General features: G+C 45.4%; 2 protein-coding genes and 5 long non-coding RNA genes across 7 annotated transcripts; 4 read left to right on the top strand and 3 right to left on the bottom strand.

The window, feature by feature from the left end:
- Positions 1–11,145: 11,145 nt before the first annotated feature.
- On the top strand, positions 11,146–15,550 carry THBD (thrombomodulin). The gene is given in 3 exon segments (XM_081012970.1): positions 11,146–11,277; positions 11,279–11,330; positions 11,332–15,550. Coding segments are annotated over 3 exon segments (1,833 nt in total). The 5' UTR covers positions 11,146–11,248; the 3' UTR covers positions 13,084–15,550.
- Positions 15,551–62,632: 47,082 nt separating this feature from the next.
- On the bottom strand, positions 62,633–64,176 carry LOC308481067. The gene is made up of 2 exons (XR_013988440.1): positions 63,407–64,176; positions 62,633–63,135 (listed from the first exon to the last, which is right to left on the bottom strand). It is a non-coding gene; the product is annotated as an uncharacterized lncRNA (long non-coding RNA).
- Positions 64,177–65,615: 1,439 nt separating this feature from the next.
- On the top strand, positions 65,616–69,870 carry FOXA2 (forkhead box A2). The gene is made up of 2 exons (XM_081012975.1): positions 65,616–65,767; positions 67,716–69,870. The coding sequence occupies exons 1-2, from the start codon at positions 65,681–65,683 to the stop codon at positions 69,015–69,017; spliced, it is 1,389 nt and encodes a 462-aa protein (XP_080869101.1). The 5' UTR covers positions 65,616–65,680; the 3' UTR covers positions 69,018–69,870.
- On the bottom strand, positions 69,871–87,234 carry LOC308481033. The gene is made up of 2 exons (XR_013988417.1): positions 86,213–87,234; positions 69,871–72,044 (listed from the first exon to the last, which is right to left on the bottom strand). It is a non-coding gene; the product is annotated as an uncharacterized lncRNA (long non-coding RNA).
- Positions 75,093–76,569, bottom strand: LOC308481031. The gene is made up of 2 exons (XR_013988415.1): positions 76,465–76,569; positions 75,093–76,114 (listed from the first exon to the last, which is right to left on the bottom strand). It is a non-coding gene; the product is annotated as an uncharacterized lncRNA (long non-coding RNA).
- On the top strand, positions 77,323–118,895 carry LOC308481026. The gene is made up of 5 exons (XR_013988409.1): positions 77,323–77,395; positions 108,313–108,372; positions 112,298–112,406; positions 112,828–112,932; positions 116,089–118,895. It is a non-coding gene; the product is annotated as an uncharacterized lncRNA (long non-coding RNA).
- Positions 79,928–83,518, top strand: LOC308481163. Its single transcript, XR_013988491.1, has 4 exons — positions 79,928–80,060; positions 80,284–80,422; positions 80,761–81,362; positions 83,216–83,518. It is a non-coding gene; the product is annotated as an uncharacterized lncRNA (long non-coding RNA).
- Positions 118,896–144,179: the final 25,284 nt, after the last annotated feature.

Raw genomic sequence — 144,179 nt, 5'->3', positions numbered from 1 at the left:
ATCTATCTCGAATCTCCTGGAAGATTCTTGCACGGGGGGGGGGGGGGCTATCCAGATGTTGCTAGACTCATCCCCAAATGGTCAGGGATGTTAGGAATTGTAGTTCAGCAACATCTGGAGGGCCACGGGTTGCCCATTGCACTCCTAGCAGCATCTCAAGGGAAGTTGGCACAGTATAAGGGCCTACCAGCAGTTAGCCTTTAGAAAGGCCCGTGGCATTGGTGGCCAAACTGTGGATCTCCCTCCTGATTCACGTTCACCTGCTATCCACGCTGCTTCCCAGGTTCAGCCCATCCCATCTTATCAGCATTTGCATTTTAGCTGCTTTTGATGCTACTGATTCTTCCCCTGAATTAGAGGTGATTTTTTTTAAATGACTGACTTCACCTCCTAAAATGACACATCCTCCTGAGCTCTTCAGTATAATAGGGTTAATATCATCCACAGAATTGTAGAACCCAGCTCCTGCAATGCAGGAATCTGTCACCCAACATGGGGCTCCTCCTCTACCAACTGAGCTATCCCAGCAGTCATAATTCACAATTGCACATTGTGAAATATGGAGGGGTAAAACACTAATTATTCCGACTGAATGAGAAATCTGGCTCTGCCTCACCAGATTCTTTGTTGTTCAAACTTCAAATGAGCATTCACCACTGATTCATCTCCATCTATATTAGCAAATTTACATCTTGCATCACTATTTGGCTTCTGCTTTGAAAATTTTTGTTGTGGGTTGGGTTTTGTTCCTCCCTCCCCAAGGTGCCAACCTTTCTAAGAAATGCCAGAAACATTCCAGAATAATAACCATCCTGCTTGAACTTATTGTTGGGAATTGGAAAAGAAGAAACACAGCCTCTAGCTATATATTATTCCAGATGCATGCTTGGAGGGGTAAGTATGTATCTGGAACCCTATGTGAAGGATTGGGGAGGAGTACAGCAGGTGGCAGGGAGATACAGTGGGAAAGTGGTGAGCAGGGAAAGGGTTAAAGCGCCCGCTTTCCTGCAAAACTGATTCTCTCAACCTGTGTTTCAACATGCGCATTTGCCTATAATGTGTAGTTTAGTCCTAAGAATCATAGAATTGTAGCGCTGGAAGGAACCCTGATGGTCATCTAGTCCAAGCCCCTGCAGCTGATCCCTGTGGGGATGGAACCTGCAGCCTTGGCATTAACAGCACCACACTCTAACTAAAGATGCCCAGTAGGGATTGCCCTCCATACTTTGGTGTCCTGGAGGACAGCAGCACCCACTTATCAAGGGCTCATAGTCACCTTTTGAGAGTCCAAACAACTAGGGCCAATCCTGGTAGTGCAAAACAGCAGAAAACGTGACCAAGAAAATCCTGAAATCTCTACCACCTGTTCCAAATTTGTACAATTCTCATGTAACTTTTGACTGTCCAATTTCTAATGGCTTTCCCCCTTATTTATGTTGAGAATGTGATGTTTAGTTGCAAACAGCACTTTATAGATTGCATTTTTATGCTATGAATTTCCTCAGGATCAATGGATGGAAAGCGGTATACAAATTTAATAAAGGAAACAAACAAACCAACCTCTGTCTGGGTGTTTCCCATGTGATGGCAGGAAGCAATCGTGAGGATCAGATGCTTGATGTAGTTATTCCAACACCAAGACGCCCAACACCAGGGCTTGGCAATGACGGCAAGGAAATTAACTTGCCAGGTTCATACAAATGCTTCCAACACACATTTGAAGAGGCTTGAAAATCCTTGATGGCGGTCCCTGGAACATTTAAAATGTGTGTTCTTTCTGCTGATGTCGAAAAACAATACATTTCGTGTACCCTTCTCATTCCTTCTACTAATGGCAGCCCACCCCTTGCTGAACACACAGTTTCTACAGCACAGGTGCCTAGGAGGGGGGTGGATTGCGCCACATTTTAGTCAGTGACATGGAAAGAAAAAGCTGGTCTTCTAAAAGAAGAAGGGCGAGATCCCTAAAAGCCAAATCTGACCAAAATATTTTCTTCCCACATAAGAAAAGTGATTTACCGTATTTTTCGCCCTATAGGACGCACTTTTCCCCCTCCAAAAATGAAGGGGAAATGTGTGTGCGTCCTATGGGGCGAATGCAGGCTTTTGCTGAAGCCTGGAGAGCGAGAGGCGTTGGTACGCACCGACACCTCTCGCTCTCCAGGCTCCACGAAGCTACCCACAAGCCTTGCGCACCCGGGGGAGTTCCCCCGGGCGCGCAAGGCTTGCGGCTGGCAGCCTGCAGCGCGGAGCACGGGGCGCCCTTCAGAGGACGCCCCGTGCTTCGCGCAGGTGTCGGCAAGCCTGCCGCCCGGCGCGTGGGGCGCCCTGAAGCAGAGCGCCCCTCGCGCCGGGCAGACATCGGCCAGCCCCACAAGCTCAGGGGACAGCAGGGAGGCGCAGCGCCACCATCCCACTGTTCCCCGACCTGGTTTTTTTTTGGGGGGGGGAAATAAAGGAAAATTTTTTTTCCTTTATTTCCCCCCCCCAAAAAAGTAGGTGTGTCCTATGGGACGGAGCGTCCTATGGGACAAAAAATACGGTATCTCGGATTCCTGAGTATGCGTAAAATGCAAATAAAAAGATTGTGGCAAGGGGAAAGTGAGAGGAAGGAGAGTAAGAAGAACACTGTCTGTGTTTACTAGCACAGATTTCTGAATAGTCACAGCAACTGATACCCCATGTATACATACAGACAGACATGCAAAGAAGGACCCAGTGGGCTGGACCCAAAGGCTTGGGCCTGGGGGCAGGTAGCGGTGGTGGGGGAAAGAAGTGTGCAGACAGACACACAAGATCTCTATCTCAGGTCTGACCAGTGGATCACTGAGTTTTATCTGATTTGTACCTTTAGGTGGAAGAATAATTCCTGGAAGCTCCCGTGACTCATCCCTTCAGCTGATATGGAGGTTAGTCTCACCTTCAGTATCAGACTGTGCCAAGGGATAAGGGTGGAATGAAATTATCTCCTTAAACCCATCTTAATAAGATATTATAGGATTACCCAAACACAACCAATATATCATTTTTATTGCTTATTTGATTGATTTTGTTCTCTGCTGTGTATTAACTGGAAGATCCCTCACTTTACCTCTGAGCTAAAATCCTGCCTGCGTACTCCTAATTCCAAATAAGATAAGTGTGTATGGGAAGACTTGGCAATTGGTGGAGCACCAGCAGAAAGGAATTCTGAAACTGGAGCAGTGGAGAACATCAACTAAGAATGGCTCTTCGTGTATCCTTGCTATGTATTTTTTTAAAAAAAACATTTTTATTAAAGATTTTCTTGGTTTACAAAAGTACATGCCTTGTCTCTTTTTTCACGTTGTACAGTCTTTCTTACAAATCAGTTACAGTGGTGCCTCACAAGACGAAATTAATCCGTTCCGTGAGTCTCTTCGTCTTGCGGTTTTTTTGTCTTGCGAAACACGGCTATTAGCGACTTAGCAGCTATTAGCGGCTTAGCGGCTATTAACGGCTTAGCGGCTTTAAGAAATAGGAAACAAACTCGCAAGAACTCACAAGACGTTTCATCTTGCGAAGCAAGCCCATAGGGAAATTCGTCTTGCGGAACGACTCAAAAAACGCAAAACCCTTTCGTCTAGCGAGTTTTTCGTCTTGCGGGGCACCACTGTACATTTGTTGTGAGACTTTAGTGTTGACTACAGGATAAGGTTGGGGAAGAAGGGGTGGGGTGGTGAGGCTTTGGATCGTGTCCGTGTGGGGTTTTGTGTCAGGGTCAACTGGGTGGGTTCTCTTTCTATTTGTTTATTACATTACCTTGGTAGTGAGAGGTATTGGGGGGGCAGGGTGTGGTTGGCTGTCTGTGGTTGGACGCAGTGGGGTTTGTTTGCATTTGTCGGGGGGGGAGGGCTTGTTGGGTCAGGTAAACCAGATTGATTGATTCGTATACTGTCGGTGGATTCTTGTTGTTGCCTTGCTGGGATGTGTATGTGATAAAGGGGAGCCATAATGAGGTGAAGGCGTCCTCTTCTATTTGTCCCCGTGTCATAAGGCCCTCTGCCTGGTTCCCTGTAACCTCACTTCTCACAGTGAGGGAACCACCAAAAGCCTCAGATTTTGCAAAGTTTACGAATGTGTTCTTTAGTTAGGGTGGTTGGTGTGTTTATGGGGTCTGGTGTCGTGACCATCAGGTCATCTGCGAAGAGCCCTTAGTTTGTAGGTTTTACCTTGCACTTCCACACCCTTGATATCTGGGTTTGATTGGAGTCAGATTGCTAGGAGTTCCAGGGCCAAGATGAATAGGAAGGAAGACAGTGGGCATCCTTGTTTTGTGCCTCTTTGGATTGCTATGGTATTGGAGCGCATATTGTTAATTCTGCATTTTGCGGAGGCTTGGGAGTAAATTTGTTTGAGGGTTTGTAGGAAGTTGGGGCCAAATTTCATATTAGTTAATACTGCTAATAGATATTTCCATTCTAAGCAATCAAAGGCTTTAAGGACGTCTAGGGACATGATCGTCAGTAGGAATTTGGTTGTTTTGCTGTGTTCTGTCAGATTCAGTAGTTTCTCCTAATGGGGTTTGTTATGTTGCGACCAGGGACAAAGCCTGCCTGATCCGGCACGATTAGTTTGTATAGGAAGATTTTTAGGCGGTTAGGATTGATGTGACTATCTTATAGTCTTAGTTTCTCAATGAGATTGGGCAGTGTGATTCTGTTTTGAGGCTATCTTTGAGTGGTTTGGGGATAGAGACTATTTTGGAAGAGGTCCAGGTTTGGGGGATATCATTAAATAGGCAGGTGATGTAAGGCATCAGGGTTTCTTTGAATTTTTTTGTAGAATTCTGCTGTATAGCCATCCAGGCCTGGGGCTTTGCGTGGTTTCAGGTTTTTGAGTACCATCTCTATTTCCTCTGGGGTGAGAGGGCAGTTAAGGTTGACATGGTCAGCCTGGTTAGGAATCTTCTGATTTCCTGTTCAGGTGGGTTGTGGGAGGTGTATGGATTGGCATGAAATTCAGCAAATTCTGAGGTTATTTATTTGATGGAGGATGAAATGTTACTTTTTTAGTGACACAGTGTATTCTTGTTTTGAGTGATTCCCCCCCCCCGCATCTGTTTGCATAGTTGGGAGTTCTTCCCTCCTTATTTGTAAAAGCGTTATTTAGAATATAGGATGTTAATCATATTGTTTTGTTGATTTCTAGAGAGTCACTTTCCCTTCTTTTTTGTTCTATGAGTTTAAGGAGTTTTTTGGCTCCTATTTGTTTGAAGTGTGATGAGAGGGTCATAATGTCTTGTTCTAATTGACCAATTTTTGAGGTTTGTTTTTTAATAGATGCCCTCTCCTTTATGCAGGCTCCTCTGGTGACCACTTTCATTGTGTCCCAGAGGAGGGGAGTTGTTATGTCGCCCACATCATTATCCTTAAATTGTTTTGGAGAGTTTTCAAGAGACTCTCTTTAGCTAGTTGGTTTGTGGTTAGCATGGGGCTGAAGGACCATGATAAAATAGTTTGTGCGTCCTCTCCTATTTTCAGGATAGCTTCTACAGGGGTGTGGTCTGTGATTTTAAAGTTACCAATGTTTGTTGTTTCTACCAGGAGAAATGACCCAGAGTTGCCTGTGGATCCGAGTTTGGGAATTTTCTTAACAAACTAGATTGAATTGGGGGATGGTCTCTGCCTACAGATCTTTGCGCAGAATCTGGCAACCATCCGAGTTGTCTTGTTATCTTTGCCTAACGGGAGATTATCAATTTTTTTGCTTTACTGGGAAGTCAGCAAGCCTCACCAGCAGGGGGTCAATGGTTTCTCTACGTGCCTCTTCATAAAAGGGACATCTAAAAAATATATGTTCAGGGCTTCCTATATCCCCCAATGGACAGGCACAAATTCTCTGGTCATGTGGGACTTTTTTGAAAGATCTTTCCAAGACTGGCGAGGGCAGAGCCAAGCTTCTGGAAAGTGTAAAAGCCCTTCTTGCATTTTTTGATACAACAAAAAAGAGATATGCTGCCAGTGCAGCTATCTCTCTCTCGATTTCTACAATCTTGTAGTCGGGGCACCTTCAGCATTCCTGTTGTCTCTTGGTGTCGATAATTCTTTGCCTAACCATATCTTTTGCTTGGCCCAAGCCCAGACTTAGAAGGCCTTGAGGGGCAAAACCCAGTTTCTGAAGAGTGTTCAGGATTGCTGTCTACCATCCTGACTGGAACTGGTTGCAAAGGAACAGTGGAGCTATACCACGGGGGAGCAGTTTCAGTGACAGCCAACCGAAATAGGCTGATTTGCTAGCTTTGGGGGGTGGAATTCTGGATTATTGAGAGTGGTTACTAAGTTACTGAAATAAAAATTAAATAGTAGGGGGGCCAGAGGTTCTATTTAATTATCACCATTGAGAGAATGACTTCTCATAAAAATAAGAGTGAGGAGGATAACAGAGGCTTCGTACTCATGTTGCTCCTCCATGCCCAGGTACGGTTTCAGGGTAGCCAAAACCAAGCAGTCTTTTATGGGACCATAAAGACCACAGTAGAAAATGATTAAAGCATTAGCCTTGGTCAGACTGTGGCAAATATAGACAGTGGACAATTGTTGCTGTCTATATGAAGAATTGGTGCTTGGTGGTGCCAAGACTGAGGCTGAAACACCCCCCCCCCCATAAATGCAGTGGACTCCCTCCCAGTATCCAGAGAATGAAAGCAAGAGACATAGGAAGCAGAAGCTTGATGGCATTAACTGCTAAGTGCAGGGGAAACTGGCCACATGGCACTCTTCCTGTCTAGACATCTACTGGAAAGAGGGTTCTGCAGTGAGAACCCTTTTAACTGTCTAAAATGCTACAGGAAAGGAATGAATATATGAGCTGCATATACATTTAAAGCACCCCCCCCCCCCGCAAGAATCCTGGGAACCATTGTCTACCCTCTCGCAGCACCTCACAATTCCCAGCCCCCTTAACAAACTAGAGTTTCCAGGAATCTCTAGTGGAGGAACTGGACTTTAAACGTGCTTTAAAAGTATGGCATGTGCAGTCTTGGACTTAGATGTGCCATGGGATTATTCAGCATTTTATCTAACAGCACTGCTCTCTGTCCTGGTGAGATGCCAGTTCCCTCTCGGGTGTTGACTGCTTGCTTGCGCTTTTGGGAGGAGTGCTCGCTCCTTGGCAGTCCTTGCAGCTCCTCTGAATCACTCCAGACCACCTCGCCCTTGGAGACCGAGGGGGGATTCCGAAACTTCAAAATTCTTTTTCTTTCTAAACGTCTACAAACTGACGCAGGCAGCTGTTTCTCCTATTGAGAGTGTCATGCTCCCATGAACACCATCTTACAAAAAGCACCATTTACTCAGAGGGTGCCATGAGGCATCTTGGGAGGCAAAAAAGCATCTCTGCCATTGCACAAGAGGGGACTGAGGGCAAATGTGACAAGCTCCACAGCTGCTGCTGCTGCTGCAGAGGCTCTGGCAATGAGAAACACTGGGGGGGGGGGGATTACATTTAGCATTAATATCACAGCCAACAGCTGCAGCATTAAGAGCCAACATGAAGCCAAGTGGATGTATTGTGCAAGACTTTCTCTTGAAAGTGTTACTTCAGGCAGCAATTATGTTTGTTGCAACTCCCCTGATGCTTGCTGTAAGATGTACACATGTAATACTCCCTAGATCTTGAGACTCTTAATCTCAGGGTCGTTAGGCAAATGATTCCTGCATTGCCAGGGGTTGTACCAGATGACCCTTGTGACCCCTTCCAACTTTACAGTCCTATGATTCTACGAGCGAATGAATATATGCATCCCCAAACATGCAGGGAGAGCACTCAGAAATGCACATTTCCCCTTCATACTTTTATGAGAACATTGACGCGGCAACACTCACCGTAACCACGACAAACACAATGTGTAATGTAATGTTGTGCAATGGATGAAGTATTTCTCTGGATTCCCTTTTACAAGATTGTATCTGACAATGAAAGACACATAGCTATTCTGTGCACCAGAACTTGGTCTGTACTGTGGTGCGTATGCACTTCACTCACTAATAAGAGGAGCTCTGATGGATCAGGCCAGAATCCTGTTCTCACTGCAGCCACCCAGATGCCTGTGCGAAGCCCACAAGCTGGACACGGAAGCATGCAGCCTCAGATCCCGGAGGGGGTGTAAAACTGTAATGAGTAATAGCCATTGATAGCCTTATCCTCTCTGGACTTGTTTCAGCCCCTTTTTAAGCCGCCCGTCTTTCTGCCTCTTGCAGTAGTGACTTCCATAGTTTAACTATGCACTGTGTTAAGTTCTTCCTTTTGTCTGTCCCGAATCCTCCAATATTCAGCTTCAGTGGGGGCCCCTGACTTCCACTATTATGAAGGACAAATAGACAACAACTCTCCAGCCACTTTTCTCATGCTGTATATAAACGCCTTCCTCTGCCCCAGCTGCAACAAAACATGTCAGGCAGCAGGCGCTGCAACCTTTCAGCGGCTTGACCTCACCCCCAAAGGTGCGCTCCTCCACTGTCTCCTGAGACAGACAGATGCCAGCACACACAATTTCATACATCTCACCATGCCCTGCCTCTTACTTACTTTTTCTCTAAACGAAAAGCCCCCAAATGTTGTAATTTTTCCTCATAGGGGAAAGAGTCAGCGTATGCTCTCTACGGCATCCCATTTTCACTAGCAGAAAACCTTTCTGGCACATGCCCCACATATCAAGTCTAGAATACGATGCTCCCCTCGCACCAACTGCAGTTCTCCCTCTTGTTGCCTTGCTGTGGTTCTACGTCTGACCTTGTGATCAGGCCTTTCTCTATTTTGCTGCTTTGCTGCTCCCATTCATCCAAGAGCATCATGGGTCACCCTGTGATACTGGCAGACTGGCACAGTTCCATTTGCCTTCCTCGTGTGATGTGTCCGGTTATCACCTATGATGTTCTCTGAATCCCTTTTCAAAAGCTACTGAAAAGGGAACACAGGATGCTAACCACCAATTTTCCATGGTTAAGATGCAAATGACTCTACATCCCATTTTTTAAAATGCAGCTGTGATAGTCTTTCATACATTTAACGCACATGACTCCCCACCCGCTCCCCGGGAATCCTTGGTTCTGAAGTGTCTTCTGTGGGGAGTCACTACCAACTGTTACTGGGAGCTGCATTCCAGGACCCCTCCCTCACTGTCACCCCAAATATATCTACTTCTCTACTTCCTGTTCCCACAAGAGTCTTGGCTGCTGCTGGGAAGTCATTGCAAAATGGCCAAGGTCCTTCCTTAGTAACAGGCCAGGAAAGTGATTGATGAGATTCCAGCTCAGGGTCATCTCTGTTGTTTACTCTTCCATCAGCTCACGATGGAAGTGGGAAAGCAGGGAGCAGCCGGCAGCCTCTTCCATGCAGAACCGCTCGTGGTTTAATGCAAGGGAGCTGAGCCAGCAAGATCCAAAGCGATTTTATGAGTTCCACTGCAATGTTCTTGTTGATGGATGCAGTTTGGCAGTGCATTTCCACTGGGGAAATAAAAGTGGGTTATAAGCTGAATGAATGAGTGATATATTTATAGTATCTATATACTGCTTTTCAGACAGACCTTACAAAGTGGTTCATGCAAGGTTATTACAAGAATAAGCATCTTCTTTTTTAAAAAAAAGTTACAGGAAAATGGAAAAGAGACCTTAAGAAAAATCTGTTACTGCTTCTTCTCCATTTCACAGGGCAAGGCGGTCCTACAGATGCCCCTGTGGTGGCAGATGGGGGGAGGCAGGGGCCACTCTGGAAGGTGGTGGCAATTTCCTAAGTTTCTTTCTTTTGCACTTCCATATATTTCCCATGGGACGCAGGTGGCGCTGTGGGTTAAACCACAGAGCCTAGGACTTGCCAATCAGAAGGTTGGTGGTTCGAATCCCCGCAACAGGGTGAGCTCCTGTTGCTCTGTCCCTGCTCCTGCCAACCTAGCAGTTTGAAAGCACGTCAAAGTGCAAGTAGATCAACAGGTACCTCTCTGGCGGGAAGGTAAACGGTGTTTCCGTGTGCTGCTTTGGTTTGCCAGAAGTGGCTTAGTCATGCTGGCCACATGACCCAGAAGCTGTACGCCGGCTCCCTCGGCCAGTAAAGCGAGATGAGCGCCGCAACCCCAGAGTTGGCCACGACTGGACCTAACAGCCAGGGGTCCCTTTACCTTTACATTTCCCATAACTGACCTGAGTGAGCTGGTGTTATACGGCAGCAAAGAGACTGATCTCCCCACCCCAGTACCAAACCTGTCCTGTCATGAACTCAGTAGATGGCCTTTGGCAAGGCAAGTTCTATCCCATCCCACTGGAAAATTGGGAATAGTAATATTGCCTAGTTCTTGTGCTATGTCAATCAGGCTGCCTCATGGCCTGTGCCCTGTCTCAAGTGCTGTTCCTGGTCATGTTTTGAGAGACAGAGATATATGAAGTACAACCAAATCCATTCCGTTAAGCAGCCTTTTGAAAAGGAAAGTGGTATAATCAGTCCATTCACTGCTTCAGAAGTCAGAACACCGTTTTAAGAGATTAAAAGCAGCAGCAGCAGAACCTCCCTAGTGGACAGGTGAGGTAACCTCTGTTGAGAGCATGCACACATACGTAAATATACAAGCAAGACCTGGTGTTGTATACTGGCTCATTGAAACTTGCCTTTGTGCTGCCTTTCCCTGTCCAAGCACTTTTTTCTTTTGCCTGGCCTTTCCCCACAAAACCCCACTCTTTGCTGCTGAATCAAAACAAACAGCAATCCATGGAAAAACTGAATTGCCCTTTGTTCTTATTCAGTGTTAAAGAGGTTTTCCAGGGGACAGGGGCAGACCTGATCTTTCAAATTTCAGTGGTGCTCTGAGCCAGGCCAAAATTTCATATCCCTGCCTTTCGCCTTCTGTTCTGTACATGCCCTAGGCCATAGTTGCAACGCCCTGCAACACCTCCCTCAGCTCAGCACACGGTATGCGGGAACCCAGTCATGCTCCCCTAAATACTCCTCGGCTTGGAAATCAGCGAGGCAAAATAACACAAACAAAAAACTCCCGAGATACAGACTGGGAAAGTGCGGGCCTGTGCTTCAGAAGTGCGGACGGCTCCTAAGTTTGTGCATGTGGCGCAATGGATAGGGAGCGCAAGAGAAGCAGAGTCCGCGCTGCCACCCGCAGCCAGACTCACTTTTCTCGCGCGCTTCCCCACTGGAACGCAAACGCGTGTTGAGCGGCCGCCCCTCGCGGAACTCCCGGCTGCAGGTCCGGGCCGCACGTGTGGCCGTTTCCCTGCTGCCAGGGATGCGGCGTCTCTTCGGGGCGCGGGGGCGCCCGGGGTCTCCGCGAGGCGCTGCCCGGGGCTGAGGGCGGGTCGGGCGCGGCCGGGGCGCGCTGCTTGGGCGGCCCTTCCTTCGCAGCCGGGAGCCCCGCCTTCCGCCCCCTCCCGCGACTCCTCGGCCCCGGGAGGTTTCCTCCCGACGGGCGGCGTTTCCCTTCCCTTCCCGGAGCCGCCGTCCCCACCCAGCCCGGGCCGCCCGGAGGCCGTTATAAGCGCGGCGCGCCGAGGGCGGGAAGCTTCGCCCGCCAGGATGCGGCTCCTCGCCAGGCTCCTGCTGGCGGCGGCGGCGCTGGCCGGCCGAGGCAGCGGCGGCGTGGCGGAGGCGGCGGCCCCTTCGGGCGCGCAGTGCCTGGGCGCCGTGTGCTACGGCTTGTTCTGGGGGGCGCGCAGCTTCGCGCAGGCCAGCGAGGGGTGCGCGGCGGGCGGCGGGCACCTGATGACGGTGCGCTCGACGGTGGCGGCCGAGGCGGCGGCGGTGCTGCTGGGCGGCCGCGCGGGCGGCGCGTGGCTGGGCCTGCGGCTGCCCGACGGCTCGTCGTGCGTGGAGCCGGCCAAGCGGCTGCGCGGCTTCCTCTGGGTGACGGGCGACGAGCGCACGGACTACGAGGCCTGGGCCGAGGCGGCGGCGGCGGCGGCGCCGTCGTGCGGCCCCCGGTGCGCGCTGCTGAACGAGCGGCAGAGCTGGGAGGAGCGCGCCTGCGACGCCGCCGCCGCCGGCTTCCTCTGCGAGTACAGCTACCCCGGCGGCACGTGCGACCCGCTGGCCCTGCCCGCGCCCGCGCCCGCCGTCTCCTACCTGACGCCCTTCGGCGCCCGCGAGAGCGAGCTGCTGGCCGCCCCGCCGGGCACGGCGGCCGAGGTGGCCGGCCTGGAGGCCCGCCTGGAGTGCGGCGCGCCCGGGGGCGGCCCGGCGCGGTGGGGCTCGGCGGCGCCCGGCGCCTGGGACTGCCGGCTGGAGAACGGCGGCTGCCAGCAGCACTGCGTGGCCTCGGCCGACGCCCCCCTCTGCATGTGCAGCGTGGGCTACGCGCTGGGCGCCGACGGGCGGAGCTGCCTGGACGTGGACGACTGCCGGGCCGAGCCGAGCCCTTGCGAGCAGGAGTGCGTGAACACCCAGGGCGGCTTCGAGTGCCTCTGCTATGAAACCTATGAGCTGGTCGAGGGCAGGTGCCTGCTGAAAAATCGCAAGTGCGAGGAGTTAATGTGCGAGCACGAATGTGCAGATGTCAAGGGAGAGTATAGGTGCACCTGCTCTGAAGGGTATAAGCCCCATCCCCAAATGCCGAATAGGTGTGTGATGTTCTGCAATGAGCCCAGCTGCCCAGCTGAGTGCGACCCCCACACCGGGGACACCTGCTACTGTGCAGATGGCTTTATCTTGCAAGACGACCCAGATGGGACAAGGGTCTGCGTGGATATTGATGAGTGTGATTCTGGAAGTTGCCAGAAACTGAAGTGCATTAACGTGCCAGGCAGCTATATGTGTCTCTGTCCAGGTGGGCAGTTGTGCAAGGAACCACCAGATGAAACAGAGTACTCTGGTGATGCTGAAACTTATTCCACACCCTCAGTTCCCTCCTTTATCCCACCCAAGGAGGAAGATGCTGGCAGAAGCCAAGGGGTATTGATTGCTATCATTGTTAGTACCACATTGATGGTTATAGCGTTAGTAGCGATTTTGTGCTACTTGGTGAAAAAACGCTGCACTTTACCCACCGTAATGGATTACAAATGCCAACAATCTGAGACTGGGGTGCCATTGCAGCAAGTAGTCACCCCAAACAGCGCCTCTTCCTGACGGAAAATGTGGACCTTCACATGTGAGGGAAAGAAGTGGGAATGGGGGAGAGCTAAATTATTTGAATACTGGATGGGAAATGCCTGTGAATTCCCCTCGGAACCGCTGTGCAAACACTGCTTCTTGAGAGTGGTCCTACAAATGCCATGCATTGAGGTCAATGTCAGTGTGTGACACTTTCCTGTGCATGAATCCCAAGGCGAGAGCGAATGCGCAGCAGGAGGGCGCCTGGACTGCATTCAGCTCTAGGACTTCTGCTCCAACTGCTTTTTCTCCAGATGCAGACTTCATGATTTCTTTCTCTCTCTCAACCAGACATGAAACTAACGGTGCCTTTCTTCTAAAAATGACTTTTTGTTAGTTTTGAAAACTTGGTTACCTAAAATAAAAAATAATAAAAAGGGGCTGTATTTTATTAGCATTGTTTTACAATGTATTGATACTGATGTATTTTCAGTCTGCTTCATGCATCTGATAAAAGGTGTTTGCTACAAAGCTTATGCCACATCAACCACTTAGGATACAGAACTACTATGCAACTCTCAATTTATTTTAATGGTCACTTGTCAGTAGAACTTCTAATTAGGATCAACGTGTAGTTTTTATGTGGCAGGAGCAGTTTTGCATATTTGCAGTTAAGAAGGTGTGTTTTATGTAGCAGCAACATTAGGAAGCTCCCTTCCACTGAGTCAGACCGTTGGTCTATCTCAGTGGTTCCCAATTAGGGGTCAGAACGCACCCAGTGGATTCACGGCCCCATCCCTCCCCCCCCCTTTTGGTCATTTTTGCATGGTAATATCACAGATTTTATGGTCTGTTTTTTAGTAAACCTAAAAACCTTTGCTTATTAGGGGCTCCCCCACATTTTGTTAAAAAAATGCTTTGCAGAGGTAACTACCATAGAGTTATCAAAATTTTCAAAAGTAGGGGGTCCATGCCTTGGCTTTTGAAAAATAGGGGGTCCTCCATAATTACCTAACTGTGAACCACTGGTCTATCTTATTCATTATTGTTTGCACAGAGATTCAGCAGGGCGTGGAGCTCTGCCATACTCCCCCCCTCATCCCAGTGAAATATCTGTTTTACAATCTCATTTTCAGGCTGTGGGGTTTTTTTGTTTTTGTTTTGCAAAACAACAAATTATTTAACATTGTCAAATTCAGAAACATAATCTGTAGTTATTCAGACATTTATTTTGCTGAACTGAATTCTTTTGTCTTCATCCTATTTTCTTTTCCATTGCAAAATTTTCACTGATGTCTTTGAAAGTGGGTTCATGCCCTTTCCTCTTGCTTCTCAGTATCATGGTGGGGAAATCTGTATTATGGTGTTTAATGTCCTCATTTCGGACTTTTTTATTAAAAAGGTGGTAAAATAGACTTCAGATCCAATTTTAAAACCAGTTCCATATCAAATCAAGCCTAGAGCATTAAGTTAAGTGCTTCACATTGGAAGAGCTGAAGACAAATCTGAACTTCAACAGGACCCTGAAGAAGTCTGCTTTAAAGATTTATCTCATCTGTGCCTTTTGTGAGTTATGACTCCAGCCTCGCACTGTGTTCTTGGTAAAGAGTGGACAATCCTACAAAAACTCTAGCTGAGTTTAGGCTTTTTATTTGCTTGGCACAGTTCTGACTAAACAACCTTGATATTTCCGATTGTGTTAAAACGTGACCTTTTTAAAAAGTGAAAGTGAGTGGGAGAGGTATTTTTCATCAGCTGTTTTGTAAACTTCATAGTTGCAAGTATTTATTTATTTATGGGATATATATCATTGCGGAATAATGGTTCCATCCCATGGGTGAATAATAAAATTTATATGAAAAGTACAATAGCCTTCAGACGCTGGCCACAGGCTTGTGTGCCAGTCTACCATATTTCACTTGACTGAGACTGCAGCCCCATCACATCTGGGAGTAAGCCTCACCCAATTCAGTGGTACTTCCACCTGAGTAGGCTGGGTTAGGACTGCAGCCTGATGCATGGAATAGCCAGCCTCCCCGCAACTGGTCTGTACAATTATGAAAAACATTCACAAATATAAGTTAAATAAAACCACGTTAGCTTGATGCCTATCCTTGATTAATAATGCTGTGATTGTGACAGTACTGATTATACAATAATGGTTCTATAATATGATAAAATGTCTAAGGCCACAACTGTATGCTCGCCTGGAAGGAAGTCCTGTTGAACTTAATGGGGTTACCTTTGAGTAGACACATGGGTGATAATCCAGCAACATTTCATTCATGGCTGATGCTGAACTGGTTTTTACTGCTAGATGAATCAACAAAAGCTTTAGTTTGTTGATCAGTGGAGACAAATTTAAACTGGTGGGGTTTGAGTTTACATTTTATTTTAAGGTTACTTTAAAATAAGTGAGAAAGAAATAAGAGAAATAAGAGAAAAAAATACTGTACTATGGTAGATATGAACTTTTCCGCTAATAAACATGACTTTAAAGCTTTTTTCATTTATATTATGTAATATAAGCATCATAGGTGCCAGCTCCCTTGGGCCCAAGCACCCGCAAAATTACCCATGAATTTCAGCACCCACTGCCCTGGGCACCCACAGGTGCAGGGCCACGCTGGCACTCCTGGTAAGCATAATGTAGAATGAAACTAAGCACATCATCACATGAAAAAGGGGGAAATCTCAGAATTCAAGTGATACAAATCAGAATTCATGATTGTGAGAGTATTTGATTATATAATTAGCAATGGATCCCTGAGCTTTAATCATTGATTGATTCTTTGCAAAAAAAAAATTAATATGCTGTTAATTTCTAACAGCTAAATAATTCCAGAACTTTTTCTAAGCTATTGCATTTGTAAACATATATGGCAGAGAGGTTCCTGTGTGCTTATAGGTACCGTAATTCTGCTTATATGAAGGAACGTTATCCAGGTATTAGCTGCTTTAGAAAACTCAATAGCTCCATTTAACACTGTTTTCCAAAAATTTCCTCTGGTAGTGTTAGCCTTTTTTTTTTTAAATCAAATTGTAAGTTATCTTCAGTATCTCAAAAAGGCACCATATTGTGGGGATTTGGTAATATTGCAATTCATCCCTAAATTTATTCAGTTAAAGCCAATTATTAATCAACTAAAAATCTTCATTTGGTTGTTAGCCTCAATTTCATTATATACACAGATCACACCAGAAAGGCCTGTTTGTTTTTAATACCAGGATACCCAGATTTGTGACTTGCTGTGGTGTTTTTTGCGGATGCAAATCATTTTCAGTAACACGGATCAATGTTGTAATTACCGTATTTACTTGAATCTAATGCTCACCTTTTTTGGCCAAATTACGTTTCAAAAATTAAGGTTCGCATTAGATTCAATGGCACAATTACATTTGCCAGCATATACTTTTTTCATTTCAAGGTTCTGAAAACTGAGGTGTGCATTAGATTCAATGGCACCTCAGACTTGAGTAAATATGGTGCTTACCTTCCTCATCTCCTTTCCCTTCCCTGGGATCTGGTTTACCTAAAAACAATATAAAATACAACCAATTTTAATAAAAATTCCAAAAAACAAAAGATAGAAAGAAAACTAATGCAAAACACTGATCAAATCTCTGTCTTTTAAAAAGAGCACTCAGATAAGGATAACATCAAAGCAGCCAATTTGCCTATATCAAAGCAAGTGAATATAAGAATATATGAGCTCATGGTTACAACTACTACCAATTAATTGTGGGGTTATCTTGACTACCAAGATGGCGTATGCAGAGCTCCCTAGGTGACTCTTAACATCCAGCAGCAAGAACTGACTAAACCTGCATTACTGATACAGAAAAGTGACTTTACACAAGAATATGTTAGTGACTTGACAGATGCTTTTCATAAAGTTGAACATTGTGTGGCAAAAATGAGAGTGGAAAGGATGTAGTACTTTTCCATCCAGGAAGAAGTGACTCTGCAATTGGAAGAAATTGCCTAGCAAGAATGCAAAATGTATGTCTTAGCTAAAGAAGATTAGCTAATCTATCCTTGCAGATATGGAAAGGCTACTTCTGCCCTTTTGTAGAGAACCTTTACACTGATTTATTGACAGAAAAGAAGGTGACTTGGCTGCAAAGGCTGGCAACCACCTCAGGAGGAAGAGGTGTTGCAGCAGACACCCATGCCTTCTGAAGAGGGTCATGTCTTGGAGGAGGAATTGCCTGGAAATTCTAATGAATGAAATTACAGTAGCTGTTATTCTCTATATCCCTTTGCTGAGCTAGAGGTGCTGTGCTTTGCTCCTCCTTCCAGGAAGGAATCCAGTTTCCTCAGGGAGCATTCAAATGTTGGCAAGCTTCTCTTAGATATATATTCTCACCCCAAAACCTCACAGCGGGTCAATGCAGCTGCTCTTGCCAGGCAGCCTTGTGAAACCAAGGTGGCGATCATATTTCTTCATTCCCCCACACTTCCTTGGCTGCACTCCTTTGCTGTGTGAACATTCCTAGGTATTCTCACTGTCTGCATGGGTCATTTTATTGCGAAAATAGAAATCTTCACACACTGTCTGAAACTGTGCAGGGCAACACAAAAACTACTGAATGATGATTTGACAATGCTGTTGTCTGGATGCTTCATAAAAAGCATGAGAAGACTTCCGTGGAGGCAGTTCAAGTTAGTTGGCTGGAATATTGTTGGATGCCGGTCATGGCTGTACTATCAAAGGGCTTAAGAGTACCTCTCTGAAAAGATGGAAAACCTGTTTTCTAAAACAGACATGGCTAACATGTCCCCCTTCAGATGTTATACTACAACTCCTCTCAACATGAGGGCATTGTGTTGGCTGCTCCTGCTCTAAAGGTTCCTATGCAAGTCTTTGGGTGAAATGTCATATGATAGTCAGGCAGGAGTTAGGCAGTTGGTATTCTCTGTTTTTCTCCACCAAATGGGCAGCTGAGCATTTTGTAATGGCATTGTTTTAACAGCGGGCAGAGAAAAAATTTTTTGTAGGAAGACTGGATTTTTTTATCTTCACGTAAGCTTTGGGGTTTAGATTAGTTTTAAAACATTTGATTACAGAGAGTTAACTATTGTCTCTATGAATGCATGTTGGTTGTCCTGTGTGCATTGAGTTCCACCTGCCAGGCGCTTTTCTTGCACCAGCCCCACGGAAATGAGTGGAAGCTGCCTGCCTGTGCTCTTGCATATCACCCCTACCTCACTTTTCACTATATTCACAAAATGGCATACAAAAAGGAGAGAAAAGAATAAACATACGGGATAGAACATTTGAAACATCAGAAAATAGAAAAAACGACAGCTTTCATAGTGCAAATTGTTGTTGCTAACTTATTTATACCCTGCTTTCCCCCCTGATGGGACTCAAAGTAGTTTACAGATTAAAAGCAAGATGCAAAGACATCTTGAAAGTGTATTAAACAAAAGGCTGCATTGGAAGGCTGCAGTTTTGACCAGATGAGCCACTGGGGAAGGGTGGTCTTAACATCATTTCCCATTTAAAATCACTTCACCAAACTGATCCTTGTCCCTTTCCTGCCCCCGAACTTCTCTATCCCCCCCCTTACTCACCATCCAGGGCATGGGAGTAGCCAAGAGGGGCAGGAGGGCAGCTGCCCCCTAAATCAATACAAATCTGAGGATCTGCCCACTTCCAAACCCCTGGCTACGCTCATGGTGCAAAGTGTTGCTGGTGGTGGCAGTGGGTCCAACTGAAATCCCGCAGCTCCGCCGGTGGCTGAGCCATCCTCTCCCCCTTCCACTTGACCATTTTTCTCTGCAGGCATTTGGAGTGGGGGTGGGGATTTCCTTGTGCATTTCCACTGACCACAAAAAAAGCATTTTTAGTAAAAATAAAATAAAATAAAAGTTACGCTACTCTTAGATAAAAGCACACACTAGATGTTCATCTTGACCTAACACCACAACCTGTTTCCCAAAACATGCAGCGCAAACAGAAAAATCTTTCCTGAAAGCCACCCCAGCAAAGTCTATGGAAGAAAACCATAGACCACTTGCTGAAGTATCTCATCAAACTTTTAACTTGTTCAGAGTAAGCCGTTTCTTACCCTTTCTACCTCAAATTTGGCAGGGGTTCTCCCCATACTTACCACTCCCACATGACCAAGTTTCAAATTGGTCTGTTGAACCGTTTTCTAATTGTGAGCCATACAACCTACTTCCCCCCACCCGATGGCTCATGCTGAACTCACCCTTAACGTGGGGCCATTACTGCATTTAAAAAATCCAACTAGGGCTGAGTATTTGGGTGATAAATACTTGCTCAACTCACTAGTGAAATGTAGGTGAAATATTTTATTGTGAAATAATAATGGTCAAGTACTTACAATGTTAACTTAGTAGAACTGTTAAAGATGAAAAGAGAGCCAAAGACATGCAGTGCTGACCAAAACCTGGAGTTAGTTATTTGAAGCTTGAATCCTAGAGTTGGAAGGGACCAGGAGGATACCTAGTCCAGCCCCCTTGAACTTGTAACCCTGAGAGTAACAGTCTCATGTTCCATCTCTATCTTGAAAATCTAGATTAATAAAATTATGGGTTGTTTTTTTTTTTTAAAAAATGTTCTATCTCATGAGCTGTCCCTTAAGAAGCAACATTCTAAATATTTTCTGTCAGTTACTATTTGTAGCTAACAATGTTGTACAAATATTAAAGAAAAGGATCTGTTCTTAGCTGTGATCCCAGATCCTTCAGGATAGCCAGGGGTAGAATGGCACAAAAACAATACTTGGCAGATTCCTTCACTCAGTTAGTTTTTCAAGGTATGGAAAATGCCAGATTGTCAATATTTGTGACACAAAGGCACACTTTCTCATGCCTCTGGTCTATTGAAAATGTCAGCTTGTCAACATTTCCATCCACCTTAGGCAAAGATTCTGACCAATGTAGACAAAATAAGCAGATTTTCTGTTGCTAAGAAAATAAAAATTACTGAAACACATTTTTAGTCTGCTGTTCTACCCTACAGAAGGCAAAATCACAGAAAATAGACCAGGACTTTAAGATGCTAGAGAAGTAAAACTTAGAAAAGGAGAAGTTTAATAGAAATGATTTTCAAACTGATATTCTATCAGTAAGACAAAGTCTTCTTCAAACAAAGTGATTTTTCTTCTTGATGGCATTTCCTGTACTTTTTGTTGGCACCCGTCTGTCTCAAGAGACAATGGAGTGTGCCTCGGGGGGGGGGGGGGAATCAAACTGCTGTGTTAACAGTACTAAAGTGACCTCCCTGGAACACAAGCCTGGGTAGTGTGTATGGATGTCTTGGGCTGCCCAGACCTACAAGTATATCAGGTATTAAAAATGAAAATGCCATGGGGTACTTTTTGGGCACATTGCCTAATCTTGGATCCTCTTTCTCCTAATTTAGACTTATTTTACCGCATTTCCTATAGGGTTATAAAAACTAATCACTGGTGTGGATGAAAAAAAGCAGGATACAGAGTTTCAGTTGCTGCAGTGGTGCTTTGTAGTGTTAAAGTGGGTAGATCAGCCAAATATGATTTTTGTTGTTGTTGCAGTAGCCCAATTTTAGTGGCAAAGTAGACAACTGTAGACCACTATTCCAAGTGTGCCTGCCTGCCATTGTTGGAGGAGGGGGGCAGGGTCAGCTAGGTAATGTCTCCTTCTTTGTAAAGGACAGGACGGAGAGCCTTTTGACCTTCACCGGCTGCCTGGCCCATAGGCACACCTAGAAAGGGACATCAGGAAAAAGTGACAGACATTAAGAAGACCAATGAGAAAATAGTGTTTCAGTGAATTGTTGATCACCAGCACATGAGATTGTTGTGGTGCTCAGCATATAATGAGACACAGGAGTGGGGAACGTCAACATTTTAATTTGCCACAGACAACAACAACAAACTCTTGGGCTGGCACCCAGGCTAGCTTAAACAATGACAGATGCAACTGGGAATGCCTTTGACAGATGGTGACCTACATTTTAAATTGAGTTCTGATGCTGGCTGACAGCAAAGGCACGAGTAAGACTCTGCAGATGCTGGATAGCTCAGTTGCTTAGAGCCTGGTGCTGATAACGCCAAGGTTGCTGGTTTGATCTCGTAAGGGACAGCTGCCTTTTCCTGCACTGCAGGGGGTTGGACTAGATGACCCTCAGGACCCTTTCAACTCTATGATTCTTTGTCCCCCCCCCCCCAGCCCTGCAGGATTCTGGATACACACCTACATGTGTCAGCCTCTATATATGTGTTGCTATCTCTTTCTTTATATTTTGGAGAAAGGCCACATTCTTAGGCAGTCCAAGTACAGGTGTGGGAGATTTTAGTTTAGTGCTGTTAATCACTTGGCAAAATGGTCAAAGCATATATCCATTTAAAGTCAGCTTGCTTGTTGCCAGACGCTGCAGAGGAAAGCAAAAAAATCTCATCAGGAGGGCGGGGGCAAATCCTTGTTGCTATCACAGCACTTTCTCCTGGATTTTCCACTTCACACTATTCCATTGCAGAAATATCACCTTTTAAAGCACTGAATGTGCTGTATTTGTCCTGGGAAATTGCTACTTTTTTCTGCAGGTAGCACAGCCACACCCAGTGCTATTGCAATTTGCTATCTTTTCATGGAGAATGCGGAACAGTTTCACATAGACAAAATGTATCAGCTGCCTATGCTTGCTGAGCACATGAGAAACCTCAGAACTTCAATTGCCTTTTCAAAAGCTGAGGGAGCCATTCAGGGCAGGACATTCTGCTGCCTGAGGCGAAGGCCACCCCAAGCCCACGTACAGAAGCAGAAAGGAGTGGCAGAAGTTGGCGATGGCAGCGAGACAACATCCTTCGTCTTGCCCCCACTCCCTGTCTCCCAACATCAGCCACCTGAGCCACTTGTCTAATTGTAAGGCTCAGCCCTGACAGGGTGCAATTCACTGAGAAGTTCTCTTTAGCAGTTTCAAGTTTGGTCTTTCATTTTTTCAACAAGACATCTGTTTTTCATAATTGAAGTTAGCAATTTTTTTGGGGGGGGGAGGGTTGCAAGTAGTTAGCCTTACTAGGGTACACAATAGCCTGAACCAGCGCTGCATGTCCCTCTCAAGACTGACCACCCCTCCCCATTTCTTGGTCTCCTTCCTTACCGCAACCTATTATCCCCCAACAAAGCTTTCTGGGCTGGGTTCTCCTCCCCTGCCTTGTGTAAGTTTCTCCTGATATGACAGCGGAATCAGGCAGAAATATTTAGTAGGAAGATAAAGACTGTGAAGAATGGAAGGGAGGGAACCTTTCCTGTTACACTTTTTGTCTGTGTTTCATGCCTGAAAGACTGTGGAAGGGCGAGTGTTTCCGGAGTTTATCTTGAGTGGCATTTAATTTGAGCCAGATACAAAAGGAACAATCAATGCTGAATCTTTTTCAGTTGGAAGAAATGACAAATCCTGCATTTTCATCACGTCTCTTCCAGCAGTATTGCTCAAAGAACAGCAAAATATCACCTCTGGGGCAACATCTGGAGAAAAGGTCAATCTTGAGAGGCCTGAGCCAACTTGAGAGCAAGAGGCACTAACCTGCTCTTGGAATTGGTGCCAAATCCATTGTTATCCTATCTTGAGGTTTCTGGTTCACTTTCCTGAGCAAAAATAGTAAACTCAGGGCATAATAACAATAGCATAATGACTTCCTCATGAACACCCATTGCACTTGGCAGAGTAATTTAAGCAAAGAGACAACAGGCCTCCCCCCTTTCACTGTTGACAACGGAGGAGAGCACAAAGGGAGAGGAGGAGAGAGGGCACCTGGGAAGAATATGTGCAAGTGTAGGGACAGGTTCCTAGGGCTCATCCATACCTTCTCTTGAGCTGTATTTTGATCATATAGCACAGGGGTTGGCAAACTAAGTCCCACTGGCCAGATCAGCCCCAATTGCCTTCAAAATCTGGCCCTTGGACTGTCCATGGATCAGCGTGGGGGTTCTGTTCATTCGGGCGGCGCCATCCCCCCCCACACAGCGGTGGCGCCTCCTCCCTCCCTCCTCCAGGCTTCTACCCGTCCTGCCTAGAGGAGGAAGGGGGCTGGGCTGAGCTGGCTGAGCACTTTCACACCATTCATCTTCCCTCCGCCGCCGCCGCCCTGGTGCTCCTGTGGGCCAGAGAGCGGAGCGGACGAGATCCCTCTGCCTACCCACGAGAAGCAGCAGCCGAGGTGGTGGTGGCAGTGGCAGCCCCTGGGAAGGTAAGCGCAGTGGGTGGGGGTGGAGGTGGGGAGGAGGACTGCTTGCCCCCCTCGCCTCTTCTTCCAGCTCCCCCCTCCCTGGTGCCGCTTCTCTGGCCCGCCACAAGGTCTGAGGGACAGTGGACTGACCCGCGGCTAAAAAAATTTGCCGACCCCTGATATAGCACACCGACTAATTCCCCTGGGTCCAAGAATTTTTCTGGTTGTTCCATGGCTGAGCCTTGTGAAAATCTGATCTTATCCACTGAACAGAAGCTCAGTTAAGCAAATCTCTCTTTGGATTATCTGTGCAACTGGTAAGATCCAACTCAGTGGGAATGATTGGATTTTCACAAGAGGCAGCCATGGAAGAAAACTGCAGCAGTTCTCCTTCCGAAATTTGGCAGAAGGGGCCAATGCGCCTGCAAAGTCTGGGCTGTCTCTGTCCAGGGAAGGGAGCAACGAGCACAACAGCCCAAGATGGTTGGTGGCATTCCATGCCACATTGGAAACTTACAACTGCAGCGGGTGGAAGGGAGGGAAATGGATTAATGAGCACCCTTACATTGTGAATCTGTTCCTTCTGGAGAGGAACAGCCCAGTTTAGCATTAACCCAGGGAAAAGATCTATCCACTAAGAGAATCTCCATCTTGTCTGGAATCATTACATTATTTTATAATGTATATTTTGGAAACTTTCTTTTATTTATATTTGAAAGTTCTTGAAAAGAAGCTGACATAAAAGAACTAATTTATTGAAATTGATAATACTCGCATTTTATGTACCCCACTTAAGAGAAATATAAATCCTGTTAAATAAAAAAGAAAGGAATGGAAGTCACTGAGCTCTGGAAATGCCCCTGGGGGTGATGAAATCAAGCAATCACAGTTGAATAGGCATGAGACTGGTTGAAATTTGCAGGGTGGAAATGCTGTATCTTTCCACAAAGTTTCAGGCTTTCTTTGTCTATCCCCTTGGTTTCTTTTCTCCTAAACATGTATCTACTTTCTGCTCAAAGATTTGCCTTTTGTGTGACACTCCAACCAAGCACCTAATTTCTGAAGTAACACTTGCCCTTTCTCTGCAGTCTAATCCTGTGTTTGCTCAGAGTTCAGTGGGTCTTACTGAGCAAAAGTTTGTAGCCCTTGTTATACTTGACCAAAGAAAGCAGGCTGTGGTGTGTGTGTACCCACCCCACCTTCCACTGATCCCTGGGGTGACTGTGAGCTGTAATTGAACTCAATGGGACTTGCTTCATAGAAGATATGCATAGAATTTCAGCCTTAGTTGCTTTCCTTATTGCACTCATACCAGTTTGTGAAAGGACCTAATTAGTCTTAGAATCATTAAGATTTCTTCCCATGGAAGCAGCAAGCTATTGCTTACCTTTGTCACCAAAAGTCCTTTGCCAGAGTTCAGCAGCCACCCACTGCCCTCTCCACAGTGACGCATGAAGGCACGCAGGCATATCAATTTCTTACAGGATGTGCTGCCAGAGCTCATGTTTTTAAAACACAATTTTATGATCTCAATTCTCGGATAACAAACGACCCCACATATTGTGTGGATGGAAATCTCATGAGATTGAATTCCTCACTTGTCTGAAACATTTTAACCTCTGAGGCAAAAACCTCATGCTGGGACTATGATCCCATGGATAAACATTCCACAAATCATTTGAACATTTTAATAACTGCAAGTTTAATCATCCAGATGATGATTAAAATGTACTTGACCCCAAAACACACTTGAACAAATTCAGGCAAGAGGTCTTTCACAATGTGAATACTATTATTATCACTGTTATTACATTCAGTATTCAAACTGTAATGTACACCATTCTGACTATCCGGGGTGAGGCTCTGCCATAGTCTGCTCACGTGATTAATATGGGGTGTGCGGTGGAAGGCCTCTGTCAACAAGGGATGTGACCCAGAGAGGATAACATGACAAGGGCGGGTGGTGTTTTCTTTCTCCATGCGCCAAGTTTTAGTTAGAAAGAAATATTTAAAAATACACAAAGGGAACTGTTAAAGCAGAGGTCTTGGGAGGAAATTAATACAAACGGCACAAATAAGCATATTTTCTGTTTCCAAATTTCAAAGGAGAGTGCCCACCCTTGTAACGGAAGAGGAAGGTACAGTATTGGCAGGGGAACTCTGAGGTTGCTGCTAGATAGGAGAAGGGGGTGGTGGTGAGCTGAGCTGGAAGTGGTCTGGGAGCTGGAGACAGAGTGACCTGCTTGCTGGGTGCTGGATCCAAAGCTGCGTCTAATGGAGAAGCAAGATGTGTTGGGGCGTTGATGCTATGAGCTCCTCCATCTTATGCTCGGGTTGTATATATGAGACAGTACAACAGTCCTGCAAGATTATCAACTGCTTTTATCCAGCAGTGGCTCATGAGGGGAGGGGGGCAGAGCAGAGTGCTGCAACCCATCAGAACATACCTGCAAGCAGCACCCCCAAACTGCAGACCTGCTCCTTAAGGAGGAATACAACCCTTTCCAGGGCTGGCAATAGGCCCATTTCTGGGACATAGGAACCACTCCTCCTGATGTCCTGATACAACATTGGGACATTGTGCGTGCAATCCCCCCCCCCCCCCGATCTCCCTCACAAATCAGTGCCTCTGAACCACTGTAACACAGTGCCCTGATTTTCCATCCCACAGAACTGGTCCAGAAGGATACCATGGTCAGTGGTACCAAAAGCTGCAGAGAGATCGAGAAGCAGCAGCAACTTCACACTGCTCTTTTATTGCTCTTGGTAAAGGTCATAATCTGGACGACCAAGGATAACTCAGTCCCATCACCCGGCCTAAGACCAGACTAGAATGGGTCTAGCTAATCTGTGACTTCCAAGAATGCCTACAGTTGCCATACCACGACTCTCTCCAACACTCTCCCTAGGAAGCAGGTATTCGAAGCTGGTTGGTATTTAGTCTAAATCATGGGGTCCAGAGCCAGTTTCTTTAAGAGTGGTCATATCACTGCCTCTTCCAAGGACCACCCGCTCTTACAATGAAGGATTAACCACACTCTGAACCCAACCAGTCCATCACTCTCTTCTATATTTAAGAGGGAAGGGGTCGAGAGGCACATATTGGGTGTATAGGCACAAGCACCTTGTCTACCTCCTTACTCTTCCTGCAGATGGGCATGTGATTAGCTAAACCCACCGATCAACAAATGAGTAATTCCTATAAATGAACTCGGGAAAGGCCAGTATTAAAATTGCCATCCATCATACCATGTGAATGATTTGCCATTTGCAGCTTAAGGGGAAATTCTTAGCAAAATCACAGGCAGTTAAGTAAGGATGTTGGCTGATTAATACGTTCATCAAAACCAGTAATGAAATGAAAATGACCCTGGGATCACAGCAATGGGTGGCTGGGATTTGCAGAGACACCAGAACTCCATTTAATTGCCATGGTGCTTCTCATGGAATTATGGGAGTAAAGAAAGACAAGCAGTTCCATTCTCTGAATGCTGCTCTTTCACAGCTTAAACATGGACCATGTTCCTTCTCCTCTTTATTGAGATGACAGCTGATGGGCTGGATAATTAGATTTGCATGACGGCACAGGAGGCCACCACCTAGCTGAAGCTAACCAGTACCTGAATGGGTGATCACCTGGGAATTACATGCAGGGTGTCTTGGGGTCCATAATGGAATAAAGGTGATTTTATATCCTCATTTTAAAGGTTAATATAGGTATATAAAGGCAGTATGTATTTGAATATTGATATTCTTGTAAAGAAGCTGGTAAAATGCGGTCTTGACTATGCTACCACTCAGTGGATTTGTAACTGGCTGACTGACCGAACCCAAAGGGTGCTCATCAATGGTTCCTCTTCATCCTGGAGAAGAGTGACTAGTGGGGTGCCACAGGGTTCTGTCTTGGGCCCGGTCTTATTCAACATCTTTATCAACGACTTGCATGATGGACTCAAGGGCATCCTGATCAAATTTGCAGATGACACCAAACTGGGAGGGGTGGCTAACACCCCAGAGGACAGGATCACACTTCAAAACGACCTTGACAGATTAGAGAACTGGGCCAAAACAAACGAGATGAATTTTAACAGGGAGAAATGTAAAGTATTTCACTTGGGCAAAAAAAATGAGAGGCACAAATACAAGATGGGGGACACCTGGCTTGAGAGCAGTACATGTGAAAAGGATCTAGGAGTCTTGGTTGACCACAAACTTGACATGAGCCAACAGTGTGACGCGGCAGCTAAAAAAGCCAATGCAATTCTGGGCTGCATCAATAGGAGCATAGCATCTAGATCAAGGGAAGTAATAGTGCCACTGTATTCTGCTCTGGTCAGACCTCACCTGGAGTACTGTGTCCAGTTCTGGGCACCACAATTCAAGAAGGACACTGACAAACTGGAACGTGTCCAGAGGAGGGCAACCAAAATGGTCAAAGGCCTGGAAACGATGCCTTATGAGGAACGGCTAAGGGAGCTGGGCATGTTTAGCCTGGAGAAGAGGAGGTTAAGGGGTGATATGATAGCCATGTTCAAATATATAAAAGGATGTCACATAGAGGAGGGAGAAAGGTTGTTTTCTGCTGCTCCAGAGAAGCGGACACGGAGCAATGGATCCAAACTACAAGAAAGAAGATTCCACCTAAACATTAGGAAGAACTTCCTGACAGTAAGAGCTGTTGGACAGTGGAATTTGCTGCCAAGGAGTGTGGTGGAGTCTCCTTCTTTGGAGGTCTTTAAGCAGAGGCTTGACAACCATATGTCAGGAGTGCTCTGATGGTGTTTCCTGCTTGGCAGGGGGTTGGACTCGATGGCCCTTGTGGTCTCTTCCAACTCTATGATTCTATGATTCTATGATTCTATGATTCTATGAATAGAATTTAAGCCTCACACAGAGGAAGGAGAGGGGGAATAAACTTGTTCCTTAAAGCGGCTGCCTAACAGTGGTGGTTTGCTATCAGCCCAGGGATTGAAAACAAAAAGCCCTTATTGTGCAACCCACCTAGGAATAAGTTGGGACCTACCAGAATCAAAGAATTGTAGAGTTGAAAGGAACCTCAAGGGTCTTCTAGCCTAATTCCATGCAATGCAGGAATCTTTTGCCTAATGTGGGGCTTGGACGCATGACCTTGAGATTAAGAGTCTTATGCTCAACAGACTGAGCTATCCCAGGACTCTCAGAGGAGCATGAGCCATGCTTTCATAAGCACTGCCTCCCCACAGAAGCTGCTGAATACATAGCTCAGTGGTGGAGCATCTGTCTGGCATGCTGGAGGTCCCAGGTTCAGTCCTGAACATCTTTAAATAAGGCTGGGATAGACTTCCTGTCTGAAACCCTGGAGAGTCGCTGCCAGTCACTGGAGACAATAGGGAGCTAGGTGGACCGCTGGTCTGACTCAGTACAAGTCAGCTTCCAGCATTCCTGTATTTCCTGCAGATGCCCCCTGCCCCTGCCTGAGTTTTCTGGTGTAATGCGTACATTTAGTGTGAATGCATGTTATATCATGCCTTGTGTCTTTAAAAAAGAATTCTTAATCATCACAGAATTGTGCTTTGATTGTTAATGGTCATAAGATTGGTACTGTACTAATAAGTCACAAGGCTCACAATCACAATCAACCACAGACGTGAAGTATCTGGCCCAGATTCCTGCTGTTTTGTAAGCAGGTCATTTGCAACAACCCCTTGGGCTCTCTCTGCCTGCAGCTGTCGACAGAGCGTTCTTTTCATGGTAATGCTGCCTTTGGAACTTAAACAAAATAGATTTTGTCATTATCACACAAAATACAAAAGCCAGCTGAGAGATTAGATTTCATAACAGGTTAACATTCAAAGTATAAAGTCATGGAGAACAATTACATGACTAACCATGGAACCAAAAGCAAGGCAAGTTCAGAATGGATCTTCAGCCAGATGGGCGGGGTATAAATCATCATCATCATCAACATAATCATCATTCGCACTTTATTGATTATCTCTTGAACTTATTACAGGCTCAATCCCAAATGCCACACAGAATGTAAGTGTGTAGCTATTTAAAGAGTGACACATAGGTACATCAGAACCAATGACAGACTCACAGGGATATCAGAATTGTAACACCACTTATTTGCCTACAGGGAACTTAGAAAGTTAATAGTTGGTCAACAATGACCTGGTTATTAGGAAAAACTGAAAATGGGACATAATAATAATTTATTACTTATACCCCACCCATCTGGCCAGGCCTCCCCAGCCACTCTGGGCGGCTTCCAACAGAATATTTAAAAAACGATAAAATGGCAAACATCAAAAACTTCCCTAAACAGGGCTAAAAGTCAGATAGTTGTTTATTTCCCTGACATCTGATGGGAGGGCGTCCCACAGGGTGGGCACCACTACCAAGAAGACCCTCTGCCTGGTTCTGTGGAACCTCACTTCTTGCAGTGAGGGAACTGCCAGAAGGCCCTTGGCGCTGGACCTCAGTGTCCGGGCTGAACGATGGGGGTGGAGATGCTCCTTCAGGTATACTGGGCCGAGGCCATTTAGGTCTTTAAAGGTCAGCACCAACACTTTGAATTGTGCTTGGAAACATACTGGGAGCCAATGTAGGTCTTTCAGGACCAGTGTTATGTTGTCTTGGCAGCCACTCACAGTCATCAGTCTAGCTGCCGCATTCTGGATTAGTTGCAGTTTCTGGGTCACCTTCAAAGGTAGCCCCACATAGAGCGCATTGCAGTAGTCCAAGAGGGAGATAACTAGAGCATGCACCACTCTGGCGAGACAGTCTGTGGGCAGGTGGGGCCTCAGCCTGCATACCAGATGGAGCTGGGAGACAGCTGCCCTGGACACAGAATTGACCTGCACCTCCATGGACAGCTGTGAGTCCAAAATGACTCCCAGGCTGCACACCTGGTCCTTCAGGGGCACAGTTACCACATTCAGGACAAGGGAGTCCTCCAAACCCACCTGTCCCCCCAAAACAGTACTTTTGTCTTGTCAGGATTCAACCTCAATCTGTTAGCTGACATCCATCCTCAGCCGCCTCCAGACACTCACACAGGACCTTCACCGCCTTCACTGGTTCAGATTTAAAAGAGGTAGAGCTGGGTATCATTCACAGACTAATGAACACCCAGCCCAAACCCCCAATGATCTCTCCCAGCAGCTTCATGTAGATCTTAAAAAGCATGGGGGAGAGGACGGAACCCTGAGGCACCCCACAAGTGAGAGTCTAGGGGTCTGAACACTCATCCCCCAACACCACTTTCTGAACACAGCCCAGGAGGAAGGAGCGGAACCACTGTATGACAGTACCCCCAGCTCCCAGCCCCTCTAGACTGTCCAGAAGGATGTTATGTTCAATGGTATCAAAGGCCACTGAGAGATCCAGCAGAACTAGGAAACAGCTTTCATCTTTGTCCCTAGCCTGCTGGAGATCATCCACCAGCACAACCAAGGCAGTTTCAGTCCCGTGATGAGGCCTGAATCCTGATTAGAAGGTATCCAAATGGGTCTACATCCTCCAGGCATGCCTGGAGTTGTTCAGCAACCACACACTCAATCACCTTGCCCAAGAATGAAAGATTTGATACTGGGCGATAGTCGGCCATATTGGCCGTGTCTAAAGATTTTTATTTTTTTTAAGAAGTGGTTTAATAACCACCTCTTTCAGTGGGTCTGGGAAGGCTCCCTCACAGACAGAAGCATTCACAACCCCGCAGTCCATCACCCAGCCCTTCCCGGCTTGTTTTTATGAGCCAGGATGGGCAAGGATCAAGGAGACGGGTGGTCAGTTTCACTTGTCCAAGCAGCCTGTCCACATCCTTGGAGGTAACAGATTGGAATTGATCCCATGCAACTTTATACAGGACTCTAGCACTCTCCCACCCTGGCCCTGCTCCCACGGTGGTCTATCTCTTTCCGAATCTGAGCGACTTTATCTGCAAAAAAACTTCGCAAAATCATTGCAGGAGATCTTACCGGGCCACAGTGGTGAATGTGGTTCTGTTAGATTGCAAACCACCCAAAAGAGTCTCCTGCTGCTGTTTTCTGCAGATGCAATAGAGGCAGTGAAGACGGTCCTCTTCGCTGTCACTATCGCCACTTAGTAGGCTCAACGCTGAGCTCTAACCAGTGTCTGGTCCGATTCAGAATGAGTTTTTCACCACCAGCGCTCTACTTGTCTCAGCAATTGTTTCATCACCCTCAGCTCTGGGGAAAACCACAGGGCTGTCTGGGCTCCATGCAATCGGAGAGGGCACTTTGGAACCAGACAGTCGATAGCCCTGGTTAACGCCACATTCCAGCGGGCCACCAGGGAATCAGCTGAAAGGCCATCAACAGGGGATAAAACATCCCCTACCACTCTCTGGAAAACATTTGGATCCATTAAGTGGTGGGGGTGGACCATCCGAATCGGTCCCACCTCCCTGCAGAGGGGAAGGGTCATGGAGAAGTCCAGACAACTTTTCCTCTAGAGTGTGGAGGGCATGACATGGACCCCCTATAGTTTAAGCAAAAAAAAAGGTAAAGGTAAAGGACCGCTGACAGTTAAGTCCAGTCACAGATGACTCTGGGGTTGCGGTGCGCATCTTACAGAAGCACCTGCAATACCACTTTGTTCCCAGGATCTACTGACTAGACATTCTTGCTCTTAATATAGAGGTTGCAGGTGTCTGCCGTAACATGCCGCAATAAATAAATGATTTGCCTTTCTGAACCCCTTGATGTTTAATATATCTAAGCAGTGTCAAAAACATAAACAGTAAAACAGTGTCATACAGAAACAAAAATAGATATAAAGTAATACTAATGTCTCACTTTATGGGTCAGTGAAAATCTTGGCAAAAATATATGTTTTTAAATGATGTCTGAAGAGCAAGTGATGGATGGTGCTTCTTGTATGGCTGTGAGAGGAGGCACTGCGAACGGCAGAGCCCAAGCCTTCGCACTACTGACTGCTTTACCCCCAGCCTTCATTCCAGGCCCACCATAACGTCCCTGAACAGATGAAAGACAACGGGCCTACAGGTAAATTTTACAAAGTCAGAAGCTATGTGCTTCAACACCCCTCCTCATGCCCAAAAAGAACTCACTAAGGTCACCAAAATAAAACTTTGTCACACCAAGTTCAGATACCTAGGGGTACAAATAACCAGAAACCTCAATAAATTGTACCTCCACAACTACAAGCCTCTGTGGCGACGAATTAACAAAGACCTAAAGAGATGGAACAACATGAATTTCACTCTCTCAGAAAAATAGCCATGATCCAAATGATCACCCTCCCAAAACTAACCTACCTATTCCAAACCCTCCCAATTTGGATCCCCCCAACCCAACTCCGCAGTTGGCAGAGAAAACTACACTCTTTTATCTTCTCACATAAAAAACCAAGAATAAGCCCCAAATACCTGCACCTCCCCACCGCAGAAGGAGGATGGGGAATCCCCAACATAGAAGCATATTACATTGCCAACCAAATATGCCATTTAAGCCCATATATACTAGAAGATGAGACAATACAATGAGTACACCTAGAGAGGAAAACAATTGAAATACCTGCAGCACAGCATACCCACTCCTCCCAAACAAACTAAGGAAAATTCCCACAACACTTAACAGGTACACATAGACCATGCTCAAACCAGGGAAAGCAAAAATTGGGAAACTATCCCCAACCCCATCCCCACCAATCCCCCTGGCGTACCACCCATTATTCCACCATGCAGTACAAAACCTCCAGATAAAAACCTGGCAAACCAAAGGCTTATATCGCCTAATAGACTTCTATAAAAATAACAAACCTCTGTCAACACAAGAAATACAAGACAAACTAGAAGACACCCAAATGCCCTGGTTAGCACAACACCAACTACATACCTTCTTAAACAACCCAACAGTAAAATCAGCAGCAACTAGGCCCCTGACAACCTTCGAAAACCTCCTCCTAGCAACAAAGGGAAACGGTAAAGGGATGGTATCCGCAATATACAAAATACTACTCCAAAATCCCACAAACCCCCTAGACGCAATCAAAAAACAATGGGAGAATGACATAGGCTATGAGATTAACCCCACTCAATGGACCAGAATGTGGTCTAAACCCCCCTTTAAATCCATATCAATGAAAAGAAAAGAACTCACACTGAAACTCACCTACAGGTGGTACCTAACACCAAGAAAACTAGCGCTAATACGCCCAGGAACCTCATGCTGGAGAGGGTGCACCTCCACAGGCACATACCTCCACGTGTGGTGGGAATGCCCCAAAATCCAACTATTCTGGACAACAGCCATATGAGAAATATGTAAAATAACTAAGCAAGTATTAGACATCACCCCAGAATTGGCCCTACTAAACATCTTCCAAGACCACAATGCCCATTTACACCACAAAGCACTCATAACCCACCTACTTTCAGCAACCAGAAACATCATAACCAGATACTGGAGAGACCTGTCAGGAGTAAGCATGGACCAATGGTACCAAATAGTATGGGAAACAGCCCTACTAGAAAAATTAACCAACAAACTGAAACTGACACTGGGACAAACAGAAGGAGATGCCTTTACCTCAGTATGACTCCCCTTTATCACATACACGGCCCAACAAGACAATGACAATAATCCACCAACAGCATACAAATCAATATGGCTAACCTGATCCAAAACACCCTCCCACCCACCCCACTCACACACAAAAACAAAGTTCACCACAGCCAATCATAAACAAACAACCACACCCTAGGCCAACCCCAACCTCTCTCACCACCAAAGGAACACAAGTGAACAGCAGAGAACTGGCACGAGTAACGCTGACACCAAACCCTACATATAGTAAGCAAAATAGAAACATCGCCACCCGACCCCCACCCACCTTCCCCCCTCCACCCCTTTTCTTCCCAACGTCTCAACAAATGAAACTGATTTGTAAAAATGTTACATGGAAAAAATACGAGAGACATTACACATACTTCTGTAAAACAAGAAAATCTTTAATAATAATAATAATAATAATAATAATAATAATAATAATAATCAGATGAAAGACAATTGGTTTGGAGGATTTTTTGTGGTGGGAAGGGAGCCAGCCGGGAGAGAAGGGTTAATGCTCTCCTGCAAAGTGCATTTGCTGCTTGCAGTGAAGGCGCAAAACACTACTAAACCTTAGGTTATGTAATTACAATCCTGGTAACAACACACACAACATAAATGGATGGTCAGGAGATAAAGTCCAATTTAGGAACCGAATGGACTTTATCTCCTGACCATCCATTGGACTTTAATTTCTCTTGCTATGTTCTGTTTGCATGATGCATTGGTCTATGGAATTATACTTTGTGAGATATTATATGTTGAATTGTGTTTGAAGCAGAAGTTACATAGTCAAAAACATCCTGTTACGTTGTGTGTGTTGTTACCAGGCTTGCAGTGAAGAAGCAGTGGCTGGGCTTTAAACAGCAAGAAGCTGGCTGAGACCTATGGAGAAAAGATTTGTATCTAGGAGTTCACTCAGCTAATGAGAAGAAACTGCAATGCACTGCTTCCATCTACTGGACACTGCAGGAAGAAGCAGACTGTTTTTCAGGAGTGATTTGTTCCTTTGTTTTATATCCCACCTTTCTGTTAAAATTGCCCAAAACTGCTAACAGGAATGGTTAGCATCTCTCTGTTTCAGGAGACAATGGAGGAGTGCACCTCTGGGGGTAAAGTCAAACTGCTGGAAGGTTACAAGATCTGCTGTGGCTGTAGAGACATGTGGGAGAGACATGTTTTGTTGCAGCTGGGGCAGAGGAAGGCATCCAGTTGAGCCACTGCAGATGCACCATGGCATTTTTTCTCTCTGTGCTCCTCCCAGCGGTCATCCGTCCTCTGGTCACTGAAATAGATGTTATAGATGCCTGTTTGTCTCCAGGCACTGCAGTCATGTGCTAGGGATTCCCACATGGTGGGGTTGATGCTGCCAGCTTCCAGAACATGTTTGCAGACATCTTTGTAACATGGTGTTGGTCTGCCAAGGGGCCTGGTGCCTGAAGTCAGCTGTCCCACAGCATGTCCTTAGGGATCCTGCCATCTTCCTTTCTGTGGATATGACCAAGACAGAGTAGATGTTGCTGAGACAGGAGAATGAACATGCTGGGAATGTGGGCTTGGGAGAGCACAGAAATAAAGCCTACACTACAGAACACAGAAAGGCTCTGAAGTGCAATGGTCATGTCTCTTGCTCTTTGGCCAGCTTTCCAGTGTGAATGAGGACCAGCCTCCATCAACTGGGAATGCCCACCCAAGTCACAACTATCTTTCCTCCACTTCCTCTAATGAGCAGCAGGCAGGATCTAAGATCATACACACACCATACATTTAAAGCACTTTTAATGCACATTTAAAGTACATGGTTCCCCCAAAGAGTACTCTTCTAGTTTTGTGAGGGGAGAAACTACAGTTCTCGGGATTCTTTGGGAGAAGCCGTGTGCTCTAATTGTACACTAAATATGCTTTCAATATATGGTGTGAATATATGGTGTGAACTGCCAAAGGCAGTTTGAACTTCCCATACGAACAAGCCAAAACGTTTCAAGGTGGGGTTAAATAAACGAGCAGCCCTCAAGTAAGAACTTGGGGTTGTCTTTTTAACAGCCCAGCTCCATGAACTGTTGCACTGAGTTAGCAAGCCAAGAGCCACGGTTGTGATACCAGAACCAAAGACTGAAATACCCAGCTCAAGGCTGACCTCAGGGGAGAAACGAGACCTTTTTTTTTACCCGGGTTAAAGACTCAGTTTGGTGCGCGCGTGCGCGCGCACACACACACACACACGTGTACATTCGCACGCGCACAAACCTCAACACATTTGTTTTTGAAGGGCATAAAAAGTAGGCAATATATTATTCATCAGGGAAAGGGGAAAGAGTTCCCTGTTGTCTCTCCAGGTTTTCCAGCTGTTCTCTCCCACTGTCTGCCTCCCCTTGCAAATGAGCCGGGGACATCAGACAGGCTGGGAGCCTCAAGGGCCCCCTTCTGGGGGCTTCACCAGGAGCAAAAGTCCTGGTTAAAGCCCGCCCTCCCCAGCTAGGGCAATAAATTGTCTAAACTGAGCAGCAAAGTCGCTGCCTGCTCTTGTGCAAAACATTCCAGGGATGTTACCTGAGAAGTGAGGGGACTGCGCTGCATCCTGCCTGTCGACGCTGTTCAAGTAAGATTATCACTGCCACGTGACAAAGGTCCAGTCCCTCGAATTGGGGAAAAACCTTGCTTTTTAGACAAAGCTCTATTTCACTTCTGGCCACTAGGTGGCTCCCTAGCAGTGCTTTGCCATACGAGAGAACAGTGATCTCATCATGATAGGTCTATTGCTATGTGTGATGCTTTATAGCAGTGGTGGGAAACCAGGACTCCCCCCCACAAAGTGGTTGGGCTCCACATTCCATCATCCCCAGCCACTGGCCGATTAACTTATGGAAGATACCACCATAAAATCTAGTGATAGCAAGTGGATGGCTTTTTCAAATAAACAATGACATCAATTTGTGGGTGTTAGGTCTGGCAATAGCCATGAGAGCCAAATGGAAGCACTGACTGGAAAACACCCGTAAGGATTAATCTCCCCACATCAAAACTTTCCCGGGAAATGCCGGAAACTCACTCAAAATCTTCTGATTTTGTTCTCTAAATAAAAACAACCGGACAAAATACGCGTTGCCAATCCCACCCTCCCTTCCCAAACATAAAAGGACTTCCTTTTGGAGGTATTGGAAGGAAGGCAAATGAAACAACCACTTTATTCTTCTTCCCAGCAGAGAGCTGGAGGGGTGACTAACATCTGTGAGGGGTTGTGAGGTGGAGATGCCTGTCTCTTGTTGACTGGATATACTGGCCTTGCAAAGCTTCACTAAAACAGTGCCTTCCAGATGTGCTGAACCACAACTCACATCAGTGCCAGCTGGTAACTGCTGGCTGGGGTGATGATGGGGATTGCAGTTCAGCAGGTCTGGAGGGCTCAAGGCTGCAATTGGTGCCCTAAGTTCCCTCTGTGCTCTGTGAGCTGCACCTCAAAGTGACTGGGGCTCTAGGTACATTTCTCAGCTCTTTTCATTGAATTATGGGTAGTATCCAACATTAGTCATAAAGTTAACACACTAAAATAAATTTCATTGGTTTCAATGGGCATACTTGTGGGAATGTTCAGGGATGCAGGAGAGGATATATTGTGAGATTATATCCTTATCCAACTTGTGCTAACAAGTTCCCAAAATATCAGCAGAGTTAGACATTCCCCTTTTTAAGTTCGCAACGGTAACGTGTGCTCTGGTTCGCTAGAACCTCTATAATAATTACTCTGGTAATTTCCCCTTTGTTCCCTCTTAAAATAGAAGACACGACACAGTCTTTTATAAAAGTATAAAAGAATTTACTCATGTTCTGTTCACAATAGGATCCCAGAAGGCAGACAGGCTTAAAAAAGCTAAAATACATTTAGAATCTATCTTATAGGAAGATCGTCCCTTTCTGCTCTCTTGGCTGGGAGCCAAGAGGGCATCCTTAGATGTTGCTTCTTCGAAGGAAGATGGCAGAGAGGCAAGAGAGCAAGAGAGCAAGAGAGAGAGATGGCTGTGCTGCCCTGTGCTTTTATCATTACCTGCACAGGTGAGGCCACACCCACCTCTGGTCACAAGGGGAGGAAGTCTGTCCCAGGAAGTTTACCTGCTGGCTGGACAGACATTCCTCCCCATGTCTCAACATGTACACTCTAGGAATGTTGTAATTGACTGCTCCTGTGTTTTACATCCCACAATACTTTGAGCATGATTCAAACGGTGATCACTCTAAGGTCCTCAAAAACGCAACATGAGAAGAGCTTTTTTAAATTTTGTTTTAATGTTGACATGTCACCATCAACAACATGGGGGTCAATGATATGAAAGGCTGGAGTAGAGAACTAACCAAATTCCACAAAAGTCCAAATTTGGCCAGTTTTCATGTTTTGTTGCTCAGGTGCTCAAATTTCAGAATGGAAAGTTGAGCTCAAAATGCAAGCATTGGCCATTTGGGTTGTGTTCATTGCTTCAAGGGGATGTATTCTGGTTGCTTGAATAAATGTAGTATAAAACGTACCAAACTGTCTTGAACGTCGGATTTCAGATACTATCAGATATCGATGGCTGCATGTCAGCTGCTGTCAAAAGCTGACATTTGTTGCATGTCAGCTCTCAGATACTGTCATACTAAATGCTGCAATTCTGAAGCTCTCAAATACTGACTGCTGCATGACAGTTGTGAGTTAGACAAATAAATTGAAATCTGCGGCAAAAATGGCGGCAAAAATGCTGATTCTGAATAGTGATTATTTGCTTGGAGAATAAACGGTAAAGGTAAAGGACCCCTGACACCTGAGTCCAGTTGTGAACGACTCTGGGGTTGCGGTGCTCATCTTGCTTTACTGGCTGAGGGAGCCGACGTTTGTCTGCAGTTTTTCCAGGTCATGTGGCCAGCATGACTAAGCCACTTATGGCGAAACCATAGCAGTACACGGAATGCCATTTACCTTCCCTCTGGAGCGATACCTACTTGCACTTTGACGTGTTTTCGAACTGCTAGGTTGGCAGGATCTGGGACCGAAAACGGGGATTCTAACCGCCATCACGGGGATTCGAACCGCCGACCTTCTGATCGGCAAGCCCAAGGCTCAGTGGTTTACACCACAGCGCCACCTGTGTCTGTTGGAGAATATAGGACATCAAAACTGACAAGGGAGAATTTTGGGGCACAATTATTTCTGTGCTAGAATTAACCATGACCATGTATTAGGTGCAATTTTCTTGATAAGCCCCTAGGTGGAGATATTTAACCAAGTCCACATTCCAAAAGCATAGACTTTGACAGATTTATTGATAACTGCAGCAGGGCCCTTTCTGCTGGGATCAGAATGAGGCCAGGATCTCTTCCACTTAGATAATTAGCACCATGGAGTCACAGGTGTCAAGTGGCCCACAATTCAATACAACCACTGCACCTGATGGTCACAGTAGGAACTGCCCTTCCCCTGCGCAGACTGGGGCTGAGCTACTACGGAGGCAGCAAAACAAGCCTTAGAGTCAACTATTTACCCCAGGAAGAGTTCAGGTACCTTTTCGGGAGCATTGGTGAAACAGAGTCCTGCAAGCTCGTGAGAGAGAAAATTACAGCTTTAAAGGTTGTAGGTACAGCTTCTTGTGAATGTGTGAACCTGGCAAGAATCTTCCTGAACATTAAAAAAAACCAAAAAACCTTTTAATTGTTTATAATTTCCAGTGCTGCACTTTTCTGGCCTGTTTGCTCTAGGTATCTTGTGAAGGTTTACAAATAATGTACGCAATAAAACAAATATCCTGAATTACCTTGATGGTTATTTGAGATCCTAACTTGGCTAGAGTTGAAGGAGGACCTGCATGGGCAGCAGGGACAAGGCTTTGCTCTTTGGAGATCTTTCCAAGGATCATGTTTTATGGGTTTAATATCCATTAGCTAGGCTTGTCCTTAAGTCGTGTCTGGAATGAAGTACTGACGACACCTGCTCAGCGCTTCTAAATTAAAATGGCTACTTGGGCTTGCACCATTAAAAAAAAGAGAGGTAGGACTTTGCCCTCAGGAAGGCTCTTCAGTACCAGCAGAGCTCCCATTGAGCCTTCCTTGAAGACCGGCTCCCTGCCTTGCTGGCCTTTCCCCACCTAGCCTGGGAGGGTGGGGCCTGGATTGACTCCAGCTGCAAAAGCTGAGGCTGCTGAACAGACTCTTGGGCTGGGGTGTTGTTTGGGGGAGGTTTTTTTGTGGGGGGGCATTGTTGCTGTTGGTTTTTTTGTATCTTTATTTTAGCTCTTGTTATTTATGTGGAAATTGTTCACTTTGGTTGTGTAATTATGCATGCATGTATGTATGTATGTGATGGAATTCAGGTTTGCCTGGAGCAGCCATAAATTCAACTTCCTTCTCAAGGAAGAGCAAGTTGGTCAAAATCCATAAAGCCTATAGGTTTGTCTGGCAGGGAGGTGGCAGGGTGGGTATCAACCGACTGGCCACAGATCTGAAACAATAACAATAACAGTAACAACCCTCCCTATTCTCTGTTGTCATAAACACCAGCAAATAGCTTAGCCAACTAAGAGAGAACATCTCTGAATTAAGGACCCGAATTGTAAGAGTAGCCATGTCATACCTCAGCAGCCCCTTCGCTTTGGTAAGCAAGTAAAGGTTGAAAGTGAACATTTAAAACTAGTGAATACTTTATTATAAGAATTCTGCCTTTTTAAGGTTACTATTGTTGTGTCTATGAATCCTATAGATCTGCTTTGATCCTGTAAGGCACAGGCATATGGCTCTATACATGGGGTACTGTATCTCTAAATTGCTGTCATATTAACTACAAAAAAGTAGGATCTGGTTTGAATGGCCGAAGTTTTTCACCCTATTGCATCTTCCCAAAGTGACAGAAAAGCTCGCGCCCACCTGATCTTTGGGGTAATTTGGCTGGGTAATTGTATACTTTCCCGTTAAATGTATTGATTCTAAAATGTTAATCAGACAATTTGGAGGTTTCCTATATCTGGAAATGCAATATTCCATTAAAGTGATTAAATTAAAACAGAATCAACCTGAAATAACTGCATGCAACTTAAAACTGTTGAAATAGACTATCGTAGTCAAATAGAATTATTTCATTCAAACAAGGCTGGCAGTGGCACTCGGGAGGAAAGGCGCCGTTTCCTTGTCCAAAGGTGCTTGTTCAGAGAGTTAAAAGCACAAAACTATCAGTTATGGAGATCCTAGCAGAGCGCTCAGCATCCCAGTGCTGGAGGGGGGCTGGAGCTGTGTTTTTCCAGTGCAGAAAGAAAGAAGACAGGGGGGCACGAAGGAAAGGAGTTCCAAGTTGCCTGGTCAATGCTTTTAAATACAATTTCAAACAGGAATGGACTCCCTCTGGACTCTCCTTCCTTGGAGGTTTTTAAGCAGAGGTTGGATGGCTGTCTGTCATGGATGCTTTAGTTGAGTTCCCTGCATTGCAGGGGGTTGTACTGGATATCCCTTGGGGTCCTTTCCAACTCTACAATTCTATGACTCTATATAAAGTGGTCAGAACACTTTATATACATTGCAACAGCTCTGTGAAATGGAGAATGCTATCCTCCTGTGGCAGATGGAAATTAAGGCAGACTGAATAGTGGCTTGTCAAGGTCTGACAGTGAACTTACAGCTGGGAAGTGCAGCAGCCAAATCCCATTGATGTTTACTCAGAAGTAAGTACTGCTCTGTTCAGTGGGGCTTACTCACAATTAAATGTGCACAGGAGAGCCATCTTGCATGAACAACATCCTGGCTCATCCACCTAGCTATTGTCTTATGTCAGCTTTCACCTATTTCCATGGGTTTCCTAGCAGTTTCCCATCTAGGAACTGACCAAGCTAAACCCTGTTAATCTGCAGCAATGTAGCAGCATTAAGTGCCCTCGCACCATTCTTTGACTGCGGACCTTTGCCCTTTGGGTGCATCCAGACAAACAGGAGCCCAGTGCAATTGTTTTCTGTTTTCTGTTTTCTGGGTGAGCAATCTGTCCACCCCCTCCTGACATATCTTCAATCACTCCTCAAACAAGGCATGTGCTTAGTGCCTCCCAATCCAACTTACTTCCCTCTTATGTTTGACCGTCCCCCCATGCTTCAAGCAGCCCGCCTCAGACAAGCTCCTTGCAAATTAGGACAATTAAGTCCATCATCCTTAAAAAAGAAATCTCAATCCATTTTGCTAAACTTGCACATCTGCTTGAGGAGTAAGAGAGGTGGATTTGCAATATCAGGAGAGCCAGCCAGTCAATGCTGTGCTCAGTTAGTTTCTGTCTGGAGCTAGCAGAAAGAGTGTCTTCTAAGGGCACTTGCACAGCAACTTGACCACCTTGCTGCAGTTAAAGCTGAAGTTGCATGCGGTTACAGTTTCCTGCAGTATTTGCAACAGAAGAGCATGCCTTCAGCATAAGGTTTAATGAGGCTGTTTGTAATGCAAGCTTCAAACCAAAGATGGTCAGAATGGTCATTTGTGTTGTGTTCCCCCAGATCTCTGGGGATCCACCAGGAGTTCTTCAAGGAGACCAACAGTGGTGAACAAATATCCTTGGAAGTCTGTGATCCTCCTGATCAGACACCTGAACTTTCCCTGCAAAGTGTAGCTGCTAGGAGTTGAGTTGGCATCTTGGGAGATAATGGAGGAGGAGGAAAGTCAAGTGCGCATCCTGACCTGGAGCATTTCCCAGAATTCTTTGCAACACACACACACACTTCCTAGGATTCCCAGGTAGACAGGTCAATGTGGAAAAAGATGTTCCCTCAAAGAAAATCGCTGCTGCAAACTACAGAAGGTTTCAAATGCTTTTCTAGAGAGACAGAATACACATCATTGCCAAGTGTAATTTTCACCTCCCCTATACTGTTTGCTCACCTGAATCACACTCTGTCTCCATCACTCCTAAACCTCTGGCAGCAGAGGGAAAGAAGGCAGCTGTGCTTAAAGCCCAGCCAGGAAGCGCCCTTCCTCCTCTCTGCAGGATCGCATCCGCATTACAAGGAAAACCTCGCTTCCTTAGCAAGGAAGGCTCTGGGGCCAGCAGGAAGCTGATGAGGTGCTAATGTGCAGAGACTGTTGAGTGTCTTTTCTGCATTTGCTATAAAATTAGAAGTGAGAAGAGCAGCCCTTGGAGTGAACCTAAGTGGGGGCTCGGCTGGGTAAATACATGTTGGGTGACACTGCAGTGTCAAGAGTGGTGGTCTATCACTCTAATAATTAGATCTTCACTTATTTGGAGCATAGTGAAGCTTACAATCTAAATGTAGACTGTGGGAGAGACAGCAGAGGCACAGATGCTCGGATCCAGCCAAAGAGATCTGCATATGTAAGCAAGCTTTATGCCATGCATGTAACACTCCTGGATCAGGAAGCGCATGTGTAAATTGGATGGGCACCTCTGAAATCTCACCACTGCTTTTCCAATGCAAAGTGAGGGTGCAGGGAAGAGGCGGCAGAAGGGGAATTCGCTCAGTACTTTTTTTGGCCTGTTGCAATGAGAGGCTCAAAAAATATGGCATGTATAGAGAAAATAATACTCAGAATGGAACATGCCCTTATTTATTTTAGATATCCCAAAGCAGTTCAGTTTCCCTTCTCCACTGGAAAAAAACCCCTCCACCACTGCCCAGCTCCTGTGCCTTTGATACAATATGTCTCAGAAAGCCTCACCATTTGATCAAGCTGCTGTTAAAAACATAGTAGCAAGCTTGGCTTGTTTTTCTAGTTAATTGGCAACCACTAAACCCAGTATAGATCAAATTATTGATAATCTGCAAGCTCACTGGGTGACCTCTCTCTCTCTCTCTCTCTCTCTCTCTCTCTCTCTCTCTCCCTCCCCTGCCTGACAGGGTGGTTGTGAGGATAAATGGCGAGCGTGGAGAGGTACATGCATGTTGCCATGAACTTCTTGGAGGAAGCTAGGATAAAAATGTGGTTTATTGTTGGATTTGAAACTTATGCACACACACACATACACACATGCAGAAATGTCCACAGGTTATTTTGAAAAAAGGGAAATAATAATATTTAACAACACCAATGACTATAGTTGATTGAGGGTAAAGATGTCACACTTTCTACTTGAAATTGCTACTTTGATTCTTATGTAGTTACTATCTCATAGCAGGTTTTCCCCAGCAGGAGATCTGGCCCTTCCTGACCTTTTGGGCATGTGATTCACTTACATCTTTCTGCCTGGGAAGGCAAAAGAAGAATATAAATGCACTTGTCTCCTTTTGAATGTTTGCTTTGTTTAATTGTACACACATCCCATCCAAGATGCTTTCTTTCTCCAAGAAAGAATCTCTTTAAATGCAAAGAATTTTTATTTGGGGGAACCCCTTACTGCTGAGATAGGAGCTGTTTGCTCATGTGAATAGGAAGTCAATGGTCAAGATGTGTCATCCTTTTGCTTTAAAATAGCGGCTTGCTTTTTTTGGATCTTCTTGGATACGGCTCCATCTCTGTGGCCTTTGAGATTCATTTGCAGGTAAACACATGTGACAGGCTCTAAACCAAGAACCAACCAAGGTTGTCACAGCTGTGCCACATAATGATGCATCCAAGTGCCTATTCTGTTGAGGAATGTTTGCCATCACTGATGGCTATGGGCAGCAAATACTTTTCTGCAGCTTCACCCAAGTAAAGAAGACTTGGCAGTATATTTTGCACATACTGGTTACACAGCAGAGGCTTGTAGCTTTTTGTGCTAATGTTTTCTGGCATATTCATTTCAGAGAGTGAGAGAGTGGGGGAGGGGAAGAGAGACTGATTTTCAGCCCAAATTGGCTCCCAAACAGCTCACAACAATTAAAATCCATTACAAAACCTACAAGGATATTTACTTAAGGCTGTGATCCTAACCCCAGGTACCTGGGAGTAAGCTTCACTGAATTAAATAAGACTTACTAATGAATAGATATGGCTAGGATAGAACAGGAAGAGCAGTAACAATGAATTGGTAAATTAAAAGAATAACCAATATATAAACAACACTAGGTTGGAAAGGAGTAAGTGAGCGGTAAATAATAAAATAGGTCTCATGTCTTCAAAGTATTTCCAATGGGGTGGAGAATAAAGGGGACTAGTTGTTTCAAAAACTGTAATTTGGCAACTCTCAGCTGGATTCAATTGACATCCAGCTGTCACCTGGACATCAAACTCCCAATTCACTCTTCTCACCAGATGGCTACCAACAAAATAGGCTTCTCTCACCCTGCACACACCATTAAAGGCACGAAGCCATGCATACTCTCACTTGCTCTTGTTCTACCTCTGTAGTGAGATTCCTAATGGTCACTCTTTGGTGGTGACGAGCAGAGGAAACCACTGTCTTTGGCAGACATGGGGGAAAGTCCCAAGAATGCTGAATGTTGTATGGGGTAGACCTTCCCTAGGCCAAGACAGAACCAACTCCTGGCTCTGTTATTCTCAACAGCAGCAAAAATGGAGGCACTGGAGTAGCTATGTTTTGATCAACTACCAATGACGTGATGAGGGTGTCCAAGGAGCTCTTCCCAGGTCGAGGCAGATGGATGCTCATCTTCTCCAGTAGCAGCGCCAACTGACAATAGTGGTCATTCCAAAAAGTGCTACAAAGTGAGCTGGCCCCAGTTGCATGTAGAACAGAGCTAAGTCCCAGGTGTGGTGGTGATGTGGCCACTCGGACTAAGAGATGGTGCAGGCAGATAGGGATGAAGTAAAGGAGGTGGAAGACATTTGAACCATTACAAGGATGTTGGAAATGTTGGAATGCAACTCAATTTGAATATTGAACAGTTCAATATTCACAGTTAGTAAATCAAGAAATTGAATGGAAGATAAGAAGGATGAGACAAATAAATTTTGAATCTGCAAATAAATGTGGGAAATTACTAGCCTGGCAATTAAAGAAGAGACAAAAACAAAGTACTATTACAAACATTGTTACAGAAGGAAAATCTGTAGAGAACCCTGCGGACATTAGAAAATGCTTTTATAAATATTATAAACAACTGTATAAAAAGGATAAAGAAGACATGGGAAAAATCGAGCAATTTATAAAGATTAATAGTTTGCAACAGATTCTGGAGGATAAAAAGATCCTACTAAAAGGTCTAATTACAAACTAGGAAGTGGAACAGGCAATAAACTCAATGCAACTTGGCAAGACACCAGGACCTGATGGTCTATCAGCGAAATATTATAAGACACTGAAAGACTGGCTTATCCAACCTCTGGTAGAAGTATCTAATTCGATTCTGCGAGTGGGCAAAGCACCTGAAACCTGGAAGGAAGCTTATATTACTCTGATTCCTAAACAGGGTCAGGATAGATCCAATGTTAAAACAGACCAATCTCCCTACTCAATGTGGATTACATTTTTTTTGCAAATATACTGGCCAACAGGCTAAAGAAGGTTTTATCTGAGTATATCCATAAAGACCAGGCAGGATTTCGTCCTGGAAGACATATGGAAGACAACATTAGAAATGTGGTGGATATTTTGGAAAAGTTAGAAGCAAGAAAGAGTTGTGAAGCAATGTTAATGTTTATTGATGCAGAGAAAGCCTTTGACAATGTATCTTGGAGTTTTATGTTACATAATTTAGAGAGTATGGGGATAGGCCATGATTTTTTAAATGGTATTATAGCAATCTATCTAGAACAAAAAGCCAAAATTATTGTAAATAATGTGGTTTCAGAGGAAATTAGAATTGAGAAGGGAACCAGGCAAGGGTGCCCACTTTCCCCTCTGCTGTTTATTTCAGTCCTGGAGGTCTTGCTAAGTAAGATTAGAAAGGATGAACAAGTCAAAGGTATCACAGTAGGTTCAAAACAATACAAATTAAAAGCCTTTGCTGATGATCTAGTTTTGACATTACAAGATCCAGACTCCAGTGCAGTCAAAGCACTGGAGCTGATACAAGAGTTTGGTCAGGTAGCAGGATTTAAATTTAACAAGAGCAAGACCAAAGTAATTGAGAAAAATCTGAATAACGAAGAAAGAACACTATTACAAGAAAAAACGGGCCTAGATTTTGTGAAAAAAGTTAAATATTTGGGGGTGAACCTGTCTGGGAAAAATTTGAATCTATATAAAGATAATTATGAGAAATTATGGAATGAAATTAAAAGAGACTTGGGGATATGGTCAAACTTAAAAATGTCATTAATGGGCCGGATTTCTGTGAGTAAGATGAATGTGCTGCCAAAGATGCTTTTTTTGTTTCAAGCCCTCCCAATTATAGATAATGTCAAATGTTTTAAAGAATGGCAGAAAGCATTCTCCAGATTTATCTGGCAGGGGAAGAAACCCAGAATTAAATATAAATTACTTACGGATTCTAAAGAAAGAGGGGGATTTTCCCTGCCAGATTAAAAAATTTATTTTGAACCTGCTGCACTTTGCTGGATTAAAGAATGGATGCAATTAGAAGATACAGATCTATTAGATTTGGAGGGATTTGACAATGTGTTTGGCTGGCATGCATATTTATGGTATGACAAGGTAAAAGCCCATAAAGCATTTAAAAACCATGTAATTAGGAAATCGTTGTATAATGTTTGGATAAAATACAAAGATCTCTTAGAAAGAAAGATGCCCAGATGGCTTTCACCAATGGAGGCAAAGGCCCAGAAAAAATTAAATATGGATACCAAACGGTTGAGATATTATGATTTATTAATGGAAGAAGAAGAAGGTTAGAAATTAAAACCATTTGATGAAGTTAAAGATAAGTTAAACTGGTTACATTATCACCAGATTAATGAATTGTATAAATTGGATAAGAAAAATGGTTTTGCTTTTGAAAAATCTAAGTTGGAGACGGAGTTGTTGGATACTAAAGGTAAAAAATTTATCCAAAATGTATAAGTTATTGTTGGAGTGGCATGCAAAAGATGAACAAGCTAAATCTGTGATGATAGATTGGGCAAGAGATGTAGGACATAATATAATGTTTGAGGATTGGGAAAGACTGGCAGAAAGGGGTCAGGTTCACCGCATGTACTTTGTTAAAGGAAAATACAATGAAAATGATGTACAGATGGTATTTGACTCCTGTAAAATTAGCAAAGATTTATCATAACTGTGACAATCTATGTTGGAAATGTAAAGAAAAGGAAGGAACCTTTTATCATATGTGGTGGACCTGTCCCAAGGTGAAAGACTTCTGGGAAAAGATTTATAATGAATTTAAAAAAATGATGAAATATACATTTATAAATAAACCAGAAGCCTTTCTTCTTGGAATAACAGGTTTGGAATTTCCCAAGAAAGATGTTAAATTATTTTTGTATGCCACAACTGCTGCGTGTATTTTATTAGCTAAAAAGTGGAAAACCCAAGAATTACCAACGATAGAAGAATGGCAGATGAAGATGATGGATTTTTCGGAGCTAGCCAACCTAACCGGAAGAGTCCGTGACCAGAAGGAGGAGGAGTATCAGGAAGAGTGGATTAAATTTAATGATTACTTAGTTTAATATGTTAAGTTAAATTAACTGAAAACAGCTTGCAGATACTTAATTGGCTCAGGATTTTATTTACGTTAAGTGTCGAATTAATATGTTTAATTTCATAATGTGAAGATCTAAGGATGTTAATGTTTAAGTTAAATTTTATAAGAACTGTGATTTCGAAAACCGTTAAAAGGATATGCAATGAAATTCAACCAAGGGGAAGCGAGGAAGTCACTTAACAATGTTAACAAGTGTAATTTTCAATAAATCTATGATTTATGTTTGTTTGTCTTATGCGTTTGTTTGTTTATAATGTTGTGAAAACCAATAAAAAAAAATTGGAAAGGAAAAGGAATGCAACTCAATTTGCATTGAAGCAGATATGTCTGTGTCAGAAAGAGGAGATAAAGAAACACCCAACTTCTCTAGACCTGTGCTAATGTTCTAAAATCCTTTAACCTGTGCTAAAATTCTTTAACCTGTGTCGACGCGGGTGGCGCTGTGGGTAAAACCTCAGCGCCTAGGACTTGCCGATTGCATGGTCGGCGGTTCGAATCCCTGTGGTGGGGTGCGCTCCTGTCGTTCGGTCCCAGCGCCTGCCAACCTAGCAGTTCAAAAGCACCCCGGGTGCAAGTAGATAAATAGGGACCACTTACCAGCGAGAAGGTAAACAGCGTTCTGTGTGCTGCGCTGGCTTGCCAGATGCAGCTTGTCACGCTGGCCACGTGACCCGGAAGTGTCTGCGGACAGCGCTGGCTCCCGGCCTATAGAGTGAGATGAGCGCACAACCCTAGAGTCTGGCAAGACTGGCCCGTACGGGCAGGGGTACCTTTACCTTTACCTTTAATGTTGCCTCCAGTGTTAGACTGTACCAGTGTTAGGGATGCTGGCCCTACTTTCCTGCTTCTTCATCCTTACCTTGGGAGAGGAAATATATTTGTGTGTGTGTCTCCAACAGAAATGAAAGAGCAATCATGGCTCTTTGCATCTCCACTTTAGGTTGACACAACTAGAACTAGGATCTTTCCTATCAAGCATATATTTCCTTTAATAAACATAGCTTTGTTATTTTCCAAACTCAGAGTCTCTGTGAGATTACACGCAGGGTAATGAGTGATTTGGTATTCAGTTAGGCTTTCAAGTTGCATGTTAACTCCAGACACCCATCAAGTAGTTTGGCAGAAGCAAGAAGGTGGAGATGAGAAGAAACAAGAGAAAGGAGCCATTGATGGGCAATTTCTTCCCTGCAAAACACACACACACACACACACACACACACACACACACACACACACACACACGATAGTGGGGATGACAGTGTTTAGGGTGTCGGAGAACTTCAACCTGTAGATCCTGTTGTATTTCCCTGCCCTTTCTTCATTTAAGTTAATGGAGAAGTATTTGCAAGAGGATACAGTCAGGAAAAGGGGGACACTCCTGCAGCCACTATGAATTTGTGACCATAACTAATGACAGCCTGAGTGCTGCTGGCTTTAACTGTGAAAGGGCAGATGGTCTCCAGTTTATCTTGGCTGCTTTTACAAACTGTTAGCAGAACATGTGGCAGAGCCAGGGACTGCCCTGGCATAGCAGCAAATGACCCTGTCTACTTTTCCATTGCTGGTCGTTAATCCTGGATACAGTTTGTGTGTAAAAATTCAAGAAAGGCTTAAAGGGGGTAACTACTTTAGAAAGCCATCTGGATATAAGAATGCCCATCTTTGATTAGCATATCCCGTCTGGGTCAGTGTTCTGCCTCCAGCAATGGCCAGCTGGATACCCCTGGGAAGCTTCATAAGTGGGACATGAAGAAGATGGCCACAGCTCCTCCCCTCCCCTCTTCTGCCAATCAGTTATGAACATGGAGGCTCCAGTTAGCTACTTATTGGCTGGTGGCCATTGACAAACCATGAAGTTGTACAACCCTCTTTTTCTTTGAAGGCATTTGAGCTGATGACCAGGGACTGGTCCACATCATGAGGTAGCATGTTCCATCCAGTTCATTTTATGAAGAACTAAGAGCAGACCCATACTTCGTTTTAGATATAAAGTCACTTCTCTGCCCTTGAAGGGCATAAGAAATTTCAATGTTAGATGTTGTTGGACTGCATCTCCCATCACCCCTGGCCATTGGCTGGGCGTGGGGATGAGAGTCAGAGGACCACAACTTCTGGAGAGCACCGGGTTGGAGAAGGTTGGCTTATGCTAATAGGCAAGGTATGTGGAGCTGCAGTGAGAGTTAATTGTAATTGCAGCTGGAAAAGTCCTATGTATACCTGGGAGTAATCCCCATTGAAATCTGCAGGACTTATTTATCATCAGACTGCACTTCCTGGTGGACTAAGAGGTGGACGAAAGTGCAAAATGAAATGCATGTTCCACCAATTTCAGTGGGCCTTAGGAATGAGTTATATAGTTAGGAGAAAGAAGTTGTAAAGCGATCCCTGAACTGCACCACTTAACCTGACATGCTGTTATTCTATCTTCATAAAGCTGAATGTAACTTAGGCAACAATAAGTGTGAATAGGGGAAACCTTTCTGTCAAGGACCACATTCCCTTGGGGATAATCTTTTGGGGGCTCTGTACAAGTTGCAGTTGATGTTGAAACCAGTTGGTGGTGGAGCCAGAGTCAATTGCGTGGCAAGTCACCTCCCCCAATGAAATGAAGACACGGACACAATGATATAAGGTTAATGGGCGTAAATGGCCACAACTTTATTGATTACGAAAATTGAAGGTATTGGCCTTAGGCATTGGCTCCTATCGACTACCCGGCATGGTGACCAGGAAGGGTTGAACAAGAACCGCGGGAGTCCTGTTGAAGTACGCCAACTAGGATCCCACGGGTGTCACCGCTCGGGGGCGTGCCGGGGGCCCAACCTCGCAAGGCTTCGGACAAGGCCACGCCCCCCGGAGTCCTCTACCGGACTACCCATTCACATTGGGGGAAGGTGATGGCGCTTCCTTCCCCCCCTCCATTTGTCTAACAATTGCCCCATGCCAATGCCTAACCGCCAATGCCGAGAAAGTTGTGACGATTGCTACGAGGTAGGCGAAAAAACCAAAAGGCAGGAAATTGCGCCAACTTGGAAAAATTCCTACCAGGCCCCTTGCGGCGACCAACCGGAGTCCATAGCAAGGCCAAGACTAGCTAATCTAAGGGTGGGTGGGGTGGGAAAACCGCTCAACAGCTGGGGCAAGGGGAAAAGAGGGCGGTCCCCGGGCGTGCCTGGCCCTAAATAGCCTGGGCCACGCCTCCCCCGCCCGCCGATTGGCGGGCTGGGTGGCAGACACGCCCGGGGATTCCCCCAAGTCTCGCGGGGGCAAGGGAAGCCCCCGCGGAAGTGGGAGGAGGATCCTGCCCGCAACACCCTCTCCGCTGCAGGGGCGGAAAGGGCTTTGTGGGCACACGCGCTAAACCCTGTCTGTGGTGCCTACCCCTTCCCCCAAAGAATGAGACAAGAGACCAGAGTATGGGTTCAAATTGGCCACAACTTTATTGAGCTTCAGAAGTGGGAAACTTGGCACAGGACTTGGCAGGTAACCCTCTCAGCCCGTCTGGCTGAGGATATGCAGGCTGATGAGATGCAGTGAAAGGGGACTGTAAAGCACAAACTTACACAGCATGCCCTTCCACTAACCTCGTCCTGGGAGTTTGACCTACATGCCACCGCTCTAGGGCCAGGGACCCCTGGTTTTTGCCCTTTAACAGGCCCTGCAAATGCTGCCGCTTGGAAAGGGAGCATGAATGCATCCCCCTCAACTTGATGATAGACTAAAGGATACCTTGCCAAGGCCTAAAACTGCCAAAGTTGTGACGAAATGCCACGGGAAGGCGAAACCTGGCAATGCAGGGAAAATTCCTTCCCGATTCTGAATACAGCAACCATCTTACGACCGCAGCAGCGCCTGCTGACCTGGAATGCAAAATATTACTCTGTAAAGAAAAAAATTTCATTAACTTGATGGCCGCTGACCAAGGATGAAATTATTTGGAGGCAAGAAATTATTAATTTTCAGGGAGGGAGGGTGGGTGATCCTGGAAGGAAGAAAATCAAGTGAGGCTTGGCCACCCCCGGCCGGCCATCCATTGTCCTCCCTGGCTGAGGGCAGGTCAAAGGCCAAGCCAAGCAGGTGAGAGGCACCCATCCAGGTAAGCCCCCGCTCGGTGCCGCAAACCCCGCCCACCTGTAGGGAAGGGAGGGCGTAAAATGTGGGTGAGGCTACGCTTCTTCTTTCTTTCTGAAATGCTCCCTCTTTCTCTTTTCCCACTTGCTAGAGGTCCGAACTGATCACTTGCAGAGCAGCTTCTCCCACAGTTTATATTGCTCCCCCGTTCCAGTTTTCCCTCCGTTCTGCCCTCCTCCTCTCCCTGTGGACTCACATGAAATTAGGCTAAGGATGTATAGGGACACAGCCACAGTCTTTGAGATTGCAGGAGATACATTGCTGATTTTCATCCAAAATGGCTATATTTCTGGAATTTTTCAACTTCTTCCTGTTTGTCTTCAAATTATTTCTAATATGAATAAGCCAAAGCTGTTATTACTCTATCGGGTTTACAAGACTACAGTTGAAAATGAAAGCAAGAGGATGAAAAGTTTCTATACTTGAAAAGTAGCTATAAATGAGAGAGGAAGGAAGGTGAACGAAATGAGATGTTGTTGTGATTAGCTCTTAGCATGGATTAGAAGGACAAAACATCTCTCATACCACACAAGGATGTGGCACTTTAACATTCAAAATGCTCAGTGAGATAACACAGTCCCGAGATGAGTGTGTTAACTTTACATTTTTAATACCAAATCTTTTGTTCCGGACCTTGCACCAGCCTTCTGCGTTTCTTGTTTACCTAACTAAATGTGTGAGATGAGAGCATCAGACATGTGGAAGTCATGTGGGATACAGTAAACAGCCAACAGATGGATGCTATTTATTTTGTTTTGGAGGCTTTTCATAATTTTTCATAAGTTCCAATGGTTGTTTTGCTTACGGGCTAACTCAGAGACAATTTACACGCACACACCCTCTGTGCTTATTTCCGAAATTCTAGTATGTGCCAGGCATCTGCTATTGGAAGCAAACTGGATGCACTGTACTGGCACAGAGGTTTCCAAACAGTGTATGAAACACCCTCGGGTGCCTTATAAACTTGGCCAGGCACCTGAGAAAAATGGTAATAGTGAACTAGTTCCCTTGAAAGACCGATTGCTTACCACAACTGATCTTCTCCTGCACTGCACACATAAATGGCAGTGTTGGGTGTGTTCGGGTACAATCTCAGTTTGTGAATGGTGAGGATGAGGACCAAAGCAGATGTGATGTGGAAGATCTGTGCAGAGGCACTTTGGGAAAGGACGGAATGCTTGGGGAGATATTTATTTAATCCTCCCCCATGTTACTTTTCAGATTTAAACTCCCCTCCAAAGCTGCTATCAGCTGCTCTTCCATGATGGGTACAGCTTCAGATTGTGTACTGTATGTGGTTTCAAATGAAGGCACAATGTGAGGGAAAGACTCAAAATTCCTCCCTCCCTGCTGTTACAGCTCTGATCCCACAGGTGATTAGATGGATAGGGAAAGATCCGGGGAGACTGGGATTTCTTATGTCATGTCAGACTTGGCCATGAAGCCAAACAGTGCTGGCTTGTGAACTATAGATTCCTCTTCAGTGTGTGTGTGTGTGTGTGTGTGTGTGTAAAAATTGCTGCAATGGCCTACTAATATTGAAAGCTACCATTCTATTGGTTTCTGCAGATGTAACTTGGAAAGACAATTCAGCACAATTTATTCTTCTTCCTAGTGACCCCAGCTTCCCCTGCCTTACCTGTATTTAACTAAACTGAATTAAATCACAACATTTATAACCTACCCTTCACTAAATGATTCCAGGTCTGAGTACATACTTAAATAAAACAATACAGCATTGATCTAAACTGCATAACATCATTAAACATGCATAATAGTAGTAAAACAACTAAAGCAACATTCTGCAGAAGGAGGTGGTTGTCTTCAAAATATATGCCCAGACTGCTTCACCCATCCCCAAAGGCCTGGGCAAAGAGATGGATCTTTCCCTACCATTGAAAAGTATATAATGTTGGTGCACCTTGTATAATGCACCTTAGAGGGAAAGGCATTTCACAATCTGGGGGGGCACCACCATCAAGGCCTTCTCAAACACCATCACCCCACCCCATGCTTAACTTGGGGGTGGGATTACAAGTACGGTTCCCCTGCCAATCATAAAACCTGGTTGATATGGTAGAAGGCACTCTTTCAGGTATTTGGAAACAAGACACTGAAAGCTCTTTGTGTCAACCCTAAGCAAATTAAATTGTGCTTGAAAGCAAATTGGCAAACTCATGCAGATCTTTTAGAACCAGTGCTGTCTGGTCAACAGTGCACACCAGTGTTTAGGGTGCTGCACACTGCAACAGGTGCAACATCTGGACTGTCTCAAAGGGTTGCTCTGTGAAAAGCACATTCCAATATTCCAATATGACCAGAGCATGAGTAACTGTGGCCAGAATTTATTTATGCAGGTGAACCAGCTGTTGCTGCATATAGGCATGCCTCACAACTGGAGATACATGGATTTGAAGCAACAAAGATAGGTCCTGAAGCCAAGCTATCTACCTGCTCTTTCAAGTGGAGGGCAACCCATTCAGACCAGGTTATCTTCCCATTCCTTGCACCTGGGAACCAACAATACACAGCAGTACCTCCATTGTGTCTGGATCCAACATCCAGCCCCTTACAGCCTTAGGCAATGCTCCAGTGCCTGAATCACCACTCCACATGCAGATGCAGTAGAGAGAAAGAGCAGGGTTTCATCAGCGTATTTATGGCACCTCATTCCAAAACCCCTGATGATGTCGTCATCCAGTAGCTTCAGGCAAATGTTAAGCAGCCGAGGAGGGATATCCTGCATGTCACTTCCCATTGCTAAAATCCCTCTATTGCTACTCTCTATAAATGGCCTTGGAAGAAGGAACAGAACCAGTGCTTTTTTTTTCTTAAAAAAATGTTTAGGGGTACTCACATTTTGACTCAAGAAAATCACCATTTTATAGTTCAAATCGGGGGGGGGGGGGAATACAGTAAATGGACAAAAGTACAAAGATTCACAAAATGTTTAGGGGTATGCATACCCCTGCATGCCCCCAGGAAAAAAAAGCACTGAGTAGAACCATTGGGTGCCTGCCACCGACAGTCCATGGAAGAACTGCAGGAGAGAGAGCCCCGTGTGCCAAGGTGAGCATAGAATGGAGTTTGGCAGCCACTTCAACATCAGATATTCTGGCACTCCCTTCCTGAAGCAATGTTCATAATCATTTATGGATTGCTCCTGTTTTGGAAGATTTGTTCATCTATAAGTAGAACATGTATTAATCAATGATTGATGAATAATATGAATATGAATAAAGCTTGCCAATATTTTCTCATAAGAAATAAAATATTGAAAAATGAAATCCCAGTGCTAACATTTCGCAGGAGGGATGAGTGACAGCACCACCAGCTCACCATGGAACAGAGCCTGGGGTGTTAGTGAGAAGAACGGGGCAGGTCTGGCAGATTTTAGGGTGGTAGCCTCACAACAGGGTTATAATTTCCTTTTCTGTGGGGCCTCAAATATATTTATTACACTTGTCTTCACGTCCTTATCTCTATATGGCACCCAGATAATTTTTTTATCTTCTATTCTCTACTCAGTCTCAGATAATCCCCCCCCCCCAAGTGATGGCTGAACTCTTAGCTGATAAATACCTGCGAATTTCACATCTGGTGGCCAAATTTGCTCTGGCAGCTAAGAAGCTTTGCTCCAGCTATGTTAATGAATTGTGATTTCAAAATTTTATGCTGTGTAATTTTAAAGATATGTTGTGTGATTTAGATGAATGTCTTAATATTTGCCCTCTGTTGTTCACAGCCTTTGTCTATATACAATAAATTGAATTGATTATGTTAGTGTCCCCCTCTCAGGCAATCTTTCCTGTAGAAAGAAAAAAGGAAAAAATTCAGAGACTGGAAGAATGTAATGTAGAAAGCAGGTGTGTAAATTTAAGGAATAAGTGTGAAGGCTGGTAATGGGCCTTGTTTGTGTAAAATAACTCACCCCTTTAGGTTTTGCTGAATTTCCCTTGGAAATCCTGAGAAGGATATTACACTCTTGAAACCATGAAGCCACCCCCTAGAAATGGTAAGTCTACCCTTTTGGCTCACTCAAGGGTACTGTATCAGTAAGAAGCCATGGAGATGTAACATTCATACTGCTCCCAAAACTATGAAATTAAAACTTGACCTAAGCCCCATTAAAATCAGTCGTCTTGGGGGGCCACTAGGGGTGCATCGGAAGATGGCTGACAATAACATCTCTCCGACCCACACGAGGTAATTAAGAGGCTGTGATGGGAGTAAACAGCCTCCCTGCCCCCCCCAAGCATGTGGGGGGGGACTGCCCTTGCCTGCTGTGCCCTATACCACCCCCGAATTTGTGGGGGTGGGGGCACTAGGCAGAAAGCCCTTGTGCGGATCTCGGCGCTCCTGGACGCTGTATCTGATTCGCGCCTCTAGCTGCAGCAACTTCAAAAGAAACAATTAGGAGGAAGCTAATGCACATATTTCAAGGAAGAAGGGGAAGTAAAGACTGCTAACCGAAGAGATCTCTGAGAAACAAGACGGGTCGGAGGAACAAGAATAAATCATGAGAAGACACACCAAGGCTCGGTATGTCCGGCAACGGGACTGGATGGGGGAGGGGAAAAAACTTTCCTTTCTTTTCTCTATGTGATTAACCAAGAATCCCCCCCCCCAAAAAAGTCACAAGTCAGAAATGCCGTTTAAATGACTTAAGCTGTGGATTTAAGACTGTGTGGAGATACTTTTTTAACCAAAGCATGTTTCAAGAAGATCGTGGAAAGCATAAGAGCTTTGGAATGATGCAGCAAAAAATAGCGTCGCCATTTTGGCAAGTTCTGTCGAAAGACTTATGTCTGGGAGGAGGAACAGATCTGTTTTCATATTGTGGGTGAGCCTCCTCAGAGGGACTAAAGAGCGACAGATTTGCGAGATTAATGATGGAAAGAGTGCTGTTATTTATGAAAGTGATGATATATGGAAACCATCTTGATATGATGATTGGACGAACAGAAAAATTCACACAGGATTATAATTGGTGTTTACCTACTTAAGGAGATTATCAGAAGAGATCATAAAGAAAAAAGAAAAATATACGAACAAGATGAGATGTGGAAACAGCAAGATAAGACTGGATAGAATTATGAACATTATTTGGACAGATTTGTGGATATTAACGCAGCAGCAAGAAGATGATCGGAATCCCCCTTCGGAACTTGAAATATGGGTCCCCCCAACAAAAATTTAAAATTCGGCTTTGTAATTCGAAATTTATGCGATTTGATTTGATTTGATTGGTCGGTTAATAAAAATTATTTTTTTAAAAAAATAATAAAATCAGTCGTCTTGACTAATCACAATTAAGTCCAGTTCCATTGCTTTCAGTGGTACTTAGACAAGAATAAATTTTGTTCCGTTGTGTCCAGTCTGTGCAAATTGCAAAAATGATGGTTTGATCATAATGGTTGCAACTTCCGAAAATATGTTCCGAAAATAAGATGACCCATTAAACGTGAAATTTGCTTTTTTTAAGAAAAAAGACTGAGCTGTAGAGTTCTTCAAATAATTAAGAAATAATTATTGTATTATTGTGACAATTACCATATGATTTCTATTATCAGAAATCTGTCTCTTAATTAGACGGTCACCAAATTTCTTTCTCTCAGTGTAGAAATGGGTATTTTCTAATTGTCTTCTTCTTAACTGGGTTTGTGTCTTAGAAAACAAAAAATTACGCTCCATGAAAAATTGGCCTCCTAAGCATGATGCAAACACTGCCTGCCCATAAAACACAAATCTTGCATTCAGATTTTAGTTATTGTCCCACAGGTAGGATGAGGAGCAAGAGACTGTTTTACATTAATGACAGATATTTGTTTACAATTATTTTCATGGAACTGCTGCTGTTGCCCCAGCTGCTGCTCCTGCAACCAACGCCATCAGTGGCTTCCCAATGCTATTGGCCACTTCTGGCATCTAAACCAGCCATTCAGGGCAGAACCTTGAGGAGCTGGGTTCACTGCAATGTGGGTGAAGATAGAGGGAACATCCTAAATGCAATGGAAATGGTCTGAATACAGATTCAGGACAGAACAGAACATCTCAACATGCAGTGAAGGTGTAGGCCAATGTAACAATGTAAGTTGTTTGACCATGCATTCACTACATTATGACATTATTTTCAGGGAAGGGCCAGGGCACAGGGGAAGAGCGTCTGCCTTGCGTGCAGAAGGTCCCGTCTTCAATCCCCAGCATCTCCAGGTAGGGCTGAGGGATACTCACTGTCTGAAAGGGTTGCTGCCAGTCAGCGTAGACAATACTGAGATAGATGCAACGCTGTGTCTGATTCTGTATGAAGCAATTTCCTGTGTTCCTCTGTACTGAACATCCAGGACAAAAAACTATGGTAGCAGCTGACCATTTGTGCATAAGTACAGAGGAAGAGCCCGGCTGGATCAGGCCCGTGCCCATCTAGCCCAGCATCCTGTTCTCACAATGGCCAATCAGATGCCTGTGGGATGCCCAGGAGCAGGACCTGAGCACAAGAACACTCTTCCCTCCTGTGGCTTCTAGCAGCTGGTATTCAGAAGCATCTTGGCTAGTAGTCCTTGATAGCCTTTACCTCCATGAATTTGTTGAATCCCATTTTGAAGCCATCACTGCTTCCCTTGGAAACAAAGTCCATAGTCTAACAATGTATTGTGTGAAAAGGTACTTTCTTTTATATGTCCTAAATCTTCCAACATTCAGCTTCATTGGATGCAGTGGCAGACCTTGGGGTCTCAAATTTCAGTGGCAACCTGTGCAATGCCAAAATTCGGCGTGTGCACACCCTGCCTCTCACCTTGCATTCTACATCATAGTTGCAGCACCCCCTTCGACACCCCTGAGGCAAACCGGTCACACTCCCCTTCTGTTCCACCAGTCAGAAAATGAGAAATGTTTCCGAGTTACAAGAAACAAATATGGAGTTATAATGGTGAACTCTATGCTGAGTGGGCCAACACTGATATGTGTGAGCTGATCAGTTTGATCAGGCAAATGTTTGGGGAGCCGAGGGGTCCGTGATGACAACGCAAAGGCAGCCCGGCCCCTTGTTGGTTTAAACTATAGGGATTTAAAAACACCACACATGTCCCTGTATTTTGAAGGGGTCGTGTCAGCTCAGGAATGACCCCTTAAATTCTCAGATATAAATTACTGGAACTGCTCAACAGCAGTGTTTTGGAGCAAACCTTTGGAGGTATCAGAGAGAAGGTACAAGGCAATTCTATTGAGGTTACATTTCTCCTTGTATGCTATTTTAATATCATGCTAGAATTTTATCTGCCTTTTCTCTTTCTTTTAAATAAAGAATATTAAAATTAAAAGCATCGTTTTAAAAAAACTTTTCTTAAATCTCAAACTTTTAATAATCTGTTTACTGAGCTTGATGTTAAAGCAGCTGAGACTCTGTTGTGGTCAGGCCCAAGAGCTTTGAAGCATTTGTAAAGATATTCATGGACTCCACTAGCCTTTGGTAGCCTTTCTTTAGGGGAAAAGAAAGCTTCCTGGCAAGACATTAGGAGATGAATGCTAATAGATACAACCTCAATTTGCTCATCGAAGCTACTCCACAATCCAGTGTAATCAGTGGTTTCTGTATATTAATCCCCATAGTTTCCTTTTCCTTTCTTCTTCCAAAGTTCAGGACAAGCTCAAGGTTTGCCTATCAGCATGTAATTTCCACCCACTCTGTGATGTTCTAGCTTTTTAAAAGAGAGAGCTAAACCTCCCCCCACAAGTGTTTATTGGGACCTAACAGCAATGTAAAGCTATAACAGGATTAATCAGTCCCTAGGTACCATTTACAGGAAAGCCATTATGGATTCTTACACTTTGCAAAAGAGACTCCCTGGAACAGTCACACTACACTGTAGATGTGGATCTCAGATTCACTATATGGAGCTGCTGGAAAGAAAACAGAGATTAACACCTCTGAGGATCCCTGGGGACTCTGAAAGATTGCACTTCCTCAACCAAAAAAGGGGGCTTGGCTTGAAATTTCCTGCTGCAATTGCTTTGTTTCTCACACCTGCCAGAGATCCATTTTCTCGATTGAGAAAATTCAGGGCGTTTTCTTTTCTTTTCTTCTTAAACTTCCACATGCATTTAAAGAAAAGGATATGAGTGGTGTCATGAATACAAATGGATCCAACCTTCACTGGATCTACAAAAGGAATTGGATTCCCAGACCATCCTCAGCTACAAATGTTCCAAATTTTCATTGAAGCTGATGCAGGTTTATTTGTTTGAAAACACTTGTACCCTGCTGTAAATAGCACTTTCAGAAAATCCATGTCACAAAAGTACACATTGCATAACTGCAACCACACTATAGTACAGAAGAAACCATAAAAGCAACAGGTCACAAAGAGGCAAAATGCAACCATCTGATGCGGTAAAACCCAGCAACCAAATAGGTCACCCAAAGAAACAAGAGAGCCTTTACGTGGCACCTAAAATATAACAATAAAGTTCTCAAGTGGGTCGCTGTGAGCCACTGGACTTTCACAACCAGAATAGGCAATGTCCCTGGTGGCCAGACAGGCGGTGGCATCTGGAGAAGACTGTCATTGAAGAATTTAGCTCCTGGGTTGGTTCATAAGAGAGTAAGGATCCCCCAGGTATCCTCATGGTTCTGGACCAGGGTTGGGCAGGAGGTAGATCAGGGTCCACTGGTAGATCTCTGAGTGATTGGCACTAGATCTGCAATAGTTTCTTGCTACTAATTTTTTGAATAGCTTCTCCCATCTAAATTAGGCTGCTGAAATGAGGAAAGCTAACCAGGAGTTGATTTCTGTTGGGAAAGACTGATCAGGTTTAGGTTCAGAATGTGTCCAGAGGCACCTGTTCTTTTACACTTGGCTCTGGTTGGTAGATCCTAGGGTTCGGGGGGGGGGACCGTAGTTCCAACAAACTTGAACTCTGCCCACACCTGTACTAGACAACTTATGGCTTTATAAATAAAAACCAGCAGGAAGCCACATGGGTGGTATGGACATGAAGGCAACAGTGGCTATTTGGGAGAGGAGAGCTCTGGGTCACCAGGGAAGCGAATTGGGGTTCCGTTTAGGCCAGACAAAAGGAAACACTTCTTGGCCTAAAAAACAAAAAAATTGTTTATGGGATTGGCACCTACCCAGCTGCTCAGAAAACTGAGGCAATTTTTGAAGAGTGTTTTTTAAAAAAAGAAATCAAGGGGTGTATCAATTTTATGAAATAAATAAATAAATAAATAAATAAATAAATAAATAAATGTGGAGATGACCCCTGAGTTTCAGAGGCTTGCTTTGGCAGGGCCATGCTACAAGCTATAGGTTCCTCGGGTGCTCATTGATGTGCAAGGGAGTGATGAGGTGGAGGGGCCCTTTCAGAAAAACCAGAGGGGGACCCCGTTCCTTTCCTAGCTGGCACAGACCTGGCTTTTCAGGTAAGGGAAAAAAGACAGGGCTCCCTTCTTTTCAGTGGAAGACACCTGGCAAATTGTAGTGAGCGCTGCTTGCTTGCCTGCCCGCCTTTCCCCTGCCGTGTCTGAACAATGGAAGGAGACAAATGGGATTCCTCTCTGAAGAATCACCCTTTTCCTTGCAGCTCCAGGTGCTCCAGGTGCAGAAGCAGCACCTGCCCATTGATGCATCCGCTGAATTGCCCTGCCAACAAGCCAGCCAATCCAGTGGCTCTGCTTCGCGCGCGGTGGTGGGGAGATCCGCTTTTCAGAGTGTTTCAGACAATTTATAATTATTCCACTTCAGGAGCATCAAAATCTCGGAGCTGCTCACATGTCCTACACATGCTGATCCCTATTATTAAAGGAAAGGAAAGATCCCCCAATAGGTGGTTGATAACCGTCGGCGCACGTGTAGTTGTTCTTTTCAAACCGCACTTAAAGTGATCAGAGATGCGCCTCTTTGACGCATCATTAGGGTTCGCGCAAGAGAACGGCACAGTGGAGTCTATACGTAGGAGCCAATTCCTAGGGGCCCAAGTCCCTTCAGCCCCCCCCCTAAATATTTGAGGTGGCCGTCCTCCCCCAAGTTGATGGGCACTGCCATTCAAATGGTGTACGTGCGCCAAGTCTTGTGATCGGTTAGGCAGGGCGGGACTTACCTGCCGTCCCGTCCTCCCAACGTTTTAGTCAATTCTTTAGTCTATTCTTTGCTGTGATATATTTTTTTTTAAAAAAAGTAACAGAAAGGCAACAAATACTTATTGTTGCTTTGTTTTTGAACAAAGCTCGTTCCCTTTGATGAGGGCTTGGTGCGTTTCTGAATCCCTCCCCCGTCCGAAGTGGCCCCTTCGTCGTCCACGAACCCAAATACTGTAGGTTGATTTTGGAAGTTAAGTCCACCTGAATGCACGGGAGATCAAGGAGCGAGCCAGGAAGTTCTCGATTGGTGGCGCTCGGGAAAGGTCCGCGCCAAGCCCCAGCCTCCTGCCCTCTAAAACCGCCGGGAAAGCATTGCTATAATAGGGTGACTTCTGACTGAGATCACGCGCCTGCGAAGCGCTTTGAAGGGAAGAAAGCGCTAATGCCACATTCGAGGAGAGTTCGCTTTCCAGTGGCATCCTTGCTCACACGAATGCCATCTTTTAAACAAGAGAGCAGACATTTCCCCATTAAAGCAAACCCTGGATCGCTTGCTCCTTTCATCCGAGAAAGCTCCAGCATCTTTTCCATGCGCAGCCTTGATTCTGGTAGTACTTCCCTAGGAATAAGAAAAAAGCGCCTTTGAGCAATACATTTCCTGCTCGGCGACAGCAGCTCTTGATCATAATTCTGGAATAGACTACCAGACCTGCCTGAACAGCAGGCCTTCATCTTAGACCAAAGGAGGGGGCCTTGTGGCGCTGCAGGTGCCACTGAACTCCATCTCCCATCAGCACCTGTCCGCCCGGCAAATGGTCAGGGATGGTGGGAACTGGAGTCCAGCGACACCTGGAGGTCATCCGTTTCCCCAACTCTCCTTGAGAGCTTACATGCTTTAGTGCGGGATCCAGCCAGAACGAGGTACTTTGAAGGCCTCGGATTTGAAAGGGATGGAACGTTTCTCTCCTGCTGAAACAAGAGGGCATTTCAGCTGCTTCTGGCGGAAGAGAGGGCACTGCCTGCCGGCCCACCACAGGGTGCAACTCCACGCTAAGCACTTTCAAGTCCCACGGAGCCTTTGCACGCAGAGAGGCGCCCAAGTCTCCCGCTGAAACGTGCGGGACGATGGCGCAGCTCCGAAGCGCATTCCCGTTCCGACAATTTCAACAGAAATTGCCGGGGGAGTCACACTCTCTAGACGCTTCCTGCGTTCCTAGAAGCCAACAGAGTTGACTGTGGCGATCCTGGAGCCTCGGGCCCCTTGAACGTCGCCGGGCTAAGGTCTCCGTGAGGCCGACCTGCCGGCTCAAAGCTGGTTCCCTCAATCCGCTGAAGCCCTTTGCTCTGGGGTCGCCTGCCCGTTCCTTTCTTCGTGCGCGCCCGCTCCTTCGCTTGCGCTCCCTGCCAAGGCGCCTCAGTGCGGTTGGCCGACCGAGTCCCTGCCAGTCTTTCTTCAGCGGTTCGCCTGGAACATTTCGCACCAGCCCAGCTGGGTGACTTCGAGGCGGTTTGTTTTAGTTACGAAATGTTGGCGATGGGTCACCCTTAGGGTGCCGGGTACACCTGGCGAGCTCCTGCTGGCCGCCTGCTCTGAAGGCAGGTCGGGGACGGCGGCGGATGCCCAGGGCGCGAGGCCCTTCCGGACGGCCAGGAGCGCAAGGGGGCCGCGGGAGAACTGCTTTGCTGCATCACCAAAGGGCCGCGTTCTGTTTCTGACGCCATTTCCTGTTGGTTGTCCAGAGTAGTAGGTACTCAAAGATATACTGCTCCTGAGCGCAGAGGTTCCATTTTAGCTGTCACCGAACCAATCAATCTTCTATTGAAATCTTTAGCAGAGTTAGAACTGGGGAAATGAAATGCCTTCCTTACGACCCCCGTCCGCCCTTTATGCCAAGCGAATAATTTGGGAAGTGGATGGGAATTATTATGGCTAGGCCAATGTGATTGCTATCAGCCTAGTTCCTCTGGAAGTTTTGAAATCCAAGCATTTCAACCGAAGTCGAAAGTATGGACTGTGGCTGCCGGAGTTTTCCTTAGTTACCTTCTGAAGAAACAGACCATGGTTAAAGCATCAACTTTATTTCTTTTCTCTGCCTATGGTGCGATGCAGTCTAAGGCATGGACTTTTCAGTCCTATTGATTTCAATCCTATACATTCTATACATTCCAATAGGACCACCTACTAAGTGTGCATAGGACTGCGCAACCTTAAGCAAACGTCTAAATCCCCATAGTAATCAACGAACTATGTGCCTGGTTTGACTATATTGTATGCATACATACATTTAAAGCATTTCTATTCAACCTCGCAAGTTCCTTGGAGGAAGATGTTTGTTGTGATTGTTGATGACGATCGTAACATAAAATCCCTAGATATATAGGGTCAGCCCCCTCTGAGCAATCCACCGCAAAACATGAAAGCAACCGTAGAAATGTTCTTCAGCAGCAAGGCCTGGAGGGAGGCGTGCGAATGGGTGAACTAGAGCATTGGAACTACCCAAGTCAGTAGGAAACCGGGAGGTAGTCCTTCCAGATTCATGACCAGGGTATAGCATAAGAAGGTGATTTTAGTCCCAGAACAGGGGGCAAAAAGCCTCCCCCCAGGTTGAGCCCACGGGTGCTCAAGGGCAGCAGCCGGCGTCTTGGCGAGGAGAGCCCTAGGTGGGAGCTGATTATTCAAATCGCCTGCCTAGGACCTGGGGATTGGAGGCGAGCTTGGCCTCTGGCTGCTATATCACTCCGGCACCCACGTCACTGCACCACTTCGTTTCCTCCTCCTCCTTCCACCCTCCTCCTCCTCCTCCTCCTCCTTGCCTTCGCCTCCGGGCAACTCTTCTCAGCGAAACCCACCCAAGCAGTAGTAGTAGCAGCGGCAGCGGCAGCAGCAATAGCGGGCAGGGAGAAACCCCACGCAAAGCGAGCCCACCCTCCCCCTCCCCCAACACACACATAGAGGGAGGGGGAAGAAGGAGGGAGGGAGGGAAGGAAGGAAGGAAAGAGGGAGGGAGAAGGGAGGGAGGGAGAGGGAGAGAGGGAACGAGGCAAGGAGAAGGAGGGAGGGCTACCGAGGAGGGTGTTTTCCTTTTCTCCCCCCCCCCCTTTTTTTTGGATTGCTCTCTCTCCCTCTGTCGTCGCTTGTTGTGGCTGTTAAATTTTAAACTGCCATGCACTCCGCTTCCAGTATGCTAGGAGTCGTGAAAATGGAAGGACACGAGCACACGGAGTGGAGCAACTACTACGGCGAGCCGGAGGTAAATGGCAACTTCTGTCTGTTTGCGTGGGTGGGTGTCTCTCTCGCTCTCTCTGTTTGTGTGTGGGTCCCCCACCCAATCCCCAAGCCTCCTCCTCCCGCTAAAAAACAGGACTCTCTCTCTCTCCCTCTCGCCCTCTTTTTATACAACACTGTGTTAGCCTTGAGATAATATTAACTTTGTGATCAAATATTGACTTGCGAAGCCTCCAAATCCTTTGCCATGCCTAGCCGCGCTATCCTAACAAAGTTGTGTTTGGCAGAGAGAGGTTGGGGGGGGGGGGAGAGGAAGGGCGTTTGAGGGGGGAGCTATAAGGAACCAAGGGAAGAGGGGGCGCATTTATTGCTCGAAATCTCGCCCTGGGAGGGCTCGGAGTCTGGGGGCAAATGAAACCCAAAGCCGGACAAGAATTCTTTCTTGAATGAGCGGAGCAAAGCTTTACGCACAAGCTCCTGCCGCTCTCCAGGTTGCGTGCCTCCTTCCTTTGCTCCAGAAAACAGCCGGGTCTTGACAACCGAGATCTTTTCCCTCCTTGAGTCAAATCACATTTCAGGTTCCCTCCTGGAGCCGTCAGCCCCATTTTTACCCTTGGATTTTGAACAGAGCCCCCACGCCGATTTCCGTGGCGTTTAATTCTGCCTAGGGCTGAGGTCTTGACCCCCAAGTGATTTCGATGCAATCCTCCCCCTCAGTAAAGAAACAAAGTTGTCGGAAGATCACGACGGATATTCCCTAGTCAGTGTATGAGAAATTCGGGTTGAAATCGAATCCTACCGAAACGAAACACAAATTCTATCCAGTCGTTTTGATGGATCCGGCTTCTGTTGGGTTAAGAAACTATAACACAAGTGACTTGGGAAGTAAATTGCATTGAAACCCAAGAGAATCGCTAAGGATTGGAAACCGAAAGGCTTCGGGGGAGTCAGATATGGGGGGGTCTGAGGCGCTAATCCTCTGCGCGCTTAGCTGGGGGTGAGTCCCGCGAAACACAGTGGGGTTTACTTCTGAGTAAGCAAGCATACGATTGCACGGTTAGACCGGGAAAGTGTGTGCGGTAGAGAGCGGGCTTGCTTTCTGGTAGATTTGCATTAGCATTTGGGTTTTAACAGGAACAATTCCCTAGTCAACGAACAAGGAAATATTTTAAACACCCACCTGGGTCCTCCTTTTCTTCCATCGCAATAAGAAACACGTTACTTGGGCAAAGGCTCATTAAAGCCAACGGGAATTTTTTAAATGAGGGTGCAGGAATACTGTTATGACCAGACTGGTCGACTTTCTCCTGTGGCATTAAGGTCCAGATCCTAACAGGTGTTGTTGTTGTTGTTTTGTATGTCATCGATTTCACTGGGACCTGTATCAGCTTAGCGCATTTGGGATCCAAGTTTGCAATGCTTGGACCCCTCTCCTAACCATAGACACGATCGAGTCTAAGTTAGGCGCTCCCCCTGCCCCTTTTTAAATTGTATTTGGAGAGATTTACAAGCCGATCCTCTCCCGTGTTTAAGGTAAAGATAAAGGGACCCCTGACTACTAGGTCCAGTCGTGACCGACTCTGGGGTTGCGGCGCTCATCTCGCTTTATTGGCCAGGGAGCCGGCGTACAGCTTCCGGGCCGTGTTTACTCGGATGTAAATCTGACCGGTTTCAATTTAACTGCCCCCCAGATTCAAGCACCTGCTGTAGCCTTCCATTTAAATTCAAGGGGCCCAAGAGTGCCTGGACCACGTTCACTGGGGCGCTGGGTACTTTCACCTTCCAGCATTGTATCACACAGACTCCGAAGGAGACCGTTACACCAAAGAAAGCTCCCTCGAAATGCGCGGTGGTTGGGGCTGAGGGCTGGGTTGCCCACGATCCCGTGGCCAGGGAGTTGGGGGTCTCGGGTGGGACGACCCGTGGGCCACCTCCACTAACCGCTGGGCTCCCCGCTCTTGTCGCCTTTGCAGGGTTACTCCACCATGAACGCGGGGCTGGGCATGAACAGCTACATGAGCATGCCAGCCATGGGCACGGCGGGCAACATGACGACGGTGGCGTCCGGCGGCTCCATGGGCATGTCTTACGCGGCCGGCCCGGCGGGCATGAACCTCTCTCCGGGCGCGGGGGCCATGGCCAGCATGGCGGCGCACCTGAGCCCCAGCCTGAGCCCGCTGGGCGCGCAGGCCGGCTCGATGGGGGGCGCGCTGGGCGCTTACTCGGCGCTGAGTCCCGTCGGGGCCGGCGGCAGCGGCGCGTACGGGCAAGCGGCGGGCCTGGGCCGCTCCCGCGACGCCAAGAGCTATCGCCGGAGCTACACGCACGCCAAGCCGCCTTACTCGTACATCTCCCTCATCACCATGGCCATCCAGCAGTCGCCCAACAAGATGCTGACGCTGAGCGAGATCTACCAGTGGATCATGGACCTGTTCCCTTTCTACCGGCAGAACCAGCAGCGCTGGCAGAACTCCATACGCCACTCGCTCTCCTTCAACGACTGCTTCCTCAAGGTGCCGCGCTCGCCGGACAAGCCGGGCAAAGGCTCCTTCTGGACTCTGCACCCGGACTCGGGCAACATGTTCGAGAACGGCTGCTACCTGCGGCGCCAGAAGCGCTTCAAGTGCGACAAGCCGCCGGGCTCCAAACAGCAGCAGCAGCAGAATCAGGGCGCCTCCCCTGCTTCGTCCGCGGGAGCCCCGTCGCAAGGTAAGAAGGCGGCCTCGCAGGCGCCGCAGGAACGCGACCTGCCCAACGGGGCTCCGGAATCGCCGCACTCCAGCGCCTCCCCTTGCCACGAGCACAAGCGCGCCCTGGCCGACCTGAAGGGCCACCCGGAGCCCGCCCCGTCGCCGGCGCAGCAGCAGCAGCAGCAGCAGCAGCAGCAGCAGCACCTGCTGGCGCAGCATCACGCCCACGCGGGGCTCTCCCACGAGGCGCACCTCAAGGCGGAGCACCATTACGCCTTCAACCACCCCTTCTCCATCACCAACCTGATGTCCTCCACAGAGCAGCAGCAGCAGCAGCACCCCCACCATCCGCACCATCCGCACCAGCACCACCCCCACCCGCACCACCCCCACCACCCGCACCACAAAATGGACCTCAAAGCCTACGAGCAGGTGATGCACTACAGCAGCTACGGCTCGCCGGTGCCCGGCAGCCTGGCCATGGGCTCCGTCACGAACAAAAGCGCCCTGGAGACCTCGCCCTTGGCCGGAGACGCCTCCTATTACCAAGGGGTCTACTCCAGGCCCATCATGAACTCTTCCTAAAGGGCACCCCACCCTTCGGCTCTGCCCACCCCCTAAGGGCCAATGCACTCTTTCTCTCCCCAGGACAAACCCGAGACTTCTCTGGGCAGGAGGAGATCTGAGATATGATGTAGACTTTGGAAAGAATCCAAACGGTGCCCAAAGCCAGGTCAGTTTATTCCACGGCGTCGCCTCCCGATCCCAATCCGTATCCAAAGCCCATCGGACTCAAACAATCCGGTGGCCTCCACCCACTACCTGGGAGCTCCGGCGCCTTTGTATCAACTAAAGATTCTCTAGCCCTATTTTTTAAATGAAAAAGACAACTTTCTATGAGGAGCGCACTGACCCCACCTCTCCCGCGCACCACTTTTGGCAAAGAATCCTGGACTTCGCGCCCCACTCCTAGTTTAGAAAAGGCTCCCGTAATATTTAATCGACGTTTGCTGTTGTGTAATTTAAAGCTCCTTTTTCTTCTACTCTTTTCTCGCCGGCGTCGGGAAAACAGGATTGATCTTCAACAACCGTGGGGCGTGGAAAACATCCAGTTCCGCGGGCTCTTGACCACCGTCACTTTTCTTCAGACACCGATTTAAATTTTATTTGAGTTGGAGGTTTCCTTTTAGGAGTCTCCTTGTCTGTTTCTTTATTTTGTTTGTTGCGGGGAGTTATAAATATATCTATTTTTGGGTGTGAAAGTGACACAGAAATAAGTGTGTGTGTGAACAGGTGTTAGATTTCAAAACTGAGGATCAAAAAGACTGTAGCGTTGTGAACTCGGGGGAGGGGGGTACCCAAAAATGGACTTTAGATTGTAATTTGACACAGGAAGTTTTGATGTTACCGGGAGAGTAAACGACTCCGATCGAATTAATTTATCGTTTTTGTACGCTTTATTTATGGTTTATAGATGTGTATTCTGGTACGGACCGACCAAATTCTCACAAACCATATATTAAATTGCTGTTGGAGATTCCCCCCCCCCCTTTCTTAACTTAAACAATAATACCTGTCTGTTATTTTCCAGTATAATGCAAAGAGATGCGGGAAAGATAACGAACTAATTTTAGCTCTTGATATTGCTTGCCAGTGGGCTTACTGTGCTTAGAGTAGGCCCCTTCCAAGATGGCCTGTATGAATAACATGCGTATTTAAAATGCACATATGAACCTGGAGTATCATGTTTCATACATCATCAAATCTTGTTGGCACGCTTACCATTCCACGTCTAAACTGTGAATAGGACTGCAACCTTACTCCCAAATATACACTTTATTCTCAAGTAAAGACAGAGCTGAATCTATGGTAAATCTTTGCCTGATATGCACTAGATTCACAAGCAGTTTGGTTTCAGACTCCCAACTGTTTAGCAAAAATACTTCCCGCTTCGTCCAAAGTAAACTGCTGAAATGAAGGGGGCTGGGGGGTTGTTTTGGGGTTGTGCGAAAGGACTGTGAGCTCAGCTCAGTTTTGATACTGCAGACCAACTTCTAGGCCCAGAATGGGCTCAGAGGCACTAGAATCTGGTTGGTAGATCTTGAGATTCTAGTAAAAAGCAAAATAGATCAGAAAAGCCTAGTCTGCCAACTCCCTGAGTTGCAGCCCATGGAAGTCCTAGGGCAAGTCGGACTGAAAATAGGGGCTTTCTTGTCGGCAGAGGTTGGACAAAAAAAATACTCCAGCCTTGTAATGGGTTGAACTAGATGACCCACGTGGTCCCTTCCAACTCAACAATGCTACGATTCTGTGACTGGGTTGTTAGGCTCTCAGTCGAGGCCTATATATATAGATGCTGCCTATTCTATGTATGTATATTATTGCTTTGCCTACTTGACTTTAAATATTGCTTTGTTTATTTGATCCTGTGAACATTACTTGATAGGAAAACCCATCGGTTACCTTACACATTTGCAATCGGGCAGGCTCCCACGAGTTATACTTGCCTAGACATCCCCGCTGACTCCCGTCCACGACTAGGATTGCAACCTCTGTTAAAAGGGGTATTCTCGACATCTGGGCATCATGATAATAGTGGAATCATTTACATAATAGCACAGTATTCAGCCAAAGTATTTTTATGACTCATTGATTTCACTTATAATGTTAACCGCATATCTCATTCAATCTCCGGTCTTAAAAGTGCTTCATCTTTGACTGTACCGGATATTCAGCCTCGCGTTCCACACAATCGCAGCCAATATAGCAATCCTGAAGTACAACTACTATTAAAGCCACATTATCATACTCCACGCGGGAGGTGGCGGCTTGAAAAGCATAAATCATTGGTTTCAGTGGGTCTACTCTTGAGTACGAGGAACGTTGACTATCACCCACCGAGACTACTCTTGCCTTTCAGAATGAACTGAGTGTGGCTTGCTAGAACCTTTCTCTGCATCAGAGAAAGCGCGTGAAGCCTCAAGTGCCTAGTGGAAACCAAAACACGCCTGGTTGGGTTAAGAGTTTCGGGACTTTTAAAACAAATTGGTTAGATGGACTCGAATTCTAGCTTCTTTTTCTTTAAAGATTTGGGTTCTAGCTTACTTGAAACGCAGTTAGCAAGAAGGACGGCTGTAACCTAATGCTGGGCAATTCGGAAGTTGTTTGAAAGCTCGATGCTCCTATATTCCTCCTCTTCTGTCCGCCCTCCAGAGCCGTATTCACTGAGAAGGCCTGTCTTCTTCCTCTAAGTCGTCTTTGGATAAACTTCGGGGCTCCTCTTTGGAGACTCTTAGCGACGCGAGACCAGGGATGAGTAAATGGGATTCCAAACAGTCCCCATCTTGCTCATGCAGAAATCTGCGCACAACACACGCGCAACAGTGACAACACATACACACGAGAGGCCTTGCCTGTGGCAGGAGCTGGTCAGAAGGCGAAGGGGAGTTACGAGCTTCCTTTCGCTTGCCGAGTCCAAATGAAAGTCAGTCGGCAGAGTGGATTTTCTCGACTGACTACAAGCACTCTCGCCCAGTCCTGTGGTGGACGGTGGTGGATCTCGAACCAGTTCTTCAAAGGCAGCCAACTATATTCTTCCCTTTCACACCGATCCTGAAAACAGTTGAAAACGGTAAGTTTAACTTCGGAGTATTGTAAGAATTTAATTGATTTTCAGTGAAACTGATGCGCGTCACCTTATGCATATTTTACTCAGGAGTAAGGTCTTCAATGGCTTTTGAATATCTTATGATACTTACTTGGAAGTAAGACCTATTGAATTGCGGAGGACATACTTCTGAGTACGCGCGCTACGCGTTGTGCCGCACCTCTAGCCAGGCTACAGCGCCATTGCTCAGAAGGCTCATCCGGAAGGAAGACATTTGATGCTAGCTCCCCCATAGGAAGGGGGTTTTTGTGTTGGCCTTTCGAGGGCATAGCTTAGCAGGATCTCAAAGACGCAGCACTGAGCCTGGTTAGGAGGAGGAAGGCTTCCAGCGAAGGCTCACTGGATGGGGAATCGATCCACTTGGAATAAACGGGGCATCCTTCCCAAGAAGCAGGTGTAGGGTTCATGGTCAGTTCATGGGAACTAACCTCGGTTGAATCCCAAGGTTTCCAACTAGACTCAGGTAGAGAAGATTACCTGGCCAACGGAAGTCAAACAAAACTTCGTTTCTTATTTATTATTATTTACTACATTCATATGCCACCTTGTCCTCCAAGGAGCTCAAGATGGTGAGCATGGATCCCCCCCCCCTTTAGCCACACAACAACCCTGTGAGGCAGGTTAGGCTGAGTGGGAGTGGCTGGCCCAAGGTCACCCAGGGAGCTGAGGATTCTGGCCCTGGTCTCCCAGGCTATCGTCCAAGGCACTCACACTCCGGACCCCAAACGGCAGAAACCGCCGGTGGCGCATAACTCAATAGTTTAACCCCAGCCCTCTAGCAGAACTTTAGAGTTTCTAAAGCAGTTCACATAATACTCTGTCTTGTAATCCTCACACCAGCCTGGCAAGGTAGGTCAGTATTATCCTAACATCACAAGTTGCCACTTAAGGAATTCAGGGCAGAAATAAGAGGGGAGGTCCTCATCCCTACCTCAGGCTGCTCGGATATGAGCACTTACCGGGGAGTAAGGTCCACTGAATGTCAGGTAATTCGCTACCGAATAAACACGTATTGGTTGAGGGTTTGGGTTTTTTTTGTTTCTTTTTCTTTTTTGCTAGCCACTGTGCTCTTGCCTCTGCCACATCTGTAGGGCGCGAGACTGATGTTCTGAGACATTTCACTTGGAGCGCGAACAAAAGGATTTCAAAAGGATGCAAAATCGGGCAGCCTAATGGATGGATCCACAGAGCGTACGGAAACCTTTACTCAGACGTCTGCTTAGAAGTGAAGGATTGGCTTTGATTCCGTTCATCATGTGACGACTTGCATGTGCGGACTGTGGCCTCCACTCGGACCACAGCAACTCTTTCTTACCACCTCAAAGATTCCATTACATGCATTCAGGCAAGCGCTTGCGTGAACCCAGTTGAGATCTTCTTCCAATGCTCCCTGACTGGAGCTCAGATTAACAAAGGTTCTAAGCACAGTTACTCAAAGAGAGCGCCACTAAATATCATCGTCTACAAATAAGTGTCCTTTAAATCAGTGGGACTTGCTCCCAGATCAGTAGGTGAGTTTTTGAAGCCTTGGTCCTTGCAGTCTTTAGAGTTGCAAACTTATTTTAAGAGAGAGAGAAAGAAGAACCCCTCTCCTGAATTTGGTGAAACGTTCTTCACGTGAATAAATACGATTTAGGACAAGGTGCTATTTTAATACACAATTGGCAACGTTTATCCCCTTCCCACAGAACAGCCCGACCCCATTCGTGGAGTTCATTGGGACTTACCAGAAAGTCTTGCTAGGATTGTAGCCCATCCTGCCCTTTGCATGTTTCTTCAGAAGTTAGTCTGAACGCCATCAGAAGAAACATGCATAGAATTTCAGTTTTTAACGGGAATGAGTCGTCCTCCGAGTATTTAGGCTTAGGGCGCCGCGTAAATTCATTAAAGAGAGCGCTTCGCACAATGCAGTTCTGCTGAACGTTTGCATTCCAATCCTACATATGTCAAATCCCACTGAGTTCAATGGGTCTTCCAGGTAGGTACCGGTAATTATAGGGCTGGGAGTCTAAAGGTGGTTGGTTAAAGTGGGATGTATAAACAGAACATGTGGCTTTTAAACCGGATATGTTTAGGATCCGGAAACTCATTTCGCAGGGGGTCATTTGCTGCACGAATAAATGGATGGGAAGCAAATGAGAGCTCTATAGCAGCCTTCCAGCTTCCTCCGGAGTGCATTCTGAAAGATCAGTATCCGATTGCGTTCTCGCTAAAGGTTGTTTCATATACAACACTCACTTGCAGGTGAAATCCTTCCCTGACAAATGTGTGGGCGTCGGATTTCCCCATGCCAATCATGGCTCGACTTTGGGACGAGACAGTGATGTGTGGCGCACAAGAGAGAACGAACATAGAACTATTTCAGAAAAAGCATCTCCTTCCCAGGACTTGGAAGCTACATCTCTGCTTGGAAGTAATTCTCATGAAATTTAATAAGATCGCCTTTTGGAAATAATCGTGTTCTTCGTCAGAAAGTGGGGAGGACAGCTTCATATTTGCGAACCTCTGCAAATCAAACACCACAGATTTAACTTTGCTAACCCCTGGAAATGTACCTCTATGGTGCCAGTCGAGACACACCAGCGGCTGGTGTTCCAGTAGTCTTCCATAGTCTTCAAGTCGACTATGCATAAAGTCTGCTCTTAGCCTGTGGAGGATTATACCCTCTTCTAGAAAATGCCATTGGGAGTAAGTCCCACTGGTTTTACTCCAATCCAAAGCCTGCTCACACTTTTGCAGTACCACCAAATGTGACAGCACCACGTGGATCCAGGTTGTTCTAGTGTACATCTCTAACATACAGAATCAAGTAATTTACAGATTTCCACCGCCATCACTTTTTAACTTGTGTGGAGTCAAATTTTCATTTGCCCTAACCTCCCTAAATTATTATGAGCCACCCTGGCATAAATAGACAAATAATAACCTGTAATAGTTGTTTGTTTTCACCTTCCACTGCAGACAGAACAATATACAGTACATATATATGCCAGTAAACTTTCTGGGGAGTATGCCCCTACTTGTTTTAATTGACATCTTGCTCGTCATTAATCAAATTTGTATACTCCTCTGCTTCCAAAGATCACAGGGCAGTTCACAACATGAAAATACAACATGAAAATACAAAATACACAATAAAACAAACAAGAACAAATAAGGGCCCCCTCCCACAAACACATTTTAAAAAAACATAGAGTGTTAATCAGCCCAAGGCCTGGTTGAACAAATTATTTCCAGTGAGGTGATGACCAACTTCTTCTAAGTAACTCTGCAGGAAAGCTGACTGTAAAGGAGAATTTGGCAGACCTTCAGTGGCTCAACCCAGTTGGTGCACAGGTTCCCTGTTTTGGGGAAGATTTGACATTTGAGTACTTCAGTTTTACTGCTGGAATTTTTGACTAAATGCAAAGCAGGTGTAAATGACTTGACACCATGAACCCAAACTTGAGAAATACTGTAACACAGTTGCATTTAAACAAAACAAAAACCAGCCCATAAAACCACACCCGGCCCTCATAAATGTAGCCTTCCCGGGTGCTCCAGGCCTACCTGGATGGCTGCAGCAAGCCATACCTTGTCAGGGAAGTGCCACTCTTATCTGGATGCTAGTTTGTGAAGTTTTGTATTTCCACCTGTGTAGTTGTTTGCCCAAATTTATAGATATTGATCTATAGATGTGGGTACATTTAAGGTAACAGTTAGAAATATCGTGAATCCTGATGTTCAGAAGAATGTCTTAGGACTGTAGAAGGCCTAGCCTGAAATTTGAGAAATAAACTTTTTTTTTTTTTTTACATTTACTCCAACAACCTGGTTAATGCTCTTTTACCATGAAAGGAATGAAGGGAACATTCAGACTGAAGACTACTAGTAAATTTCTCTTCTGCCCTAATATTTGCCTGTCTATCCGTCATATCATATCAAAACTTTGGTCATTTGCACCTTAGTGATCACACCTCTCTCGACTCTTCCCTCTACAGGCCTCAGATTCAATCTGCAGGAGGCGACGCGATTGCTTTTTGAAATCCAAAAATAAATTAAAATGTGATCGCCAGTATTTTTCTCTAGGGCATAGAAAGCTGGCCCGTCGGCCAACCTTATTCCCACATTCTAATTTTATTAATTCGGGCTGCATCGTCGAAGCAGCTTTATTTGGATATTTATTTATTTATTTAAATGAATAAATATGTATTTATTTAAATAAAATATTAATTGCTTTCGCTCCGGACAACAGTCTGTCCGCTCCTCGCCCACCCCCACCCCCCGCACAACGTTTATAGATTTAAGAAGTGATCTAAACTTGCGAATCCCTCTCAAATCCCCCCTCATTGTTTTTTCGGGAAGACTGGGGGCCCCAAAAGGCACCTTTTAAAAAACAGGCCTGCGGGTGGAGAGGACCCCATTCGGCCGCGCTTCCCCGCCGCCCGCCTGTGTCCCGCGAGGACACACACGTTGTGAAGCAAAGCGGAAAATGTGTGTTCATTACCACATAAAAGGCTCCCGTCGCGCAGAAGAATGGAGGCCTGGAATGGCAGCGATTGCGCGGACAATGGGACGCGAATGTGATGCTCTAACCTGGCCGGTCCCATCGCGCCTGCGGTCGTTTTAAACTACTTAGCTGTCTCCCACTCCGCTGATCCCGAGCGATAAGATATATACCTCTGCCAAAAGACCTTTTTAAAAAGGAAAAAAGAGAGGGAGGAATGTGCGCGCGCGTGTAGATGTTGTTTAGAGTCGAGGTCTCTTCTTTCCTCTTCGGCCTCCTTTCACATCCTCTTCACGCGTTTGATCGGGGTCGCTTTGCAAAGGACCACACGGTCTGCCTTCCTCATTCAACCCCACCTCCCGTTATTTTTTTTGAACCGCTGGTGATTTAAGTCCCCGCCATCTGCGAATAGGCAAAACCAGTAAACTAACAACAACAACAACAAAATAAATAAATAACTAAATATTTAACGCCAAATTCCAGGAGGGAAACTTCACGCAGCACGTCATTCTTCAGCAAATTTACACAGATATTAGGAACGCTTCTGCCTGTGTGTACGTGTGCGTGCATGCGTGTGCGTGTGTTTTCTCTGCTCCTTTCGAGCCATTGTGCTTAACTGAATTTTATAACGCTGATCGATATCTTGGTAAAATATTCATTTTTAAACTAGCGGGCAGTGAAATCTTTGCTTTGTGCTAAAGTCAACAGTCGCTCCAATAAATGCCGCGATGCCTTGCCGCCGAGCTGCAGTCAGCGGGGCGTCTGGGCTCGTCACCGTCGCTTCTGCCACCGGCAGCTCCAGGGCATCAGGTAGGGACTTTTAAGTTTGGTGGTGCTGGTGCGCGTCGTTGTTGTTTTGCGCTGCTGGCAGCGGGCGGGAGAGGTAGCTGAGAGTCTTGCCTGATTCCTACCGGCTGCTGATCCCCGGTCAGAATCAGGCCTAGAGGAGGGGGGCAGCGGTCATCTCCCCCGACCCCAGAACCACAGGTTTAAAATGTGCGTTAGGTTCCCCGTGGCTACGAGAAACCTTCCTCCCCAGCGGAGGAATGTGAGCTGGGGGCTGCCCCATAGTCATCAGGAAGCCGGGATCGTCCCCTAAAGGTCCTGGCGACCTGATTCTCAAGCGGCCTCCTGGGCTGTTTAAGTTTTACTGGCTGGAGTTGTGGGAAGGAGTGGGTGCGGAACAGAAAAAGTGGATGAGAGAGAGGTGCTGGCTTATCATGCAGCATGAGTATGCAGGCTTACTCGGAAGCAAGTGCCACTGAGCTCAGTGGGCTTTCTGGCGGGCCGTTGGGCCTGATCCAGCAGGTTTTTCTTTTGCTTGGGAGAGGCGAGCTTTTTTACCCGCCTCTCCCTTTTTCGGAATCGACCTCGTTGACGTTCGGAGCAGCTGGCGGGTCTTAACAGCTGTGCTCTTCTTCTCGGCTTCTGCGCCAGCCACCCGCCCTCGGCCGACTCCTTCCTTCCTTCCTTGATGCTTCAGAAGCCGCAGGACGCCACGCTGTGCAGGCTTACCTGGGAGTGAGCCCAGATGAGGACATTTGGACTTTCTTCCAAGTAAGCCGGCATTGGATCACACCGCAGGGAAATGGCTTGAAAAGAATTACAACACTTCTTAAAAATTGGGTTTTTTAAACCGAAATTCCCAAGACTGCAAAGGACTTGAACGGGATGGAGGCGGCTCATGGGACAGTTGTGTGGCCGCGGAAGCCTGAGGTCGCAACCCCTGGACACGTGGGCCTTTGGGGCAATGCGTAGTCTGCAATGCACTGTGACTCTCAGCTGCGCACCGAAAAGTCCTCCTGTCTGCGCTACCTTTGCCCATTTCTCATTCATTCCGATTCGGTTTGCTCAGAACTTCCCGCTGGATCGTGCTCTTTCTTATACAGTACAGAGAAGCGAACCTTTGGCGCGAAGCCGCCATGATCCCTGGGCAGGGCGGTTGCATTTCCAAATTTTCTACACCACTTTGCGAAGTAGCTCTGGTTAAAAAAGAGAGTTAAATGTGTATTTTTCAATTTGTGCGCGTGTGTGAAAAGTGCTTTGGAATTATTTCTGCCCCACAACACCACCCGAAGGTCGCACGTTGTGTAGTAACGGAGAGATGAGTGGTAAAGAGCTTTGAGCACGGGGGGAAAGCTCGGACAACAAGGGCGAGATTCAGTCCAGCCCAGCCAAGCATATTCAGGCAACGTTGACTTGAAGGAGATTAACTTCGGCTTTTGCTCCCTTTGCCCATTTATCATATATCTTTATTAAAGACCCCTCCCCCCATTTTACAGATACAAAACTGAAGTGAAGTCGTAATCTCCCCAAAAACCTCAGCTAGGACCCACGTCTTTCAGTAGCTTTTAAATTGGTCGACCAATCTCTGCCCCTCAGAACATCAGATGTAGAGGGGATAAGCTGTTTTCTGTATTGTAATCTCTATTGGGGGGCGGCGGCGGCATTTTAGGAAAAAGTGGAGCGACACGCCATATCTCCTCAGTGGATTTGACTCTCCTTGCCTCGGTGACCTTGACTTGCAAGGTCTTTCCCCCTCCCTCTTTAACGCCATCCAAGGCCACGACAACTGTTGGGGAGCAGTGTCGGGGGAAAGGCGAGCAGATCCAGAGGAGTTACTTCGGGAAGGAAAGCGAGAGGTCTTCTCGGTAGGAAGCCTGTGTCCTGGCGCTGTAGTCTCCGATTCCCTCCGGGTGGGGCTTGCAGCGGAGAGAGGGAGGGGGGAGGAGTTCCTCATCTGATTTCCCCTCCATCTAAACTGACGTGACAGCTTATATTTCCCGAACAAGATGGGATCTCTGCAGGACACACACAGAGGCTAATGGTTTTTCAATAATTAATACTCCCCTAGACCACTCGTAATGCGGCCTCTCGGATTTGTCAATTACTTGTCATTAAATGAGTGTCTATCCACGTCCTTCCCTTCGGGTCTTTCGATAGAGGGCTGAGGGAAGAAAATCACCTCCAGCCTCGTCTCCAAGAAGCTCAGGCAGCCTGATCTCAGCTGGGAAAGGCGCTCAGTGTTTGTGATAGGCGGTCAGGCAGGCAAGAGAGTCTTGCAGAAAGCGCCAGGAGCCGACGCTTGGAAATAGATTTAATCTGCCAAATGGGCAATTTTGTGTTTCCGATCCTTATCCTTCTTTTGGCAATATTTTTTTAAAAAGGAAAATGAGTGCATAAATAGTAAGCATACTTCGTCTAGGCAGAAACCAATCTCCCCTTCGAAACAAGATTGCCAACATTTTCTTTTACTGCTCCTGTGCAGCCAGACCAAGAAACTTCGCTAAAATTCACTGCGCCAGGCTACAGTTTAAAAGCACAGCAGCAGGGCTGGCAACACCCCCCCCCCGCCGGCCTTTTTAATGATTATTAACAAAATGGAATTCGGACAATTCAGCGAATTATTGAATTTGGGCCCAGTCTCACGGCTCCGCTCTGGAACATGCTCACATCACTTCTGAATATGTTCAGAGTGCTCTTTTTCTAGGAACTGAATAATTACAACCAGCATCTAGCATATCGAGGACCGGGGCGTGAGGTGGAGTAGGCAGAGCTGTCAAGGCAGAAGACACCACAGAGCTATTCATTTTAGAAATCCCCTCTAGTTCTGGAGGGAACTAAAGCAAACTGTGGTTCGACCCCCCCCCCCCCACGTCCTTTTAACCCTTACGTCATTATGTGATGGCGACCAAGAGTCACATAGCCGAGAGTCACATAAGTAAAGGGGATTAGGTTCCCGCCCCAAGGAGTTTACCATCTAAATTTCATTCCTCTCCCACCAATTTTACTTCCAAGCCAAAGTTAAGCACTTGTAAGCCCGGAGGCTTCCAAGAGGTCAGTTTAGAGCATTTTTGGTGGGGGGCGGCGGAGATAGTCAGGGGGCCTACAAGTACCGGATGCTGCGCCTCTGCCCCATTCAAGCCAAAGAGAACCAGATCTCCCAAATATCTCCTGCTGTGGTAGAAGGTGGATCCGGGAGCCTATCTTTAGTTGAACCCTGTCCTAAATTTAGAGGCGAGAGGCGCGCCTAGGAGGGGCAAGGCAGGCACAGGAGACATACAATGAGGGTTAAGAGCTCGCAAGGCAGCATTTTGCAAGGGGGGTAGAACGAGGAAGGGGGTGGGAACGTCTAGGCTGATTGTAAAGAAACATTTCCATTCCATCCACCAAAGGAACAATCCGACGCTGCATTCCAGAGGCGGAGGGCGCTTAGTTGCAAAGGCGACGTGGATCAACCAAGACCCAGAAAGCGCGCTGCGCCTTTTTTCGTCTAGCTAACCGTAGATGGGATAGGAGAACGAGGCCCCCGACTCCCCTCTGCGTCCCCGGCCCCGCTCCTCTTCGGTGCCCCCCTGCGCCCTCGCTGCTGCGTTAAGAAGCATACATACGCTGAGGCGTCCTCGCCGCTATGGCAACCGTGTCTAGCATTGTCTATAAAGCGGAAAGCCACCGCCTCCCTTCTTAGGGCAGTTTAGTCCATTCCGTCCTCAGGACTCCCCTCCTTGTACATCTCCCGGCCGATGCCCCTCGGCCTCCTGCTCTTCTCTGTTTAGGTGGCACAAGTGTAAGCAGCGTTTGACCCTCTTTAACTGCCTGGAGACTTTCCTCGATGAACAGTTCAGGGTAACCCCAACCCCCCACAGCACACACACACCTAGGAATCTCCTTTTGGGGACCCGGCGCGGCACCGTAAGGTGGCGGAAGACTTTGGCAAAGAAGGAGTTCCCTGAATCACAAAAGACGCACCCCAGATGGGAAACGCAGTTTTTTCGAGGCAAGTTAGATGGATTTCAATGGGATGCACTTCCCTAGTAATAAGAATGGTCAGGTGAACCAAGAAGGCAGCGCTCGTGCCCCTTTAGTTGCTGCATGAGAGAGGACATTTCAGCTGCTATGGTTTATCATGCAACCTATAGTTAGTAAATTTCCCTTTTCTGTGGAGCAACTGAAGGTGCAGGAGTCCTGTTCTCTTCATTATCCAGCGATTCAAACTTTCATAGAGGTTTATGAGTCTTATTTCCTTTTCAACACATCTCACCCTAAATCCAAGTGTCCAGAACACCTATTAATCCTGAAGGAGAAAAGAGCGTTGCGGCTGCGCTGCGTCAATGTGTTTTAATGCCATGTATACAGAAAGCTCGGCTGTCAGGGGATTAGCCAGGCAGCTTTGCAGTCTCGAACATTTAAAACCTTTTCTGGAAAGAGAAGTCGAACTGACACGCAGCCTCTACTGATGCGTGTTTACTCAGGAGGAAACTGATGGTGTTTCTTGCTTGGCAGGGGGTTGGACTCGATGGCCCTTGTGGTCTCTTCCAACTCTATGATTCTATGATTCTATTCTATGAAACCCCGTGGAACTGGGCTTAGCCCCAAGTAAGCATATGGACTCAAAAATGCAATGCCTCTTGAGGTCAATAGTCGCAGGTTAGTGGGTGAAGAAGAACTGCAGCTTTGCAGCCCCAAACTATGCATGCTTACGCAGACGTAGGCTCCTCTATGCTCAACCAACGAAGCAACTTACTCCCAAGCAAGTGTCCTAACTGAGGAGTCAGCTCCACTGATCTGAACTGAAATTCATCACGGTTTTGATCGGGTAAACTTGCACCCAACTGGAGGGGATTTAGTTCTTTGGAAATCTGCGAGACTAGCAATATTTTGGGATTTGGGGGTGGCTGAATTGGACCCACAGAAACAACGTGGCTCCCTGGACTAATCCTGACTTGGTTTCATGCAACATTGCTTCAATATTGATCTAACAGACTATTTCCCCTTTCCTTTCCTTTTTTTAACGGATGAAATTGCTTCAGAAGTCGACTTTCTCTAAAGGAAAAAGACCTGAGGGGGGAAATAACAAGAAACCTCGCCCGCCCGCCCCTGGCGCTTTACACCCGTACATGTTAACTCAACCAGTTAAGAATAGACCCGCCGGTTCGCTACTCTGTCAAGAATTCTGCCATTCACCGCTGTAATAGAAGGGCAGAAATCATCTAATTGTGCATCCCTATTTTATCCTCGTCTTCTCCTCCCCCCACCAACTCTTTTCTTTACTTCCCATCAAAACAAAACCAAACCAAAAAAAGCCCCACACCTCTTTCTCTGTTGGGAGTCTGGTAATGACATGCAAGGATGGGCTGAAAGACAACCAGACATCAAAGCACAAAGAAAATGACATTTCCCGCACTTTGATAAGAAAGTCACACTCCTCACTTTCGCCCCCTCCCCTCTCTCCTTTCTTAAAGGCAAACCCACCAGCCCCCAAGGGCGGCCGCAGGCTCTGAGTTGGGCACCCAAAACCACCTTCTTTTTCGCATTTTGCATCTTTTGCCGCCACCCCTTCGCAAACAGGGCAAGTCCCTTGGGTGCCCCAGAAGTTTGTTGGACTTGGGGGCCGGGCAAAACAGCAACAACATTTATTGGGGATAAGGAAACCCTGGTGTGGGGGTGGGGAAGACACACGCTTGGGACCGAGATGGAGCTAATTATTGCGAGGGGTAAGAAGGAGCTGGAACACCCAAGTCGAACTGAGCCCGTCTCCCGGGAGACTGATGGAGACCTATTTTACAAGCTGTAATTCCGCTTTAGACGATTGCAGGCTAAAGTCAATTCACACCCTCTTCTTTCTTCTAGAAATATTCCTAATCCTGCCGTTCAAGCGGGGAATTCTCTCGCCTTTCGCTCCACCGATATTAATCTAGAAACTTCATAGAAGGAAGCCGGATAATTGTGGGTCGGGTGGGCGGAAAGAAAAGGGGTTCACCCCACCAGTTTAACTACCTCGGCAACGTCTAACCTTGGAAAAAGTAAAAATTAAACGGGGAGATATGTCGTTCGGTGATTTATGGTCCCTTGCTCTGTTATTTTATTATATGAACGAAGCGAGAATTTTTCTTTTGATAGCCTTATTCTTGTTCTGTCAATTTGAGAAGGGCTTGAGCAATTTGCTACTAATGTGTGTGTGTGTGTACGCGCGCGCGCGTGTGTAGTGAAAATATAATAATTCATTTGGATGTATCTAATTAGTAAAATAAATGGATACGCGCCCTTGAACGAAGTGAGACTGACTCCTGAGTTAGTTTACATGGCAATTGGTTTAAGCAGACTTATTTGGCAGACTAAATCGGCCTTTCTTTTGAACAGATAAATAGAGCTGCGTTGTAAAGTTGGTTTTATACGCATATACCTGAGAGTAAGTCTAATTGAACTTAATTCTCCTTTACTTCTCAGTAGATAAGCATACGAGTGTATTGCAAAAGTGCGATCCTACCCATGTCTACTTGCAAGTAAGCCGCATTGACTTACTGTTTGGAAAGTGTATGTAGGTTCGCAGCCTGCTATCCAGTCCAGGTTTAGGAATCTTTCATATCCCACTGAAGCAAGTGGTCAGCTAGCTTTGAAGTCTGATCCTTCCTCCTCTTACTCGGAAGTAAGGCCAACTGGTTTCAGCAGTTATACTTTACATGCCTACATGATACTGAACTCGCTACGAGGATTTTTTAAAGGATTTTTTTTACTATTTTTAGCAAAATTGGCAATAAAAACATAGAAATTCATATATTTTAGAAAGTAAATAATGAAAATACCTATTCGCTCCCTCCAATTGCTTAATCCTTATCAATACCAAAAAAGCAATTTCATTTCACTGATACTTCTAGCCAGTTCGCTTTGTCAGTTTGGTATGATAGAAGACGAAAAGAAAAGAAAAAGTTTGCATTCCAGCATTAAGTCCTCTAGACCCCCAAATAAACAGTTTCAAAATTAAAACATAGTAAGCTATGCATTAAAAAACCCCAGGCTAGAGACAATAAATCAAGGGCCATGTGCAATTTGATACCATTTTTAAAGGTGGAGGCGCTGGGTTAATTTGCACTCAAAGCCATGATTGTCTGTCCTGACTTTTTCATTCTAACTGCTTTCCCCAAATCTTTGAAAAGTTAAAATTCAGAAGGGAAGCAATTCTCCTACCAGCAGGGAAGAGGCCTTGCCAAACAAGCACCCAAAGAACAAGAATCATTTAGAGCAAAATTAATCTCATATATAAATGGCAGCCAACTTTGCAATCAGATCTGGTTGCTGTGCCTCTAACAGCGGCTTGATCTGCAACCCTCTTTCGTGGAGGTGAGAGGAATTCATCTCAATTTGCTGCAGACGGAACTGCTGTTAAAAGTGCAGGTACAGATGCCCACTGAAGAGTTGGCATCCTCACACACGATTACGATGAAATATTATGTAGCCTGTGGCAGCAGCATCAGTCCAGATTTGTGGACTGAGTCGCATGCAGGAGCCGTTCAGTGGGACTTAATTTCTGGTAAAGTATGTTTAAGTTGGAAGCCTTAATTAACAATGCCGTTCAGAATGAATAATCCACTCATTCATTTGCGTTCTAGATCCAGCTTCGGCTCTGCTGTCCCTCACTTTCTCTTCCACCTGCGCGGGGCCTTCGCCTTTCTGTGAGACTTTAAGCAAGTTAATAGGGAAGAATGTTTCGTGAAAATCAATGGATCGCTTCGAAGTTATGCTTTAGCTCCTAGGTGTGTGAAACCCATTCCATCTTTCTGTAGGTTTCATACCATATTTGGTATAGGCAAACAATACCGGCAGCAATCCTATAGACTTGTAGGTGAATTTTACGGATCTCAGCGGGATTTGTTTCCGAAAAAACATCAGCCCCTATCTGGCTGACTTTCACTAGAATTCGAAATTCGGGTGGTGGGGAGAAGATAATCCACAAATGTGGATCTGACACAAATTCCTGAAGCCAAGTGAGTTTTGCCTCGCAGGACAAACCAGATTATGTCCAACAGTCTACTCGGAAGTAAGCTTCACAGAGTCCCATGACGCTTACCCTTAGGTTTGTGTGCACAGGATTGCAGTTTAGATGCTGAAGGCCACATCCCACCCCAAAACAAGCATCTTAAATCTACTTGATACAATTATATAAGAGTTGGACACAACAAGGTTATAATAAACTGGACACGCATGGTTACTGGAAGGTAAACTCCAGTGAGATCAATTGGGATTTACTCTCAAGTAAGCGTGCATAGTATTACAGCCTTAACAATTCTTATATTTGGTGGGCTATTATAACTACTACCGTTATTGTAGTTCAGATATTTATTGAGGAAATAAATGTTTTGATTGAATCTTTTAAAGTAATGTAAGTCTGCGTAACTTTAATAGAGGGCCTGCTAAGCGCCGAAGCGCAAAGCTGTTCATTTCAAAGTGACGTCTGATCCAAAGTCAGTTCGTCTGCTTCGGAGTAAATGGCAGGCGCTAGCCGGTTCAGTAGCCAGCCATCTGCAACCCTGAGCAGAAGGCAAAAACCCCCACAACTTTTTGGGGTAAGGGTTCTTAATGAAGCCCTTACCCAATCTAAGCCAATGAGATTAATCACTGAGTAAACATGCATAGGATTGCACGCAGGTACTGTTTGCTGAACGCTGAAGCAGGTCGTTGCGAGATCTAAAAGTGTGACACCCTTAGGCTAGTTGGAGCAGGTCTGAACACTTCATGGGAGTGATTCGAGAGATTCATCTCCTTCCTTCCAAGCGCTCCATAGCATGGTTTTCGGAAAGATCATGAACGTATGAACCCGTCTTATATCAAGGGTTGATCGAGTTCACTTACTCGCACCACCGGCAGGCGCTTTCCAGGGTCTTTCCATGGGACTGTCGCCTATTGGGGGAGCAAGGGACCTCGGCCCCTAGGAGTAGGCAGGGAGTGGGGGGCTGTAGTTCAGGAGGACAGCCCCACTCTTTCCAGCACCTCACTTCCATGGAGCCCCAAGAAGAAGGGAGAATTGCGATGCTATCCTTCCTTGGCCTCCGTCCTATGCAACCTTACAAAAGACTCTCATCCTTCTCTAATCGCGACTCGGTGAATGAAACCTGCTCTAGCTCCAGCAGATAAAAAGCACATCCCCCCGCCCCTGCTTATCTTCTCTGACATCAAGCCACTGGAAGCCGTTTATCTCAGGTGCCTTTAACCTGCGGTTATCAGCCTGCTGGACTCATTTAGGGGAGCTCAGCTCGGTAACCTGAGACAAGGCTCCATTGATTGTCGAGAGCGTCCTTTAGATTCCACCCTCTCTGGGTAAACATCGCCAAGGAGCTGGCCTCGCCCCCCCCCCCCAACCGAGCCACTTGCGGCAAGCGACACCTCCCCTCATCCGAGAGGTCGCTGCCTCTTAAAACGTCTCGCGACGAATTCCTAAGGACAAAGAGGGGTGCATGGATGTGCGTGTGTGAGAGAGAGATCCAGCAGGTGGGCATTTAGAGCTGCTGCGGGTGCTCTGACACCTGCCTGGCAGGTGTTTCGTTCATGGGGTCTCCAGCTTACTTCCAAAGGCTGGGGAGGGGGCCCGCAGGTTTGCAAAAGGAGCGTTTGCAGCCAGAAAAAAAAGCAAAAATGAGGGGTCCTCCGCGTGTTTTGCGCGCGCGCGCGCTGATGCCAGAGAAACGGACAATTCTGCAGCCCTGTTACGTATATTGAATCCCAACGGGTCTTGCTAACCCAGGGAGGGAGCTGTAATAGTCAGGATGAACCAAACCCACTGTAGCAGGGTGATGAGGATGATGATGATGATAACAACAAATAGTTGAAACATTTTGGGTACTCACTTATGTGGAACTTTTTGTGTGGGGAGGTTATCTGGGTTGTGAAGGCGTCAAAGTGTCCAGGGCTCTTAACAACTAAATACTTTACGGTTTATTAAAGCAATATAATAATTGCTTGTTTCTTTCTTTCTTTTTTATATCAGCATATTGCTCAAATCCCATTAACCAATACAGCTTTAAAAGGTTTAAAAAGAAAAGGTATGCAATATTTTAAATAAAATATAGGTGCCTCAGGCATATTAAGCCACGTGTGGGTGAGCTTGTTGTTTATCAGGGAAAAGCTTAAAAATCATTTTAGTGTCTTCTTTTTCACTGCCTTTCACAAGTAACACAACAGAATCTAGGGATCATCAGAGGTATGCACTTCATTCCGAGAGCCAGGGATTAAAATTCGTCCTGGCCGGTTGGCTTCCTCCGGTTAATCAGGACATTTAGCTGATTAATCGACCCATTAAAGTGCCCTAACTCTCCAACAGTTTGACCTCACCCCGGAAGGCGCACTTTTCTTCCATTGTCTCCCGAGACAGACCGATGACAACTAACCAAAGCATCTGGGGGGGGGGGTGATGGTTTTGTTTTTATTATGTATTTTGTGTTTTTATATTGTACTTTTGTGCTGCGAACCGCCCTAAGATCTCCAGATGAAGAGCGGTATACAAATTTAATAAATGAACAATGGTTTAGAATCCATTCTTGACGGTGGGCGTTATGGGAGGCGAAGACCCTGCATGGAAGTCGGTGGGACTTAACATCTGCGTTCTCAGGCACCGGGCCGAGCTGCTTCTTCGCTCTGGGGTGCTCATTTCGTTCTCCGCCAGTCTTCAACGGACTGAAAAAGGAGTTGTTCGGTTCTATTGAAGCAAGACCCACAGAAGGCGGTGCTGGCGGGGGCTGCCACAAGGGCTGAAGGACCATACTGGTGGTTTTTGTTATTGGGAAGAATCACCATTTTGCTGGAGAAAAGCAGGAGGAAATGTATATTTAAAGCAAACATAGTAAGAGGGACATCTCTAACTATGTGGACGTGCCCTGTCTGCTGCCCACTGAAAACGGAAGCGTTATTAAAAAGGAAGAAGAAAAGGTGCTGCAGGACTCATGTCAGCCCCGGCAGGGCCAGCTCAAGTGCTGCCCCGGGGCGTTTTGGCGGCTGCCCCGAGCATCTCTGGGAGGTCATTTGACTGAGGGCGGCCTGGACTTGCCCAGCGTAGCTCCAGCTGCATCACTGGTCCCCGCTAGCTCTCCAACCCCTTCAGAGTGAACTTGCAGCAGAGTCCTTTCTGAAGGGCGGGGTACTCCGTGGCCTGTTACTGCATGAGCTCTCGCTGTGGGTGGAAAGGGGCAGCTCTGCAACCCCTTCCATTCAAGGGATGAATTGCGGCGCTCAGGCTTCCAAATGCACTTAGTTGTCAGTAGGAAAAGGCTCGTCTGGACTGGAGGGCAAGGCTCTTTTCGCTTTGAACATTCACATTTCCACACTGTTTCATCGATTCGATCTGTGTGGTTTATCGACTTCTGGAGCCCCTCCCAGAGGAATCTGAGGATCGACGGTCTGTCTAGAAAGGGCATAAATAATACCAACCGCAACCGCAACTTGCTGAGGAGCAGATAGTTCGTCCCTGCCCAAACGCCCTCTCCTCCAAAACTACTAATGGCATGCACAGAAATTGCCATCCTATCCACGTCCTATTCCTCTTCTCAAAAGGTGGGTCCCCCCCTCCTAAAGCGCAGGCACAGTCTCGTCAGTTTCGACGCTTGCCCACTGCAGGGCCTCTCCTTCCTTTCCAGAATGTTCCTCTCCGCATCGTTTGCAGCGGGGATCCTGCCATCGTGCATTGTTAGCTGGCTCGTTCAGTTAGAGCTGACGGAAGTGCCCCCGGGCAAAGGCTGGTGCTGACCGTGGCGAAGGCCTCGCCTGTGCCAGGTGGAAAGGTTCGACGAGCGGGCAGTGCTGTTTACTGCGTAGAATAGGAGCCAATTCCTATGAAGACCCAGCCCCCCCAATAAAATATTTGAGGGGTCCGCTCCCCCCAGTTGATTGGCATTGCCATTCAAATGGTGTGCGTGTGCATAATTATGTGATCAATTATGCGGGATGGAGCTTACCTGCCCCCGCTAATTTATTCAAGCTGGCACCCCTGCTGCCAATGAAGTCTCACCAGCTTCAAGTGGGCGCTCCTAAGCTTTCTTGGAGGTAAGGTTCTCGTGGTGTCCCCGGGCCTTCCTTCCAAGCAAACTCAACCTTAAGATCTCAGTTTTTCGTAGACAAGCGCTGGCAAGAGGGAGAGATCCAGGTTTATTTGCAGCCACTGGTTGGACCGGACTCGATCCCAGCCGTAGACTACCGAAGGGTTAAAAAGAGCGATCCCGACCCCCCCCCCCCCCGCCGGCCAAGTGCTTTGCACAGAAGTGCCGCGCGCAGCTACGCTCGAGAGGAGGACTATGTCTTTGGGGATGTGCTCCGTCTTGCAAAACTATTTTTCAGGTGGAGTCTGCTGATAGCAGCGTTTGCAGACTCCGAAACGTGATTTTCCGAAAAGCATTTTTCGGCTTGTTCAGGCCCAGTGAGCACGGAGGGGGAGCGAAGATGGGGCTCAGTATTTACAGTAGAAATCAAGCATGAAATTGAATGTTAACTATTTCTTTTAACAAATGCAAATCCAATTGAAGCCGCAGAGGGAGGACCCAGTTAGAGGTGTAGCAACCTAGCGGAGCTCTCGCGAGAAAGGAAACATAACGTTGACATTTTGCTCATGAGGTTTGAGAAGCGCCGTCCCCAAGAGTAAGTTAAATGTTAAATGGTAGCTCTGAAAAGTCTATTTAAAACTAGGCATGGGATGATCCAGGTCAAACGAAGCTAATTTAACTCCCTTGGACAGACTTTTAACCTCTTGCTCATTGTGACCATAAGCCAAGTTCTGGAAGTCTATCGAGAAACAGGTAGTTGAGATCAGCAGTCATAAGGAAGTTACTTGCAAATAACCAGTTAACTTCCATGGTTTGCAAAAGAAACGCACACCCACACCCACACACACCCCTAATAAGTGTGCACAGGATCTCAATTTCTTAAAAAGCGGAGCTGCCTCCTTTATAGTCTCCCTTGGGAGAGCGACCAGCAAGGGTTGGGCTGGGGGCTTGAGTGATGTTTCTAAAAATGTTAGCTCACTTACAGGCTGCCAATATCTCCAGGGCATTTGCTCCCAAAAGCCTCCAGGCCAATCCCTTAGGCAGGGCCTACTCAAGACATTTTGGCAGCTGTGGCGAACCACCAAATGGTGCATCCCCTCCAGAGAAGAAAGACGGAATGAAGATCACATCAAACAAAGGGAGAATGAAGATAGCTCAGTTGGTTAGAGCATGGTGGCAATAATGCCAAGGTTGCACGTTCAATCCCCTTATGGGACAACTGCATTGCAGGGTGTTAGATTAGAAGATCCTCAGAGTCCCTTCCAACTTTACAATTCTATGATTCTATGACATTCATTGGGAACTATTGTCCCTGTGGATCCTGCTGCCTGAGGTGGTTGCCTCACCCTGCCTCATGCCCTTAGTGAGGAATAGCTAACATGGTCCTCCATAGATTGTCAGACTCCAGCATCCCTTAGCTCCAGTGGCCAGGGTTCAGGATCTTGGGAGCTGCAGTCCAAGCACCTCTGATGGACCACAGAGACAGCTCCTCCACCTTAGGGTGAATTAACACCTGACATGCCCTCCAACATTATTTTTGCACCTGTTGCACATCTTCCATTAAGCACGTGGGAGAAAAGAGAGCAACTAACAATGGAACCCTAAGTCTGCTTCGACTTCATTCCCAATTGGACTTACTGTGTATAATATTACAGAGTTGGATGGTGGCCCAAATGTTCCATGCTGGAAACAAACGTGTATTCTCACACAAAGCTTAATACCAACATATTTTGTGGTCTATATATCTTATTGAGCAAACATGTGCACTGCCATCACATAATATGGTTTATAATGAAAATGGGGAAAATAATCCCCAGAATGTCCATTTGCCTTGCAGATGTTTGTAATGTAGTGGTTAGAATGTTGGAGACCTGTGAGACCAGAGTTCAAATCCTTACTCGACCATGAAGCTCATGGGGTGACCTTGGGCCAGTCACTGCCTCCCAGCCTAATCTACCTCTCATGTTGGTTGTTGTGGGTGTTCAAAGAGGATGGTGAGAATCATGTATGCCATCTTGAGCTCCATAGAGAAAAGGATGGGATATAAATGTAATGATTAATAAAACAAATGGTTCTTTTCCACTTTCTGTTCAAAAAGAGGATCAACCACAATTCAAATCTCATAGTTGAAAACCATGTTCACCCAGGAGAAGTTAACAGCTCATTACTATTGTTTTGTCACTCTAATCTGTAATATAAGGCTGGGAAATAGCTAGAAGACTGGCTGGGAAATAGCTAGAAGATGTTCTGAAATCATTTTCTCTAATCAGTAACAGGGTGGAAGGAGCCTTTCACAGAATTGTAGAGTTGAAAAGGACTGTGAATGTCATCTAGTCCAACTCCCTGTAATGCAGGGCTGTTTTGTCCAACATGGGGCTTGAACCCATAACCCTGAGATTAAGAGTCTTATGCTGTCTCCAAGGTAGCCCAATGCTCATTGAGTACCATTGATGGAAAGGAGTAATCAAACAGCTCCTTTTCCTACAGCTGCAATCCTACCCACACTTTGAAATAAGCTGCATTGAACAAAAAGGACCTTGTATAGGTTGGAGCTGCATGTTTCTTCTGGTTTGTCAGACACGCTTTTGAGATCTTCTGTTGCAGCTTTGCTTTGGGTACCTCCTTTATCAGAAAGGAAACAGTGCCCCACAACAAAAGAGGATGCTTTTTCAGGCGTGGCACCCCAGTTTAGGACCACCCCTTCAAGAGCTGCCATGTAATCGCAAGATGGGGTCCAAGTCCTCATCCAGCCATAAAAAAGTCTACTGGGTTACATAGACCAGTCACTGACTCTCAGCTTAACCTTCTTCACAGGGTTGTGGTGAGGATAGACTGGTGAAGAGATAACCATGTATGCCACCTTAAGCTCCATAGAAGAAAGTGGGGGTATTAGTCTAATAATGCCCACTTAATCCCTCCAGCACCAGTTTTCCTTGATGCAGGCACCTTCTTTTGTTCTAGGCTGGTTTTGATTGGCTGTGGTTATTGTTTTATTATTGATTTACAGCTATCAAGGAGGCTGTAGTTAATTGTTTTATTATTGATTTTTATTATGATTATTGATTGTATACCACCTTGATATCCCTCAAACAATGAAGGATGGTATACAACTGTTTTAGGATCTCCTGATGAAATTACAACAAATGGGAGATATTCTGGCATCTGGAATAAGAAGATCCCTTTCATGTTTAAATGAATAAGAAATTTTAAGTATCTCGTAGGGTATGAATATTCTGGAAATAGTAATACTACACAGGGAAAAGGGGGTGGGGAATCGTCTAGATGAAGAAGTTCTTCTATGGTGTCTTTCTCCTCATTAGGTTCTTCCTGATTTTTCTTCACTGCCCTCCGGAGAGCAACAATTCTCTTGCCATCCCAAGCCTGTTAACTGGCGACAGTGAATCACAGTCCACTTTAATTCAATTTGCTTGTCAAATTAGATTGAGCGACAGTGTTAATCTTTTAGATTTACTTCTACAGGTTGGGTTTTATCTCTCTGTTCTCACAACTAGGAGATTGGGGGTGGGAGGGTGTTGGCAACCCCCGCCAGGGCTATACCACTTCAGACTGCAGGTGAGGCACTTGTGTTGGAAAGTGACTCCCTGTAGGTAGAAAATAAGCATGTCAGGGAGACGTCTGACCAGATATACTAGTTATGCATCTGCCAGGGAAGGAGACATTCCATCATGTAAGGTTCGAAGTAGAGGTTGACTGCCTCATCTGTAGTTGCTTTGCAGGATGAGGCTTTTCATAATCCTGTGGACCTTAAGCTCTGTGTTGGCAGTGGGGACCACATGGCTGAAGGACATCAGTTGACTGTCAGTGGATCTCTGGCAGTTTACAGATGAACAGAAGCACTTGAGTCAGAGCCAAGGGCCACCCAAGCAGCGATTCTATTTTCAAAGGAGGACAGATGTCTCTAGGAAGCCTACAAGGGTTGCATGGAGGGAAAAGCCCACCCTTTCTGTGTCCCCAGGGTCCCCTGCTCAGGGGTACAGGGAGGTTCTATCAGGACTGGCAAACTGTTACATACCTGCCCTTTATTCCACACACGTCTCCAGCTACTAAGCCTTGGAGAGCCCTATCAAAGAGGGCTGACATAGCTGACATAGCCATTAAGGTATTGCCTTAATATAGTTTTAAAGCACGGGTGTCAAACACAAGGCCCGCGGGCCGAATCTGGCCCGCCAGACCTCGTCATGTGGCCCGCGTAGCCGCCGCCGGCCGCCAGCCGCCAGCCTTCACCTTTTATTCTCGCTTTTTTTTTTTTGACACAAGAAAGCCGCCTCTTCAGCGCATGCGTGGCAGCCTACAAGCCAGAGAACGTCTGCCCTCTAGCGGCGCCGCAGCCCCCGATGAATTTGAGTTTGACACCCCTGTTTTAAAGGAAGACTGCTCTACACGCATAATGTCGCCCCAGGAAGAGGCATTTAGGAGGTGTTTTCTCTCTTCCTGCGATGTAATTAATCGGTTTTATGCCCACCCCGAGTTGTGTGAATCAGTCTTCCACGCGGATTAGAATGCACTCAGACGAAGGTGTTGGAACGCCAGGGGAAGGCCGGCCGTCCTTTATTCCTCCTTTAACCCTGGGAGCAGAAGAGGGGTGGCTTTGCTGGCTCTTCCAACGGGGGCTCATCAGATGCCCCCCATGAGCGGGCAAGCCTGCCATTTGCCTCAGTATGGCTCTGCCTGTGGCAGGATCCCTTTACTCACCACTGTGACTTGTAACTGACCATAAACCTATCCTCCAAATTCCCTTTTTGAAAACCAGCCCCGCAACTCAATGACGAGCCAAGGCCGCGCGGGTAAAGGCCCAGGTGTACAGAGGTCAATGAATCCGCATTCTGCAGCGCTCGCGCTCGTGCAACCCAGTAACCACGCTTTGGCTCCATCTGTCTTCGTGACCTGCGCCGGGAAAGGGCGAGGAAGTGCCAAAGCCCTCCTCCCGGCCTGCTGTTTCCCGATCCATGCATCTCTTATGGAAGCTTGTGCTCTCCTTTGACACGGGCCTGGGAGGGATTCAGACAGATCCTCCACAGCGCTCAAAGTTCACAACCAAACCTAACATCTCGGCTGAATTGAGAACGGTTTAATGACGTCTAGATTTCCGCACCATTTTGTTATCAGAGTTCTATGGTGTTTTAATCGCAATGCCTTTTGGGGCGCAAGTCAACACTTTCCACGTCCTGTCACCCTAACTTGGGAGCGACCTGCGTGGAATCCGGCGAGATTTGCTTGAAGAGACACGCATAGGATCGGGCTGCGCGTCTCAGTGGATTTCGGTGGGAGGCACGGAGACGCTTGTTTCTCTCTTCCACTGAACGCCTCGGCAATTGAAAATGCTCAGCCATGGCTGGATCGTACCCTTCATTTCTCAGCCAGAAGAGTCGTTTGCTTTAAATGATTGCTTCCATCCTAGCGGAGATCGTTGGAGATACTGGGCAAGAAGTCCATCGGAAAGAAGCTCTGTCTCCCCGGAGAAGCAGCCGCTAGTAATTCTCCTTTCCTTATCGCTCTTCCTCCTACAGCGGAACCGTTTTCTTTCTCACAATCCCACCTTCCTCGTTTTCCGTTTGAATCAACTTTCGCGTCTTCCCGGGAAGTTCTGTGTTGACATTTCTTGCCCCCTCCCCCCGCAGCCTCCCTCGCGGTCCCCGCCGTGAAATTAGTGGAAAGTAGAAGTTTTTATCAGCCAGAAGAAGTAATAAGTAGCCTGCAAAACAGAGATCTCCCGGTTTATTGCCCCCCGTCGCCTCTGGTATCTGGTCGCAGGAGAAGGAGGCGAAAGGGGCGCTTGGCCTCGCTGGAAACGGCGCAGCATTTAAAGGAGAGGCGTCTCGGGAAATTGACATTCTTGTCCGCATCCTTTGTCTGATTTCAAAGCAAACAAGAGGCGATTCGGATCCAGCCGAGGCTTCGGGACGCACGCATTTCCCTATCATGTCTCGGCTTTGTTTCGAACCGCGCGGCGTTAATCCCATAAACGCGATTTAATTACCGGGAGGCTAATTGCTAGGCGCAATTGTTTAGCTCATTAGCAACTGACTTGACATCCGCGAACGTGCTCCACCAAGGATGACACGAGCGAAAACTTAAGCACGGGCTTAAATAGTTTTCACGCAGACACTTCGATCCCTGTTTTTTTTTAGAAAAAGAAAAGAAAGACAATACCTGTTTAAAGCTGCAATCCTATGCAGACTTCTTTGGGGCGCGGGAGGGGGAGCCCCACTGAATCCAAGGGGACGAGCATCCTAGTAAATATGCCTAGGGGTGTGCCTTCAGTGTAGCAGGTTTATGGTCTACTCTAGGGGTGGTGTGATTTCAGTCTTGCCAGGTTTACTTTATTTAATTTAAAAATGGAAGCCTCCTTGTCTACCCAGGTGCTTAAATTTTACAAAGCAAAAGCAATTAAGGCCTCCCTAATCTGTGCTAAAGTGTTCCTTAGTGTGTTTTCTTGCTTAAGGTGCAGGAAGACCTGAGAGGACAGTGCTCTTTGCAATAAATCTTACCTGGTTGTAGATGGTCTGCTGGAGATGGTCCCCACCCTTCTGTGCCTTTTGTCCATGTCTGAAGTTTGTTATGGTAAAATACAGTCTCTGAATTCCCCTTAAGATGCACCAGGCTAGCAAGAAACTGCTCGAGTCCTTTATTTTGAAATAAGCTACGCCTAGGATAGCTGCTTCAGGAGTTTCACTATGGCAAACCATCAGAGTTTAAAAAATAAAAATGGAATATAAAAGTGCTTTCCATTATCAAGTGAGCTACAGCACCCCAATCATTTTCAAATAGGCCACCAGGATCACCACTGCCTTCATGCCCCTTTGCATCTCTTTTTAGTGTGAGACTTGATTTGCCCAGAGACCAGGGCACAGGGGGGCTACACATGGTCAATAGAATCAGGCTGCATGGTTGAATTCAAGCAGCGAAATCCCTTTTCAGGCAGCATCACATGGTTATAGTGCGTCTCCAGAGAGGTTTTGTGGAATGCAGGCTGGGGAGAAAGGTTCAGCTTAGGCCTAGTTCTTACTGTGGTTTTGCTGGGTCATCACTTCATACTATAGGTAGAAGGGGACGTGGGTGGCGCTGTGGTCTAAACCACAGAGCCTAGGGCTTGCGGATCAGAAGGTCAGCAGTTCAAATCCCCACGATGGAGTGAGCTCCCGTTGCTCTGTCCCAGCTTCTGCCAACCTATCAGTTCAAAAGAACACCAGTACAAGTAGATAAATAGGTACTGCTGTGACAGGAAGGTAAACGGCGTTTCCATGCGCTCTGGTTTCCGCCACGGTGTCCCGTTGCACCAGAAGCAGTTTAGTCCTGCTGGCCACATGACCCAAAAAGCTGTCTGTGGACAAACGGTGGCTCCCTCAGCCTGAAAGCGAGATGAGCGCCGCAACTCCATAGATGCCTTTGACTGGACTTAACCATCCAGGGATCCTTTACCTTTACTTTTTTTTTACTACAGGTAGGTCTCACACAAATAAATACTCCTCCATAAAAAACCCCAGCTCTGTTTAGAGAACTAGCAAGTAAGCCAAAGCCCATTCATGGAGTGCTAATTTTTATGTGCAGGTGTGTGTGTGTGTGTGTGTGTGTGTGTGTGTGTGTGTGTGTGTATCAGTAGCCTGAAGTAGATTCCCAGAAATGGGAAAGTAGTTACACCCTAGGCATGGGTTTACCAGGTAAGCCAGACCTTGTACTTCCTCTTTCCCCTCCCATGGTGGTCCCCACCCCAAAGTTTTAAAGCATGCAAATTCTCACTTCATTCTACAATCCCAAGAGAGGTTCAGCTGACGCCTTCATTGTATACCTTTAGGCACCAGGTAAAAATGTTCCACTTCAGCCAGGCCTTGGGCTGATTAACATCTTATACCCTTTAAATGTGTTTGTAGGATGGTTTTTTTGGGGGGTGTTATTGTTTTGTTCTTGTTCTTACTATTTATTTTATGTTTTTATCTTGTATTTTTATGCCGTGAACTGCCCTGAGATCTATGGATGAAGGGCTGGATACAAATTTTAACAACAACAACGATAAAGGTCATAGATTATTTATTTAGCCGAAAGTTGTGTAACAAAGGTGCCAGGCAACACTGGCATACGAAGGGGGCGGGGCAGCGACCTGCACTGGGAACAATTTGGGGAAAGGGTGCCACCATGACTGCCCCCACAGGCGACACACCACGCCCCCGGGATGCGCGCCAGCCACGCCTATGCCTGTTCTCAGTTCTGGGGGCTGCAGCATGTTGCTCCGAGACTGCCAGGCAACCCTCCCTGGGGAGAGCATTCCACAAACAGGGAGCCAATGCAGAAAAGGTCCTAATCTCCTCTTGCCACCCTCTGGGCCTTTCATGGAGGAAGTGATTTTTGATGTATTGTCAAACTCTGCTCCCCCCCCCCCCCCGCTGTGGTATTGTTTTTGTTTGTTACTGAGGGACGCGGGTGGTGCTGTGGGTTAAACCACAGAGCCTAGGACTTGCCGATCAGAAGGTCGGCAGTTCAAATCCCCGCGACGGGGTGAGCTCCTGTTGCTCGGTCCCTGCTCCTGCCAACCTAGCAGTTTGAAAGCATGTCAAAGTGCAAGTAGATAAATAGGTACCTCTCCTGTGGGAAGGTAAACGGCGTTTCCGTTTGCTGCTCTGGTTCGCCAGAAGTGGCTTAGTCATGCTGGCCACATGACCGGCTCCCTCGGTCATACGCCAGCTCCCTTGGCCAGTAAAGCGAGACGAGCACTGCAACCCCAGAGTCGGTCACGACTGGACCTAATGGTCAGGGGTTTCTTTACCTTTATGGTATGTATTGTGTTTTTATATTGTTAAATAAATAAATTGCTTTCAGTCATGTCAGAGAGGGGCTGTTCCACAGAGGTGAGTTGCCTGGGGTCCATGCCTTCCCTGGCAAGTCTTGTGGTATGGAGCAACAACATGATGTTTAGCAGTGCTATGAGAGCAGCAGCCAAAGTTGTAATATCTGGGCAGTGTTTGCAGAAGGCTACCAAGTGGAGTTTTCCTTTTTAAATAAGAGAGATGTTACAGGACCTCTTGGGAGCCTTGCTACCTCTGAAAGGAAGCTTTGCTCCTCTGTTACGAGTGTGAAGGACAGGCACTCTGTACTTGCTCCAAGGTACTACTCTGTATTATATAATATTATGATGACATGTTTCCTCAAGACGCATGGCCAGAGAGGGGGAAAGAGTGGCGTTCAATGCTTGTGGTTCAAGAAGGAAGGGAACTTCAAGGCCTGCAGCCCTGGCAAGTTATTAATTAATCAATCAATCAATCAATCAATCAATCAATCAATTACATTTATATTCTGCCCTTCATCTGATGATCACAGGGCAGTTCACCACATATTTGCCATCCTGTTACACTATTGAGGTGATGCCACAGTGCATAGCCCTACATTTGTATCGGCACATTCCTCCCCCATTTTAAAACAAGGTGCTGATCGGGGTATCTTTCTGATTTGAATTATATGCCCAGCAAGCTGGTGTTATTTCATCTCTTTGAGAAGGGGGTATCAGCCATTTGACTTTGGAACCTGCTGCTTAATCAAAAGTGTTCCATTTTCGCCTGACCTTCTTGTCAGCAAGTGCCCTTGCAGACTTGGGCTGTGCTTGTGGAGGCATAAATCCTGCTCAATGGCTCAGTTCATCTGTGTGCTGTGTGCTTATGATGCATCGTAATCAGCCATGGTATTTATTTACTTCTTTGCTTGTTTGTTTTAAAGGTGGGATGCAAATACTGAAAAACCAACAAGCAGGGTTAGCATTTGTTATAGCTTCACTAACAAATTGTCCTGTTCTCATTTAAGAGTAAGACCTTACATTATAAAACTCATTTGAAACCAGTGTAACTGTCATAGACACCTTTTCAAGAATAGTGAAAATTGTGGTTTTTCTGAAGGTGCTGTAAATTCTTGGTAGAAATTCAAGCTCTTATGACACAGATTTTGGTCTGAGACCAGCTGGCTCCCACCTAAGCCCTAGGAACTGCAATTTTGTGGAAAACAGTTTATTTTAATTTAGCTAAGGCATTTATAGACCACTTAGCATTTCTAAGTGGAGTACATAAAAATAAACCATACAGAGAATAAAACAATGATTTTTTTTCATAAAACTAAAGAGGAACCCGAATACTGTCTGAAAATGCCTGCTGAAATATTTGCCATGTGCCTGACGTTCAGCAAAGAGGGGGCCTGTCTAATCTCAGGCCGGCACGGCATGCCTCTGACGCATGGCAGACCACCAACAGAGATTCCCCTAAAAATCTTACGAGATCGGGCAGGGATGTAAGGGATCAGGCAGTCCAAGGTTTTGATTGTTACAGATCCCACACCCCATTACTGAATCACAAGACTTCCAGAATGGGATCACAATACAATTAAATAAACTGGGAAAGTGTTAAAAAATGTATACTGAGGGCTCACTCACACTTCTATATAATAATAATAATAATAATAATAATAATAATAATAATAATAATTAATAATAATTTATTTGTTTGTTTATTTGTTTATTTCATGATTTCCAGGCACAGGTATTTCTTTTGTTTTTCTTTTGTCCTGCCGCTTTCTGCAGGAAAAGCCTGCTGTTTATTGCTGAACTGGAACAAATGACAATCAGGTTTTTGAGGATTGACGTATGTTCTGTTTCAGCAGTAAGGAGTGGGTTTTCCTGGGGAAAGTGGTGGGACAAAAGAAAACTTCTTGAACCTGTGCCTAGAAATTATGGAATAAACCAGGAGAAAGTGTGGCCGAGCCCTGCGCGAAGAAGGCCTTGTAGGCCGCCGTCATGCAGCTGTACAGCCAGGGCTTTCCCACTCTTGGCTATAGAACAACTTGCCCCTCCTGCAACTTACAGTTTATAGCTGAGGGTAGGATTTAGCTGTATCTCTGGGCTGCAATCCCACCTGCTGTATCTTGATTCTCCCTCCCATGTCTTGGATGTGTGGCTCCAGATATTGCAAACACAGCCTGAGTTAACAGCAGATAAGATGCATTTGATTCTGCTTTGGTAGCTGGGTTGACAGAGGAAGAGGATCGCATCCACTCAGCTGAATTGGGCAAACAAGTAAAAGAAACTACAACTCATTGATTAACATTCTGCAGAGTCAGGCCCTTAAACCACCATGACCCTAGAGATGGTGCAGTTCAAAAATCTCCAGCCTCGTCATTAACTACCTATTTAGCACTTGCCCGTATTTGATAGCTGACATGCAATAGCACCAAGCATCTAACTACATTCCATACCTGATATGATATGTAGTATTTTGTTTTTTTTAATAAATAATATTTATTAGTAGTTTCAGAATTATAAGGGAAAAAAAGAAACATTAAAAAAACAACACTATAATACATAAAAAGAAAAGAAAAAACACAAAAACCAATACAACAAAAAGATAAAAAGAAAAAAGAAAACAACACAGATCCCAAATTACATATCTAAAACTTCCATTTGCTTGTTTCATTGACTTCCTCATACCTCCCTTTTTGTATTCTAGTTTAATTAGTTATTTCAGCAAATTCTTTCCATCTTTCTCAATTTTTGTTAAAAAATTTATCCTAACCTAATTTAACCTAATAATTAGCTCAACAAATCCTTTCCATCTTTCCCCATATTCTATTATTCAAATTACCTTAATTTATTTAACCTTATCTTACCCTAAAATACCTTAAAGCTTGAATCTTAGTTATCAAATATACATTGCTCCTGATATCATTTCTGCTAAAGTCATATAGTTTCATTCCAACATTTCCCCTAATATTCATTAATTTTTAGCCAATTCCCTAAATAGAAAGTTTTCTTTATAAATTTTCTTCCAATCTTCATCCAACGTCCCTTCTTCCTGGTCTCGGATCGTGTCAGTCCTTACTGTCCATTCCATCTAGTCCATCAACCTGGAAGCCTTATGTCTGAGGCCCTTAAGTCTCTTCCATGTCCCTTCTGCAATTCTTCTTCTTCTTGTTTATACTTGCCCTTTTCCTTGTCTTTTGTTGGTCTCTTTCTTAGTTTCTTTCCTTTCTCATTGAGGAGTAGGCCTCTGGGGGATTCCAACCCAAAATTGTCTCCATCTCCCTTCATCAAGCCCGCCCATTCCCCACAGTCCCACTCCCCACAGTCCTCGATATAGTCCAAAAAGTATTTAAAAGCATATTCCAAGGTCTCTTCAACGTTAGGAACCTCCTCAGCTCCAGACTCCCCCTGGCCCACTCCAACTTCTGTTCAATGACAGCGGCTCATGCTCCTGTAGGGCCTCGGGACTCTCCATTTGTATTATTTGGGGTGCAACTGCATCCTCCTCCATTATCTTCTGCACTTGCCCAGTCAGTACAGATTCATGAGTTGGTCCATGAATAATTTCTGTATCAATATTCCCTGTTTGTCCACAGTTATTAACCACAACAGTCAAATCCATTTTCTCATTCATCAAGTCCATCTTCTCATGCATCTGTTCCAGCAAGGCACTTGTCTTGCATAAGGCAAGCACCCAGTCTTCCTCCCAGCTCATCTTTAGTCAAGGTCAGAGAAGACTGTTCCCACGGTCTTAATCTCACATCTGTTGAACCCTCAAATGTACTGCAGCAACGATTTGACAAGCTCCCTCTAGAGGAGGCAATTTCTATTTGTATCCATTTTTTTAGGCAAGTCCAACAAAGGAAAATTACTTTCGTTTTTCAGATATTTTTCAGATATTTTGTTTCTTTAGGATGCAAAAGGCAACATTGGAATCAGCTTGTTTCTCTTCTTTAGCTATCTGTCAAAATATTCCATTCACAGTCAATGAACCTCTCCAACAATTTCTGTCTCTGACACCCCATTCCCCGGTTAGAGACGGTGGAAACTTACCCTTCTTCACTCCCTCTCCTGCTAGGGTTGAACAAAGTCCCCCCCCCTTTTCTCCTGCTTCCAAGGGGGTTTCAGTAATTCTGAATGAAGGAAATTTAGACTTTTTTGACAGCTTTCCAGGCTTTAGCTTACAAAGTTTTTGCTTTAGTCTATATACAAAAAGCGGAAGGCGGACTTCCTGTTTTGAACCTTCCCGCTTCGATACCAAATTAAGAAATTTCTTGATCCAATTTTCCGTTTCTACTCACGGGTACTTGTTTTAAGTCCATTTGTCCACAGGAAAAAGTCAGCGCTCTCCGGCAATGGCTGTGCGGCTTCACTCCGTGAACGTAGCAGTCAGTTCACAGCACCGCGCTTCTCACCCCACTTTGCTCCGGAGCCCCTAATTGGGATTCCCTGCGAGTAGGGGGGCGCTCCTGGTGCCCTGCCGAACCCCACGTTCCCAGGCTTCCTCCGCCTGGGATTTCTAGCGGGTCCCCACCTTCGCCGTGGCGGGAAGACCCAGTTTCCACGGAGCCCGTTCCTCCGGATGGAGGAACTCCGCCATTCACCGATGGCGCTGACCCGGAAGTCATGATATGTAGTATTTTGACCAGATCTGATAGTTAATATACACTAGCTGTATGTAACTGGCAGCATTTGAAATCTGACATGCAAGCATTTGGGGTTTGTCAGGACTTAACTGGGAGCAGCCAAAATCAAACAAACAAAGGGATGCAATCAAGTCTAAAGCATTCCAGTTTGATTTTTTTGGAATAATATTTCACATTGAAAGCTTCTCAGCTTTGAATTACTGCCAAAAAAGAACCTAAACAAAAAAACCCAAACCCTTGTTATAGCACTTTGGACAAGTGATAATGCCACATTTCCAAAAGTTAAATTGCAGCGCTGGATTAGGCTTTTTATTTTTAGGGTGTCAACTCTGAAATCACAAAACTGAAGGCTTGATCATAATAGGATCATAATTGCACAGTAATACACATGATCATGTGGAGAAATAACCACAAAAGAGGATGTAGAATGGAAGGAGAATATTGTGTTTATTGCCTTTGAGGCTTTGGATTGGAATGGGAATATTTCTCAAATGGTACAAACCCGTCTGTCTGATTTGTGAAGCTGCAAAACTCCTTCCATTCCAGAACTAATTATCTTTCCCTCCCTTGCCCCAATTTATGTAACCTTTCAATACAACAATTTAAAGACAGGTTTGAACCCTTAAACGAATTCTATAAATAGTTCAGATAAATAAAGGAAGGAATTTAATCAGGTCTGCACTACAATAAAGGCATGGTGATTTTCAGTCACTGTCATTTAGGCAGGATGCATAAGATTTTAAGAAACATCTAAAATGGGCCAGCTCTTGAAAACAGGTTTAAAAATTTCATCCGATCCATAATGTGGCAGGTGGCTGCTTGGGGGGCAGGTATTGAAGGAGAGTCTCTAGGTAACCTTTATTTTATGTAGAGAATCTAAAAGTGCAGGGTTTGACCTTTGAAGCTGCGATTCTATGCCCATTTACTCGTAGAGCCATATCCACCGTTTATACAGAATAAGGTAGTTGAATTCTGGAGTATTCCACTTCAGACCACAGATACAGAGCTGAACTTTTAAAAATGAAACCTCGTTGCATGTAGAAAATTAGGAGGCAGGGCTTTGTCTAGGTGTCTCCTTGGTGTGCTGGTCAAGGCAAGAGGCATTTTACAGAGGGAAGACGCATTCAGAAATGTGACCTTCACTTGCAGACTGAGATGGTGTGGTTCAAAATTCTCCAGCCTCAGCTTCTCATCATTAAATTTATAAACAGGTCTGCCTTCTAAATAGACATGAATAGAACAATGAGCAAAGTCTGACACTTTTAAATTCACCTGATACCAGGGGCAGAGCTGAGAAGCACATCCCCCACATAAGTCTCTCAGTAAAAAAACAATAGAAAGTAAAAGTGGTTGCCTGAGTTTCAGATCATGTGAGGCAGGCTTTTGACATGCTTATCCCTTGCTGGAAAAGGAACTTTATATGCAAACTGGTTTTGCCTGCGTAGTTCACCCCAAATCCCCACCCAGATGCTCCGGTTGCACTCATATTTCCCCAAGCAGAAAACCAGCAGTCATTTGCCTAGCTGTGGATTGTGCCCCACTTCTCCACCAGCCAGCTGATCAGCACAATTGCCAATTGTCTGACAAGGCTCCATGTTGCCCTGGGCTCCCTTGGGAGGAAGGGTGGGAGATGAATTTCATGAATGAATAAATGCATTAAATACATGTGTGCATCCCAGGCTGTGGAGGGCACACACAATTGGGCCAGCACAACTTCCTCTGGATTTATTTTGGCAGAAGCTTTTGTGGACTAGAGCCCACCTCACCAGATGCTGAGCTGTAGCCCATGAAAGCTTCTTCCTTAATACACCTGAGACTCCTTGTGTATGTTGCTTCACAAGATAACCAGATTACTCTGTTGGGGTTTTGCCCACTGAGTCCATTGTCAGGGCAGTAGGTCTTCCAGCAGAAACATCATGGCTTGAAATGCCTTCTATTAGCTGCACGCCAGCTGCAATCATATCTGTCTGCCCCACAGTGGCAGGAAGACACTAGGGAGAGGCCCTTTCCGTGGTGCCATCCTGGCCATTGCATAGCCCCCTCCCCCATGAGGCTCTCCTCCATGGACTTTTCAGCAAAGACCTTCTTATTTACCCAGCACTTTTACACAACTTCTTTCTCAGAGTTTCCACTGGGTTCCCGTGACATGTCCTGCCAATGGAAGCCCTGCCCAAGGACTTCTGCTAGTGCAATGGAGCTCTCCCCTCTCCTTCTCCATGTCCCACCCAAATTGGCTCACGGGGTCAGGAGAAACCCACAAAAAGCGCACAGGGAGGAGAGGGGAAATCTTTACACCTGGCAGGCTGAAATGCTTGTGCAGACTGAACATGCCACCCCTTGTGTTTTATTCTATAATCCAAGCTGCTGGCTTCTTTTATTTCCCCCTTCACCAGAAAGGGAAGTTCTTATGCCGCATTTTATTGTCTTTGTATTTTCAACTGTTGTATTTTTGGACTTGAGTGTCGCCTCTCATTCCAGTCCAGAGAGCATATGTTGATGGACAAATTAAAGGTGGTCTTTTATTAACCTGCTCCCTCAGAGCAAAGATTTCTAGTTGTGCAAAGGGACCTTCCCTTGTCTCCCCCCCTCCCTGCACATGCACCCCAAACCACCAGTTCTTCTCCAGCGGGTTGGGGGAACAACCAGAACAGATTTAGGGGCTGCACAGCAGGAGGAGAAGGGAAGAACATTCAGCTGTGCAAGCAGAAATCCTTGAGCTGAGAGAATGATTGCCTTAGCACTATGTTGGATTCCACCCTCAGTAGGAAACAGGACAATCCAAGCCCTGGCCTTGCAGTGGTGGGGCATGGCGGACTGGTGGAGAAATTACTATGCCTGCAGCCCCATCACTCATGTCGGCCTGGTCAGAAGGTAAGTGGGCAGGCAAATAGCTGGCCCATCCTGGAGTTGGCGCATCAATAGGACCCAGATGAAGACTGATGTTGCCAAGTGATGGCAGTGAGGCTGGCTCAGTCATTCCCAACCATGTCCCACTTCAGAGATTTTTGTAGTTGGACCCACACATTCAGCAGGTGGAATGAGAAGCCCAAGAAGTGATGATGGCTGATGGAAGTTTGCAGGGAGCCAATCCACACACCCCAGACTGACACAAAGCAGGTTTGCAGACTAAAGAAGCAAATAAGAAAGATGGAAGGAGTTTCACAAATGCTCAAGTACTGGGTGATGCATGTAGTGTTCTAGTTTTAAAGCCCAGTGTAGGAGGAATCTGAAACCACTGAAAATAAAGATCTCAGACCCATTAGAATTAAATGGAAAGATTTGCAGACTTCAAACTATGTGGGGGCAACTTCTGGCTCGTGGAGCTTAATAAATGGCACAACTCTATTTTATATTATTTATTTTATTGAAATATTTATAATCTCCTGTGTGAGTTTGTGTCTCCTAATATTTTTAGGTGCACGAGTGTGGAGCTTTGGCTACATGCATAAGGTCTCACCTTTGCATCTTAACACAAATGTAACAATTCCTACCTCTTAACTGAAAGGTCTCTCTCTCTCTTTTTAACATGCTTTAACCACTCTGATTGTACTACGCCTGATTCATACATCCCAGCACTGATGTAGTATTGTGATATAGTACGTATTGCCAGAGTACATTGCAATACTGGAGCCACCAGCTGCACATGTCTTTCTGAAATGCTGTCCTGCTGAGAGGGAATATGGTGTTTGAGTGGGAAGGACCAAGATGACTGACTCCACTTTGAGGCTTCATATCTAGATGCAGACCTCAGTGCTGTGGAATTGTGCACCAGAGGAACCCGCTTTCCACCAGCCGTAAGAAGGGGCGTGTTAAAAACACACTCTAGAGTGTTAACTAGGTAATTAATTCACATTCAGTTATTTTCATACACACTCTAAGGGGCAAATAATGATATAGTTCACAAATGCTTATACACCTCTTGATGTATCTTTTAGCCATTGCATGCTTGCTGCCTTGCAGCTTAACTCACTCCTTTCTGGTGCTCTATCTGTGAATGCTCTTTTACACAACAACTACTACCAAACATGAACATATACGTGAGAACTGATTATAAGTGTTTCCTGTTCCCAATGCCCAATGGACCTTCAAAAGTGGCCAAGAAATTTAGGAGCCTGAACACAATGGACCTATGGTGTTTCCCCATCCTCTGAGAACACAGCATTACTGTGAGTGCGTAGGTAACAGAGGACAGAATCCAGCAGAATAGAATCACAGAATTGTAGAGCTGGAAGGGACCCTGGAGTGTCATCTAGTCCAACCCCCGGCAATGCAGGAATCTCAACTGAAGCATCCATGACAGATGGCCATCCAATTTCTGTTTAAAAGTCATTCCACTATCGAACAGCTCTTACTGTCATAAAGTTATTCCTGTTGTTTAGTTGGAACATACCCAACTCGCTCATCCGTTCCTCATAAGGCTTGGTTTCCAGACCCTTGATCGTCTTAGTTGCCCTCCTCTGTACACGCTCCAGCTTGTCAATGTCCTTCTTAAATTGTGCACCCAGAACTGGACACAGTATTCCAGGTGTGGCTTGATCAAGGCAGAATAGAGTGGTACTATTACTCCCATTGATCAAGACACTAGACTTCTGTTGATAGTATTAGCTTTTTTTGCTGCTGTATCACACATGTTAAGCTTGTGGTCCATCAAGACCCCTAGATCCTTTTTACATGTACTATGGGCAAGCCAGGTGTTCTCCATCTTATATTTGTGCAGATTTATGTCAAATCTATTTCAGGCGTAGTGACTTAAGCATCTGCCGAACTTCTCTTGTTGCAGTAGATGGGGCTCTTTTAATAGTGATTTATTCCCTTGCTTTGTGTTTTACAGAAATTTCCTTTAAAACACATGCAGCATACCCTGTAAAATTAAAATACAAGATACCTTTCACTCTCCTGAAGTACAATAAATTATGTGCAAAATTAACCTAGTATTTCCTTGGTTACTTATTAATCATAGTTCATTTAACAGAATCAATATTTCTGGGGAAGAAGTAAACACTTACCACACAGCCCCCATTTTCCTTTACCATTACAACCTGATTTTAAAAAAAAAAAAGGGGGGGGGGAAGCATCTGCCTGGAAACCAAAGGAGAATGAGGAACCGTGCCTGTTATCTTGGGGATATGCAAAGCACATTTTATTTCGCCTTTTATCTCTCCAATTGTATGTTGATCCCATACATATAGATTGATTTTGCACAGGTAGATAATGAAAAGTCAAGGGGGAAAATTTACACAACGGCACTCAGGATCTCAGCTCTCTATTGGTATATAAATTGGTTTATTATTTCATTCTCTTAAAGAGGGCCATTCGCACAGGGGAGCACTTTAAAATATAGCATGTTTAAACATAAATTGATTTACTATTCATACGCCTTTTTTCCCTTTGTAATTTCCACACCATTTTGGGAAGTTAATTTTCAAAGATATTTACATGTAAACATGCTCTTGTTTAGTCCTAACTCTCTCATCCATCACCTTCTTCCTATAGTCAAGGCTCTAATGTGAAATATCTGATAGGATGACAACGGCAGCTGCAAGCCCAGAACACGTAAGTGTTTCTCTCTCCATTTGATGATACCTTGCGAGCCTCACTGTAATTCACCATAAGTGCTTTGCTTTTAGCCAGCGTAACCTATAGTTGGGGAGACAATTCCAGTGGAGAGGGAGGGCCTGTGTGCTTGGAGCAAAAACAACAACAGAAACCCCAAACAGAAATGAAAGGAAACATTATTAAAAAACATTTTCTGGACATTTGGTGGCACACATTTTGGCTGCTGCAGCTTAAAGCAATTAATTCAGGATACTGACATTAACTCTCTAGCTCATTGACAGCTTGGAGCTGGGACTAAAAATGCTAGTTCTCCAGGGAAAAGAGGCGGCTAGTTGGCTCTTTTTCTGGACTGTTTGCTTATAGGCCCAGAGAGCAATCTTCCTTGCAGAATGAAATGCAAGGACACAAACAATGTCCCAGGGAGAGAATGGGAGATGGGAGTGAACAGTTTGAACTATTTGCTCAGCAGAAGGGCAGCCACAATTGCCGGCCAATGGCTTTCCCATGCATCAGCCGGGGCTTCTTAGCCTCTTTTGTTGTTCTTCTACTTCCTTCGGCCAGATAAGAACACAGCTGCAGAGAGTCCAGCTAACTTTGGGCCTGGCTTTATTCACAGAAGTCTCCATTCATGTTTACTGTATTTATTTGCTGCGTAAGTTCATGTCCTGTTTTTTTTTGAAATGTAGGTTTCATTTTCCCACTCTGAAATGAGAACTATATTCTGTAAAAGAAAAAAAAAAATTGCAGCTTCTTGTCGTTTTTGTGCTACTTCCCATTTCCTTTGCTTTCTTAGAGAGATGGAAAGAGTCTCAGAGAGGTTTTAACCAGATCCCCCACTAAAATTGCTTAGTGTTCCAGCCAAATTAAACAATATCAATTTTGTCGATTTTGAGTGAGTAGTACACAGTCTCTGCCATTTACAGTGTTTACCTGGGGCTGGATCAGGCCCATTCTGCAGAACATTTCATGAAATGTGCATAAGACTGCAGGTTTAAGTCCCCAAGATTCCGGTTAATTTTTCTTTGTTTAGTGCTAAAAAAATGTCTGTAGGATGGAAAACACTTTCAATGCCAGTCTACCAAACTGAATAGGAATGCAATGGGTTTTCAGCAGTGCCCTATTTCGTGCTTCACTGAAAAAGCGAAGAGATTTCAGAGGTGGTTATATGGCAATCAGATAAAATTCTCTTGAGGAATAATCATCGTATGTGGTGTGAAACATGCAGCGTACGGTGTCAAATGGACCCCCCTCCTGCTCAGTAATTGCCCGCACATAAAAGACACCCACACGATAGCTTATATATGCACACAGACATTTATAGATCCCTCACATATAATGCTTCCACATATGCAAAATAACTTATCACAGATACATATACATGAGGACACAGGGTTATATAAAAAACACAGGGTTCACATATAGAAAACTGAATTGATTTTGGGGTATTAAAAATGTAAATGTCCCAAGTACACATACAGTGCCACCTGTTTGTGAATGAATGGTATGTGTGCATTTACATATTTTTCCTACGTTAAAAGATTTATATGCTGTTTTTCATGAAAAATGCCACTGCAGTGTGATATGGGCACATTCTTCCACAATAATGCAGAACCAAAAGTAATGAAAGTATCTGTACACCACCCACAATTGGGGAAACCCAACCATTTACATTTATGTAAATGGTTACGTGTGAGTATTATGATAGTTGTTACCATATTTTGCTATTTTCTTTCTGGTATTTTCTTAACCACAGTTTAAAATATAACATGTGAACTGTTTGCACTAGCGGACTTGTGCAAGTGGTCTGACTTCTGTGTTAGCTTTTTATATTTGGTCCAGAACTTCCAGTTCACTGAGTATCTGATTTCTGGTCAGATCTGCATGGAGTGCTTAAATACTAAAGCTACTAATGATCTGTTATGTGGAATGAAAACCAGGGAAATTGCCTTTCATGTAAACCAACATAAGAAGCATTTGTGCTGATTTTTGTATAGGTTTCCATGTCTTGACCTTAAAGCTGTACTTCTATAGTATCACCAATGTACAGTGCTTTACGGCATAACATCAGTGAAAAGCATAGGACTCTTCTTCCTCCAAATTTAAATCCCAGATAGCTTGTTAGAAGATTAATTAAACTTGAATGAGTGTAGAATGAGGTAGAAAGTCATTTTTTAAAAGCAACACGAGAGAGTGATTTACTGTGAACAAATTGAACATTCTCAGTCAATGTGTAACCTCACAGGAAACACAATGTTTGCACACCACTTTTTCCAGTGTGAAACCTCTGAAACTGCAGGGATTTTTCCTCTACTGGGTGGTCAGGAGGCAAGGCTGAAAGGCAAAAGAACTCCTATTGTCCTCTGCTGTGTCTTAACAGCTGACCTCACGTGTCTCTAAAAAGAAGAAAGCACCTGTTTATCTCCAGTTATCCCCTGCTTCTATGAGCACCAAGCTACCCCCACAGAGAGAGGGTCCTTGGCTGGCGGGGGCGGGGGGAGTATCTCTAAAACTGCTTTGAAAACCCCCACATCAGCCCTGATCCAGACATAGTCATACACTGATCAAGACATTGTTTCAGGATGCTCACTTCCAATATGGCTGGAAATCTTTGCCCACTCTGTCTCTGTCACCACATCCTGAGTAGTCCTGAAGACACCTCCAGTCTGAACAGGGGGTTCTCATTCATCAAGGGGATCCACATGTAGAAACCTGTTAGTCAGGTCCTTTGCTTCTCTCATTAAAGGACAGAATTTCACATTATGCAAAACATGAGGCTGCTATGGCGGGGGGATTTCAATGTGATTTCTCTCCCTCCTAATATAGCAGATCATTCATGTGATGTCACTGCAAGGTACCATTTCCCCCTCCCCATCCACATCATAACTGCTGCTGGTGGGGACCAGGGATACCTGAAATGATAACAAAACCTTAACATGTGCCGCTTATCTGGGAAAGGAGGAGAGCATTTAATTAACCAGACATAATGATTGCTGGATGTTCTTTATAGGTAGTTACTTATGATGCTAATTTCCAAAACAGGAGGCAATGAGAGACTGCTGAGTCCCTAATGATTGAATTAAAGGAGCAAATACAGTTATGCAGCGTTTAAATTAGGGGTGACACTTATGTCAAGTGTATGTTTAATAAATATGATCAGGATAGGGTTTTAATCAGGATTTCCACTCGGGTTAAACTAGATAAAACCCATATAAGCTCTAAAAGGATTGGAGAGCGGGGCTGGAAGAAACCTTCCTAATAGAAAGGACATCAACAGGTTTGGCAGGAAACTCGCATCGCCCCCCTCACTTCCTGAAGATACAAAGCAGCCTCACCCTGCATAGTCAACATGCCAGACTGGCCTCTGGAATGCTGGCTTCAGCTCCATGCTAGCATAGGCAGGACTGGGCACAGAATCTATGGCTATCCACACCGCACCTTTAAAGTATGTAGCTTCGCCCAAAGAATAATGGGAACTGTAGTTTGTCAAGGGTGCTGCAGCGCTGTGGAGGGGAGCAAGCAACAGTTTACAGGATTCTTGGGGGGAAGCCATGGGCTTTAAACTATGGTGTGGATGTTTTATATGCATTTAATTTTACAATATCTGTATACCACACAATCTATATCATTCAATAATAAGATCAGAGTTAAATGTGGGTAACGACAGAGATTGACAAATCCCATGAAACATATCCTGACACGGGAGAAGTATTAATATCCTGCTAATCCAGGAGGATTCTTGCAGCAAGGGAGATGAGCAGCCTCTTTAACAACCTTCTTCAGATTACCAGGTGCTGTTAATGACAAAAACCATACTCAGGCTGTATCAACTGCAATGCTCCTGGCTCCCTTCCCTTAATGGTAAAGGGGTATTAGAAGCTTAGAGAAGCAAATGTTCTTCTGTCTCCTTTCTTCACTCCATAAGATGTTCCTGCCGCAGCTCATGATACTGTTGCCCAGGGCTGGCTGAAGACGTTTTGGCACCTGGGGCAAACCACAAAATGGTGCCCCCTTCCCTGGCCAGGAAAGAAGGGGTGAGTGAAGAGTTACATCTGAAATAAGGTACTGACTTCTTCTACCCCTTCATAGGTGCCAGCTCCCTGAGGGCCTGTGTGCCTGAGCACCCACAAAGTTCCCCATGAAGAGGCTGGGCACCCACGGCCCCAGGCACCCACAGTTGTGGGCCAAGTTGGCACTCCTCTACCTCTTTTCCCTTAGAGCTTTCTCTCTACTCTGATCATCTAAGGATTGGAGAAGTTCAGCCAATCAGTTACTGCCAGAGGCTTCATTACCAATGCCACGCCTCCATCAGCTAGCAGATTAAACTCCTGATTGGGGGGGGGGGTCTCTTTGCTTTTTTAATGGGGCATTTATACTTTCAATTTCTTCAAATGTACTGCCAAAAAAGGGTTCCCCTGTACTTTCTTATGATATAATGTGCCTTTTCTGTTTTAGGAAGTAAGCTGAAGTGGCATTGATGGCTCCACAGTCAAGGACTGCAGCAAGAGGCCAAGTCTTGAGTACCATTCTTAGCACACCTGACTTTTGAACTTAGCAAAGGTATGCAACGTCAATGTGATTTCTGAGAGAGAATGTTTCCAGCACACTGTAATCAAATGCAGCTTTGCTGATGGATTGCTCAGTTATATTTCCACCATTGCATATGAGTAAAAACAATAGTCCTGAAGCAAGACTTTGGTTTTAGATGATGCACCATGTGTCATAGAGGGCTTTACCTGCATTCCTTACACATGAGAAATGTCACAGTGGTTGTGAGAAAATGTATATCTAACTCGAAGATGGAACCCACATTGCTCTAGAAAGCACAATTCTGAACTATAGCTAGAAAAAAGTCATGTTTCTTTGAGACCGTACATACTGAATGGACACTCTACATTACCCGGAGCATGTACAAAATTCAGTCAAGCTATGCACATTCCACAACACTTTATGTATATTGACCAGGAAATGTGCACGATTCCCTCTTCATGGGCAGACTAAGTGCACATTCCCCATGAGGCTTGGTGAATTCATACAATGGCTCATTGCTATGACTATTAACTGTTCAATTTACACCCCCCTTTAACATATACATAGACACATCATATTCTCTCTCATGCATACACATATTTGACTTTAATGCTGCCTGATTATAAAGGTACCCCTTTCTCAGCGCATAGCACAGAAGCACAGCAAATTTCCCATGGAAGAAAAGAGTGATCTTCCTCCATGGCCGGCTCCCTTGTTTTCCATGTTGCAAACTGAAAAGGGGCTCCCTTTGTCTAGTCTCTCAAATTCACAAACGCCAACTTGAGAAAAAGATGGGGGGCATGCGCGTGCGCGATGACACACACATGGTGCAGGGACGCAGAGGTGCTGGAGGAGCCAAGGGGCAGTATGGCTTCAATGGTTGGCGGCTTGTCTTTTCTGGTGCTCAGTTTCCTCCTCCTCCTCCTGCCACCACCACCAGCCCATGGCAGGAGGAGGAAGAGGAGGGGCCACAGGCTCTCCCTGCTGTACTTGGCTCTGCGATAGGCCTCCTCTGCAACGGATTGTTCTCAACATTGGGGGCCTCATAGAGTTGGCACATCTGCTCAGGCTGGAGGGGCAATCTGATTTGGAAGCTGTTTTTTTATAGTTGGGAAGTATCACCTGACCAGCTGAGGCCTGTTTATGCAGGGGATTTTCCTTGGCTGATATGGCTAGTCTTCTTGCAGTTTCTTCATTCCTTTAGACAGGGTTTGGTGGTAACACATAGGTTGAATTCTCACCTGACATTTCTCAGGTCACCATTCTAGAAAAGGAGAGATCACATGGTGAAGATGATGATGAAACAGAGCAACATAACCAATCTTATTTTGCTCCATGCTGATATCCTTGGAATAAGTGAATACTTATCTGCCCTTTCACAGTAAACGTCAAGAAATCACTGAAAGGAGAGGTGCCATTCAACCCTGTGATGGAATATAGAAATTGTCCCCTCTGCCTCAGCCCTTATAGATACTTATGTAAAAAGTTATGAGAAGTCTGTGTGCCTTCTAATCCTGTCATGACAAGATCATGCTTATTTATGAGCCCTGAATATAAGGAAGGATACCTGTATCAGCACATTTATATTTTTGATAGAGGGTTAGGTAGAAAATAAAGCCATGAATCATGTGACCGGTATGTCAGCCGTATCATTCTAAAGAGCTAGTTGATGACAAGGCAAAACTTGCTTATTTACTGAGGCATGAGGAGAGTAAGCTTCTTATTTATATTATTATTTTTTAAATTCTACTCTATCTTTACATCAAATTCATGCTCAAAATGTCTAGTGGTGTGATTCCTTCTTAAAACCTCCTGTGACACTGAACAGCCCAAATCTCTTATGCATGTTTTAGAAGGGTTTGAATCCCTGTGACGGGGTGAGCTCCCGTTGTTCTGTTCCAGTTACTGCCAACGTAGCAGTTCGAAAGCATATCAGTGCGAGTAGATAAATAGGTACTGCTGTAATGGGAAGGTAAACAGCATTTCCCTGGCTTCCATCACGGTGTTCCATTCCACCAGAAGTGGTTTAGTCCTGCTGGCCACATGACCCGGATCTGTCTGTGGACAAACACCGGCTTCCTTGGCCTGAAGTGAGATGAGCGCTGCAACCCCATAGTCAAGTTTGACGGACTTAACTATCCAGGAGTCCTTTACCTTTACCTTTTACCTAGTCAATGCATAGATTTATGTGCAGCCTGGGAAGAGGAATCACCAGAAAGACCTGCCATCTTCCTTTTCTTTTCCACTGCACCAAATACCACTTCCATGTTACAGCCCTTCCCCTTCTTCAGGAAGGAAAGATCTTTGGTTTCTCTAGGATGCTACAACATAGAAAAAAGTTTGTGCAGCTCCTAGAAAGACAAGCTGGATGTTCTGGTTTTTGGGCCAGTCTAAAAGAGTTTTCCACACAAACTGCAAAACAAGGAGAAGGCTGGAATGGGGATCCAAACGAGAGAGAATGGCAAACACAAGGGGAGATGGGCTGCAGGAGAGGGAATGGTTGAAAGAAAAAAGGTCGGAGGGAATGGTATGAGAGGGCCGGATCAAGAGGGAGGGCAGAGAGTGAGGGGGAAAAGATCAACTGGATCCAGCAGGTGGAAATGAAACTTCCTTCAAAACATTTCTTATGCTCCACTCATTTTTTAAATGTGAATTAAGCTAATTGAAGCAACCCCTACTGACACAACACTATTGTCCCATTAGAATCCTTCAGTCTGTGGATATGAAATATGATTAAAATTCTTCTTGCTCCATTTTAACCCATTTCTGTCAACCTGGGGGACAGACAAACAGTCACAATTGTGGTTTTGGTAGTTGGCTTGTTGACAAGCTTTGTAATGAGAATGCAAAGAAAAGAATTAACACCATCTCCACTACTGGTGCCTCAGGAACAAAAAAGTGCTGTGGACTTTATTGCCCTCTTACACTGGGTGGCAATGATACTGAAGAAAATGAATAAAGTACCGTATTTTTCGCTCTATAACACGCACCCGACCATAACACGCACGTAGTTTTTAGAGGAGGAAAATCCGTAGGCATGCCACCCGTAGGCATTCCCTCCATAACATGCACAGACATTTCCCCTTACTTTTTAGGAGGAAAAAAGTGGGTGCTATGGTGCAAAAAATACGGTAATTGAAAATGTTGGTGCTTTCATGAAAACAAACCTGTGCTGTTTCTTGCCAGCTCTAGGTGCTCATTCACAAACACAGTTGATGGAATAAATGCATTCAGATCTCTTAAAAGACACGTGACTTCCAGATGAAGCACCTGGGACTTCAGAGAAAATAAAAGGTTCAAAGCTTGTCTGTGATCACAGGCTTTTGGGTTTGATCCAGCACAATGGAATCAACTGCAACGGCCCCATTGTCTTTGAGGATGCAAGTGCAATTCCAGCGCACAAGCTTTTACATGACCCTTAGGCAAGTTATTTATAGCCTCCATTGCAACTCTGTTCTACCTCTGACAGGCAGAAGGCTGCCCTGCCTTAACGGTTGGGCAAGGTGGCCCTTTCTGGGTCAGGAACTCAACTCTTCAAGGGTCTCCAACTGTGAGCCTTGAAGAGAATGGTAGACAGCCAGTGGATGAGGCTGTGCATTTAGAGCCATGAAAGGTTTCCTTAACAGAGGCTGACATTCTGTTTTATACTGTAAGCAAAATGACATACCTTCATGTATCCTTCTGCCTCTTTGGGGTACAGAGCCTTGTGAATAAAGCATGTGGAATAAAGCAGTGGTTTCCAAACTATGTTTTTGAGGGGCATTGGAGCCAACTCCTTGGGGCCAAGTGCCTTTGCCCCCCCCTTAAAATATTTGAGTGGGCCAGGACCTGTGCACTGCATCTTGTGATCAAGTGTGTAAGCTTTTAGAGGTCTGTTAAATCAAAAGACCTCTAACGACAATCTTCCCTTAATAACTGCTTGCCCACCCCTACTAATCTGCCCTCACAAACTGCAGCTTTGGAGGAGATTGGGGTGTGTTCTAGGTTTCAGTCATCATGGATAACAGGCCTGGCCAATATCTCACAAGAATCGTGCTTAAGAATGTTAGCCCAAATCCTGGGCAGCACAGGACAGATGTGTTGGGGGTTCCTCAGTAGGCAAGTCAGTATGGAAAGGGTTCTCTGAAGAGGGGAAGTTTGAAAATACTTTCTCTACAGAGAACACTTAGGTTGGGGGCACTTTAAAAAGCGCTGGCATTTGCTGCAGAACTTTGACTCTACTTTCCCCTCCTCCAAAACAGGGGTACGTGGCCATTGCAAGTGCTGCTGGCCTCAACTGAATTTCTGGTTCAGGTAGAGCAAGTGGTCATTCACAATGCATGACCTTAGCAGCAGACGGCATCCTCTGGGAGAGCGGAAATAATGGGGAGTGCAGAAACATGGCCACTGTTTCATTTCAAAGTGTTGGAGTGGAGATAGGAGCAGCCTGCTACCACACATTAAAATGTTAAATAAACAGAAAAGCAGATGTTTCTGCAGCTCACTGCTAAGGAAATCACCTCTGCGTCACATGAACTGGTTTGGGGTTCCTAATACCCCAGGACAAGGCAACAAGCTGGCTGCTCCCTGAATTTGCCATCTTCAGGCAGCTGTGAAGTGTTTGCTGTAGTCCTAAATTACACTTGCACTGTTCAGCCCAGATTAGCTCCCAAAGCACCACACTGCAATTATAATTCAACACAAAGGGATAATATATTAGGAGTGTCTATGACAGTCTCTTCTGGCTTCTGCCAGTTGACCATATAATGCAGGATCTGGGCTTTTCCACTGTGGGCTAGACTGCAAGGCTCATTAGTGGTAAAGGCTGCTCTTCCACAAGGTCCTTGTGATCCACAAGGAATCATGCTACTACTATTTCATCATCAGATTATTGCTCTGTGACAGCTTCCTGCTCTCCTCCTTGGGAGGAATAATAGTCAAGCATATTCTGGAGCCATAAGAATGGCTTATTGCACTTGCAGTAGCACCCAGCTCAGATCACCCAGAGAGTCACATCCGTACTTTAGCTAACTTGAGAGGGCTGGTTGGATCCTTGGAGCTTATATGCTTGCTTTTTATTTGTACACTGGTTGAAGCAACCCCTTTGTGGGGAGAGAAAGCAGGGTATACATTTGTGAATGAAACAAATAAAATCTTTTAAGTGCTGGAAAGCCTTTTTAAAAATGCAGTGTTTCCTCTGTCTTTTCTTTTAAACCATTCTGCTACCCATCTTTATCTTTCTGCATCCTAAAGCATGCACTTGATTCCTTCTCTGCACTACTTCACAAAATGTTTGCCTGCCCCCCTTGTCTGCTTAGTCATCTCTCCTGCTCTTCCCATTCCATAATGCCTGGTCTCTTCTCTGTGCTTCACAGCCTTTGCCCTCTTTCCTTTGTGTCTCTCTGGACCAAGTCTCTACCCCACCAATTCTCCACAGGTCTGTCTGTGTCACCATTTCTCAACTACCCCGCTTATTTTTTCTGCGTCCCAGAGGTTATTCTGCTCCAGCATATGCCTCCTGATCTCTGCTCCCCTCCCCCCTTCCATTTCCCCACCCCACCAAACCCTCTTTCATATATATTCTTCCTGTGCTTACCACTATGCCGTTCCCTTCTGTTCTGCACCTTCATTAAAAATGCAGTGGTGTGGAACAACCGCACCACACTAATATGCAGCCAAGAATAAGTCTGACTTAATTCCTAGTCTAAAAATGGCAATAGTTACCTTCCAAAATGTCAGATAATCTGGCATTTCTGATTAGAGTGCTTGTTGAAGCATCTGTCCCACGTGACCTCCTTTCAAGTAGCTCAAAGTCATTGTTTTTATATCTAAAATGAATAACCAGCCCTCCCTCATTTTTCAAGGAAATTATGCTGGCAGTATTTTTTCTCCTGTAGGTTACCTTCTATAATTGAACTGCTAGGGATGTCTGTCATATAAAGAGAAAGCTTGGTTTATCCCAGCCTTTGATGAGTTGGAGAGAATGTCTGGTCAACTAACATTTTGGGATTAAAGGGGACTAAAAGACCTAGAGACGCATCACATCCATAACAAAATGCTGTGCTATGCAAAGTCCAGACTGGCTTCACTGTTTGTGGAGCTATAGATGATGCCTATTGCTCTGGAGGTGCTCTTTTCCATGATTAAATTCACATTTCATTTTTTTGCCATGCCACGCCTCTCTGTAAATTCAACTTCCCAGGGCATAAAGAGTTACATCAAGGAAAGAAACTCACTGTGCAACCCTAGTCATGTCTACTTGGAAGTAAGTTGCATTATGTTCATTGGGCGTTTCTTCCTGGAACATGCGTCATGGATTGCAGCTGATGGTTCCTTTTATCTGCATATTTCACCTGCCAATTTATGGGATTGCAAATACCTCTGCATTCTGAGGTGTGTAGAAAACTTATGTTACAGAAACTTCATTTACAGAATAACAAAATAGTACACGTGGAAGAGCAGGGGAAAGCAAAGAAAGTATGAGCCACTGCTCTGGGTGTGCGTATATTGGATCAGTCAGTCATCTCTGATTCATTGGTTGCCCAGTTTGCAGCACATAGGGAAGCCAAATGGAAATGGGCTCATACTTTTAAATACTCTGAAGGAGTGCAACTAAAACATGCCTCCAATTTTAACTCAGAAAAAAAGTGTGCCCCACTTAGCAGATGTTTGGGAAACACTGTACCTTATGTTGAACAGCCCACATTGATATCAAAGGCAGCAACTATTTTGCTCTAATTGTTTCTTCAATTCAAATACGTTAATAAAAGACAACTGAAAATGTCCATTGTAAAACAATTTGCAATAAATTCTGCAATTTAATTTCCCTTCCCACCTGCCAAACCCTTTCTATTGCTTTTGAACAATTTGTTCCGTGCCTAAATCATGACCTTCAGGCTTTGTAGAAAGTAGGCAAGGCGTCTGCCTGAAGGACTTCAAAGCAGAATCAAGGTGCCTGCAAAGCAACAATAGGCATGAACCATGACTTGCAAGGCGGCTCCTTCACCTTCCATTTCCCAGTGTGGTTTTGTTGTTGTTCTTAGTTGCTACTTGAACCACAGACCTGGCAATTGAATGATGTTTCAGAAACTAAATGGGAATGCCCATGAAAGGTGACCTGCTTTGTGCTCATGACCAGAACAAGCAGAGCCCCAAAGTGCAAAACTTCATGCCCCAAGGTTGTTTCAGCAGTTTAATAACAACCTTTTCCTTGGGGGAGGGTCTTTGCTTGTGTCCAAGTTTGATTTGAGCCCAGGCTGCAAGGTTGGGAGTTCCTGGTGAAAATCTTTACCTTACACATTGGGTTTGAACAATGTTTTGATCACTGTTCAAATAGTCCACATGACTTTGTATGCTGGTGGAAGCATTTGAGATACACACACACACACACACACACACACACACACGCTAGATATGAATAGCTATGGCTTCAATACAATATTAAGTGTCTCCCCCCCCCCCTTTAGGTGACATGGCTTCTTTGCTTAAAATACAGTGGTGCCTCGCAAGACGAAAAGAATCCGTTCCGCGAGTCTCTTCGTTTTGCGGGTTTTTTTCGTCTTGCGAAGCAAGCCCATTAGAGGTTTAGCGGCTTAGCGCTACAGTATTAGCGGCTTAGCTGGCTTCAAGATCAGCTGATAAGCGGCTTAGCATCAGCTGTTAAGCGGCTTAAAGATCAGCTGATAAGCGGCTTAGCATCAGCTGTTAAGCGGCTTAAAGATCAGCTGATAAGCGGCTTAGCCATCAGCTGATAAGCGGCTTAAAGATCAGCTGATAAGCGGCTTAGCCATCAGCTGATAAGCGGTTTAGCGGCTTGGGAAAAAGGGGGGGGAGGAAAAAAACCCCGCAGGAACTCGCAAGACATTTTCGTCTTGCGAAGCAAGCACATAGGAAATTCGTTTTGCGAAGCACCTTCAAAACGGAAAACCCTTTCGTCTAGCGGGTTTTCCGTCTTGCGAGGCATTCGTCTTGCGGGGCACCACTGTAAAGAAAAACATTTGCTAATATTATAATTTGATTTCTATTCATTTTACTGTTGAACATGGAAAGACAAATCTGCTTTTGTTAGAACAGCAACACAATACAGCATTGTTTGTAGGGCTGGCACCTGTGGCAAACTACACAATAGCACCCCCCCACCCCCAGGGAAGAAGGGTTGAGTGAAGATCTACATCAGGAACAAGTGGGGAGGAGATATTGAATAGGAGCCTGTTCTTTTAAGAAATGGTGGGAACACTGGAGAAAGAAGGTGCCTCAAAGAATCATAGACCAAATCAAAGGTTCAAAACCCAATCTCTTATGCATGTTTCATTGGGTTCAATGGTGCTTTCATTCAAAGACAGGAACCTGCTGTAACACAGCTCAAAGGATGGGAGTCATTCTTGGGTGCCCTGCGGGCAGATGGTTTGTAATAGCAGCTCATGAATTTTCAGCAGAAATGGTAAGTATCTTTTCAATGCCCATAAGTGGTATTTTGGATCACCTCACTTCTTGCAAAGCACATGTGCTCAGAGCTTTGGGAAACATAGAGCTCTATTGGTACAGAAAAGTACAAGCAGAGAACAAGCAAGACAAAGCTTTGAGGGAGCTCTGCTCTGACTTGGGGCAAATTGCATTTTGCACTTTGACTCAGGAGGGGATAGACATCTGAATCACCATGATTCACCTCATTATTTGCCCCCCCCCATCAATGCACACCCCTCTTATATATTCATATTTCAGACTAATTATTGTTCAGAGTTTGTTCTTTACTTGAAGTATGATCTGTGTTGGCTTATTCACACATGCAGCGCACCTCATGGATGTTTTTATCTTCTAGTTTTGGATTGGTTGCCACAAATAAAACTTGCAAGGAGTCATTCTATTACTCCCATTGTTGAGAAAACAACAAAAGAGTCTTGTTCAAGAACCACAGATTAACTGTGATAGATAGAATAAGCCTTTACACTACCATAATTTTAAAATGAAAATAGGACTCCTTAACCACGGGGGATTGCTTGAGTGCTTATTTGCTGACTCTCCCTTGAAAGTGTGATCTGACTCCATAGAAAAGCTGGGTGTGATGTGAGATGATGTTTGCTCTGCGGTGGCTCATTCACCTGTGCAAGTTACCACCTGATGCTGCAGTCATTGACTGATGAGCACTGAATCATGAAGCTGGAACCAGGCAATAAGAGCAATCTTGACTACAGAGAGCCAGTGTAACTTACCCAGGTCATATTCAGCAGTTTTACTCAGAGTAGACCGAGTGCTCGCATAAGGGCCTTAGGTGATCTCTGAGTTTCTACCCCACTCTTCTCTTATGAATAGTTCTTCTGTTTATTCTAGAGCAATTTGCCCACTACCCTTAGAACATGGGAATAGCATGAATTGCTCAAACTTGGAAATGGTGGAGAGACCATTGCTTTGGGGGGGGGGGCTGGATGCAAGTCCCCACCCTGAGCTGCCATGCCAGACTCCACCTCATCTTCCCTCCCCCATGGATTTGAGGTCTAAGCTGCCAGTACTGGGTCCTCCATGACTGTATTGGGTACTGAGCCTATATTGGGCACTGAGAGAGGGGTATTGACTTCATTTCCCCCAGATCTGTTTTGAGTCAGCCTGGTGGCAGCTCCTCATTTCAGTTAATAGAAAAGACTGGGATTGGCAGTGGCCCCCTCCCTCCCATTGCTTGCCAAATTTTGAATTTTACTGCCCCTTTTTGGCACCCCTGAAAATTTGCCACTGTAGGCAGTTGCCTAGTTTGCCTAGTGATTAAGCCAGCTCTGAACAGACCCACTGAAATTACTGAAACTTAGTCATGTTCATTAATTTAAGTGTGTCTTTTGCCCACCCCCATGATTTTTTAGGGGGCCAGGCCCCCTCAATGTTCAGAGGGTGTTCAAATCTGCCCCCGGCTCCTTGTGACAGCGCACGTGTGACGTCAGGACGTCGTGTTGGGCCCCCTCAGTCATCTTGAGAAGTTGGTGCCTCTGACTCTGAGTAAAACTTAGTTGAATACCACCATACTGTTCCAAACTCTGTTCCAAAGGAGTTGGACTTACATCACTGGAAGAAGTTAGTCATAACTTAACTCCCATTAATTTCATGATGACCTAAGTTAAGCTCACTTAGTCTGGATCCAACCTTTAAAGTTTTAGAGTTGGGAGGGATATTTTGTTTTTTAATCCAGCTCCTTGCTCAGTGCAAGAATTTACAGCACCCATAGCATCCAAATATAAGCCAGCCTCTTGCAACATACCTAGGACAGAGGACCTCTGACTTAGGACTACTATGGGCATTACTTTTCCCCATTTGTGTCTTGTCTTGTCTTGACTGGGGACAAAGTGGCTGGGCAGATGCATGTCCAAACAGTGGGAACCCTATAAGATCCCTGTGCCTGAATAAGGTCTAATCATTCGGGCATGAATGAGATGTCTTTCTGGCCATTTTCCTGCTTAGAAGGGTGTATACATCCAAACTATTAATTATTTCCTAAATATCGCTAATCTGACTGGCAGTTTCCATCCTGTGCCCAATAGCAGCTTGTAAGTCTTGTTGTTGGCATTCGTTTATCTTGTGAGACAATGGAGGGGGCCTCTGGGGTAGAAGTCAAACCCCTGTGTTAGCAGCACCAAAGTGACCTCCCTGGGGCACAAGCCTGGGCAGTGTGTAGGCATGCCCAGGGCTGTGCAGATGACCAGACCCACCTCTCAGCCTCGCTGGTGTGGTCCAAAGGATGTGTGGACGTGTGAGAGAGATTTCCATTGCCATCATGGACTGTAAAGAAAGGGTGGTCCTCATCCTCATTGTCTCCTGCCATGGATGATGGCCACCATTTCAAAAAAAGATTCACAGTTTTTATTTTTAATTGATAATTTAATGCCACATGAAGTTTGGCCTTCAGTGGAGAGGCAGTTGAGAAACTTGGAGAAAATCTGTCCTTACATCCTATAAATAAATACCAGTGTAATAAAGAAGAGCAACCAGCTTTGGATTCAAGCTTTTCTGAAATGCTGTTTCAGATTTTCAAGCTCTTCCTCCTTCATCTCTCCTGGAAGCAGCGAGCAAGGAGAGGGAGTGGTGGCCAGCCGTCGCCGCCACTCTGAACGCTAGAAATAATCCATCTTCTGGCCATTTCCTGCATTACTGAGTGACAGTTCTCATCCCAGACCTAATTGCACATGTCCACCACTCCCCTTATCCCATTAAATGGCAGCTGTCACAAGGGCTTGTCCGCCAGGTCACACCTCTTCATTCTGTATTAATTAATCTGAAACAACTATCCCCCCCCCCCGATTCTGCATTTATTTTGCATTAAAAGTGGCTATAGCACTGTGGCTAAGAGACTAAACTTTGGCTAGGAGTTTATATCTTAGCCTCAAAACTACACGTTACACAAATTTCTGGGAATCTTCCTCTCTGCCTCCCTGTGTGTGGCTGCATGTGTGTACATGTGCATATACATACATAGGTGTTTAACTCAAAGCACTTTGAGCCATGAAAGTCCCATGGCTCTTAACCCTTTCCTCTCCTGTTCCTTTTCAGCTCAAAATTATCCTCTGCACCCTAAGGTGGTGTGTGTGTGTGTGTGTGTGTGTGTGTGTGTGTGTGTGTTGCAGTGTCCTGGGATTTCCTCCACCGCCTTTCCACCATATGTAAAAGGAAAAACAAAGAATAGCTGGGACAAGGTGATTTTGAGCTGCAAAATGATCAGAGGAGAAAGAGCAGCTTCTCCCTGACTGCCATTTTTCAGCTCTGCTACCATTTGCCCAGATTGTTTTGGGTTTAAAGAGGAGAGGAAACATCAGAACTCCATATAACATCTACTTTGAGCCCTGGCCTTCTATCTCCTGTATGGGAAGAATAATCCCAACCTATTTTACAAGGTTGCTATAAGGATTATTTAATTCATATCTCCATACTGAGATATGAACACTTTGAAGAGAAAGAGAGAGAATATTATATTTCATGTACAGTGGTAAAGGTAAAGGGACCCCTGACCATTAGGTCCAGTCGTGGTCGACTCTGGGGCTGCAGCGCTCATCTCACTCTATAGGCAGAGGGAGCCGGCGTACAGCTTCCGGGTCATGTGGCCAGCAGGACTAAGCCGCTTCTGGCGAACCAGAGCAGCGCACGGAAACGCTGTTTACCTTCCCGCTGGAGCGGTACCTATTTATCTACTTGCACTTTGACGTGCTTCCGAACTGCTAGGTTGGCAGGAGCAGGGACCGAGCAACGGGTGCTCACCCCGTCATGGGGATTTGAACCTCCGACCTTCTGATCGGCAAGTCCTAGGCTCTGTGGTTTAACCCACTGTGCCACCCGCGTCCCTCATGTACAGTGGTACCTTGGGCTAAATACTTAATTCATTCTGGAGGTCCATTCTTAACCTGCAACTGTTCTTAACCTGAAGCACCACTTTAGCTAATGGGGCCTCCCGCTGCTGCCGCGCCGCCGGAGCACGATTTCTGTTCTCATCCTGAAGCAAAGTTCTTAACCTGAGGTTCTATTTCTCAGTTAGCGGAGTCTGTGACCTGAAGCGTATGTAACCTGAGGTACCACTTTATGTACTAGAGGGGGTCCCCCCCCAGCCTCTGTGTATATGGAAATTTACAGCAAAATCTTATCCATGTATACCCAAAAGGGAGTCCTATTGTTATCACTGTGGCTTACACTTCAGTAAGTGGATACAGGATTGAACTCTAATATTTTGTGCACACAATACCTTTAAAGAACATTCTAGACACCGTAGTTTACCCGTCACAAAGGTACAATTATCATCAAACTTAGCAAACTATAACGGCCAGAATTCATGGGGGGGGGGGGATATGCTTCAAGTGTGCTTCAAATTCATAGCATGTATGCAGAGCCTTAACCTCTGAATGGTGGTGCAGTGAATGCCCTGTGGTTATAGTGCAGATGGATGCACACATCCGAACACAGAATACCATAGAATCTCCTTCTACAATTGTGTGTCCAGCAGCTAGTAAATGTTGCCCAATGTATCTGAGTTGCAGCTATTCTGTCAAAACTACAAGTGATAAAGACAATGTTAATTGTGAGGATCAGTTTACAAACACAGCTTGCTTCAAAAGCCGCAGCAGGACAGCTCTTGCAGAGTAAATGAACAGCAGGTGGTAAACAGCCTTAGAGTTGTACAAGAATGGGAGCATTGAGGCTCAGGCCATGATCCTTGGTGTGAGAACAGTTAAGAAGCACACAGAGGGGTTAAGAAGCACAGAGGGCTCCTGTTTCATCTGTGCAAAACTGGAAGGCATTTGCTTATTTAGGGGCTAGATCACATGGGGATGTGACATGCATTTTAAACCTTTATTTCTTACCTCCCCATAAAAAAATGCCCAGTGAGGCTAACAATTAAAAATAGCCAATATTCATTTCAGAAAGAGCAGCAACACAATAAGACTATCAGAACGTGATAAGAGCAGATAAAAAGCCCCCAAAATTGCTGCCAGTTAAAATCCTAATTAAATTAAAAATACAGTACAAAATAAAACAAAGAGCAGCAGAAAATAATAAAACAACTGGGTAGGCAAAGTACCCATTTTCAATAAAAGTGATTTTGCCTGTGAATAGCAGGCCATCAATGCAGGGACTAGACCAGCATCCCTTGTTAGGGAATTCTAAAGTCTGGGTGCACAAAACACATACGAGATGTTGGTGGAGACAGAGAAGTGCCTCTTTGAAAGATCTCAACACTCAGCCAGGTGCCATTTTTAAATTTCAAAATGGTCTTCCTGCAGACACTGATATTGTTATGCAGCCATTCAGATTTGGCTACCTCAAGTAGGTGAAATAAAGTTCATTCAGAGTGAGGCCACTGCGGTCAGTGACACATCTGTCTATGTAGCCAAATGTGACTGTCTATGGTCCCCCCCTTGGCCCTGTGATGGCACTACTGTTCCGAAGAAGAAAACAGAGTTGAACAAAGAAATGGTGTCAAAGTGGCAGTAGATCAGAGCTGAGAAAAGGCTCACTTTGGAGTCTTGCTGTCACCTCAGAGAAAGTGCAGAGGAGTACAGCAGTGGTGTTGCAATGAGAATATTTATCTGCTTTGTCTCTCTTCTCAAATGCCTAAAATGAGCACTTTTCATGGGAGAGAAACATGCTTCCCCCTGTTTTGGCTCAGTCCTAGAAATTAGCAAATGGAGTCGGTGTACAATGCCCCTTGTTAACATTAGCAATGACCGCTGAATGGCACCCGTAAAGTATGCTGACAATGTTTAACAACCCATCTGTCTTTCACCTTTTCCTGCTCAACAGAAACCTTTGTTTAAACCATGTCCTCCTTCAGCGAGTCCCTATCTACTTATCTGAAATATTAATCTGAGATGAGGCACTGTATCATTGTTAAAAGAAGACTTATTACTTTGAATGTCCTCTTCTGTAATGGTTTAATGCTGGGAAAACTTTTTTTATAGGGGGTGTGAATTCTGTGTTTGTCTGTATGGCTGCAATGGGACTCTTTCATACTATGAAATTTAAACTGGAGGGGAAGCAAATAAGCACAAAATACAGATGGCATTTGAATATTCATGTTAACAACAAGTTATTGAAATGCCAGAGTCAAATGATTCATTTTCCCCAATCTAGATCATTATTGTTAATAAAGTTATGGCAGTCTCCCTGGATGCAATGGCTAAATCTGTGCCTTTGCATGCTAGGTGCTGCACAAACACTGCAAAGATGCATTTTATATAGCTGAGATAGCCGGGCAGCTCTGGGGCAAGCGAAGAAAGAACCAAGAACAGCAGAAAGCTACGCTCTGTGGGCTGTCTTCCCTAAAGAGTGGAGTGAAAGGTTGACAACAGTCAGAAAAGCATAGCCCAAGCAAATTACACTTTTTGCACATTATTATTATCAACAGACATTTATATTTCATATTTCCTCAACAGAGCTCTAGGCAACCAACAATATATTTTCCTGAAAAAATTATAATATAACAGTAAAACACTAAGAAACAGCAGAAGGAAAAGATAAAAGAATAAAAGTTGCTTTTCAATGGCAACAATGCTCTATTTTGTTTATCTATTATTCTTTAAAATTATTTCTATGCAGCTGTTCATCAGATATATCACAGCTGTTTACAGATTTTAAAAACAAAAACGAGAGCAGTAAAACCAGACCATGTCTCCCAAACTCATAAAAATAAAAATCCCCTCACTCCCACAGAGAGAAAGTATATAAAACAAGTTGGAAGCTATGGGGAACTTGTGGGGCAGAGAGAAGAGGAAGAAATTCACCCCCCACCTCCTGGCCCTTAGGAATTCCACACCTGGGGGGGGGGGGGGGAGGATGTAGCAGGAGGTTTCCTTTGAATTCCCTCTTCTGACCCCTGCGTCGCACTGTGGGTGAATTTGTTTTCCCTTCCCTTTTGTACAAGACCATCATTGTTTTTGGCTTAGTGGTTAACCCGGCATGCCACATTCGTTCTCTTGGCTGTATCCAATGGTAGTCATACTCAGAGTAGACCACAACTGTCCTAGGCCCATTAATTCCAATGGGTTTGAGATGCACTGAGTCTCTGAGTCCAAAGTGTTTCAGCCCCTGCCATGCGTCTGAGACTGGAGTGCAAGTGGGGAAATCTCACTCATCCCCCCCACTGAACTCATCAAGGATGCTTAATTTCCTTCAGCGGCCCAAACTTCATTCAATTATATTTGCAAAATGCAAGCTTCATTAACTATATAGTCCTAAATGGCCAGGCCCCCTGAGCAATTCTGTTGCAATGTCATTCTCCCATTGGAACCTCATAGAACTTTGGCATCTACCGGCAACAGACGCCTTGCTCAAGGTTCTGGTCTTTTGGGGAATCGGAGCTTGTGGGGATCAGAATAACGCTGCTTTGGCGTTAGTTTCAGAACACCGTCCCCCAAAGGGCCCACCAAGTACCTACATTGCCCAATTTTAGGCAGCTGTTTCATAAAAACAATTCTCTTCTCCCAGCATTTGAAGATAATGTTGGGCCTGAGGCTTAACTCTGCTCTGGCTGCTTTGACCGTGGCTGATTTGAGATTTGGGGCAGACAAAATTAAGCAATTGCAAGTCCCATTGGTTTGAATGGGAAGCTGAAGCTTGTGCTCCACTATCTTGAACTGAAGTAAATGGGACTGAAAAGTGCTTGACTTTGGCTGGATTGTGCCCCTTTATATGGTCTTTATTAACATATTTTAGGATAGATTATTAAATCTAAAGAGTAATATGATATAGAGACAAGGATCAAATTCTATCTTTTCAAACAAGACTTTCTTATACATAGATGATTCAGCTGATATATATATATATATATATATATATATGAGATATATATAAAGTAATTATCATAAAAAGGATAATAAACAATGACTTAAAAATTAATCTTGTACACCACTCTGAGAATTTTTAAAAAACAGAAAGCAGGCTAACACATCTTCCAAAACAAATAAGTATCATTAAAAAAAATATGTTGATATACACTCACTTTGGATCTGAGTGCAGGATTCATAAAAGTAAATGTCGGCTAAAAAGCCCCATAAAGCCCCACCCTGCAATAAAGCTGTTGAATCCAGATGGAGAGAAACCCTCCAGTTCAGGTAGAACTGGGCTGTGAGTCAGTGTGTTCAATTAGTACCTGGTTATGACTGAAATTGACCTGATGGCAAATATGAAATATCAAAGCGCTTGTCAGCACTCCTGAATGGGACAAAGAAAAGGCGCATTAATGATTAACTCTGCTAAAAGCTCCGGCTTTTGTATTCCCATGGTGCTTGGCCTATCTGGCAGCCATGTGACATGCTCAGGCCATTTTCTAGCAGATTGGGGAAAGCTAGAGAGCAAACACAGGTGCTTTCGAGTCAGCCGTGCTGTCAGGGACAACCACAAACAGCAGCAGCTATGCTCGGTTAAATTAACCCCTCTGTTTGCCTCTATCTTTGCTTCCTGGAGTTCTCACTGTCTCAAGCCAGGCATTTTTTGCTCCTGCTTTAAGCTATTCACATATCCTCACCCCACTCCCCAAAAGAAAAGAAACCCACAGACAACTTTCTGCTTTTAAAAATCAGCTGATGGGGAGGGGGAGGGTTAGCCATTGCAAAAAAGCTGGTAAACTAATTTAGTGTTTTCTGTTAAACTCAAACTGAATAGAGTGCTGCTCCCCCCACCCCATTCTACTTCTCAAGTGAAATTATTTCAGTGATTCTAAGTTCATATGGTAACTTCTCAGCATACATGAAATGGGAGTCTTTTCTCCCAAGTTGATTCCTTGAGTCAGAGGATAACATGCAAGCAAAACTATGTAAGAACGAAAGACACAAGGAATCCCTCCTGTGTAATCCTCACTGGGATTTGCACAGAAGAACTTCCAGGTGGATTGTGATTTTAGTTTTCACATTATTATTACAAATAAGCACTTGAGGTGTTTCAATAGAAGTTTAAAATTTTTTATGTTACTATCACTGATACTAAAGTTCAAAAATTATTCTGACTTCCTAGCACTGTAATTAAATAGGGCCATGCGTATATTTATGTAGGTGTATGATTCAGATGCACTCAAATTCATTGCAACCACTTTGGAGCATTAAAGAGCAGTCAGAAGCCCACACCACACATTACTGGGCCCACGTAGCATCCATGTAAATGTCCTCACCTAAAAGGGCCATCCCTAGACATTTTGCTGTCTGAAGGGACAAGCAAGCCACCTGAAGCCATCTGGACTGGCAGCTGAATTTTACTTCAACACTGGTGATGGGGCCATTTTCTTTAGTGCATTTGAGGCAGGAGGATAGTTTAGAGGGTCCAGGATAGGCACTGTGACATACACAGTTCTGCCATCCAACAAATGACCAGGTGGTTCAGGAGGAATAGTCAACTTCTGCTGGAGGCAGCACCTGCCACCCTACTTTGTCTAAGAGTTAAACCTGACACCTAACACATGGACCTCAGGAGTGTGGCCAGCTGCATGGCTTCATTTCTCCTAAGAATAATAGAATTGGAGGGTTGGAGGTGACCTTAAATGTCATCTAGTCCAACCCCTTGCAGTTCAGGAATCATAGCTAAATAATCCCTTGAGAAGTGACCATCCAACCTCTCCTTAGGAACCTCCAGTGATGGACAGTCCACCATCTTCTGAAGGAGTTCATTCCACTGTCAAATAGCTCTTCCCAGCAGAGAATTCTTCCTAAGGTTTAGTTGGAATCTCCTTTATTGTAATTTGAATCCATTGCCTCAAGTCCTACCCTTTGGAGCAGGAGAAAATAGGCTTCCTCCATCTTCCATGTGACAGCCCTTCAGATATTTAAAGACGGCTATCATATCACCTTGATCACATTGAGACCCTCTTCATATAACACGTGGACTTATTAATAGTGAACAATAAGACATGTCCCACAGGCAGCCTGTTGCTAAATGGCTTTATACCATGGCTTTATACTGCCATGCATTGCCTCAAAGAATCCTGGGAATTATAGTACCACGAGGGTGCTAAAAAGACCCATTTTAAAATCCTTAGCAGGCCCCCTTCAGAGGTTACAGGGTTTCCTAGGGAAAGGGAATGTCCATTTAAGTAGTTTTGGGCTGCAATCCTAAACACTGTTGCTGATGAAAAGCACCACTGAACCGAGTACTGTATGACTAACTTCTGAAGGAACATTACACAGGACCACACTGTAAATCTGTGGTGCAGCCTATAGCAACAGGAAGGTGAAACTATATGTTGGTGACTGGTGTTAAATTTGGCATTCTTTCCCAGCCTCAGAATGTGGAAATAAAGAAAAAAAGGAAAGCAATAATAAAAAGTGTATACAGAATGTTACCATATTCACGGTGCTTCAGATACATTATCTCAGTAACGAACTATAATACCCATGCTCTCCCAAAAGCCACTCAGCTTCATAGCAGCTCCAGCATTTCCAGGGCTTTGTGACCGACCCAAGAAATTCAGGCCGAGGCCATTCATCTAGGCTCTTTGTGTCTTCAGACACAGCACAGACATGGGGCAGCTGCCTGTGGCATTGAACAGCTATGCTGTGTGGCGCTCGCCTTTTGGTGGGGCTGGCACTCAGCCTAAGCAACTTAGAAAGTCTTGGGGAGGAACACTCGCTGTCTGGCCTGTGAGGCCCCAACAGAATGGATCTGCAGCTGTTGCTTTAGCCTGAAACCTGGAGTGAATGCCTCCTACTTATGACTGAAAGGACGGAGTGCTGTATAACAAGGATCACCTCTAACAGAGCATCACTCGTCAGAGACTGGGCATAGACAGAGTCAGTCTCGCTCACTTCCCAATAGGCATTACAGCCCCTTCTACAATCTAAGCCTCTCTTTAGACCTCTGTTGTTGTTGTTTAGTCGTTTAGTCGTGTCCGACTCTTCGTGACCCCATGGACCAGAGCACGCCAGGCACTTCTGTCTTCCACTGCCCATTAGACCTCTAAAGAGTATCATTTATGAGTAAGGTGACCATATATGAAGGAGACAGGGCTCCTGAACTTTTAACGGTTTCATAGAAGAGGACATTTCAACAGGTGTGGTTTTTCCTCAGCCCTGCATGAGTGGCATAATGGTTAGTGTGTTGGACTATGAACTGGGAGACCAGGGTTTGAATCTCCACTCAGCCACAAAGCTCCCTGGGGGACCTTGGGCCAGTCACCATCTCTTAGCCTAACCTACCTCACAGGGTGGTTGTGAGGATAAAATGTGGAGGAGGAGAACCATGCAGACCACCTTGAGTTCCTTGGAAGAAAAAAGTGGTATAGAAATGTAATAAATAATAATAAATAAGCTACTTCTGCCAAAATGTTGTCTACCTTATAACTACTGCAATACCTCAAGTGTCAGGGCTGGAGTCACAGGTCAGCACGAATACACAGGACTCCATTGCCAGTGAAGTTAACTCTTTATTCAAGGAGACGCCATACAACTCAGCAACCCTTCCCAGTAGGTCTTGCCCCTATGGAACAGTTGCCAGGACTGGCGGGTCCTGCCTTCCACCATTTCAAAGGCTCCTTCTCTCCCACATGTTTTCCAAGCAGTCTCATGCTGTGTCTACACACGTCTAGTCTCTGTTGTGCTCTCCTCTTTATAACTATGTGTTATTGGAGACCGGGGGGGGGGGAGCATGTCTCAGCAGGAGAGGGAGGCACCCTGGATTCTTCAGCAGCCCCTTGCGCCTCATTCCTCAGGTGAAAAGAGGGACGTTTCTCACTCCCTCACCCCAACTGATCCTCCTCAGCCCCCCATTGTTTGTCCCCCACCACAGAGCATGTCCAATCAGAAGAAGGACGAGTGCCATCACCAGTACACCAATGGGATCCAGCACATACACCCTCCACCGTCATGAGAAAACCCCTTAATCCTGATTTTATTTTATTTTATTCTCTGGTAGATTAGACATGGACACACAAAGCATTTTTTTTTTTTTTTAAATCAAGATTCCTTGCTCTCTGCTCCACTTCTCTCTCCCCCGTCCCAAGGCAGCCTTGCCCTCTGCCCTCAGAGCGGCTGCTTCACACCTGGCTGGGCCTTGGCGGCTGCAGCTTCTCCTCCTCCTTGCCTGCTGTCCAGCAGCTGCTATGAGCTGCCCAAGGGAGGGAGCTGGCAGCAGCAGGACTGGAGGGGAAAACAGGGACATTCCAGGATCAAATCAGAAGCTGGGATGGCTTTCATAATTCCAGGACTGTCCCTGGAAAATCAGGACAGTTGGAGGGTATGGGAATGGTGAAAACCAAATACATCCTGCTAGCATGGTTTCTTTGTTGTATATCTCCCCACAGTTTCTATCAAAATATGCAGCACAACGTTGGAGGAATTTGAGGAAACAGAAGGGATCTGGTGACAGACTTTTGGAGGCTTTATGCTTTTCTTTTCTGTGCTCACCTGCACAGAAGCCATTTAAGCTATTGACCTGGTTTAACTTGTATCTGAAACACAGTGGTAAACATGTGAGTTGTATTTCCCTCTTTAAAAATATACAAAATAGAGGCACTATCCCTGTACTCCAACAGCCTCTCTCTTTCCCTAATAAATCCCTATCCCTATTTTTTATGGTGCGCACAGATAAGCCAGTCTAGTGTGCTTCACTTCCATTTATTCTCTATAACCACAGCTCAGTACTTTGTATACAGAAGGTCCCAGGATCAATCCCTAGCATGTTCAGCTAAAGTTCAGGTAGCAGGTGATGTGAAGGTGCTCTGCCTGAGACCGTGGAGAGATGCTGCCTTTCAGAATGGACAGTAGTGAGCTGGATGGAGAAATGGGCTGATCTGCTATAAGGCAGCTTCCTATGTTGCGTCTAAGAGACTGAGCAATAAGATTTCGGCATTTTTTTCAGGAGTGTGGTGAAGTCTCATATGAGGCAAGATTAAACACTGTTTTCATGTACGATGCTACTGGTAAGAATTTTATATTGCCTTATGCCAGTAAAAAATGGGCAAGGCGTTTACTGTAATGGAAGAAGACATTGTGCAATTTATTTGTCTATGTGTTTCATTTATAGTGGGGGTGGGGAACCTTTTTTCAGACTGAGGGCCACATTCCCATCTGAAAAACCTTCCAGGGGCCAAATTGCAATGATGAGTGTGGCCAGAGGCAAAAATGAGCAAAACAACCAATGGAAACCTTACCTTTATACAGTGGGCTAGTTTCTTCTCTCTCCCCCCACCTCTTTCACACACACACACACACACACACACACACACACCCTCCACCCAGGGAACCAAGAAGAGGAAGAAGAGTTTGGATTTCTCACTGCCCTAAGAAGTCTCAAAGCGGCTCACAAGCTCCCTTCCCTTCCTCCCCCACAACTAACACTCTGTGAGTTGAGTGGGGCTGAGAGACTTCAGAGAAGTGTGACTGGCCCAAGGTCACCCAGCAGCTGCATGTGGAGGAGCGGGGAAGCAAACCCTGTTCACCAGATTACGAGTAAACCACTCTTAATCACTACACCACACTGGCTCTCAAGAGTTGTTATCAGACTTCAAGGATGCACTACAAAAACATGTGAGGGCATGAAGTAGGGCTGGTGATGTGTGTGTTCTGTCAAGAGTCCCAAGAGCCATATGACAAGGCCTGGATGATACATTTGGCCCCTGGACCTGAGGTTTCACATCCCTATTTTACAGACACAAAATATATCATCAGGGGCTTAAAAGCCTTCAGTCCTCCTAATAGTCAAATATCAGTCATGTGGTTTTTCTGCCCAGAGACACATGGAAGAGACCTCTTTGCTTTTCCTATACTATTGGATTAAGACTGGCTGAGTGGTAGACAGCTGATTGACCAGGGAACAGGAGATTAACAGAACTGTGTGTACGAGCCTCCGTAAATGCATGGAAGTATAAAATGCGTTGGGACAGAAAAGAGTTTGTGGTTACTAGTCATGATGGCTAACTTCTGCTTCCAGTATCAGGGGCATGATGACTTTCGAATATCTGTTGCTAGGAGTCACAAATATGCAGACCCTCCAAGTGTGTCTATTTTCTGGGAACAGTCCTGGATTTACAGAAGTCATCTTGGTTTCTCGCTTTTCCTTAAAGGTAAAGGGACCCCTGACCATTGGGTCCAGTTGTGGTCGACTCTGGGGTTGTGGCGCTCATCTCGCTTTATTGGCCGAGGGAACCGGCATACAGCTTCCGGGTCATGTGGCCAGCATGACTATGCCGCTTCTGGCGAACCAGAGCAGCACACGGAAACGCCGTTTACCTTCCCACAGGAAGGTATTTATCTACTTGCACTTTGATGTGCTTTTGAACTGCTAGGTTGGCAGGAGCAGGGACTGAGCAATGAGAGCTCACCCCGTCGTGGGGATTTGAACCGCTGACCTTCTGATCGGCAAGTCCTAGACTCTGTGGTTTAACCCACAGCACCACCCGCGTCCCTTAGGACGTCCCTATTTTCATCAGATAAATGTTGGAGGGTGTGTAGTTATGCGACCCACGAATCAAGGAGATAAGTACCATAACGATATAACCTTTTGAAGACATCTGAAGGCAGTCCTGTACAGGGGAGTTTTTTAATGTTTGTTGTTTAATTATATTTTTATATATATTGGAAGCCACCCCTAGAACTGTTATCTATGGTCCCATAATCTCTTTCCAGTAATCTCTAGCCAATGCTAGTTCAGATACCACCCACTTATACAGTGGTACCTTGGTTGTCAAACTTAATCCATTCAGGAGTCTGTTTGACTCCCAGAACAGTTCGAAAACCAAGGTGTGGCTTCCGATTGGCTGCAGAAGCTTCTTGCACTCAATCTGAAGCTGCGTAGGACGTTCGGCTTCCAAAAAACATTCACAAACCAGAACACTCACCTCTGGGTTTGCGGCACTCGGGAGCCAAAACGTCCGAGTACCAAGGCGTTCAACAACCAAAGCACGACTGTATGTGGCTAGCATCTTTGTTCCAACGTGCATAATCCCACAACTACATTTTGTTGCCTATTCATCTGATTTGGAGAGATGTTTTTGGAGCTCCCTACAGTCTGCTTGATATTTCACTTGGTATCTCCACATAGTTTGAGCCTTCACTGCTCACCCCTGATTCCAGACAATTGACAAATAAATCCAGTGCAAATCTTTGAGAGACCCCAGTGAATTATTCCCTTCACTGTGAGTTTGTAATAAAATAGTTGACAACTAAAACAGTATTTTCTTTTGTTACATGCGTTCATGTTACAAGAGGGCTATGTATTATGCATTTGTGTCATTTATAATTGTCATAACATTTATGGCCTTCATCCCATACATTGTGAGCCTTGTCTGCAATCAACTTTGTGTTTTAATGTGACCTTGGATCTTTATTGTCTCTCCAAATGGATGCTTCCAGATGGAATGTGTAACATTAATAACCCTGGTAGGCAAATGCCCATATGGTTTTGCTAACTGCCGTTTGCTTACGGGGACATTTGTTTAATGCAAATTAACCTATAAATGAAGATAGATTGGAGTTCTTAGAGATTTGCTGGGAAGTGTTTGTGTCAAGCAAAGGATCGGAGGACTTCATTTCTTCACCAGGTTCCCCCTCCCCTGAAAGGTCATCTCAAACAGAAGACAGAGGATCGTTATCAGCCATTTATTCAATGTAGATTTCAATAAGGCTCAAGGCTTTAGTCACAGAAACAGTTACAGTGTCAGCCCTCCAGTAGACAAGGTGGAAATGATTAATTGTCATTTGCCATTTTCCAATGGAAACTTGCTTTCCCTCCTTCGTAGAGAAAGGGTAATAGCTTGCCAGTGGCATGGAGACCCAGACTATGTGTACTCTCTGAGATTAAAAAGTAAACCAAAACTCTGTGCCAAGACAACCTGAATTCTGTGTAGACATTATGCAGATTAAGCCAATTAGCATGATTCTTTATTATGCCTAATTAATTCTGCAATGTTTTACTGTCTTGCATAATTTACTCTGTGTTTGCTATTCATTGGGGAGAAGAGAGGGTAGCAAAATGCATTTAAGGCCCTCCCCTGACCCCGGGAGAAGAGCTGAGATCTGCAGGAAGCAAAGTTCCAAAAGCCTGATACTTTTAATCAATATTCTCAAGAAAGCTTGTCATCTACAAGTCCTAAAGCATCAGTCCATCTGACTGTGGCATGGAAGTCTTGATCATTAGACACATCCACTGGGCGCTTCTGCTTTTTACATTTCTCTTCATTTTCTCCTTAATGTATGTAGGTGGTGCCCACTGAGACTGGTAGAGCAGAAAGCAGGGAGCCCAAACAGGACGCAGGTGTCAATGCCAATGGTAGGCAGAGACAACTAATTCTCCTCTCTGCTTAGTCACTATTATTATTATTATTAAAATTTGTTAGCTACATTATCTTGCCCAAGGCAACCCAAAGTAACTTACAACAAGGGGAACACAGAGACTTCAGGGGAGGAAGCTGACAGACAGTGCCATTCCCTGGACTAGATGTAAGGAAGAGGTCAGGCAGGTGGGGGCTGCCTTAGTGTCCCATTTGCCCTGCTGGACCAGCCTCCGTGGATGTACAGTGGTACCTCGGGTTACATACGCTTCAGGTTACATACGCTTCAGGTTACATACGACTCCGCTAACCCAGAAATAGTACCTCAGGTTAAGAACTTTTCTTCAGTATGAGAACAGAAATCGTGCTCTGGCGGCGCGGTGGCAGCAGGAGGCCCCATTAGCTAAAGTGGTGCTTCAGGTTAAGAATAGTTTCAGGTTAAGAACGGACCTCCGGAACAAATTAAGTACTTAACCTGAGGTACCACTGTATATGGTTTGTACTTGTGCTTCTATTGATCCTTCTTCCCGAAACTCTTTAAATGAACTTTGGTTATGGACTTCAAGTTTGCTGAAACCAATGTTTTTGTAATCAAAAATTCACATTTGTCTGGTGAATTTTGCCTGAATGTCACCAGCCAGTGCTGGTTCAAGAATCTAAAAAAGGTCAATGCAGATCTCTAGGAAATCACTCACATATCGTTTCTTGTCCTATAATTCTAAAAGTGTCATCCTCAAGTCCTCTTTACCAGTCTCTCTTTACTTTGTCCTGTGAGGATCACAAGGGATTAGATACTTTTGATTTAATTAAATGTATCTAGAAAGAGCTTATGAAATATAACCTTCAGCATCTGTGATCCTCCTATGCACAACCACACTACCAAGTTTTGTCTGTGGCAATTAGCAATTATGGGTTCACTGAGGAGTAAAAAGCTTCATTATGTAAAATAAAATGTGAAACTGGGCAATAATGCAGGAAATTAATAATGCCCAGAAGATGTTAAAGGTAAATATAATTGTAATGCAAACATATTGCCTTTAAATATTGGCTTTTACATGACAGCTGCTCTCTGAGCTCATGCTTTCCTCTTATTAACAACAGTAATTTACAACCGGCAGGTTTTGTTTAAGCACACAATGGAAATTGCTGCCATATCCCTATTGTCCTAGTTTCAACTCTATGTTTTCACCTTGTGTGGAAAGGACTGTTGACCACCAAGTTGCTTTAACCTATGAGACATATTAACACGACTATGACCCCAATATTGTATCTTTTTTAGACAAGGCACCAGGCAAGAGAAATATATCACCATAATTACAGCCTTCTCTGCATCAGGAACAGCTGTTATTTACTTTCTTGATATCCACATTTCCTTATTCAAACAAGCAAACTTTACAGTACACTGACTCTGGCTGCTTCAAATCAGCTGCCTTGAGCTGATCCCCATAGATTGCAACTGCTGTTACCAGGACTAGCGCAACAGCACAGGCTACCCAGGTCAGCAGCAACATACATTTATGGGTGTCAAAGAAAGAACATGGCGCTAGAGAAGGGTGCCCCAGGATCTCCTGCCCTCTTATAGGCCTGTGTCCATTCAGTGGTGTGTGATTTCTGAATTTTGGCCCAGCAATAAAGGATTCTGGGAGCGTATCTCTTGGGTCGCACAGGGCAGACATGAGACAGTAATGTGCCTTGGACAAGTCCTGCTGGTTCAGGAACTTCTTGGGACCTCCTTTGCATTGGGCTCTACAGATATTAATGAACAACAATTCCCATCATCCTTGACCATTGGCCATTTTTGCCAAGGCTGGAGGGAACTGTCATTCAGCAACCTTTGAAGAGACATGGGTTAGTGACCCCCATGTTTTAGATGGTCAATTCTTAGCTCAGAAATTTATCTTCAAGATTTTGATAGGATAGCCCCCTATACTAGAATATTAACTTTGAACTTGTGCCAATTATGCAAAGACCTATGACAGCTTTGACACTGGATACCCCTTCTATACCTATTCTGCTTTCTGATTCCCCCATCACCACCAACCGAACCGACTTGTGCACCTAAGTGCTCTGAGATTGTGTGCTAGGAAAATAGTTCATCCATTCAGAGCTTTGGATATTGGATAGAGTCAAAACATATGCAAGGTGATAGTTTGCAATAGGAAATCAACTGTTGGGGGAAGGTGGGAACAAGGCTCTGTTGGATTTTCTCTTTCCCTTTCTTTCCCTGAAACATATCAACTTTCACACTTCATTCCATGTTGCATTGAGGATTTTGTACTCTTAATGCTGCACAAATCTTTGTTTGTACATGTGCACATTGCAACCAAAATGGATTCTATAAATGCTATCCCCACCCCATTTCTGACTGTAATTTCACATCAGTGAAATTCACCGAGTTCAGTTTTGGATGTCATTCTATAGCAAGCATATGGCAAGTCGGGTATTTATGCCCCATCCCTTCCTGAGTTTGCCTCCAGATCTGCACTAACCTTGCTCTTCCCAGCCTATATTGGAAGCTTTATGAGCACATGAAGCCTGGAGATGGACTGAAAAAACACAGAAAAGTCGGCCTTTATACAGAAAGGACAAAGATAAAGAGAATAGTGTCTGATGAATGAGTAGCATGCGTGGAATAGGAATGGTTAACTGACAGCAGCACTATCATGTGGTCAATCACGGCCCATTCAGTTTCAAAAGCTATCAAAGTAATAGTGAGAGTGCCCTTTTTGCAACATGATCCAACTATTGTCAATTAAGTTATACCTGTTTTACTTGTTCTTTGCAATCAGTTACCATGAATAAAGAACACCTGCTGTGGGTAGACAGCTTAGATAGCCATCATACATGTGCGTGAATGTATGTGTTTGTACATAGGGGAGTTATCCCTTCCTTAGCCAGAGACAGATGAAAGTCTACTAAACCCTTGCTGTCCTTTCCATAACCTTCCATTATCTCATCTGTAATAAACTTGGTACTTTCTCCCTCAACTTCCTGTTTTCTGTGTGCTCATATTCTCCAATGACATTGTCACACTGGGTTCAGAAAAGGGAATCATTGTAAGTAACTTCCAAATGATCTAAAGTAAGATTGAAAAACATTTCCTTTTGAATCCACTACCTTTTCTATCTATAAATGAGATCCAAAACACGTGCACCGCCTTGCCCCTATGATTGAGGGGACCCACGCCATGAGATGTCGGCATGCCATGCACACATGCCGTGGGGCGTGCTGACATGTTGTGTGGACACCCCATAGCTTGCGTGCCGGATGCAAGGAAGCTCTGCAGCTTGCATGCACGGCCGCCATAGACATTTTAAGGGCCCCAACCCCTTCACTGAAAATTTTTGAGAGGCCAAAGCCCCCCAGGCCCACCTACTTGGCACCCCTGATGCAAAACAAGGGTTGTAGTTTTAAAACAATTAGCATTTAGAATTTCAAGGCATTTTGCCAAAATTCAAAATATTATCAAAAATTATGCACATTCAATTATGATTGGGAAGACTATCAACTTATATTATATGACTGGTCTATCTTATCTCAAAGATTACCTCAGAATGTATTTTATTTGCCAATATTTATATATTGCTTAATAGACAAAAACCTGTAAGCAGTTATTAAGTATTTCTGGCTGAAAGCAATGTCTTAAATGGAAGAAGAGGGATACAGTGGTACCTTGGGTTACAGACACTTCAGGTTACAGACTCCGCTAACCCAGATATAGTACCTCAGGTTAAGAACTTTGCTTCAGGATAAGAACAGAAATCGTGCTCCAGCGGCGCGGCAGCAGCAGGAGGCCCCATTAGCTAAAGTGCTACCTCAGGTTAAGAACAGTTTCAGGTTAAGAACGGACCTCCGGAACGAATTAAGTTCTTAACCCGAGGTACCACTGTATTCTGAAGGCAGCCCTGTATAGAGAAGCTTTTTAAGTTTTAATGTGGCACTGTGGTCTAAACCACAGAGCCTAGGACTTGCCGATCAGAAGGTCTGCGGTTTGAATCCCCGCGACAGGGTGAGCTCCCGTTGTTCGGTTCCTGCTCCTGCCAACCTAGCAGTTCGAAAGCACGTCAAAGTGCAAGTAGATAAATAGGTACCACTCCGGTGGGAAGGTAAACGGTGTTTCCGTGCGCTGCTCTGGTTCGCCAGAAGCGGCTTAGTCATGCTGGCCACATGACCCGAAAGCTGTATGCCAGCTCCCTCAGCCAATAAAGCGAGATGAGCACCGCAACCCCAGAGTCAGCCACGACTGGACCCAATGGTCAGGGGGTCCCTTTACCTTTACCTATGTTTTTATATTGCTGGAAGCCGCCCTGAGTGGCTGGTGCAACCCAGTCAGATGGGAGGGGTACAAATTAATAATAACAGCAACTATTATTATTATTATTATTATTATTATTATTATTAGGTGATCACTCGTAGCTGAGTAAGATTGTCTTCCATAAACACAGTTTTAACAATAAGTCTGTAAGTGACTGTGGGGGCCAATTCTGGATCCACACATCCTTCCACAGTGGGGACATTGGTTTCTGGGTGGGAGTTGATCACGATGAGGGTTTGTCAAGCGTGGCTTCCTCTTAGCACATTTCTCCCTTTCGTCCTGAGGTCAAGCGTATTCAAAGCCCATGACACCTTTGGTAAAATAGTTGTTGTTGTTGTTGTTGTTGTTGTAATCCCAGCTTCTCATAAAAGTTCCCCACAGTGCATAAAAGGACCGGAGGCGGGGGACCTTAATATCTGATTATTGACATTTTTATCCATTTACTAAAGCTTCTCCCTACCCCAAGCGTAATTTGCTGGATTAAAGGCAGTTGGAATATCACTGCAGCAAAGGTTGAAACCACTGAGATTAACAGGTTGCCTTCAATCCATGCCAAATTCCCAATTTACCTTACAGTGACAATTCCTCTTGAGAGGCTGATGAAACTGAACCTATGCTGGGCTGTTATGCTCATGAGATAGTATTAGAATAAATTTATATGAGATATTTGCATAGCTTCCTACTTTACCAAGTAGATTTCCTCAAGGTATTCCATACAAGGTGCTGATACTGATACAATATGCTGATACAATATGCAGATGATACCCAGCTCTACCTCTCTTTCAAATCAGAACCAGTGAAGGTGGTGAAGGTCCTGTGTGAGTGCCTGGAGGCAGCTGGAGGATGGATGGCGGCTAACAGATTGAGGTTGAATCCTGACAAGATAGAAGTACTGCTTTTGGGGGACAGGAGGTGGGCAGGTGTGGATGACTCCCTGGTCCTGAATGGGGTAACTGTGCCCCTGAAAGACCAGTACGCAGCCTGGGAGTCATTTTGGACTAACAGCTGTCCATGGAGGTGCAGGTCAATTCTGTGTCCAGGGCAGCTGTTTACCAGCTCCATCTGGTTCGCAGGCTGAGACCTTATCTGCCCGTGGACTGTCTTGCCAGAGTGGTGATGAGGAGATTTCACCCCTCCCATACCCAAGAATCTCCTGATGATCTCCTGATGGTCTCTGCTGACTCTCCAGAGAGGAGGAGGCGTGTCCTGCCTATCTACTTATTCTGCCCAGCAACATATCTGTGTGTGTGTGTGAGAGAGAGAGTCAGTCAGTCAGTGTATCGGAGAGAGTGAGAGTGTTGGAGATCCTAGAGATAAGATTGCTGCTAAGAGCAGCTGCAGACTCTCAGTGTAGCATTGATTTATGCTTAGAATATTCAGCTCTGTATATAGTTTTGTATCATAGTTGTAGTTACAGAATAAAAGGAAGATATTCTACAGAGCTGCTCTCCGAGTGGTTTATACTCTGCAAGACTCTGCAAAACTCTGCTGCGCAACGACTGTATTATTGAGACAGTGAATCCGGTGCTCTCAGCTCTAAGCTGTGAGTCCACAGCACTGTGACCGTTTCCTGTGAGAAGGAGGTCTCTGGCGGTGCTACCCAGCTCGCCTAGCCCAGTCGGGGTTGAGGTGCAAGAGTCCAGTTGGTGCACTGGCTCTAGGGCGATGCTGACATCGGTTATGGGCCCAGTCGTTGTTCCAGTCGTCTGACCTGACGTTGTTCCAGTCATCCCAGGCGTCCCAGTCGTCCCAGTCGCCAGAGGTTTCTGTTGCTGTTTGCCGGACGGTGGAACGGACGCTGCATGCTGGACTGATTTGCGGTGCCCAGAAGCAGAGCTGTTTTGGAGCAGAGTATTCAAGCTGCCGCTGTTGCTGTTGCTGCTGCTTGATTTATGGAGGTATGTTGCTGACTGCCAAAGAAAGAAGATAGCATCCCTGTTTGCCTGTTAATTGCGCTCTGAGTGGGAGAGAGAGTGGCTGAGGGAGTCAAGGCTTTATCTGTGTTGCACGAGGGAAGTGTCTTGCTCTAAGTAATAGCAGACATGGCCTGTGCACATTCTGGCCAGATGGCTCTGTCCTTTCCTCTCCTCACGCCTGAAACCTATGCAGTTTGGCAAGTAAAGATGAAAGCGCTTTTACAGAGGGAAAAGCTATTTCACACGATAGAAGATGACCCTCCAGATAAGGATGCAGATGATTGGGCTGAGTGGCATGCTGCAGATATGAAAGCCCGAGGGACAATTATTTTGAGTGTTTCAGACTACTTGCTGGTGA

The sequence above is a fragment of the Podarcis pityusensis genome, assembly GCF_964106645.2.
Source record: "Podarcis pityusensis genome assembly, chromosome: 7".
Taxonomy (NCBI): domain Eukaryota; kingdom Metazoa; phylum Chordata; class Lepidosauria; order Squamata; family Lacertidae; genus Podarcis; species Podarcis pityusensis.
The sequence above is the reverse complement of the archived record's forward strand: the minus strand, read 5'-3'. Positions and strand labels throughout refer to the sequence as shown.

Bases quoted from the DNA above. Each gene is read 5' to 3' on its own strand.
- FOXA2 (XM_081012975.1), top strand. From the start codon at position 65,681: ATGCACTCCGCTTCCAGTATGCTAGGAGTCGTGAAAATGGAAGGACAC. The intron at 65,768-67,715 runs GTAAATGGCAAC...TCGCCTTTGCAG, and splicing joins ACTACTACGGCGAGCCGGAG to GGTTACTCCACCATGAACGC.